This window comes from Hypomesus transpacificus, chromosome 17 (genome assembly GCF_021917145.1).
Source record: "Hypomesus transpacificus isolate Combined female chromosome 17, fHypTra1, whole genome shotgun sequence".
Taxonomy (NCBI): domain Eukaryota; kingdom Metazoa; phylum Chordata; class Actinopteri; order Osmeriformes; family Osmeridae; genus Hypomesus; species Hypomesus transpacificus.
In genome coordinates this window covers 7,170,185-7,314,363 of record NC_061076.1, presented here as the reverse complement: position 1 = coordinate 7,314,363, position 144,179 = coordinate 7,170,185, and the positions used below count along the sequence as shown (strand labels likewise).

The following is a 144,179-nucleotide window of genomic DNA, read 5'->3' as shown; positions in this document are numbered from 1 at the left end:
GAGAAACAACTGCTGTGTGAAGAGTAAAGGTGTGATGCCATTGGCAATCACTTAAGGGCACTAAAGTAGCAGAGGTGGAACTCGATTCAGATTGAGGTAGACACTGTGGGCTGGTTTTGTAAACACAGATTGAGCCTAGTCTAGGACAACAGCAATAAACCTCATGAAGTTTTCTATAGAATTGTATTTTTAGACCTATACTAAGGCTTAATCTGTGTCTGTGAAACCGGCCTTAAGAGTATCATGCTATTGTAGTCATTCTTTTAACACAACAAATTTGTGGGTGTACAAAAAATATTTATGTAGTTAATTGTGGTTATAGTATTTTGTGCAGGAAGTTGTATTCTGCAATTTACCTTTGGAGATCAATAGAGTAATTAGCTAAACTGTAGACATGTGACTGTAAATGTTACACAATGGTTTAAACTGGGCTGCTACTCAACATAACTCTCTCTTCCTCAGACAGGCATATTCATCCTTATTCTCACATACTTACACACACATATACATGCCACCGCATGCACACACATACACACACACAGACCAATAAATTTGATGCGTCATTTATCATCAAGAAAGCTGTTTCTGTTTCCTTCCATTTTGTTAAGTGGAGAGGGATCACTCTCTGAAAGGTAATTTCTCATTTAGGACATGATTAGAAAACAACTCCCTCTCTAGATCTTTACTTCAACATCTACATCAATGGAATCAGATGACATGTTAACATGGATACCTCTGCAACAAATTGGCTCAATACTATAAATTCTTTTTTGATTGAATAAAAAATGCCGGACAATAATAACCAGGATAGCACTACATATTATAGGATTTATTCTGTGCTGCGTGTGAACTGTAACAATGATCTTAGCTGTAAAATTAACATAATAACACAATTTACAGTACCATCCTCCAGATCTGAGAAAGTGGGGAAATTCAGACTTTCACCACTAAGGGTCTCCCTTGTATTTCTCCTCATGCTCACTGACGTGTGAGCATTGTGAGACTGCCCATGTCCATCACAAGTAGCACAAATATAGGTACACAGTATAAGTACAGTATATACTGCAGGTCTCAGCTGTTTCCTGTCATTGTTAGACATCAAGTTGTAGGCCCCCTTATTGATCTAGTATCTAGTTTAGCTTCCCATGTATGTACTGTAAATAACTGTTTCAAGATTATCAATGAAATAAAACAATCTATTCCTAAACATTTACCCCCCCAAAATTATAATTCTATTGTTTGGTCATGATGTATATCATTTACAAATGCTTCTACTTGTTTTTGTTGTATCTGTATACAGTAGGTTTCAGAAGTCACACCACAAACAAATGTGACGTTAGACAATCATAGCTTTTCTATCAGGAGAGGGAAATATCAACCAATGCATATTTACATTAGATGGCAAGAGCAAACATTCATTGTCCTAAGGTCAGAATGAAGAAACAGCCAACATAATAGAGAAAACATATGGTTTTGCATGAAACCCACGTCCACCACTGACCTTTCTTGATTGAGTATAATAGCATGCAGAGCAAATGCAAAAAGGTCACTGGTACAGAAGGCTTTAATAGTATAATTGGCACTTTTTCACAAGGAGACTTCCCCGTTGCAGCGAACCTTGCTCTTAAAAATCTGTTACGTATTCAGTGTATAATGACAGCAGTACTTGTCATATCCACATGCACTGGGCTGCCTGGTTAATCATGAGGTCACGCTGCTGTAACATGACACGGGAATTTAAGGTGCACCAAGGCCATTGCTGCTTTACCTTACCTACAATTTGACTTCTCAATATCTCAAGCTGTACCAGATGCAAACTAACTTAAAGGGAGACGTCTGCTGTGTCCACCTAGTAAAGTCACAAGTTATAATACTTCTAGTGTTTGCAGTACTGCCCTCTACCTTAATTCACAGCCAAGTTACTTGACCACATCAAAAACTGGAATACATGATATTTGTATATGGGATGTGATGATGACACAACAAGGTATTAATGCACTGTCATGGCTAAAGAAAACAAAAATAAACATCTTATATTTGAAGGTGGATTGCTGCTCATACAGGTGAAGTTTCAATGTAGCTCTTTGCTCTAGAAATAAGCTCCATTATATTAATGGAAACAGTCGGTGAAGTAATTACTTTGACAGAGTCTGAATAATTGGTTTAAACTCATTGGATTATTTGTTGTCGGTTAAGCAGATAGATTATAATTAATGTAAATGGGATAACAGAAAGACATGATTGGGGAACATCATCACAAGACATTACTGTGTGTTGCGCTGTGACTGTTAATTAAGCTAACGTCATTTACCATAATCTAGCCATGCTTCTGCCTGCCATTGTCTACAAGACACACCACTATGCACATAAGAGAGGTACTCTGAATTCATAAATGAACTCGAACAGACACCTGGCAACATGAAAACCTTACTGTCCAACTGAGAAAACATCTACTGGTCAACTAGTAAAAAATATATAAACAATAAATTACATTAACTTAACCTTCTTGGACACATTTTCTCTAATAGAGAAGTCCATCTTCTATTTATTATGACTAGAATGTTAATCAATTTTTGAACCTCGTTTGTCCTGCTCTCACATTTTCTGTGCCATCAACTAAGACTAAGACTTTTGACAAAAAATATTGAACGCAATATAATTTGTCAGCACAATAACACATCTTAATAGCTTCTGACCACAGTGACAGAATGGACTAATCCCATCACAACCACCTTGTTTACACCACTGTCTTACAAATCTAGACCACAGTGGCTTTCAACAGCACAGACAAAGATATTTCAGTTTCATTTTTGCAGGGTACATTCTAATCTCACTTTACATTGCTGTACACTTGTATTAAATATTAAAAAAAATGCACCCCTATTGGGGAACAGAACATGGTTTTCCAGAACTCTGTATGACATTCCAACACATCCACTTGGTAGGGACAGCAGCAGCATGCTCTCCTCTGCAGGGTCGTTGACCACAGCTGAGGCAGAGAGATCACAATGGCCAGTCTGTGGAAGTGATCATCCAGTGTCTCCACATGTCCGTTTTATTTCACTGACAGAGGCAAGATAAATATGTGTCTCTGTGCGACGGGCAGCCCCCTGTGCTTCCGTGATTATAGCATTTAATAACTCGCCCTCAGTAATACATTGACATTGTCCAGCCAGGATCCTTGCCAGGAAGGCTTGATTTACCAAACCCCCTCGAAGGGGAAAAGAATCTCATTGAAGAGACGGATTGCTGAAAAGGCTCTCCAGCAGGCCCATAAATCATTCTTTAATCAGAGCTCACAGAGTGCGAGGGTAGATACTCAGACCCCACAGTAGGACCACTGACTCTCAGCTGTCGTAGTCACTGCTCCTCTGCTCGGCGCTCTCTACTCTGTCTCCAACCTCCTCCATCTTCCCTCCTTTTTCACACGGTCCCCATTTAGCCATCAGTCATATCAAGATTTTTAGAGAGCATTAAAGAATATGTTTCCAGATTAATCAATCAATTGGTACTTTTGTGCTGTGAAATTATGGTTATGTTTGGATTGTTTGAAACAGCAGAACCAATACTGACTTCATTAGCATAAAAGAATACCTAGCATGGATGGCACAACATGCTTTTAAAATCCAACGGTTTATCTTTATTCATATGTTGAGACAGGGAGGAATACCAATATTGCTTTCAGGTTTGTGTATGTGCACACATTGTTTGTGTGGTTACAGATGACCAACTTTGTGTACCTAATCTTCATTGGATTGGTGTTCTCTCACCGCCTCAAAAGCAGTCTTACACAGATAGCAAAGCAACATTTCAAGCATCAGTGCATTGACATCATGGCCTGCGTTTAGTGTATATGTCTGGTCTATCATCCATAGCTTTCATTCTTGTCATTTCCTTAAAATGGTACACCGTTCAGTTTCTAAACTGGAAGAGAGATTGTGTATTTTCCTTGAGTACAGTGCACGGAAATTGAATCAAGTACTCTCTATCTAGTTAATGACCAGTCTGAACAGTGTACACCACATAATGCAAAGGGCTGTTTTAATTGTTAAGTTATGACATAACACTGAACATAGTCTACAGAAGGGGGTTTAATTATCAATGAAGGGCACGGCAATAATTATTAAATCTCCTTTCTCATAGAAAGGTCCGTTATGGCAGTTACTTTTCTGGAATGAGAAAACGAAACTTTGAGACTCATCTTTGCATTCCATCAATAACCCTTAACTTTAATATCCTCTTCTCTCTAAGATTTGAAACAGAAGAAGCAGAGAGAACAACTCTGCAAGCAATCAATGAGAATCAATAGTTTTCATGAAAAGTACAGTACACACCGTTACAGCAAAACGTTGGTCATTCAGAGGGGAAATTCAAACTGAATGAGTAGAAATTAGTCAAAGATAGTAATACTGGAAAAGGTTTGCAGTTTATAATGATCAATATACAGTACATGGTGTATTATGTACATATCCATCAACAAAAACATATTTTTCTTCATCAGTAAAAGTTCCAGTACTTTCTTATTTCAGTGTTTTTTATTTCTTATACAGCATATAATTTACCATACATCACAACAGATCAAGCTATGGCATCAATACAGGGGGACAGATACAATTCTGTTCAAGATATACAGTATATCTACATACAAAATACAATATGTTGCAAAACACATTTTAATCTACAGTTTGTTTGTGTATTAGTGTCATGCACAAGTACGAGAACAACAAAGTATCCCTCAAAGGAAAAACTGGAGACTGTATTAGTATGGGAGGCAATTCAATACACTGGTACACAGAAGGACATTATGCCCTTCAAAACATCTGCAAAAGAACCCCTAGGACCTGATTAGACAAATACTAAGGATCGCTACCTGACTGGAGATCAGGTCTGGATTTTAGTGCCCTAAGTCCTATGTTTAGTATGGTGGTGCTGTATGGAAGACAGGCTGTAAGGAGAATGTGAATGAGGATTAAATCCTTTACTTGTGGCATATATCACAGGTGGTTTAAAAAAATGCATAAAAACTTCAAAGAAACTAAGAATATGTTCAACACTTCTAATGTTGTGTTCCAGGACATACTGTCAACTGCCAAATGGTAATACACTACCGTTCTATCTCCTACACTAAGCATGAAGACAAATTGCCTCACAATGGCTTTTTCCTATTTCTGCCATTTTAGCAGCCCTCAACCTTGTTCTGTCTATTCTAATTCTTCATCCTGATGTGACAGTCGTGAAGGGAGATGATCAATTGAATTTCTCCTCCTCTCCTTCTCTCCTCTCCTCTCCTTTTTGTTTCCTCTTTCAGACAAGATGCCGACTATCTCCCCCTGCAGATGCTAACTGCCGGGATGTCGGCCTTGGTTTAACCATTCTGATGGCCTGAATACGGAATTGCTCCTCCGTGACAAGACAAACTGGGAAGAAAATTGCACAAAATACCGCCATCAGTATTTGCCATAACCAACTTGTTCTAATTAAATATTTATCTATCAGTCCTGAAGCTGCCTTCTGATGAAGGCCTCTCTGATTAGATCACCTCTGTGGTACCATATCTCCCCAGCCTGTAATGAACACACCGAGATGCACTTCTCAGGCTACTTGGGGAACAAAGCATGACCCACACACAGAGCATGGGAAGACTGTATACACCTCAAACTGAAAAGTTACTCCAATTCAATGTACTGAAACATACTGACTGTTTCAGCTCAATGTTTCAGAAGTCACTGTCATGAGTCCTTCCATTTAAATCCCTTCCAAAATCCCGGTAACAACATTAATTGAGACTAGATTCCAGGAGGATAAGGGTGCCACATCTGCATGGATGAGAGTAAATGAGTTGTGAATATGAAGAGGGGACTAAGGAGGATTCACAAATAAATAATGAATTCAGCAGAACCTTAGAGTGCTCTAAAATTTCATCCTCACACATGAATAATGGATTTGTTTTAGCGCTCGGCTGTTCCATTATAAAATGTAGGCGCTGGTGTTTGTGATAGTTAAAAATAAAAAACAATACATCTGTATTTTGTTCATTTAGAATTTTGTCAATTTGACATGAGACATGTATTGTGAAAAATGAAGTCTCTACCACTGCACGTGACTTTTAAGATATACTGTAGGTCAAAGATGAGCTGCTTGATAGAAAAACTACAAATACGATGACTCCATGAGGTTTATGTCTATGGAGTTGCCCTAAGAAGGACGGATAAACAACGCAAATGAAAAGGAATACTGTAGACTTTAAATCATACATGAAGATGCTGGTTGTGAAGTAGAATGAGTAATTGGCACTACACTAGAAAATGTTTGCATTATCTTTTATGACTGGTAGTGTTGGACCCAGCCTGTGACTGAACCTTTTACCGCAAGGTTCAACTGCTCCCTCTGACAGTGACTACAGTACTTCTTTGTTTAGCCAGTACAGGAGTTTAATCAATATATAGTAGGATATATCATTAGCTCCACATAACCTTGTTACGAAGCAGTGTTATGGCCATGGCCTCCATCAAATCATCTTCTCTTATTGGGATCAATGGACTGTCAACTCATTCTCCAACGAACGCACCCCCGCTGAGCAGAAACTGTGGCCCAAACTGCTGTGATAGACAATACGGAGATTACTGTGACCCTCAAAGCTAATAACATGAGATCTCAACATAGCGGGATCCAATAAACCATTTTTATTGGAGGAATGTCTAATAGTCTGATCAAAAAACATTCAGACATTATTGAATGTTTTAATAGTTTTGTAAAAATAAATTCTGTAGATACAAATTAATTGCACTCAATCAGTGTGTGCCAAACTTCCTTTATTTGTGTATAACTTTGGAAGAACTTGGTAACTGTCATCCATGGTCTAACCAATGAGATGCTAGGAGTTTGCACTATTAGCACAGGGAAAGATACAGTGCATTCAGTGTCATTATCAGAATCATTTCCTGTCTCTGCCTGAGTAACCTCAGAGATAGATTGTCTCCTCGAAGGACAGAACTCATTCCTCAGGCTTTTTGTTTGGATTCAATTGTGCTGGGGCTCAAAATAGATAACACTCGGGTTTAGGTGCGGCCTGTTTGCATGCATTTCACAGGGTGTCAACGAACCAGATGCCGTAAAAAATATGTGCAAATGTAATCTCAAAAAGTCTGAGATGTTGAAAAGGTTCTGAAGTTTTCATCGCACCCATCATTCAATTGTTATTCCATCTTAGCTTTGCAAAAAAGTGATAGTGATACAGAAACAGGATCGTTTTAGGACAAGGGTATTAGTCATGTGGCCCACTCTCTTGATAAGGTAAACCGTAATTCCCCAGAATATTCTGAATAGGTTTACAGCACAAATACAGACTACTGAATATGCAATGCTCTCAATTCTGTTTACTTTTCCTGTAACATTTAACATTGTCAAATTACACAAATCTTAGGGTTCTTGAATTCTATCTAGAAATAGACTCCTACTGTACCAAACATGACCTGTAACAGTGCAATAAATGTTCACAACAGTGTAGGGGGTTAAATATTGGCCAAGCAACCAAAACGAATTCCCCTATGGTTTAAAGGAAGATGGGAAACTGAACAGTGTATTAGCGTGAACCAACAATGCCAATACCAATAGAATTCCAGGTATTTGACAATATGGGTTAGGGTTAGTTAAAGTAATATTAAAGCAGAGCAAGAATGGTCAAAGTACGGTTAAATGAAATACGCATTTAATAACATTGCAAATGAATGAAATCAATTACAAGGCAAACATGTTACAAAATGAAGGCTTTAAATCTTACCCACTCTACTATGATCATTGTAAATCAGAGAGAAAGCAAGAGGTGAGCAAGGAGTAGGACAGTAGGACAAGGGAGAACTGAGGAGAAGGTCTCAGGAGATGAAGAATCCAAAGAACAATGCATTACAATTCCCTTTATACACAAGAACAACCAATCAGACCACATCTTGAATGGGGTGTGAGAGCCATCAAGTTTAGACCGTCCAGAAACTCCAGACTTTAGCATATAAGAGGTGGGGGCAGGTTTGACACCCAGCCTTACAATCCTCCCTCTTGGACACAAAAGCACAGCAAAAGCTGCAGTGTTCATTGTGCAATAAATGTTCACAACAACAGACAACCGCACTGACAACATCCAATGGTGTTTTGCAGAATGTAAATGATTTTAGGTTTGAAAATTATTGTTTTTCATTTAAAATGTGGGTGGGACCAAAATACTGTATGGTGGGGGATTTATGATAGCCATCATGATTTCAATGTTTTAGTAGTCAAATAGTCAACTTTATGTCAGAAAGACAAGTAAAATAAGATTAACGCCTCACTATTTTAAGAGATGACACTTTCTGACAAAGTGTGCCATGTGGCGTTAGTTTCATGCTGCAGGCATCAAGCTCAACATTAACTATCTGAACTGAGACAAGAACAGAACAGGACATACTGATTGCATAGTTAAAAAAAGCATAGTAATTCAGATACTGTCAGTCCACATTTTCCCAAAGTTTGTCAGCTTTATTAGCTCATAAAGTCCACACCCTTGGACCATACACTACTAGTTAATAATTCAACATATTAAAATAAATGAAGGACTAAAATCAAACAAAAAAATCCCCTTGAACCATTATAATAAATACATGTTAAATAAAACTCAGGAAACTCCAAAAAGACAAAGTAATGTTTCTAAATAATATCTTCTCTAACTATACTCTCATCATCTCAAAAAACTTCTAAGAGAGTTCAGTATACCTTCTAGGCCCCTGTGTCTCAGCTGTATGTGCACAGGGTATGAATGATGTGACGTTTGGTCTCGATCTTGGATGCCAGGCATCTTTTTCCCTGTGCTTGCCAAATCACTGAGCTCTGACTATGGACCCTGATCCTCTATGTGACCAAATTGGAGAGGATCAGAAATGGCCTTTGTGCTGAGGAACATGCTGAGCTCTGCCAATGTAAACGATGGGACAATTACCTGATTCTAAGAAGCAGTCCCAGGGAGATTCTCGGCAGATGACCAACGGGGTGACATTTCTAAACCATGTTCGTCTTTTGTGCAAAATATTAGAAATCGATAGATCCGAATTGTTTTGATTTCAACAACACGGGCAAAATGTCAGCAACAATTAGCTGACTCTGTGGTTGGCAGAAAGGGAGATGGCCTGCTGTTCAATGGCCTTTAGTTGATGCCTGGCTTTTGTGTATTATTCTGTTGGGGGATTAAGGATGAGAAGTTAAAATGTTTTACTACAACTGATAGAATTGTACGTAAACAGAAGCTTGCAAGCGGAGCCATTTATCTTTCAAGGATTCATAACTAAATTTAATGAACTAGCAATAGAGAATGATCCTTGTATGTGTTAGTATAATATCCCACTCTCTTGTTATAAGCACAACATAAACGTTGTATTTCTATATTTTTGCAGCTGTGCAGGATATCACATGGATTCAGTATTGGATTATGTCAAGTTTCCTACTCAAGGTACCTCTCTGTAGCACATAGAGTGGGTGGAGCAATTTCCGTTTCCCTTTTAGACATAGAGTGATCCATGCAGTCAAGTCTCTGATCTCATTATTTCTGAACGATGGCATAAAACTGCACTAAGAGTGAACAGCTGTGCTGTATGAACAGTTAAACTTAAAAAAACAGGGCAGCTCCAGCTACATTTAAAAAAAGTATCACGCCTCAGACCCTGTAAATAATAAAGAGATGCTGTGCTTTATGAATGTTTCAATGCACTCTCTGTAACTTTAAAAGATGTGATGTGTCAACAAAATAATGTATTTCACTTCAATCCATTCAACCTGAGTGGAGGCATCCAATTATTTTGTTTCATCTCGAGATAATTAGCAGAAGACACTTTCATTTATCTTAATCCAGATGAGTGACTTGCCATTGTGTGAAGCTGGTGTGCCAACAACACACAGTTTACAGAAGCACACACGTGTTTGTCTATACCATTGCAAAGATAATGGGTAAGTTCATTGGGATATAAACTGGAATCAGGTACAACACTGAGACTATATTAGCAATCCTCCTCCTGTTAGGATAAAATCTCTTGAGGCAAAGGGAATATTTCAGAACCATGGACAGCGCCCAAATTGGTCAGCACCAAATTCAGTAAAATGTGGCTAAAAAAAATATTTTACAAATCTAAAACTGAGCAAATTGTTCAAGACCATTAGCAATTCTCTCTCTCTCTCAGGGATGTAAAGGTTAATGAACGCCCACGCCTCATTGTTTCAATGTCATATTACTGTGGACTGTGGACCCAATTGATCGGTGGTCCCTAATCACATTTCACTAATAGCAGGTTCAGCCCCATGGTTATAGAGAGGGTCTCTGATTAGAGAAACAGACTCTGCGGTGCCACACTAATTTGGAAAATCTAGTGTTTCACTCCAATGGCCCCTATCTGTGAGACAGCCTCTACATTAGCTGTTGGAATACATGGATTACCAGATGTAATATACCATTGATCATTGATTTAATTAATAACTGAGATACAAAGTGGAATTGATTATGTAATAACGAATAAATTGTGCTGAAACAAACATAAACACATAAAATCATCCTGATGTGGCCTAACAAGGTCTTTATGTTGTCTGGTGGCTAGACTAAATAACTTTTTTGAACTTTTTAGCAAACGTGAGCTTCAGGTTGAAAAAGAGTAGCAGTGTTCTCTTATGAATACAGAAAAAAAATTACAAATGTGGCTACTTACAAATGCAAACCGAATCAGAATGGGTTTTATTCGGCATGAAAGTTTGCACAGACAAGGAATTTGCTTTGGTAGGAAGGTGCATACATTAAACATATAGGAGTCTTAAATTTAAATATGAGGACTAAAATAACTATACTAAGGGTACATGACTAGCAATACTAAGTGAAATTAAAATTAAAGTAAAATATACAATAAAATATACAATAAAATATCATTTACAATTGAAAAATACACATTTCAAAAAATACAAATGCTACAAGATACCATTATGTGATGCAGTGCAAAAAGCTATGTGTTTTAAGGACATTAAGTCATAAAAGTCAGTGTGAACGCTTGGCCTTGTTGAAGAGGCCAACAGCGGAAGGGAAGAAGCTGTTTTTGTGGCGTGTGGTATTGGTCCTGATGGGCCGCAGCCTTCTGCCAGAGGGGAGTGACTGAAACAGGGAGTGTCCAGGGTAGGAGGAGTCGGCCACAATCTTCCTCGCCTCAGGGTCCTCGAGGTGTGCAGGTCCTCGAGGGTAAACAGATTGCAGCCAATCACCTTCTCAGCAGTGCGGATGATACGCTGCAGCCTGCTCTTGTCCTTGGCAGTGGCAGCAGCGTACCAGATGGTGATGGAGGAGGTGAGGATGGACTCAATGATGGCTGTGTAGAAGTGCACCATCATTGTCTTTGGCAGGGTTGAGTTTCTTCAGCTGTCGTAGGAAGTACATCCTCTATTGTGCTTTCTTGGTGAGGGAGCTGATGTTCAGTTCTCACTTGAGGTCCTGGGAGAGGATAGTGCCCAGGAAGCGGAAGGACTCCACAGTGTTGACTGGGGAGTCACACAGGGTGATGGGGGTGAGTGGGGTGTATTCTTCCTGAAGTCCACAACCATCTCCACTGTCTTAAGAGCATTGAGCTCTAGGTTGTTCTGGCTGCACCAGGTCACCAGGTTGGCCGCTTCCCACCTATAATCAGACTCGTCTCCACCAGAGATGAGCCCAATGAGGGTGGTGTCATCCGCAAACTTTAGGAGTTTGACAGACGAATGACCGGAGGTGCAGTTGTTGGTGTACAGGGAGAAGAGCAGAGGAGAAACGATGCAGCCCTGAGGTGAAGATCTATAGCTGGTTTCTAATTTGGTACAACTCCATGTACTTTGTTAAGGTCTTATATAATGTGAATGAGTGGAAATATATTTTTAAACAATATTATGATAATAGAATAGTAGAATTGACACCAATATGAATATAATAACTGTATAATATTTCTCAATAACACAGCATATTATCATGTCCCATATTGTATTAGTCATTTGCGTCATTTTCAGAAACGTATGGGTACTGTTTACTATTGCAGGATGACCACGTTCACAGACCTGGATATAATCATCTCTAAAAAATACCTTTAGTGCTCCTTTAAAAGATAAAACGCATGGAGAATTATGATCATATACAGAGTGACGTCAGAGCTTTAAATATTTATCACTGGTTCCCGACTGCTGCAACGGCATTCTTCAGAACTTTGAGAAAGCGAAACATGATGAGGTGAACATCGGATCCCTGGAAGGCGAGGCTAAGGCTTGCCTGTGACATTTTGGGGCAGATAGCAATGAAATTATGCCTTCAACGAAAGAGATATGGATTTAATCTAAACCCTCACTGTCTAAACCAAATGCAATTTTAACTACAAAGGAATGAGAAAAGGGATGGACGACCAAGTATGTGGGTTTTAGGGTTTCCAGTGAGGATTATCTAATCAACCATGTGTGATCCAATAGATTGATCAAAACTATTCAAACAAACTTTGCCTCAATATTTACACTTTCACGAGGCGCTTTTAATTTTTGATATACAGCAGTATGTCTTCTTAAAGTTGTTTTAAGACTTGATGTGACACTTACACACTGTCATTTTCTTTGAGGAACATTTACCTCGTTCTGTCACTGCTGTGTCTCTGCTATGCTGCTGAAGCCCGATTCCACAGGGAGGTACAGCAAACAAGGAGCAGCCGAAAAGGAAAAAAATGCAGCCTCTTAATCCATGGCGACATGGCATACAGGTTCCTCTCAAGCCGGATCGTGCCATCTTCTATTAGGTTCAGCAAACGATTTATTTTCTTGTTCATGCTTTCGTTGTCCTTTACGTATTTATGCTACAGCATTCTTTATTGTGGTAGTACAATCATGACAAACCAGACTTTTGAGGAGAGAAGTTGCCTCCACAAGAATGTAGGTGGCAAAAAACTTCTGCAAAAATTACGTGATTGCACTTTTCCCACGGACATGAGGATTGTCGTCAATGAGACTCTGACTCAACAAGGATCAAATCATGCTCGTAACCAAAGTATACATACTGCCTTCTCTAGTACTCACGCACGGAATACTGTCTTTTCTGAAGTTATGTTAAATAATATTACTGTTGCACAAAAATATGGCAACAAGAAGTTACCGAACGCACTAATTGTCGGTGTGAAAAAGGGGGGCACTAGGGCGGTCCTGGAGTTCATTCGAATTCATCCGGATGTGCGCGCGCTTGGTACAGAGCCACACTTTTTCGATAGGAACTATGACAGGGGACTTGATTGGTACAGGTAAGTTGATACAAATAAATTGTAAGTATGTAATGTAAGTATTAAATAGTTGAGGGAACTTGTTGTATTACATACGTTTGATCAATTATCATATACGTAATTGCACACACATAAATGAACACCTTTCAGCCCAATAAAAAAATTGTTGGCAAGTCAACTGCATTACCATTATGTTGGCATAGTTTTCTTCTCTCTCTCTCTCTCTCTCTCTCTCTCTCTCTCTCTCTCTCTCTCTCTCTCTCTCTCTCTCTCTCTCTCTCTCTCTCTCTCTCTCTCTCTCTCCATCTCTCTCTCTTTCTCTGTCTCTCGTGTTCGCTTGTTCGCTCGCTCCCTCCCTCTCGCGCTCTCTCAAGACTTCCTGTAAGTCAATCACTCAAGTGCCTTCGGCAATAACCACTACAACCACATCCTTCTTTATACGTAATATAGAACCACTTTATAGCATAGAAAATATGATAGCAATACATCATTACAGAAGTGCGAAAATACTTTGCGTGAGCAGCTTTTGAAAGCAATGTCAAATCCATGTCACATTACGTAACCTTGGAAACCTATAGAATAGCCTACTCCATACTTGTATTACCACCATTGCAAAAGTAATAGAATAATAGATTCTTTCTATGGTAGACATTTGATCATCCAGGTTCACGAGGAACAAACACAGATAGTAATAATGTATTGCAACAGAATATCAGACCCTTCCTCCTCTGCCATTGATGTCACGCATGTCCGCAGTTTATGGAGTAGATAAGACGCCATTGGCTCCATGCAGGGGTTACCCCTTCAGCCTAAGTTCTAGACAGTGGAGCTGCTAGAACAGCAGTTGGCTTCCAGAGACATCAGCTCACATCACAGGTCTGAAACCCAAAGCTCAGTAGGGATGTAGCAGCTGGGGAGCTGGTATTACACAGCTGGTATACTATATGAGACTCTCCATAGTTTAAGATGGGGTGGTACTAACACAGACAGTATAGGGCAGGCCTGGTTCTTGCCAGCTATGGAAGGGTGGGCTGGCAGATATCCTGGGTGGGCAGATATGGGGATAATACCCATCTGTGTATACCCATATATATATATATATATATATATATATATATATATATATATATATATATATATATATATATATATATATATATATATATATATATATATATATATATATATATATATATATATATATATATATTTATATACACAGATCATGGTTTTCGCATTATTCTGAATAGACAACTAAATAAAACATGTAATTTGGCCACCCGCGCCACTGAAGTTTTAGTTTTACGTTGGCGTAGCTGTTAGTGGTCGCTCTTGAGGAGTTGGAGGTGGTGGGTTCGAATCCAGATGCGGGCAAACATTGATTACTGTAAGTGTACCTCTGATGGTGGTGTGGCCACGTCTGTTAGATACACATTCTATTAAAAAAAAAATACATTTAGTTTTTTTTTTTTGCGTTTTGAATGAATGATTCATTGACTCTCATAAAGACTTCACTACTTCCGTTACTGGATGATAGATTAATGTTATTGCTCGAGTTGTGTTTGTGTTTGTCTGAATCTGGTTCTCTGCTACAAGAGTCATGAGTGTGGAGCTTTTAACCAATAAAAACATAGAAAAATACTTACATTTTCAGGTGCTATTTTTGATTGGTTGGGGCAGTCTACAACCTTCCCTAAAACTTCCCAACACAGCCCGCCTCAGATGCACAAATTGTAAAAAATAAGCAATGCATGCTGTCTTTGCATAAATTATGATTGGGTGGGCAAGACAGACGTGTGGGTGGGCTGAGCCACCCCTGTCAATGCTAGATCCGGACCTGGTATAGGGGACCCTCCAGGGTCATGTCTACACTTACCTGAGAAAACCAAACTAAACAAAGTGTGTTTCATTAGTAGGTGCTGAGTGGAGACTTGTCTGGTCATTTTACTATGACTATGGCTCAGACCAGTTGTGTGTCTTTGTGTTCACTCTCCCATCACAGTTGGAAGTCATTCATACCTGCTGTGCTTAAGTCTATTGAAACAGGGACTCACAGGCAGGTAAGATCAATAAGAAAGGCTAGCGCATTAAGAATTTATATTAGTGACAGTGGACTTTACATACTGTAGCCATGATATCCCTTGCCCAAATGAAAGTTTAATTAATACAAATAACCTGGTGGTTAATGATTTGTTTAGGTTTGATATGAACAAAAACTGATCTCAGTACACCATTGCATGTACCTAAGCAGTGTGAATATTCTCACACACTCTAAATTCATCAATTCTATTAAACTAATGAAGATACCATAACCATAGGGAGACAGCAACACTTTCCCTAATCCTCTCTGAAATAAATGTTATTTTAGCCGCTGACATCTTGCAATAAGAGGTACATAAATGCCCGCAGTAATGAGGAAGATAAATTGGCTGATTAAGTCAAAAGTTTCATATAAAGCTCAGTCAATATATTTTTCATTTTATTTATCTTCCAGTAATGACAAGGCCCTACTATTGAATTCAAAGATTTTTTTTCTGGATTACCTCTCCTCAGACTTGACTTAGACATGTGACAGATAACCTAAAATGACCTGGGCCCAGTTTGAGGATTTAGATTTTTACCAAAGGCATTGTTGATGAGGCACTATAGTATGGTTTTGTTATGTTTTGTTAATTGAAAAACGAATAATACCATCTCATTCTCTTTTACCTATAGTGCAAGTGAGAGCAGTACAAGGAACCAGAGAAATGGTGCTGTGCTCATTACTGTATGTCCAAAATAGAAAAGAACTGCGTGGTCTTATTTCAATACAGGGTTTAGATAACTATATATGGGGCTGCTAACATGGATAGTACACTGTATTTTGCAACCAATTTTCCGTTGCTGCCCTAGTCACACTTTTCATTTTGTAGCAGGATCATAAAAATCAAACAAATACGCATCGCTACATTCCATGAGAACTTAAAAGGGCATCTCAGCGCTATTGATTTTACAGAAGTCAGAGACACTTCAAGTACATTCCTTGAGAAGTGCTCGAATTGTGTGAGAGCCCTTTTAGCATTTGCTGCAGCCAAGAATATTCTCCTGGTCTAGCATTAATTGGCTAGGGGAGGAAAGGAGCTCTAAAAAGCTGTCGTCAGAAAGGTTGACAAGGATAGAAAGTTGGATGGTGCTCATTTAACACTGAAAACTACACATTCTACAGTGTGATGTCCAGGCTTCTCTCTGCAATATTAATGAGGAGTCTTCAACCAGAGATACATAGCTGAGAGAGATGAAACAGTTAACATTAATTACAAAAACAAGATCCTCACGAAAAAATACACAATAGAGAATAAGGCAGATGTATTAGTTTTAAAGACAGGTTAGGTAATGTTTTTGAGAAGCACTTTTTGTCATAATGGCTGAAATAAACTGACAGTAAAACACAATACAATACAATATCTGTGGCCGTTGCAGGACTGTAATGAACACAACTAATCATTGCGTTCAGACCAAATGCAATGATTGGATGGCATTCAGACCGAATTCAAAGATTGGACGGGCTACTTGCCATGCACTTATTGCAGTAGTTGTGTTCATGTGTTTTGAGGGAGTGGCTTTGAAGGGAGGGGGAAGGATAATTTTGGTTGGATACATTCAAACTCAAGTCAAAATAGCTAGTTTCACAAAACTTACCAATACTGCCTTTAATATTCTGGATTCATATGTATTTGCCAGTAGCAAGATACAAAGGGACTGTTGGTTTATCACTAGAGACAGGGTCACTTTTCACTACTTTTCATGACATTACATATGTTACATGTCAGACCCTATCAACTATTGGTTAGAATTATAGGCCACTGGAGGCAAGCAAAGCTAACATGATGCTGAGAAGGCAGGTATGTGGCAAAACAAATAATTGCAAATGTATCGTAGATAATCCCAGAGAACAAAAAGTTGACAGATGTGGCAGAATAACTCATTTGAAGTTGGACATATTGGATTGTGTGGTCAGGGTTGACATGCGTTGAAGGTTTTCTGTTCACTGAGTAGTCTTCCAATTAACGTGGCTACAAAACCACAGTTCATAATTCTGAATTATTAAAATGATTTATAATCCTACACATAGATTGCTTTCAGAGGCCTTCCCAAGAGCATATTCATCGCTGGAAAGTGTAGGACATGTTTTCATGTCAGACAGAAGCAGCAATTGGCTCGATTCAGTTCAGCATTTTATCTATCGAAAAGAGCAATTATTTATTATTTCCTTCAGTGTATTAGGTTATTCTTATTCCACAGAAACATGTCAGAGGCTAAATGTAAAATGTTACTAATTTAAAGTTAATGTTTTAAAAGTAGTTTTCACTTTTTACAAGTTGATCATACCTGTTTGTGATTTCAACTTAATTGACTCAGTATGCACCTAGCAACAAGTTTTATTTAGATGTTTAGTTAAATGGAAGCTGCTTGCTTGTGAGGGTGGTATTCTGCTATTGTTCCCCATCCAGCTGACTTATCTCCAGTATCATTCTGTCTGTCTGAATTGTTCCTCATTAACTCTTAATTGACTTTCATTGAGGCCAGATTCTGCTGCTGACTTGTGATTAACAGTTGGACGTCATCCCAGAAGTCTGAGTGAGTGAAATATTAATAAGATGATACTTTAGAGACAGAGCAGAGCTATTCCCTCTTATTATACAAGAAAGGCTTGGTTTAAAGGCTATTCAGTGGATCAGACACTGAAAGATACAGCACAACACAGGAAAAGTATTGCACTATAGTATAGTAGTCATTTGCGTAGTGTGGTAGTGTTAATCCTCAATCGTAGCACATCAGAGCTGAAATTGTTTTAAAATCCTTGTTTTAACGGTCATGTGTATTGTACATAAAATTATTAAGGAATACAATATTAAGTGATACTGTACACTATATATTAACTGCAAGGAAATATGCTAATGCCTTCAGATATAGAATGTGAGACAATAGTGGGGAGACAATTCATTTTCATACTCCCGAGCATTGAATCCCATGGCTTACCTTACACTGATCTCCTAGCTGCATCTGGTAATAAGGAGCCACAATACCATTAATAATTTTATGTGAGGCTCTCGACAATTACCCTAAAGCCTAGTCAAACACAACAGTGGACACTTTGATGTTGGCAGGTCACTGTCGTGAGACAATAACTCACAAGCAGGCTTTTGTTTAATGGTCAGGGTTCATCATTACTCTCTGTGATGACAGGCATCTTCCCTCTCGTGAAAGATAGGCCCACTCTCTAAATCTCTATGTCTGTCTTTGTTGGAACGCTGGCCATGTTGATGGATGGTTTCTAATTTAAATCCCAATCAGATTGGTTTTAGCTTGTGCATTACTGTCCAATCCTCATGCTCATCATACAGCACTTTAATTAGTCCAATGAGGCCCAGATGAATTCAGATGAAAACAGTGTGTCACCCCTGCCTGTTTGACATTGCTCGGTGACAGCTTCCTAATAATGGTGGACGCCAGGAAGGTGGAAGTTATTACAACCAGAGATCCAAAGCAACAGTCAGAAACGCTTTGCCAAAGATGAAACAGGGTATACAGTAGCTTTTATCTGTCTTCTTTCTTGGCTTAAAAGTTGTACTACCTTGTGTCTTGTGGATTCAACCATACAATTATCCATGTGCTACCTATTCTCTAGCTAAGGAAATGTGTATGTGCTTGTTCAAATATTTACTCAGGGTTCTTGCTAGACTGATAATGTACTCAGCTCCCACTTGAATTCAAACATCAATGAAATGACACTTGGAAGGTCTGACTCCATTGATTGTGCAAGAGGAGATGATCCAAAGCTGACCTTTATTACTTGGTGCCGTGGTCTGCATGACTGATACTGTATGTTGTTGAACAATTGGACTTCAATGTATTTACTTTTAGTAGAAAGACATACAGTACAAGTCAAAAGTTTGAATGGGAAAATGTGTCCAAACGTTTGACTGATACTGTATTTTTTTTAAACTATTTTTTAGCATGTGTTGCACTATATGTATCCATCAAAGATAAAAAAATTAAAAAAAACACTGAACAGGAAATTGCTATCTCTCTGCAGACTTGGGAAAACTTGGCACATTTACACTATCAAGACAGATTCTTCACACCTCAGTTCATTTTACTGGTGTGATTAAAATGTCACAGCCAAACCTGTAATGCTTCCTGGCTTCAGTTTCACTAATAACCTGTGCAGAAGACTCAAATGTAAATTGCTCCAATAAATTTGGTTTCAACTTTCAACTCACAGTATAATGGTCAGCCATCAATTCTTACTAGTGTGATTCATGACACTAAATGCCAGTCAGGGACTGTGTGTGTCTGTGTGTCTGTGTGTGTGTGTGTGTGTGTGTGTGTGTGTGTGTGTGTGTGTGTGTGTGTGTGTGTGTGTGTGAATGAGCACTCAAAGTGAGTTCATGTATATGAAAGCATTATTAGCATCTTACTAGTCTCACCAATACTATTTGTATCTTTGGACTTGAAATTGAGGATGAGATGCATACAAAAGTACACCTACAGTAGAATATAATTTGCATTACTGTCACCATTCAACAGAGTTGCTTAGGCAAACCTCTCACTGGAATCCCAACCTTGTAGAACATTTACCGTCTGTATAGTGGTAGTTATTATGACTCACACCTCATTCTATTGGTAATATTGAATAGCTCTGAAGTGTCCAGGTACCACAGGGTGCTGTGACACAGGACAATGTTAAGCCCCCTGCAATATGTAACTGTAACCTTGTCATATCACACAAGAGTTCAGGGTGTTTCTCTCTTTCTACAATGCTAAAAGCACTGATAGAAAGAAAGACATCATAGCCCAAGGGAATCAATGTCATTGGCCTGTTACAATTAACATGCTGTAGCAAAGAATTGTAAGTGCAACATCTGAATTTGAAATCGATATTTCTCTCAGTGTTCTTTTCTATCACCTAGAAACGTTTCAGACTGCTTTACTCGATACAAATTTAGCGATGTCCTGGAGTGCTCACGGAGTGCACACAGAGATTCAGATTTTAACATGGAGAAATTCAAAATGGACGGAAAAAGAGCCAGCTAGTAGCCAATTGACTTTGTAATATTTAGAAATGTGACCCAGATGATTCAGTCTAATGTCTCACAGTATCTTACGCTGGATTTTTTGTTTAGATGATCAATGTGAACAGTTTCCAGCAACAGTTGCAGTAGCTGGCAGAATACAGTATTTTCACTCCTTTTTGTCAGCTATAAAATGCCAGTTTGCCTTGTTCACACGACATTACAATATTTTACTGTGCAGCACTGGAAGATGTGGACTCCCTCAGATGGCATGCTGTTACAGTAGTTTTATGAATCCAATTATGATGGTTTTATAATATGTCTGATTGTACCCCACTTCTAACAGAAAAAGGGACTTTGCTGAATGAGGAGCTTAATATAGAGTGCAATTTAGAGAAACTACTGTACAATTCAGAAGAAGCAGACATTTTACATTAAATTATGCAGATTTCTTTGGGGAAGCATGTACCCAAATCCAAGAAAAAGAATGCTGGGAAGGTGGATAGTACATACTGTAACCAAAACAAGTTTTTGCCATGTCTCATACATTAACATGTCTTCAGTGTACTGTAAAGCTGATAGGGAAGGTTATTTTTGGTCGCAAGAAAGATTAATGGATGGCTGTAGCCCTGAATTGCTTTAGCTAACTGAAACACGTAGGCAAACAGCACAAAATTCATAAATCACGTTAGATGGATCAATATTTCTGGAACTATGAAGGGAACTTATGGCCACCCTTAGCGTAGGTGAAGCCCTTTTAGAGCTTTGAAAAGTCCTGGGGTTCCATATTGCTATGGTTGAAAAAGCACTGAATCTAATTGACAGCAGATTGTTCGCAACCATAGAACTTTAAAACAGGAATATCTTTGATATCTGGCTCACATGTTTAAGGATGACCAATTCAGTTTAATTTACAACAAGAGAGCCAAATCCCCAAACAATCCCTGCTTCTACAATGTTCTTTGCAACCCCATTACTCTGTACTTTCACTATGCTTTGACGACAGAGAACTAACTTTTTACAGAACTTGATAAAATCTTTGTTCCCAGTAAAATGTGATGGAGATGACCTACTTAATATGACCCAAATTTTCAGACCCAGTGTCATTTGCCACTGGACTTCTGTCATGCAGGTGATGATGATTCATGACTACACCTATGAAATGTGACCGCTCTTCAGCATTACTGTCTCGCTGGGCATATAAACTATAGGTGATTAACGTTACAAGCAAGTCAGAATCTTAGTTTTAAAAAATGACTCTTCTTTTTGTTTCTCTGTGTTTAGGGGGCTAATGCCAAGGACACTAGACAGCCAAATCACCCTGGAGAAGACCCCCAGCTACTTTGTAACCAGAGAGGCTCCGAGGCGCATTGCCAGTATGTCCCAAGACACCAAGCTGATTGTGGTGGTGCGTAACCCGGTCACCAGGGCCATCTCTGATTACACACAGACTCTGTCAAAGAAGCCTGACATTCCCAGTTTTGAGGAGCTGGCCTTTAAGAACAGGAGCCTAGCTCTGGTGGACACCTCCTGGAACGCCATTCGCATTGGCATGTACATCCTCCACTTGGAGAACTGGTTGCAGTACTTTCGCCTATCACAGATCCACTTTGTGAGTGGCGAGCGTTTGATCACAGATCCAGCAGGAGAGCTAGGCCGGGTGCAGGACTTCCTGGGACTCAAACGAATCATCACAGACAAGCACTTCTACTTTAACAGAACCAAAGGATTTCCCTGCCTGAAGAAGCCTGAGAGCAGTAGCCAGCCACGCTGCCTGGGCAAGTCCAAGGGTAGAACTCATGTGCAGATTGACCGGGAGGTTATTGAGCAGCTGCGGGACTTTTACAGGCCTTTTAATGTTAAGTTCTATGAGACTGTTGGACATGATTTCAGATGGGACTGAAAGTGTGGTGGAAAAAGAGGACGTACAGGCTAATTGTCATTGGCTACCTCAGTGAAGTCATCTGTTCTTTTGCTGTGTAATGACTTATGATGAGCGCTAGTCCATGAACACCTGAAAAGCAACCTTAACCAATCTATCTGAAAAGTTTTAAAACAATGCAGCGCGAAAGTGCTGTGTATGTACTTCACCATTAGCTTAAATATTCTGCAATTGAAACATTTGAAATAGCTATAGTATGTACATGGTTCACCGCCTATTTGTTTTCTTGACCAATAAAAGAAAGACATTCTGCCATATCATTCAGTTTCCAAATGAGTCTGTTGAGTGTGTCTCTCCTTCCATTTTCTAACCATGTTCAATAAATCAGACGGATTCAAACGGTGACAGCAACGTGGATGTCAGCACAGACAATACAGGATGCAGTACACAAACCCAAAGATTTTGCATAGCAAAGCAAATACGGATATGTATATGCTGTAGACATGATTTAATGTAATACCTGTCGTCACTCGTCATCACATGAATTCATCAGCACCTTAGTAAGATATTGGATATCCAATTGGATAATTGGAAACACCTGTGTCTGACACCAACATTGTGTGGTGGTGAGATGTCTGGAGTTGTAACACTGTGCCAACACACTCTGCAAGAGAGACAGCAGATGTTTACATACGGGAGTTACACCCTTTTGAGATATCAAAAGGAACATGATGAACACACTTAGACCCATTTTGACTGATAATGATTTATTGCTACAGATTCAATATGAAAGTGTGTGTTATCGTCGACGTTTCAGATGCAATTTGTTGGTGTGTGATTAGTTTTTAAGCATTGGACCAGTGAAATCATCTTTTATAAAACCTATGGATATAATACCTTTCCGCCAACCTGATGTTGACCTACCACATCACACCAATTTGGTATTCAGAGCAACAGAATTGCAACTGTGCTGTTCCACAGCATCTCCTTAGGCAATTGCAGTGCTTAAACTGTCATTTGTGATATTCATTATTAATTCTTGATTAACCTGCCAATGCTGTCTACCCCTGCCTGCTCTATGAGCCACCATCATACACTGATATGTGGTGCAGTGTACCAATGAGCTCAACTTTATCATAACTCAGTTAATTACAACCATTCCCCCAAACTGCCTAAGGCCTGACTGTGCAGGACTGAGAGTATGCCATTTGCTTGGTATGATTGTAGATTTAAATAATGATGTGTTATCCAACCTGCGTGAAAGAAAATAATAATACACATTTAAATATAATTTTGAATTTCATATCTGACTAGTAAGACATGGAAAAATGTACTTTACACAGAAGTTTTATGGGAATTTTCAGACTGCACAATCAGACGGACAGTCTGATTTTACTGAATGCCATACCCAGTAGTCATTCAGTGAGGTCTATCTGCACAGTAAACCATCACAGTAAGTTATCAAAACCAGGCATTGATTTGATGATCATGGTAGAAGAACCAAAGCAATTACCTGCTGTGGCTAGTCTAACCTTCAAAGGAAATACTACAGAGGCAAACAGGCTGTTGTTGTAAATGTCATGAACTTTGGAAGACTCTGAAGTTAGTTATGTCTCAGCCTTAATGGGCAATGTCAAACAGTACATGATCAAATCAATGCCCATGGATTCATTACCTTGCTTAAAATAAATCAAGTGTCAGTTTAATATGTGCACTGTATACTATTTGACAAACTTGCTCCACCAGGAATCGCATTGCTATTCAATTGATGCTCCAAACTTGAATCTTCATAAACTTCTCAGAGTTGTGTCTGCTGTCTGCAATCTGTAATGTTCAAAAGACTGTTGGGAGAAAGTAAAGGAGCTGTCTGGCAGACTCCCAGTGTGCACACTATGCTTATGTTCCAAAATGATTGGTTAGTGTACATTAATAATGTAACATGCACGCCAAAGCTCTAAAGTAAGAGTACAGGCTTGTACAGCATAATCTACAAACCTTATCTAACCTTAACTTTCTACATATACTGTATATTGGTGTGTTACTAAACATATCCATGTAACCAACATATTACAGTACATGTCTTGTAATCAGGTATTACTACATGCTGCAGTTCTTGTTTTATTGTTGTCACAGATAGTTTTAACCAAACATTATTTATACCAAAATATTTTTTCATATTTTCACATTAGTCTCCAGCTGTTTCTGTTCAGACTACATGGCTTACTTAAACAGTGTACCCTTTAAAAGTTGTGAATCGTAAAACAAAAGAAGCAAAGCATTTTAGGGGAAATTCGTTGTTCATAATGTTTGAAGAAAGGAAGGGTGAAGCTAAAACCTTTAAGTAGAAATAGAGACATTCTAGAACATATGGCTTTATCCTCACACCTGATATTCTCGAAAACTTGGATTTGTCCAAAGGTAAGTTTAGCGTCTGGAGGTATAAATAGATTGTATCTAAGGGAGACATCACCTTGTCTCTCCTCGTAAGGCAAACCCATAGAGGATAATGAGGAAGTTTCTTCTCTCTATAGTGAAATAAGAAAAACACACTTGCCTATGGATGATTTACAATGTGGCAGCTGTAACCCTTCCTCCAAGGATATCTCATTAAATGCAAAAATGGCATATGAGCAGACCTCTACCTGCATCAATACTGTATGAATCCCATAATTCCCTAAGGCCTCTCAAAGAACACATTGCTGTGTACTCTACCTCATGGGAATATTTTTAATCAAAAGCTGTACAAAACGAATGCATACTTCCTTGACAAGCGTAATTCTAGGGAATACATTGTTATTGAGAGGTCTGGAGGCTGCCACGGTGTACGTTTCATGCTTGAAGTCTTCCACCTGACAGATTCGATGCCTCGAGAACGAAGAGCAGCCCATTAAGGACAGTGTCGGCAGAGTTATCACCTTTGATTCTGTCAAGGGCTTGCCTCTACCTTGCTTCTTCTGTTTTTGTATACACACTCGCACGTCCACAAGCACACACACCATAAACGCACACAGTTCACAAACAATGGCAACATTTTATGATAGTAGCGTGAAACATATATTAATACTATTGCCTGTTTTGACTGCCTATGTATGACATTCTGGAAGTGAGTCCTTCTAAATGTGCTGGTTGGCTTACCTATGAAAAAGGTCTAGCAGAGAAGAGCACTGCAGGCTCACGGTCTGCCTAATTAGGCAGTTGGAAGTTAGCAGCTCCCAGGATACAGCACACAATGGTTAGACCTCTGGTGATCACGGCCATCTTGTCCCAGATTCATGCATGTCTCCATTTGCATTCTGTATCTACTTGTTACAGCTTGACCCCCACAGCAAATGAACACTGTCATTACAACAGAGGGTTCCATACATTTGTTGTAGATTTGTGTGCACAAACAGGAAATTGTCCAGTTGTAATCTGGTTCATGTTTCAATTTGTCTAACAGGCTGATTATAGTCTTAATTTTTAGGCCAAAGACTCAGTGTCTGTTTCATGTCTATACGTATGTAATTCATAGAATTGCACTGCATACAGACATTTGTTGGCTTTAATGTCCTTTCAAGTGCTGGGTTCTCACATACAAACATGCAATCAATAAATGAGTGGGCTGTACAATGTCTTGTGCAGAAACATTTTCTCACATTCATGGTTTCACACCACCTGCTCTGCTTCCAACCCACCCTGTCTTTCTCACACCCCATCTGAGATAGGTAAAACACTGCCAGATAAAGATGTAAATGGTTTTACTGTGAAACTGCTCATTGGTATAAAAAGAGAACTGTCTCCTTTAATGTTTAAATTCAGAGGAAGCATTTAAAGGCGATGAGCTTCTCAGCAGCTTACAGGTGAAATTGTGAGGAGAAAATGTTCTGTTGTTGAATGGAGTCAGACATTCTGAATGATGGAAGGATCCTTTTTTGGTGCTGTCACCACAGACATTTAGGGCAAATAAGATCATGACCACTCCTTTGTCCTTGATCAGAACATAATATCCATTCTAATTTTAAAACAATGCTTAGTCTGAATAAAGTGTAAATTGATTTCATTTGCATTGCCGACTGTGTGGTATTATATTATTGCAGTGGTTTAAAGCTTAGGGCTAATGCTGTAGGACTGTTGTTTTGTGGTTTCTCTCAACGCAATTAGTAGTCTAATGCTCTGATGTATGAAGGCATTTCTCATAATGTGGGGTCATAAAACTGCCATAGTTGTTTGGAGAGTGTGAATGAAACACAACCAAAGCCATAAAAATAGATGGAAAGCTTGGTCTGTTGACATAATGTCCCATTGACCGTTAATGTGTTTGCCATTATAAAAATATGTGGAAGATTCTTGGAAATAACTGTCAGTAACGGTGGAATGGATAGTTTCACTTTAGAAATTGGGCACCAATTTGTTGTAATCAGACCACATGCGAAGGGATTTTCACAGATTCCGCAGGCTAGGCACAGAAATTATGAACTTGCAACTGGTGTAGCAGTAACTGTGTTACTGTCAGTATCTATTTTATCAAGTATTGGACCTAAGCTTGTTTGTCATAAGTAATACATAATGTCACTGTTCCATTTATAACATGTAACTTTTTCTTCTTTTAGAATACTTTTTTAAAATCCAAGTGACGTACAAATAGTGCATGTAGAAAGTCTAGAAAATCGTGGTTCAGAAGTAGGCCTACAAAAATCTGTACTTTTCGTGTTCAGATAAAAGGAACGGTCTTGTATTTACTAGCCACATCACAAAGTAACCACATATCTATTTTGTTTGTTGAAGAAAAAATCAAAATGGCTAGCACTCAACATCACTCAAGGTAGACTCAGAATGACTTCAATTTACAATAAATATATGGCACTGTACAGTGCTGTGTTAAGTAAGGGATAATGCCCGACGAGGTGTCCAATATCACCTGATAATGGACGATGCGGAGGCGTGAACCGTCCGACGCGCAGCGGAGTCCAGGTGATATTGGACACCTTGAGGGGCATTATCCCGCTTATACCATGGTCACTTGCCAACAATTTTTTTTACAAACTTTAATTTATGTTTTGAGGCGTTTTGCAATAGAAATCTAACGTTTTTCAACGTTAGCCAACTCTGATATTTAAAGTCCGCTCAGCTCATTGAACCCGCTTTACACCCGCTTTACTTTGGCTGAGCTATTAGCCCAAAAGCTAACGTTATTTTAACAGGATTCAAAGGCAATAACATTGTGTACGGTTGACAAACAGTAAATATAATTTTACAGTATGTTTGACAAGGAGATTTGCTAGCTAACCAGCCATGTCACTGTCCCAAAATCAATATTAAGATTTTCACAAAAGTATCGGCCGTATAGGCCTACTGTATAGGCTACAGTACGACTGCAGCCTGTGGAGCGAGTTGAATAGCAAATGGATGTGAGATGACCGCATCAAAGTTGACATATTCTCCTAACAGTAATTATAATTTGACAGTATGTTTAACAACATGACTAGCCAGCTATCGAGCCATGTCATTGTCCCAAAATAAAATCTAGATTTTTTTAAACAAAATAATCGGCCATGTGCTGCGCGTCGGACGGTTCACGCCTCCGCATCGTCCGTTTTCAGGTGACATTGGACACCTCGTCGGGCATTATCCCTTACATAATGGACACCCCTGCAGCCAATCAGAATCGAGTATTCACCCAGACCATGGTATAATATGGAATTGTACAAAGACCAGAAGGCTCCCATGGTTTCTAGCAAGGTGACATAATTCTAAACATACATGTCAATTTCATCAACTTAAAGAACTGGGCATGTCCATTCAGTGCAGAATGCCCTTCAAAAGCTTTTCAAAAACCTATTGAATTTTAGAAGATGAGGCCTTCGGAGAGTTTATAGAGAAGACGGGTGGTTGTGTTTCAGGTGCTGCACAGTGTGAGGTCAGCCGTCAATACAAGTAGAGACATAGTGGCTGGCCTAAACCAACCTGAGCCAACAGGATTGCTCTACAAGGCCACTCATGGTAAAAACCACATTTGTGTTTAGTTCCAGATCACAAGTTCCTGTAAATTATATGATAGGGCCAAAGCATATTGATGTTGGAGAGAGAGAGAGAGAGACAGAGATGCTGTGTCTTGTCCTTGAAGTATAATTGTGGTTTTATTCTGAGTGAATCTTCGAGGTCTTGTTTCAAACCCTCGGTGGTAGCCGAGCTCCCTGTTCTGACCTGTGTAAATTGCACATCATGTAATTGACACAATAAAAAAGACAGATTTGGTAAGTATGTTCGGGAGAACTGCCTGGGAAAGAAAACAGCTAAAGTTATATATATTTTGAAAATACATCAAACCAAGGACTGACATTGCACCTCACAACTCTAAAAATATGTTGATTTTTCAAAAACAAAATGTTGACATAACTAGGACTTGAGGTCTTTTGAAATAGCTATCTTTTGTGTTCCGCAATTTCAAAGTTTCTGTTTCTGCAGTAAGGTTACATGGTAGAGAGATATCAGATGCTTCAAAGCACGATTACTAAAGACAGAAAAACACAGTCTCTTACTCAGCTGTTCTCCTGTCAGGGGAAGCCCATATTCAGCTGTTGAAGTAGATACTCTCCTCATGCCAGGCAGAGCAGCAAGAGTCTCATGTTATATTGGTAGGATATTTGTAGATTATTTATGTTCTGCTAAAATATAGCAAGGACACAGAAGAGACAAGACCCTTTGACATCTTCTGTTTATATTGAATATATTTATACAGGTGAACGCAGTGATAATATAGAGCTAGTGCCCAGTGTTAGAATTTTTTTTGTATCTCCACTCCAGTGGTGCCCCCAGAATATTCTCATAGGGGAGGCCAGGGGGGTCCACTGTAAATCTTGTGATAGCACAACATCAAAAGCCATCACTGAATTTCAGGAATTTTATGATCTTGTATGTTTGCTAGTTGAAAACTGTGTCAAAATGATAGTTTGGGAATCACATTCTGATATACTTTGGTTTCTTGTTTTACTACTAATGTTTAATTATCTGATATGCAAATAAGAATACCGGTACAGTTAACATTTTGAGTAATACAAAATAAAATGAAAAAACAGACAATATGCGACTCGGGAGGCAAACCAGTGATTGTACCTCCACCCCCCCCGACCCCCACAGTTTTGAACTGTCACCCAAGACGTCTGTCAATTGTCTCCCAATCGTCTATCAATTTCCAATACATCTATTATTCAAAAACTATCTACCTCCTTGACCATTTTCTCCAAAGGGTAAATATGCTTTCCAATGCACCAGAAAAGTTACATTGTTCATTACTGTTTTGGATGAAAATATACAAAGTAATAGACCCAATAAATGATCCAATATAATATTTCAATAATTTGATGTTAACTTCAGTGTCAACAATTGGCATGAAATAAAACATTAGATTTTTAGTCTCACTTTTAGTGTACCTTCAGAGGAGGTGACTGGTAAACGTGTTAAAGACAGATAGTGGCCTTTTGAAAACCCAGGAGTCTGAAATGCATCCCTGCACTGAGAGGACTGAATCCTCTCTTCACCAAAGATTCCCAAGATATGGCAACATGTCAGGACCAAAGCCCTGAGCGTTTCATCAAGGAAAGGTCACTAGCATTACTGTAAGATGCCATGACAAGTGTCCACAGAGAACATACAGGAAGATTAAAGAAGACTACAGATTAACATAAAATCCAAATAAAGTTGGAATCAAATACAATCAGTGCTTCTATACTGTCTTAACTTCCCATGACTGGATGTTGAAGGTGTGAGATTAATTTATGTAATTCGTTTTTGTGAACCTCATTCTTCCTCTGGCATTTGGGTGTGATTTTTCTCTTTTTGGTAAGCCTGATCCTGCTTGCCAACAGTCAAAGATAAGACCTGACAGAACAGTTATTTAGCATGGTGTCACAAGCTGGAATGCTGACATTGTCATTCTTCAGTTTGCAAGCAGACAGAATATAAAAAGGTTATCATCAAACAGCATCACTTGGGATGTACATGGTGTAATTTAAAATCCAGCCTGCTCCAAGTGTCCACATCCACACGAAAACAAATATAATATCCCAGGGGACTATGGAATATATTTTTTGCAAGAATCTGTATTCACTTCCAAACATTTACGCAAGTGTTTGAAATAATCAGCACCGCCAGGTCAACATCTACTTACTTCAAAATTAACATAATTTGAAGCATATAAAATGGTCTCAAGTAATACCAAACCCTATTATACATGAATTTGTTGAGTCTGAAATGGATTGGACACACCATTGCACTGCACTGGCTAAAACATGTCACTGAATCAGCAATGCTTGAAATAGGAGTCTTCAGCTGTAGTGCCTTCAGCTTCAAAGTGAATCTCTCCAGAGCTGTGGTTTTTGATCACTGAAGACAATTGATCTTTGGCGATCAAAGAATATTTATGTTCAACTATTCTTTATTTCATGCCTTGCTTTGAGCATTCTTTAGAAGAATCGCACAACCCGCCATAAAGTATTTGATTGTGCTGTAATGTCACTGTTGAGGATTAACAGATACTGAAGCTATAGCAGTCGATCAAAAAATGCAGTCAAAAGTGCTGTGTAATGCAACACTTACAACAACACAAATACAGGAGACACCTGTACAAGTAGGGAGACAGACAGGCTCTTGGTGCCATATTGAAACAGCAGTGTGCTGTCATTGAAATGTGTCATTTTACATACAAAATCTGTTGTCCTTCACAGAAAATAAGTTAAGGCTAGTAAGAAGTGGGTCCAAACACCATCATGCGAACACCCCTCAAGGGTTAATTAATTTAATGATTCAATAAACAATTCTCCTGGAATCCTGATTGTGGTTGGGTTTGGTATACATTAAATAAAAAATAACAGGAATGATAGATAGATAATAGTTGAGTTGAAATGAGATTAATTGAATTCATTTGATAGTTACTATGCATTTGGGATTTTAAGTGAATCAAATAATAACACTGGAATTAATTAGCCTTCATGCCTCTCACCATTCCAGGAACAACATTCACCACATTGTATGATTATACACTATGGTAACAAAATAACAAACAATGCTTGGCCCTTTTGGAGATCACTAAAATACTTTAAGTGTAGCATAATTACTTTGGGCAAAAGGGTAAAATAAATGTATTCAATGCATTCTTCAGAAATGCAGTAGGGTTACAATTGTAAGAGGCTCAGGGCTTGTTTCTCTACTTTATTTTCTGCCATTTGTGTGACATGATCTTTTATCTCCCTCTCTGTTATCTCAGTCTTAACGTATACCTCTGACTGATAAAATGTACCAGAGCCAACTTTGCCAAAAGCTTTGATTAAAAAAGTTTCTACGTGTCACAGCAGAATCCAACTGTATACTAATCTTTATTGCTTACAAAGTCTGCATCCTCTCAAGAAACAACGTTGGGGATAACACACGCACAATCTGTGATATTTGATTGTAGTAGATTGATAGTTACCTGTAGCCTTGTCTGAATTTCTGTTGAATCTAGTCTGATGAAAAGTATACTCATCTGAGGTGACTGAATATGTATGTCTGACAAAGAATAGCAGACAGACCTCTAAAAACAATCTGAATTAATTGCCGTTGGGATTGGATGATGACATTGTAATCTTCCAAGGGTCCAGTGCCTGTACATCAACCCTCCCATTAGCGCTCACTTCACACATTTGATTGCACAAGTGGCATGACTTGCAACAGGCTGGGTTTAATATTTTTGAACAGGGCTCGGCAACTAACAGTTGGGTCATATTTTATCTGCTGTTAGATGTGAGTGTCTCGTGGTTCCTACAGAGAGGGGTAATGGTGTGATGGAGAACCTTTTTAGCAGCTCAGACACTCCCTCATGCAGTGCGCGTCCTGTCTTGGGTCAAAGTGTCTACAGAGCATCCCTGACATCAACCAACACCGCCCGACACCCCACCTCCATCCTGCTTTGCATACCGTCAACAGCAAGTAGATGCTGAACAAGCATGAGAGCCCAAGGGCCAGCAGGGTCATGATGAGGTGGAATTATTTCACGGTTGGGTTCAACATCTGGTGGATGATGTGGCTGGTGATGAGAGAGAAAAAAACCCGATACGCCCTAACCAGTCCAGTAGATTTTCTTATCTGTCAGCACACTTCACATGACAGAGCAGCAAATACTGGGATTCGAGGTGTGATAAGCTATGTTACTTGATGCTGAAGAGAAGCAAGAGCAATACCGGACACAATTTTGGGGGTTGTTATTGAGGCTTAAAATGGCATACAGAAAATCCCTTTTTGTATAACAATGTCTTCATAATTGGTGTGAATCCTAAACTGTATTGTAGATTGACAATAAAAGATAAATACATTGAGTTATTATGTGAAACGTTTCCCGAACCCCAACCAACCTCTGTAGCCCTTTGCCACTAAAGCACTATGTTGCTAGCCTGGCTCTGCCCTCCTACGTACTTCCGCTCAATTTGAATTTTGCTTCTGTACTCGGTCTGGTATGTCGGTTCTGAAGTCGGTTTCCAGAAACAAATTTGTTGTAGGTTCAATCAGCAAACAGAGGGAGTGGCTGAGAACGATGACCTTAATGTCGTGCACTTGTTTGAGAAGTTCAGTAATGGCGGCGGAGAACGATGCGAGCGAAACTATTCTGCGGTTGTGGCAACGCTGCTGAATATAGGTTAAAGCCGGAGCAAGAACATTCCTTGCTGAGTTTTGTTGGTGGCCATGATGTTGTGGCCTTCCTCCCCACGGGGTTTGGGAAAAGTTTGATTTTTACGGCAGCTAGCTCCGTTACAGTAGTGGTGAAGGAGTTGGCTAAGGCGAACGCTTGCGATTGGTTATGGCAAATCAGAGTGGCTCTGGGCGGATCCAATAGTTTTAAACTTCAACAGAGGACCCGCCTTCAAGGAAGTTAGCGTTTGTCAATGGAGATATCCCAGACCCTCTGTACAAATGAAATGTACGAAGGTCTGGTTAGGACCAGGCTACTATGTTGCCCCCCTGTGGTGAACTCTCACTGCCATAATGTGTGGGCAACTGTGTCTAGTCCAAGACCAAGACCTTGGATCCTCCAGAAGGGTTTGCAAGAAGATCCTTTAAGCAAGACTACCATTTCTAAAATACACAGGGGGTTCAGTCCATTGGACAGTACCCAGGTTCCAGAAAGGCCAAAAGTTAAAATTAATATATATTGATCATGGTGACAATGACGAAGATTATATTATGATGATGAGGATAATGATGATGATGAGAATGAGGATGATGATGAGGATGATGATGATGATTGTTAGTTGTAAAGTTTGGCTCATTATAAGATCAGGAGGCTTGTTTTTTGAGGAAAAACATTGAGAGCTACAATGGTAGCATGGATGATCTTTTTTCATGTCAAAGGAATCTGCTTGTGGGTAAATATCACCTAACGTAAATGTAACCTACTTAAAATGTATTGGTGCAATTTTATAGCAGTGAAGGTTGTAGATAGAGTGCTTACTTTTCTGTGAGATCTGTCACGAGTGACTGACTGAACTCAGTTCACCAGCAATAAGACTGTCACACTAAAGCATTTATAACCATTGCTGTGCACAATAGCACTATAAATATAATGTTAACTTACTTTAACATTCACGTCTATTGGTTTATTATATGTAATGAAACTGATATCTCCATACTCTTTTATCTTGACCAGCGGAAGTATTTTCCAATTTTGCCGGTAAAAAGCCCTGTCAGAAATTAGATTCCCATAAATTCAGAGTAACTTATGTGTCTAATTAGTGTAGTCAGTGTTCTTCGAGTTCCAAGCTAATGTGTCTGTGTGTGACACCGATGGAAGTTTGCTATGAGCCCATGTGGTGAACACAGAATGAGCAATCTCATTTTGCTCATGCAGTGTTTGATACAGGTACCTAAATGAATGTTTATGAATGTGATACCCTGGGCACTGAGACACAGTCACAGCTGAATGTGATACCCCAGGCACTGAGACACAGTTACAGCTGTGCCACTGTAAATCCCACCACCTCACAAATGTCATTTTTGAAACTCAGATAGAATTTCATTTCTTGCTTTGGTATTCCAGAAAAAGGTCAAACCCAATTACAGATATTTTCCTGCAGGCACTGTGTGACTGGTTGAACAATGATGCTTCAGCGCTTGAAATTAAAGGCTGACACAGAAACAAGCCCAGGAAATTAAACCTTGACACATGGGTCAATTTCTGTAATGCAAAATCCCCAGCTATGCCTCTGCATGTCATGGGCCATTTTTTAAGTGCCGCAGAATCATTAGGCTGCGAAATTTATACTTTTCAGCAACAAATCATTGCTATATTCCCTGACACTGACTCTTAAATGTGGATACTAAAAAACAAAAGAGCCAGTCCCGTTTTGACAAAGGCTATACTAACACAGGCTAGACTACATGTTGATTGTTGTCTTGAAGTACAGTGTGATTGAATGGCTTTCCAATGGTTTGTGGAAAAGGCCATTCAAAAGTGTGAGGAGATGAAGAGACATTGCTGGTTGAGAACTGAGTTGTAACATCTCTGATCCATGAGGAGTCATGCTCTACTGATGCGTTCAGACTTGGTAGTAGTCCAGTAAATTACATGCCCCGCAGACAAGTTGTTCCTGGTGCTGCCGCAGGTGAAAGGGTGTAAGGGGTGCTTTGTGACTCACTCAAGCATGTCCTCAACACCACCCACTCTCCTCTCGGTCACATTTCAGCAGGACTGCATTCACAGGGGGGTTGACTGAAATGTGTTGTGTTCGACTGGGAAAACCTATACTTCACCAACCATTACTGTACCACACCATTTGGGGAGAATTAACTATTCACAAACAAAATGCAAACATTTTGAATGATTGTATGTCATATCTTATAAACTCTTTAAACAGTATAACATTATAATGTGATGATATCATCAGCCAACAGTACAGTCCTAACCTAATACATGTATTACAGTATAATGTAGGAATAAAAGGAGTAGGTTGTAGGAATCCAAACCAAACTGAGACGTGTCTACAGGAGTGACAATACCTTCTGTGTATACATGCATCAATGTTTTTTTCATTGGATTTCATTTCAATCTCTATTAACAAATGATTTACTGACCATATTTAAATGCAAACAAGCATTAATTGTTCAAACATCCAAGAACGATTTGCATTAAATGTGCATTTAATGTACGCTATTCTAAAGTCTAACATTGGGCTTGAATCACTTCAATATCAAAAAGGAACCATTCCATATAATATCCTGCCACTAGAGCTGCTGCAATCCCTCTTGTCCATCTATCTATCTGTGTGATCTACTAGTCTGTTTGTTTAGCTATTCATGAAGGGATATGGAATGAATAGGAAATGAAGTGATTAAGATGTGCTCTGCAATTACTGTAGTTGGTTGAAGACATAGGAAAACATATCTCAAAAAAGAAAGCTGCCAAGTAATATCTCTTGCGCCATTACAATGAATAAACATGCACATTTGGAGCCTCTTTGTGTATGCACAGGAATTATAGAATTATTGTACAGAGATCTTTGAGACATGTTTAATTACTGGTTGGAGGGAATGTGTGAGAGTGACTCATTTCAGTCTATTGATTTATAAAGTGGCGTGGTGACTGCAAATTGGTAAGTAGATTGATGATCCTCAGCTCCAGTGGTTGGGTTACATCCCTTTTTTTGAGAACCAAGATATCAGCTAATAACCTCTGACCAAAAGGGTCTGATTTTTGAGCAAGTGCCTGCCATAATACTCTGCCCTCCACTTCTCTCTCTCTCTGTTTCTCTCTCTCCACCTACTGTGGCATCAAACTGAATAAGTGCTCTTAATTAAACTTGGTCCAACAGACCTAGAGACACTCCTTACAGCAGTTTCAAAACAAAAGCCAAAGTGCAGGATTTCATTTTGTGGTCAAACTTTGATAATGCTGGAGAAATCCCTCCTGCCGCAGTGGGCAGATGAAACGACTAGAGGCACCTTTTAATTATTTTTTCACAGCCTGGCCTAAGTCCATTCAATTATTTAGCATGATGATCTTCAGCATTTCAATAAATAACAGAAGCAACCCATGGTTAACTTTTCATCTCATACTGAATATCAAAACCAATACACTCAAACTGGATAGTAATTTACTGTTGGTTCACTGAACACGTGTAATGTGAAGGAAAACCTTCTAACAAGCAAGGAAAACAACACATAATAAACCAATACAAATACTGTCCAATCCATTTTTGGATCTGTAGTAATAACTGTAGAGGGATAATAATGCTGTTTTTAACAGTGGAAGACTCAAATGATCCAGGTGCAGTGACTGTATGAATACAGACAATCATTGGGTAATGAGTAATGGGACCTTATCTCTTCAAACAACCTCCTCTTCACTGAGTTGTCTGGAGATGAGGATGTGATCCCAACAAAGTTGTTTTGGTAGTTTTTCTGCCTTCACATCTTCTTCTTTGTCATGAAATTGAGGCAGGACCACATTTTTGGTCACCAAAATACATAACTACTTTCAAATGGTAAATACTATCTGCCTGCCTGCAAGCTGCCTCCTAGTCCAGATGAGTTGTAGAGCTATCCTCTTTCCGTCTTGAACGGTTAACTGTCTGAGCCTAAAACCTTGTCAGCCGGCACACACAGAGTAACCCAGGGGATATGCCAAACTTATCACTTTTCCTTCTCTGTCACATAAAGCAAATGTTTTCTAGTCTAATGGTCTCAGCTGACAGGAGGGGAAATATGCTGTGTTCATTATTTGATGAGGCATTTTGGTTCCAGGAGGTAGCATTTATGAATCTGTCCTAAAACAAGAGAGAAGTCTTTACAAAGGTAAAAGTATCCTTCGCCTCTAGTCAATCCTCCACACAGCAGGCTGTAACATAGCTATTCTCAGGATATATAAATATATATACTGTACATGGAAATGTAGAGACACTCAAAGGCGAATCTTACAGACAACCAAACAGAAATGGCAACAGAAACTTTGCAAGATTAACACCGAAACTGTTTGGCTGAACACATATGAACAAGATAGAACATTAGATACTGTCAGTAATGCTTGTTGGTGTTGTTGACTATAGAGATCACGTGCAGCACCAGGAAGGTGATTTGTTTATAGAATTCAATTTTTGAAACAGAGCTCTGCATTTGCTTCCAAGATGGAAAACTATCTTGTTTTGTCTTGTTTACAGTTTTGTCTTCTCTGAAACATGTCAGTTACATTTTGTCATATTCTGTATCTTAAAATTAAATTGTTAAGTAAGGACACTATTATGTTTTTTCTTGCCCAGACTAGGGCCACTCACCTCATGCTATATCAATTGAAGCTTTCTGAGGCTTGTATGGTAAATTGAGTGTGTTTACAATCCTCAGGTTATTAGCATTCTGTGGAACATATAAATGCCTGACTTTTAGTCATAGATCTGTAGCTGATTTAAATCAATAAAGGGCCGCAATTAAAGTTAAGCACCGGTACAAGTCGATTTTACTCCTCTTGCGCGACGCCTTTCCAAGCATGACACATTGATCCATATGATTCTGATGACAAACAGCACATATTATTTACAACATCACATGACTAGCACATGCTTTATATTACTCCTCATCAAAGCATATTTTATGTTTGAAACATTGCTGGGCAAACACTACATTGGTCATTTAGAAACTGGACTATAATTGTAGTGATTTGTGATGCGATGTCATAGCTTCTTATGTGCCTTAAAAATTAAATTCTACTTTTTAATGTAGATATATCTCACAGTTATGACCATAACTCTAATGACTCTATTATGGATAGAGTAGGGTTGAGAGTTCATTTTATTCAAAAACTACCCTTACCAATGAAACTTCATGTCTCACAGACAAAGCTTTGAGGAGCTTTGTGGATGCACTTTGTCCAGCTCCCTCTGTCTGCAAGAGTTAGATTTTCTACTGTGTCGCTGTAGAAAACCTGACATCCTTGATCCACATACCCACCCCACCTCCCTCACCCCTCCATATACACTGACAAACTCTTTCACACATGCCCATACACCAACACACACACACATTACTTTCAATAGGGGACTGCAGCACTACAGCCACAGTGGGTTACCCAGAGTACCTCAGCCCAGTCCTCAGCCAAAAGATTCCATTCAACATCCTCTCGCTGGTTACAAACCCCTTGCCATAAATCATAATTAATTACAGACCTAGCAAATGTGTGGACCTCTATGGAAGTTACAGGCAGCAGGAACAGGAGCCCAGAGGTGCTCTGTCTCAGTTAGAGCATCATCTTGTTGACTGCACTCACATCCACTGATGCTGAGCCCAGCAGTCATTGGATTGACAGTCCGGCCATATTCCATACTTTATACTAAGGACCAATATACGAATCTTCAACATCAAAGCTGGCTCCAATAGCCACTGTGAATAATCTTCAATGTGGCGGGAGAAGATTACCGTGCATCACAAACAGCTGACTTCACAACACATTAGAGTGAGCCACACTGCAGCACATAGCCATAATGAAAGCTAATATTATGCAGCAAAAATGTAGCAGGCTGGTCATTTGATTCTCTTAACTCAGTAATGGCAAACTGCCCTGCACTTTACCTCTCTCTCCAACCTAAAGAAAGGACTCCTGAGTGTATTAGCCAGGGGCTCAGCATGAACCTGTTCAGCCCGATTATTTCCTCTTGTGCAACATGACCACAGGGAGTGTTGTTAGAGAAAAAAACGTAAGCGAGGCAAGTGTGAGGAAGAGGCAGCTGACTTGTTACATGATGCAGGTGCCTCCTGTTCGCGATGCAGGTTGGTAAGGCAAGTTGCTTTTTATGTTTGTCGGACATGTTGTGTATACCTTTGCCGGTCGACAACTGTGTTTACAAGTCTCTGCCTCCTACCAAGTTCAAGAAGCTGTCAATAAATAGCACAGCCAGATTCATCAAGCTGGTACTGTATGTGTATTGATTGTAAAGTAGTGCTCTCAGTAATCAAACATGCGTTTCTATCTTGGTCACCAATCTGAAAACCAGATGGACGTGAGTCCAGCATAGTCCATAAAGCTCAAAATAGGCGATAATTAGGCACATGTGAGATCCTCTTCTTCTGTTGGACCCCTTGTCCTTCTTCTCAAAGTCAAAGAAAACCTGTCCAAGAGACTAGAGAACATGGTGATTAAATTCCTCCCTTCAGCCACAGAGCTTGAACACTCAGGGGAAAACACAAGTCAAGGTCACAACATCCACACTGCAAAGCCCAGGCCTGCTCCAGGGCCCGTTTGTGTGTCTGTTTATCCACCATGGCCTCCTGTGCGGGGGTATGAAGTTTTAAAGGTGGTGGGAAAAGGGAAAGGATGGTTTGGGGAAACATCAGCCTGTCTAGCTGTAATCTATTACAATGACACTCTGGGGGATCAAAAGCAATGAGCTGCTGACTGTTTAATAAACTGCAAGCTTACACTGCAGTATAGTCTTAACTATGATTCATTACTGTCACTGGATCCTGTATGAAAATAAAAGAGGCGCTGGAGGAGCCTGCTGGAATCCAGCCTTGTGTAATTGCTGTAAATTGTGTCTGTATTGCACATCAAGTTGCTCACTTTCTGTCTGTATTTTTACTACCAATTAAAATACATGAAAAGAAGAACTTTAGAATCTTCTGAGTTGCTGTAGGATTTTAGAGTTTACATATTGCAGTCTGATATTTTATTCATTGATGTGATTCTTCTAACTTATAATAATACAGGTAGATTTCAACAGCTTGCCCCAAAGATATGTCAGGCATTGGTCATGTACAAGGTTTTGCTAGTGTGAATATTTTTGATGGCTTACTATTTTTATTATCAACACTCAACATTAAGAATTCCAATTGCAGTGATCTGGTAAAAAGAAAGTGGGGTCGTAATTGATTAATGGCTGTCAATATTTTACTAATAGTAACAAGGGGTTCATTTAGCAGATACTTTTATCAAAGGCAACAACGTGGGGCCTTTGAAGTACAACCTCTTGATCTGTACACCCATCCCCAGTGGCAAATTAACATTGTTCAGGACTATGAAAGAGACGGGAATGTGACTTCCTGTCAAAGGAGAAGACAAACAACACAAAAACAACACTACAGAATCAGAATCAGAATTCGGTTTATTCGCCATGTATGTTATCCAAACAAGGAATTTACTATGGCAGGGAGGTGCAAACACTAAACATATACAAATCTTAAATTGAGTATAGGTACAAAAGCTGAACTATTCCTAAGAACTAAACAATCTAAGAATACAAATTTGAATAAAAAATTAAATATATACAAAAATACGAATAAGAACAAGAATGAGCAGCATGAGTGGTCAACATAACAACAGATTCGAGTTGGCTGAGTTGATTGGCTCTGAAATGTGGCCTGTTATTCCTCCACATTATATTTCTAGGCAATCTGTAAAGGGACTGTTTACTGTGTATACTAGTACAATTAATGTGTAAACTTGTATTACTACAGTACTTGTATCATTACTCTGTATTATTGTGTATAGTTTTACTGTGGATTATTGCTGTATTATACTTGTTGCATTATTTGTATTATTACTGTGTTTTTTGTATTATTATAGTGTTACTTATAATACTACTGTGAATACTTGTATTATTACTGTGCATATATTTTGCATTTTTTATGTTGACCCCTTGACGTATATCTTTTAGGGCTGCTGTGACATCTTAACTTTCCTTCTGGGATGAATAAAGTTATATCTAATCTAATCAAAGAGTTTAAAGTGTAAATAGCTACCATAATGTACCATGTAATAAAGCACTAACAATATTCCTCTGAGTATGACATCATCTATAATTCATTCGGTTGAGTTCATTATTATTCACGCTGGTGTGAGCTAAAGGAGCAGAGCAGAGTCTGGAGGTAGTGATAGAGACTCTCCATAGTGTTGATTAATGGAGGGAGGAAGACTTCTCTAACTTGTCATGGACATGCGACAAGACCATTAGAAGCTGATGAAAATAATGGTATTATTAATGTTAACTGTGCCATTCATTGGCAGACACTGCTCAACCCATTCCCCCCAAATTAGCTATCCTCAGGTTGATGCACTGCAGTATCCACAACAACCGATAAAGACAGGAAAACTGCAAAAAATGCTTGACCTTTATGGAGAATACAGCTTTGAAAAGGCTTTAATACATATCATTGCTCTCCAAACCTGACATGCACAGTATAAAATGGAATGGTGGTATGGAATCCAAAAGAAATCTAAAAGAGGGTCTAACACATAAGGGACCTAATGATTCCTTGACTGATTAAGCTCTGACAGTGTTCAATATATAAGTGTAAGCGTGTTTGTGTCACAATTTATGACAAATGTATTATTTGTTGTTCTGCTGCAAGCCAGCATCTGCATCTTAATAAAAGTCATGAGAAAGTCCTCTCACTGACAAATCTATTACAGCACCAATTTACTCCCTTAGACTGCTGTAGGTTATGTTTATGATGCAAATGTGTGAGGAGGAGTTAACATTTACGACTGGGTCATTAACAAGGAGTGTGGAACCATTTGCATTTTGAGTGCCTCCGTTTAAGGAGGTTGGTCCCTAGACCTGAACATCTTCCTACTGTCCCCTCATCCTGATGGAGATGTGTGCCTTCTCTTGCAGGTGTCTGGATTATACTGGGTTCATGAACTGGAGCCACAGTACTGTAAAACAAATATCGTTTTGGATTGTTGGGCTGTAAAATACTGGCTCTGTAACATTTTAGTTGATAGGTAAAATATATATAAATAAAGATTCTAGTTATTGTGCATTCACTGGTGAAACTGTTCACCCAAAATCTAATTCAGTTTTTTTATGTTCAGAAGAATTTGCTTGCTAGCGACAATGGTCACAGCAAAACTACAGGAGCAGAACTTGATTTAGTGGTACATTAAAATGTGGTACAGGTGATAATAAAGACACAAAGAATTTCAGACAAATCAGCTCACTCTCCAAAGTCCAAAGATATATTACAACAGTAGAAATACATCCATTCATCAATAAATAATGGTTAAACAGCCAAGGGCATCTGGCTTCATATCCGTATTAGTTGCTGTTCTTATGAATCAATGTATCATGATGAAGAGGATTTGTGAGGGTGCTAAGGCAGCTTCATGCTTTACACATTTTAATGTTCTAGTAATGTTCTCACTCACTGATGTAACTAAATATTTCACAAAAAAATGTTTTGTCATCGACCGGATTCTGTTTATCATGCCTCATTACCTGAATGCAGATTACAGTGTTCTGCTTAAAATTGAACATGTAGCTATTCTCTTGAATTTAAAACCTTTCATGAACCTGCCTAAAATACTAAAATTACAAAGGGCCCTAGGTTATAGGATAAATAGGAATCCCCCTCATAATCTAAAAATGAATCAACACCAGTTTTGAATGTTGTTACATTGAAACTATTTACATGCCATTTTCAAAAACAAATTGCACAAACAGGTGTTGACCGCCATTGTTTGACAGGCAGTTTTCAGCAGAAGCATCTTCCACAACCGGGGTACATGATAACTGACTAATTGAAAGCACATTGTCTCCGCTATCTGTGGAGATCTGCATCTGCTGAGATTACCTATGGGTCATGACACCTGGCTGATGACACTTAGCAATTCTGCACAACCTACGCAGGGGCGGACACTCCTTTCTTGCAGTGGGCAAATGCAGAACAGTGAGCTATGTATCTAGTTGGTGTTGGTGATAGTGGAAGACGCCACAGACCCACTGTGTGATTCATGACACAGTGGTCAAGAATTGAATTAAGGACCGAAGAAGTTGTCTTTGATCATGGATGATCTTTACATAAAGCTATATATTACACCCAATACACAATATAATAAGATGAACAAGAACATGATAATAACCATTATCACCATTTTATTTTGGTAGGTGTTTTCAAAAGAAAAAGCAGCATTATCACCTGTTCATGCAACTGAACATCTATTTTAAAATCGGTTTAGAGATTTCCGATAGGAATCAGTAATAGAGCATAATTCTGTTTGTGCAAGTCATGTTTTGTGTATTTCACTTTGCCTGGAAAAATATGTGTAGGCAAGAGACAGGAATTATATCAGGGTACAATCAAAATCAACAATGAAAAGAAGCAAAACACACATTTTCCCACCATGCTTATTTTGTTCAGGGTTCAGCTGTTATCCAGGTTTAAGGATGCTGAAAGGGTCCACAGGTGCTTTGTTGCTGCCCTGGCCATGCGAAGTACCATTTATTGGTCATGATGAGGGGTGTCACGTGGCTATCAGCCAAGGGACCACATAGACCATGGGGAATTGACTGGCTGCAGCCCCCCTAACCCCCCCCCCCCCCACACACACACTCCCTTATGGGGGCTTTGGCTCACTGCTCATGTTGTCCAACACTTTTCCACCTGGGAAGTTCGAGCAAGCAGGGAGGATCTTCCCCATCAATCTTTGGGCTGTCAGCTGCGTTGACCCGTCGGACCCCGTCACAGCAGAGGAATCCGGCAAATGAAATCAAACAGTTCTCCTACTATATAGTGGCTCCAGCAATGGGGAGTGTCTGTTGCTATCTTGCTCTGAACATCACCCTGTGAAGCTTGATTGACTGGTCTTGGAAAAGAGAGACGAACAAACAAGCATTGTGAGAATGTAAGGGAGGAGATGCCAAGAAGATTTTGACATGAATGTGACAGATTGCTGTAACTAGCAATGAGCTGCACCGGTGTAGCGATGTGGAGAGGCAAGGATGAGGGAGATAACAGAACCGTTTTCAGTGCACTGTTGCTTACACAACACGATGCACGACATTCAGAATCATACATCTTTGTCAGAAAATGGCCTCTTTAAAGCTGTTATCAGAATTACCCTGTCTGAGCTCTTGGCCTGCTAGGGAAGGCCTTCTATTTAGGATAAACAACCCCTGAAAACTATCTCTATCCCACTTCTTATCCCCAACAAGGGCAATTAAACAACACTGCTCACTGCTGATCTCTTTGGTCCCTCAGTAACTGTGAAACCAATGATGTGACCCTCTTTAATAATCTGTTGCAACAGACAGGTTCATGCTGGTGACCTTTAGCTGTGCAGCCACATGCATATTTAACTCAGGGTCCTGCACTTCTCCACCACCAGCTCTCTGTCATTGTCTTCCCTGAGCTCTTCCGATGAATTCCAACCCTTTTCCCTTCGGTTTTCAAGAATCAATTACTATCGATTTTCTTACAAAGTTCCCGCACTCACCAGTGCACAGTCAGGAGAGGGGACCAAGGAGATAAAACCACAGGTGAATTACTTAAGTAACTCGCTCTGCCGTGGGAGACGGATATTATTGAGTGTGAAGAGGAGGACAGTGGTTAGACTCTGTTTCGAAACATGGGGAATGAGGTTAAAATGGCATCCTCTGCAAAGTGGGACATTTTAAATGACTTGTCCTCTGGACATGAGCCAGGCCACAGGTTGAACGTCTGTCCCAGTTTAGAGCCCAGTAGGACATGGGGGCAGTGAGAAAACACATAGACAAACCAGGAGGTTTGCTTAACCACATAAGTTTGCTTCCAGCTAAACTTTGGCAACCATGCTTGGCATGCTTGTTGGTTTTTGTTGGGTCAAAATGCTAATGCAACTAGTGGGTCATAATTCTTCCAGCAATCCTAGCTAGAGGGCAACATGCACACAGGGGAGGTCTTTATTGATCAATATTCAACTCATTGTTCTGTTTCAATGATGGTCTACCCTTGGAAGTAAAACCCAGCATGACATCCATTTTAAGTCCCAGTCATGATTAGACTAGATTATTGTTTTATTTCGATTGGATGGAACATTAGTGGAAGTTGTTCCCATCGCACACAGATCACTGCAATCCAGCCAGAGCAGTTAAACCACCTTCAACTGTACAGGAACATCAATCCCCACAATTTCTTTCATAAGGAAAAAATGAAACCACAGCGCATCTAGGATGAATAACAGAAAAAAGCCACATAATGGGTTGAAGTTAGCAAGTTTTTCAAAACTGGGGTTACAAGCAAAGCATTTCTGCACCCTACCCTAACCCATGATGAGGATTGGAACACCTGAAATTGCCAATGCACAAACAAGATTTATAAGCAAACACAACTCATAATGATATGCATTCGACAACGTTTAAATGAAATCTTCCCATTGAAAGCACACAACGATCCCTGTAATGTCACTAACATATCTCGTTCGCTCCATTAAAACCCTGGTTACCCTGTGGTGAGAAGCAAGCACCATTTTGAGATGTAAAAATCAGACACGCCGACACTGACAACTCACATCCTTCAGGCCCTGACACCTAAGCATTTCATGAAAAAACCCTGCAGTATGAATCTACGGTGGTAGTGAGCTGCTAAGGGCTCGTGCATCACAGCTCATCTATCTGTATCTGCAGCACGAAAAGTCTGGGCCATTGATTTCTCTTACACTCATCCAATACCAACTAAATCTATAATTGCTTGTTGGTTTACTGCTACCTTTCTTTTCAAAAACAATTGAAGGTGCTGTATCTAACCAACTGTCTAACTTTCTCTCTCAGAACAACCTGCTTGACCCCAACCAATCAGGCTTCAAGACTCCACAGAGACTGCCCTTATTTCAGTCACCACTGCCCTCCAGTCTGCCAGAGCGGCTTCCAGGTCATCCGTCATCATTCTGCTGGACCTTTCTGCAGCGTTTGATTCGGTTAACCACCAGATCCTGCTCTCCAGACTTTCTGAGATGGGCATCACTGGTACTGCACTCCAGTGGATCTCATCCTACCTGTTGGGAAGATCCTACCAGGTCTCCTGGGGAGGCAAACTATCAGGCCCTCGCCAGCTCTCCACTGATGTCCCACAAGGCTCTGTCCTTGGACCCCTCCTCTTCTCTCTGTACACCACCTCACTTGGACCAATCATCACCTCCCATGGCTTCTCCTACCACTGCTACGCTGACAACACGCAGCTGTACATGTCGTTCCGACTGATCTGGGGATCTCAGCTAGGATTGAGGCCTGCCTCACAGACATCTCCGCCTGGATGACCGAGCACCACCTCCAGCTGAACCTCACTAAACAGAACTTCTCATCATCCCAGCTAAACCCTCCATCTCCCACGATCTGTCAATCACCCTGGGATCTGCGACGGTGACCCCTTCATCCTCTGCCAGGAACCTTGGGGTTACCATGGATGACGAGCTCTCCCTCACGGCCCACATTGCTGCGGTCTCCCGGTCTTGTAGATCGATAGATGGTCCCACCACTCAAGACCGCCCGGTCCCAACACAAGCTCTTCTCCTGCCTGGCCCCCCAATGGTGGAACCAGCTCCCCACCTCCATCAGGGACACTGACTGTCTCCCCACCTTCAAGAAAAGGCTCAAGACTCACTTGTTCCGGGAGTACAATGGCACTTAGGAATGCTTGGCTGGACCTGATGTTAGTTTCCTCCAGGATCACAATGACTCTTATTGAGTGACTTGTTGCTCTAGGTTAGTTTTAACAAAGTTAAGTCTTGTACTCGCTGTGAAATATTTTACTGCTGATTGTTCTTCTACAGGTACAGTCCTGCACTTTTTGTGGTTCATGTTGTTTTAATTTGTAACTTGTATAACTGCATGCTCTTATGGGTCTTCCCTTTGGCACTTGTTCAGTTTTTTCACAATGTATGCTTCATGTTTTGGCTGCTTGCAATGTTTGGGACTACCTCGTTGTTATGATCAGTGACCTATGCTCTTTTGTAAAGCTCTTTCTTGGAAGTCGCTTTGGATAAAAGCGTCTGCTAAATGCATAAATGTAAATGTATAATTGCAGGGGGAGGGAAGTAGATATTTACAGGAATATTACTTTTCTTGTGATCAAAAAAACACTTGTAAATGGGTCTCATGCAGGCAATGTAATAGATCTGTTGACAGCGTTGAGTAGGAGCAACAGCACAGCCTGTGATTCAATGAGCAGACAAGCTTTTATATGTGGCTCAAAACCAACTTCAGTGAAACCCTCAGGCAGGTTAATCTTACAGCTGCTTTGCTGCCATTTTTTCTTAGTTCAGAACAATACCACTTGTCATGTTGCACTTGACACTTACTGGAGGGGAAAGGTTTTTTGATGCTTTTCCAAGAAAAATAATGGTTTTGGCACTATGATTAACCTTTTCAATGGATTAACTTAAATATCAACAGGTTAAAACTCAATGTATGGCAGAACGACGAGCAATTGGATACCAAGTGCAAACTGAGAGTCAAAGGAGAAGAGCTCCCTCCAGTGGTTAATAGTTAATGGTACATGCATACGCCGAGTACAGTGAGCTATTGTAAACAGTGAGGACACAGAGGTTACAGACAAACAATTACATTTTATACCTGTTTTAATTTTTCCATACATTTTTGTTCTTGCATTGGTAAACCAACAATGTTTATAAATGTTTGCTTCTTTCAAAGAAATCTATTATAAAAAAGAAATTGTAAAATATGATATATGAAAAGAAATGCATATTGAAAGTGCTTGCACATCATTAATAAAACACACAAATAAATTAACATAAAAAGCTTTGACGTAGTCTCATTTTGCGCAATTATTTCATTTGCTCCTGTTGAACAAGCTTCCAGAATGACATTGTTTGAACAGATAAACATCCACAATGTATTATGAGTTCCAGTCTAGAGTGAATCAAGGACTGAAAAATTAAGGGTGTTGTACTCGTCTATCACACTATTCAAGACTGATTTACCTAATACAAAGTCTAAGGACTAGTTATGAATATCTAGTTACATTTCCTGAATATATTAGATCTGTTTAATGCACTAATAAAATACATGACAAGTTGTTCTTCCTGATGGCACCAGTAAAGTTCTTAAAAGGAGGATTATACTCCAATTGATTACTATTAGTGACATTCATGACCTAGCTAGCTTTACATTGTCTTTTGTTTCCAGTTGTAATACTTGTATAATTAAAGCGAGACCAAAGTATGGGAATGACCTATGTATGTAAAACACACTATCTGAAATGGGAAAGGGGACACAGTTGCATCCATAGTGTTTGTGTCCTTGCTAGTGATGGCAAGGGGAATACAAGTCACTCTTTAACGAGTGACATTGCAGTTGAAGCACCTAGAACAAAAACGGCTTTAACACCAGGATAACCTATAAACAAATCAAACATGGAACAAGAAATTACATAAAGACAGCTCCTTAGGGAAAAAATATTATATATACACACACATGAAAAAATGTTTAAGCATTGACATTCTAACATTAGCCATTTTAAAAGTGATGATAACCCTCATGTTTTTTGAGTGCAAATAAAGCAATGGAAGTCATGAGCTATGCTCTCTACAACTGACATTTGGAAAACAAAAAGCGTAAATTGTTCTGTAGAGGGCATAGCAACAGTCTCTTGCATAGTTTAAGACATGCATGCTTTTGTGTCATCATGCAAAACTGCTTTCCATACGTCTTTTTATGGAATTCCACGGCTTGGCATCACAGTGGCATCTACTTCAAACAAAAAGGTGAAAAGAAGCTGCAGCTTTCATAATGGTCTCGTGAAAAGGAATATGCACCATTTAACCTTTCAGGGCTCGAGAAAGGTTCTGCCTTGCAAGCATGGAACAGCAGAATGGTGTCAACTCAGCATTACGTGGTCACAGGGTAACTCAACTGCCCATTCACGGACGTTGACTTTAAAACAAAGATTAAACTCAAGAGTACAAAACCTAGGAGTTTGAGTCTTTTGCAGCAGAAGGGCCATTTCGTGACACTGCCACAGCTAGATCCAAACTATTTCCATAGTCATAGCAGAACACTTAATGACAAATTGTTGCCAGCAGCAACAATTAAAAGTGACAGATTATTAAGAGTATTGCTAACCTCCCCAAAGCCTCTCACACCAGAATTCTTGCTTTGACCCAAATGTCATAATGAACGTGTGACCAGTTTTGAATATGCAAGATGGAATGTAGCTACAGGCAGTGAAGTCGTCAGCAGTCTGGCTTTTGGTAGAAGCCAATTAATGCTAGAACAGACAAGTGTTCCATGATGTCTTTTAAGACAGAAATACTTATGAGCCTCTCTGCATTATTGCCCTGACAACACTGTCCTTCATTTATATGGGTACTTATGTGCCAACGTAGTTTGTTTACATTTTGTGCAGCTAAGAGAAATTGCAGTGTGCGCAGAAATATTCAGCATTTTGGATGTTTTTCATTAGCAAGCCAATTAAACTATAGGATAATGTCATTTTTGGGGGGTGACGGGGCATGCGGTGACACCCCAATCTGACAAAAGAATGATCAAGCTGTCGGGTGGTAGAGGCATAAATTGATTTGAAGCCATCCCAAGAGTGACCTGAACCTGGAATAAACCTGGGACCTGTTGGATAGACATCTATCCAACATCTATCCAATTCCCCAACTTGGCTGGCGAATCTGGTTTGACATTTGTGAGAAGCATATGCAATACATTCCCTCCACAAACTCGGATGGGGTTGCAGTGACATGAACAAAGTATTGCACTTGCAGGCTTGGATCAATCCAAACTAGATATGGGCAAATTTGGTGAGTTCAAGGCTATTGCAACCGAAAACAACTTTAAAAGATAAGGTAGCACAACATCGGGGTGGCGATTAAAGTTGCAATTATGTTCACTCTTCTAGCCATCACTATCACCGCACAAAAAAAGGATTCTGGATTCTGCAACGAGTTTTACCCTTAGATAGGCAACATAAGGAAATCCCAATGCTGATCTTGCCACCTGAAATTCTAGAAGTATGAACTATAAAGATTGTCACGTCACTGTCTTACAATCAACTAAAGGCAAAAAGCACAAATGTACATATTCCCAACTGAAGGAAGCCATTGTGATTGCATCTATGGCAGCCTGTTATTTCAAAAATGACAGACACAATCGCCTCAGATGAGGTACCACAGCTTATGCAACTAAATGCTACCAAGATGTTCAAAAGTGTTCACGAAATGTGGTCATACTTGGGAACCTCAGCATTTGAATGACGTCAGTGCAGAGAACAGCACTGCCCCACGGTACAGCACCAGGTGTAGAGAAGGAGTCACTTCTTTCAGAACTCCTTCCAAAGATCAAAGATGAGTGTAGTTTGTCACCCCAAGCTCATTGAACTAGATAAATGGGATGTCTTATGTATAAACACTATAACACATTATATTACTTAAGTCTTTTGACAATTAGGGTACTTTATAGCTATGTAGTGGGAAAGGATGTTTAAAATATACAAAGTGCTCACTTAAAACATTCCTATTCAGTTTAGCGTACAGTAGTGAACTTGTACTTTGCCAAAGGCAAATGATTTGGTTCCATGATAGGACTGAAAGGCGCTTTTGATAAATTACATTGTGATTCTTAAAAGAAAATACAGGTATATACTTTATACTCTCTTTCTATATATATAAATTCATATTTATGTATATCTTAGGCACATAAAATAACATAGCTGCATTACCTAAAAAATGAAACTACTGTTGATATATTATTGAGGCTTCTGTGTTGGGCGTGCAGAAGATTGCATGCTGGAAGACAGCTTTCTGGAAGATGCCATCCTTTCAAGAGGCTTTTTCCCATTAGTAGGAGATTTAAGACTAGTTTCAGAAGTGGAAGACTTGGATTTGCCTACAGGTAAAAGTGAGTGTCTGACAGAGGGCTTCGAGGACACCCTTCCCTCCGGAGCCAGCTCACCCAGATGAGGCTCAGTGCAGGCCTGGAGTGAGACGCCGTCTGCCCCCTCTCCGCCGTCGCCCCCATTGTTCAGAGTCTGGCTGCTCAGCCTGGCTGTCCTCTCTGAGGCCTTCTTGGACAGGATGGTGGCTTTCCCCAAATCGGCCGAGCGCCGGCTTTCCCTCTGCCGCAGGGCATTCTTGAAGAAGGACAGGCCCTTGTCTTCGGACTTGCTGCTACGACGCAGGTCTCTGGAGGACACGCTGGGCGAGCGGAGGCTGGTGATGGACGAGATGCTGCTGGAGCTCCTCAAGGGCCTCCTGTCGGTCCGGCTGCTGTCCCCACTCCTGGGCAGGGGGGCCCGCGAGGCGGAGCAGCCCCGGGGCTTGTCGACCAGGGGGCTGTTGAGCCCAAACGAGTCCCTGCTGTAACTCCTCTCCACCAGTCTCTTCCTGCTGCCGGAGGAGGAGGAGCAAGTCTCAGTGCTGCCGGAAGTCTTCTTCGCCGTGGGGGAGGGCGACGCGGAAGACTGGGGCGTTGAGGAGATGCGTTGTTTCCGCTGCGGGGTGCCGGCTGTACCTGCCACTGGCCCAGGGGAAGACTCTTTCTTTTTGGAAGGGGTCCCGGTAGGAGTTGCATTGCTGGTCTTCGCATTGGCACTTTTGTCTTTAGAGGTGATCCCTCTTAGGCCCCTCACTTGAGGGCTGGAAGACGATTGGGAGATGGAGGATTTGGGCGTCGCCGATGCACACTGGCGTTTCTTGGAGGTTTTTTCTTGCTCGGCTTTGCCGGAGTTCTTTTTCGACCCGGTCGTTTCCGACTTGGAGGAGAATCCTCCGATGCTGCTCTTTCGTTTCTGCTCCTTGGTGGCGGTGGCTTGTGTGTTTTGGTCCAGGGCTGAGATCTGGTTGTTGTTGTCCGCTGGCGTGGGGGCCCTGCAGTAGACCTCATCTAGGAACCTCTTCCCGCCATCCAGATCGCTGCCGTTGCCCTCCATCATAGCCAGGGGCGCCTTGCTACCAAAGTAACGCTCGTGCCTGCTGTAGCTACCGAAACAGGAGGTGGACACCTTGTCGTCGCAGGCCTCGCCAATCCTCTCCAGTGGGGGAGAGGAGCGGGAGTCCAGAGAGAAGCGGGAAGGGGAGTTGGAGCGCATCTGGAGCTTGGCGGAGAGGGACCACGAGGGCTTCATCCCGTTCTCGGTGAAGGACAGCGGGCTGGCCACGGACGATCTGGAGGACAGGCTCTGGCGTTGAATGCTCCTCACGAAGGGGCGGGTCGAGAATCCTCCTGCGAAAGGAAGACACAAAGGGTCACATCAAAACTCAGATAACGGGTTTGAGTATTCATGTCTTGACCGAGCACGGCACTGGTTCAGGGAAAGGCCAGACATGAATGACGGGGGGAGGGGGGAGAGAGAGAGAGGACGACAGGGGTGAATAAGGCAGGGTTCCAACACGTCTCTCACCATCGTCTTCCATACGGTCCCCCAGAAACTCCCCTGACTCGGCCAGCGAGGCCAGAGAAGTGCGTCTGGAGGAGGCCCCTGACGCCAGGCTGGCAGGCCTGCTACCCGGCAGCCTGTTGATCCAGTGGTCACAGAGAGACGAGCTGGTAGAGCCTGAAACAGACAGACACAACAGCCCTCACACAACATCCCTCCCAGACAGACATCTTTTAGAGAGCTGTTTCCTTTGTCCTGCGCAGTCCACAAAAGTGTGTCCCCCTCACCAGCGACAGAGCTGTTGGCTGACCAGGAAGGGATGGTGGTCCTCCGTTGATAAAACAGGATGTAGGCCGTCTGCTGGCAGACGTCATCATCCGCTACGGGCTGGACCTCACTGTCGTCAAAGCAGTACCACTGCCCGTCGATGGAATTCTTACAGTAAGCTGTCGGAGCAGGGAAAAGGGAACATTTACATGTAGTCATTTAGCAGACGCTCTTATCCACAGCGACTTACAGTAAGTACAGGGACATTCGCCTGAAGCAAGTAGGGTGAAGTGCCTTGCCCAAGGACACAACGGTATTTTGCACAGCCGGAAATCGAACCAGCAACCGGGAAGGGAGGCTTTTTCAAGGCAAACCAAGTGCGGGAAAACGGGACCCAACCCATTCTGCTGTCAACCCGCTTTACCTGTGTAGTGGCCGCCCTGCATGTTTCCGTGGTGGTTGCAGACGGCGTACAGGTCATACAAGTAGTCGTCCGGGTTGCGTCCCAGGCCGTAAGGTCGTCTCCACGGCGACCAGTGGGAAGGTAGGCTCCAGCTGCTCTGGCTCCTCTTGACCATGTGGGGCGCCATGTCCATCCCCAGCAACGGGAACCTCACCATGTTCTGCATCTTCACCCTCCGGTCTGCCTCCTGCAGACGAGAGCACACGGGTCAGCACGAAACGAGCCTTACCCACTCGAGTCAAGAAGACAGGGAGGGTCCAAGCAGGGGAAACATTCGAACAACACTGGCGCCGTTTCTGGGTGCAGTACCTGGCGGAACCTCTTGAGGTGCAGTATGAGCACATCCGGCAAGGTCCACAGGCTGAGCTTGATGCGGCCCTGCTGCAGCTGCTTGCAGTGGGGACAGCGCCAGGCATCGTCCGGGGCCAACTGGAACACAAACACAAACCAGGCAGCAGCATCAAGGAGAAGCTCCCGCAGCATTGCTTTTGAATCAGCATCACACACGGGGGAGGATTTCTCTCTTCTTCTTTCGTCTCTGTCTGTCTGTGTCTGTCTCTGTCTCTGTCTGTCTCTGTCTGTCTCTGTCTGTCTCTGTCTGTCTCTGTCTGTCTCTGTCTGTCTCTGTCTGTCTCTGTCTCTCTCAGTACTCACATTTCTGAGACCAGACTGGCTCAACGCAGCTCTGTGACTGACCAACAACTGCCTGAGCTAATTACAGAGTACTACATTCACATTTGTGCTGGTCTCTTTCCAGAGTTCTAATAGTAGTAGTAATGACATGTTTCTCTTTTTCCGAAGACAGCATAAGGAATATAATTTCCAGCCATCTCAGAAAGTGACAGTCCATTTGATATCCAGAAACAATCGACAAGCCAGTGGGTGGGAAAGAGCAAACTGTCGCTTTCAACCTCTCAGCCCAATCATGTCAAGCTAAGCGTCTGTATCCTTTTAGCGACACAACGTTACAGTGGCATTACCTGTTCCTCTTTGGTGTAAAGCTGGAAGCACTGGGCGAGAGTGCAAGCCTGGGGCTGGTGATGCTGTTCTCTGTGCAGATAAACACTCTCTGCATCAGGGATGTACTCCTCTTCAGTGTGGCCAAACAGACTGCAGACAAAAGGGATCACAGTCAAGACTTCCACAGGAAGAAAAGAAAAAAAATCGACAGTCCTGTCATGTGAGGTCCTTTTTTTCCCTGTATAGGTTTTTTTAGCATTGTAGAATCAGTCTTATCTATGCATTTTAAAAACCTGTGTGTGAATTTAGAGAAAGAGACGTTCGGTAAGATGTCAACTGTAAGGTTGGCAGGAGGCATATTCTGAAGTTGTGTGTTGGGCCTTTTGATAAACTCCTTTTTCCAAACAAAAATGTTTACATACGGATGATTGACATCCTGAGCCATTCTCTCTTCCTAGCTGTAATATTTTGGCCCATGTCGTATTATAAGAACGCAGACCAACTCCTTGAGGTAAAAAACAAAAACAAAACAAACATGAAAGGGCTCTTCTTTACCCTGTTCCTATTCTGCTGAGTGTGAACTGTTTCTGTGCATCTGCCATGGTTCTGAATGTCCCAGCAGATCTCACTGCACTCTAGACACACACGGTTCATCAAAGAGAGACAAAATGCACAAACAATCCTCCTTCGGCTACACTCACTAGTCCTTGGTCTCTTTGTCCCACTCCACCACTATCTTGACATGTGGAGGTCCGCCCTGTCCGCAGGACTTGTATGCTCTGCAGATTAGGTTAGGAGACACAAATATATTTTTTATTTTTTTTCTGATAAAAAATAAATAAAATAAAAAATAAAAACATTGACCACTATTAACTAACATATCATCGAACAATTGAATGGACTTTTGTTCCTCGATGGGGTTTTTCAAATTATTATTGCGATTCACACATTGTATACTGCATTAAGTGATATTTCACATTGGAAGGCAGCACGTTATTCTCTACTCCGAGACAAATAGGTTCAACAGCTAGGGTATGAACCAAACACGTTGAGCAGGAAACCAAGGGGAATAAATACGGAAAAGCATGTTGTAGCATGCTGCTGAACAGTGTGAATAGGGAATGCGCCCATCTCACAGGGCATGCGTGTGTGGCTTGAGGATTAAGATCGGTTGAGCGTAAACAACCTGCAACGGGAGGGCGCCTTGCATGAAATTTGATAAGGAAAATCAATGAACTGTATAGAATAACAGACTGTCGGGGCTGGAAGGAAATCTAGAAAGCAAGCGAGATGGCTGACCTTTCCACTGTGGGGTGGCAAAGAGGCTGCTCGTCTTGGGGTAGAAGATAGGTGATCCCGACAACACCAACCACCCGAAGGCTGAATGGCCCCACCTACAGACAGACAATCACTTGTCAGTCAACAGTTTGCATCCCACCCCTTGACTGCAGGTGGTCCCATGAGCATATGTTGAGAAGCAGAATGGCATTCTTATTTCCAATGAAGACAATGAAATTGTCATTTGGACTGGTGACCAACCTGAATGTAAACTCCTGGCCTTAGCAGGTGACGCATTTTCTCCAGGATCTCCTTCTGTAGTGCATCCCAAGTCACAGTACGTTCCATGTACAGTACAAACGGTAGACCAAACCTTGAGAGAGCGCACATATTAGTCTTCCAAATATATAATGAGATACCATTTCGGCTAAGTTTTACACGCCAAGTCTGCTTTTAGAGATTGAATCCATGAAGCCTATTAGATAGCCACTGATGCTGGTGTGCACAAGAACTATAGATCTGTGCTGTAATACCTTCTCCCTTGCTGACCAGAGCAGGCTCTGTTGCAGACCAGCAGGATCATCTTCTCTACTCCCATGTTCTTATTGGGTGAAGCCGATACAGGAGTCACCGCCCCCTGCATGAAGGACGAAGTCCTACTGCTCTCAGTCCCATACTTCAAGTTGTTCTGATTCAGGTTTGCAAGAAGACTCCCTAAAGGACCACAAAGTTAGGGATTAGTCATCATGGAATACCTTTATAAAGATGATTGAAGAGCTTCAAAAATAACGTTGGAACAGTATATCGGACGAGAGCGATACCTCTTTTAGTTCGGATGTTCTCCAATCGAAAGGTCTCGGGCGTCTCAAAAGCAAAGATGGAGTCGCTCTCTTGAATGACGTTGAGGTCGTCCTCGTCGTCGCAGAAGGAACGGTGGAACCCGTCGTAGTACATTTCTGTCAGGACAAACTGCGTACATGGATGGGAGAGGACAGGGACATGTTTTCTTTCATATTTTTCATTATGTCAAATCATAGGAACACATTATTTCCTTCATTCCCCCTTCATCTCCCACACACTCATTCATTCCAACTGCATCCTTGCAAAAACATTTAGATAACTGAAAAATGACATCTGGTTATATGACAATGCTCTTACAAAGTGATGCTGTTACTGTGCCTCTGAGATTATAGGACTCTTCTGGATAACTGCTGCAATGCCTGTGTGTGTGTGTGTGTGTGTGTGTGTGTGTGTGTGTGTGTGTGTGTGTGTGTGTGTGTCTGTGTGTGCAAAGCTAGTATGACAAAACAGAGGTTGGAGGGAGGAGAAAAGGTTACCTGGTCTGTGGGGATCTTGGTCTCACGTGACACTGCCTCTCGGAGCCGGAACACAGAGCTGTTCAGTGGCACAGCCACTCCGATGCGCATGCAATGGGAGTACTTTCCCTGGTACACCACTATCACATAGAGAGGCCTGAGAAGGTGATGGAAACCACAAATGGAACATTTAGTTTTCACCCAAAACTGAACTTTTCCAATAACGGGTAGCGTGTACCCACACGTTCCTGAAAGAGGACAAAAAACCCATGAGACCCGATTAAGAAACTTTGAATCTATAGTATTGATAATCAAATTCTATTTTACAAAAAACGGTATTTCCTGTTGCTGCATCCCTGCTTATTATGTGGGTTTTGTCTCTATATTCAGGATTCCTCTGGAGAAAAAGTGAATTACTGCCTTAGCTGACAGGACTAAAAGCTCAGCCAGGAGTGCTGAGAAATGTGGCTCTCAGCAGTTCTATGTCCCAAGAATTAGAGAACCCCCTGTATTAAAAGTGAGCTTTCCTTTTCTAGACATTGACAGTGAGGTCTGTTGTCACGTGAATTCGCTTAATTTAGGCCTAACCCTCACAAAACTACATGTCTATATGATCATTTTTCCAACAATGCTTTTTAGCCTAACAGAAAATCTTTTTATGTGAAGCGGTCAACACATGCTTCTCAAATAAGTAATCACTGACTAAGAAAGCTTGACTAAAATTACTTTGAATCCTCAGAGAGAGCGCGAGAGAGAGAGAGCACGAGAGAGAGAGCGCGCGAGAGAGAGAGCGCGCGAGAGAGAGAGCGCGAGAGAGAGAGAGCGCGAGAGAGAGCGCGAGAGAGAGCGCGAGAGAGAGCGAGAGAGAGACAGAGAGAAGCCAGGCAGAGCACATTATTATGTCATTAATCAGACATGTTGGAGGACTGATGTGACAGAATTTGTCACTGCACATCTCTTAATTTCCCTCACCATTCCGTTCCTTAATTATGCATGGACAGTAATGACTTAAGAAGATTGAAAATAATCTGCATTGAACAAGGAGCTCTGTTCCTGATCTGACAGCGTAGCCAAGCTTTTAAAAATAGCCTTCCTCAATCATGGGGGTCAGAAGAGACGCTCACAAGCATGTCTCCATAGTTTGAGACCAAAAACCAAAAGTCACTAGTTTCCCTTAAATCCTATGCAACATAAAAACAATGGCCTGATCCATTGAGAACATGTACGGTTATCTAAATAATGAATTTATACTGTATATGAACATGAAATGAATAATAATGGATACCCAGAACAGTCCCAATGTTTGTCTGAACCAGCGGGCCCCTGGCTGCAGTACTCACCGTGTCTGAGGTAAGGGGATGGGCAGAGAGATGCAGAGAAACGGGTCAAAGGTGTTGCTCTGTTTTTGGCACTGTGGGCAAGTAAGTGAGGACCTGTTGGCAAATAATCCAAGTCAAACATCAGGTGCGTAACAGCTACGCATCTGCTGCGGCGAACAACGAAACACCGTGGGGGGGGAACAGCTTGAGCCTACCTGTACTGAGCCTGAAATAGTTCCTGAACAAATGAACCAGCAGACAGGGGAGGAGAAGGACCCTCAAGGCCTCCGTCATCCTCTTCAATTGGTGGCTAAATAGACAACAATTACAATGATCTTGTTGAAAAGCACTATAAAATATAATGGCTTGAGTGTTAAACATTTTGCAGTCAATATACAATTTTGACACAGACTGGCAATGAGAAAGGAAAGCAAGATTCAGGGGTCATGACTAGAGAACCAGTCAACAATACTTTTAATGCTGACCAAATGTATCTCTCCACTCACATTTTACTTTACCACTAAAACAGTCTTAATGGCTATTGCCAAAACTAAATCACAGCCAATTGGATCGACTTCAAATCATTCAACAACAAATGATGTAACCACATATCTGTTCACACAGCCCCAGTTCAGTACTTTGGGGGAGGCTCTTAACCCAAACCTGTTTTGCATGTCAAGTCATGTCAGTTAAAAATGAGTTTGGTCAGTAAATCAGCCCGTCATTTGGATTTATTTCTGCTGCTAGGGACATTTTAATGAGTTTCCCACTGCTGTAACATGCTGCTGACTCACCTTAGATACGGTTTAGAGCTCACCTGCACAGTCAAAGTCACACAAACTCTACTGCACTAACCTAGACACCAGCAAAGTCATGCAATTCACGGCTGTAGAATGTACCTTTATTGATGGCCTGTTGTTGGGGTGTACAATGCAGTTTAGGTCCTCGTGTACCCTGTCCAGGAGCCAGAGCAGAAACTCCTGTGCATCATGCTGAGCATTCCCTTTGTATTGCAAGGCGTTTTTTGACACAGCATTCTTTAACAAAGAACACAACGCTCAGATCAGTCTGTTCAAAACATCTGTACATGAAATGTAAAGTGTGGCAATTTCAAACTTCAACTTAAACCACATGCAAATAAGTTAAACACCTACTTTAAACTCTCGGCTGTGTTGTGGAGTGTACTCAAAAGTCCACAAAGCCCGGACCAGGCCAGACAGCTGCTCTGTAACCTCTCCTCTGAGCTGCGGAGCTTTCCTCTGCAAAAGCACACCATTGGTCTTCGGTTTCTCTTCATCGATTCCCTCACCCTTGTACTGTTCCAGTGCCAAAAACTCAGCAAAGAGCTCAGTGTTACTCAAGCACTGAAGAATTGCATTCATGAAGCAGGTGTTTCCATGGTTTTTGAGACCTGACACTCCAGGAACCTTCTCTCCAAAAAGGAAGCTGCTATCCGTGTCATCCAAAGGCTGGGCATCCTTACCTCCCGTCTTAAATGATATGAACCCTCCATCGTCTTTGTCACCCTCAGTTGAATGCACCTCCGATCCAAAATGGGACAATGTTGACAAGGTCCTTAAGACTCTGCTCATAAAACTACCGACAGAGCGTACAGAACTCCGTCGGAATAGCTTTTTGCTAAAACCAGACTTTTTTTCCTTGGTTGTGGCTTTGCTAGACATGGTTTCTTAAATTGTAAGCGATCCCTTCAGAACCGAATTACCAATGTTATGGTCGTTGCAAGCTCAATCAAGCTTAAATGAACGTAACTGAATTACTTTCTAGTGCTGGTTAAGTTAGCTCGCTATACCTGCTAACCTATGAAGCCAGCACAGAACTGCTTGATTGCAATGATAACACATTTCACAACCAAGCAATGCGAATTTAACTACATCAACATGGCTTTAGCATACCGTACAACTGCTTTGCCCCTCAGCTAGCCTAGCCAGCACTACTAGAGCTAGACACAACTGTAGTTGTCCAGTAAAATATCGTCTGTAACACGGCACAATAGATAAGGAAAATTAGGAAGTATTAGAAATAATCAGCTAGACTGTCGGCAGAAGCATGCTATAGCCTGGATAGTAGCAAGACAGCTAGCTAGATATCTTTTAAACTACTTTACTGGTAGCCAACAAAACTCAGCATAAATCATTCTGCTAACGTTAGCTAGATACCTCAATATATAGCTAGATACTGTAGCAGTGAACCGAGCTTTAGACTTGCTACCTACTAGTATGATAGCTAGATACTACAGTGTAGCTGTTGGTACTACTAGCTAGGCTATCAGGTTCCATTATCTAGTTAGCTAGCTAGTAGAAGTTGTCAAGATAGATAAACGACTAGGTCGAATAGTTAGCTAACAAAATTAGCTAGCAAGCTATGCGTGGCTGGAAGCCGAAAAAAACTATAGCTTCTTGTTTCACATGGTTTGCTTAACTGGATTAAATGTATTTGCTAATGTAGATGACTAGACTAGCTAACCAAGACTTATAGCTGCCAAACAAACTAGAATTCTATCCTCCATAGTATTGGGTTACCTTTTAGGGATAGTGAATCGCTAGTAGTAGTAACGCCTCCCGGCGGTGGCAGTGTCGAATTTAATTTGGCAAAAACACGACCCAATGCCAGAGATGTACCTTCGGCTAGTTTAAGAGGAGGCAAGGCAGTTCGAGGCCCCCGTTGCTTGCCTGAGCCCTGCTGACTTTTTCAGGGCTCTCAAGTATCATTCATGCATTCGCTGTGAGACTCACGCATTCCAGCCATTCCTCACGCTCTCACGCAACACCTTATATTTCTCACGCATTTCAACAATGTATCACTATGAGAAATAAGGGATAATTTGTCCCGCTATTAAATTAATGGACGAGGCGCAGGCATACTGAGATGATGATGGTTCTCTCGAGTACAAAGCCAATCAGAATCAATTTAAGATGTGCCTGTCTACTCTTGGTGTTCCCGTCACTCAAAACAGATAAAGATATAAAGAGCAACTAAAACCACTGCAATCTTAGAGGGTTCGGCTATTATTACTGTCATGAGGATTGTCATGAGGCCCACTATTAATGTCTGCAATTAATTGTAGCCTTTTCCTACCACAGTCCAATTCATCCATATTATGTGTTTGGTTTCCTTGTGTTCTGGGATGGCTTTGATTAAGAAAGTGTTTGGTCCGTCTCTTCATTAACGCAGTGACTAAGTGCAGTCTGCAGTTTGGGAGAGAAAACCAGACCTCTGACAATAAATGTCAACAGCAACACCAGTCTTATGTCTCAATCATGTCTCTCTCTGCTCTTAAAGCTGGAGGGGACCATCTATTATAGGGCACAAGAAAATAAACAAAGATAGTGACAGTCAGGCAGTAATGGTGTTACAACAGTCACAGAGAAAGAGATTCACACCTCCCAGCCCATGACTACTCTCAGGGCAGAGAGAGATGGAGGTGGAGCTTTCCCCGTCGTCATCACAAGGGATGTTTACTCAGTACTTTCTCCTCACCCTGGATATATATTTAGCCTGATAAATATACACAATTAACTCTTAGCAATAGTAAACGGACATGAGAACATACTAACTAGTATCCAAAGACTAGTTCTATTGATTAGTGAATAACATAAATACACAGGAAATTCCACAGCTTCAAATCTTGTTTCCTGTTGACTGCACCATGCTTCACACAGTGGTCAGATACGTCTATTTACTGTACTTCATGATGAATCCTATGGCATTTCAGATAATTATTTGACACACATGTTAGTTAGGTATGTAGTATTGGCATAATTAACAATAGTTCAACAACAGTGTAGTATTTGCATAATTAACGAGAAGAACATAATAAACACGAGGCACCAATAGAACCCTTTTGAGTGACAAAGAAACAGTGTTTACTCAAATTAGTAAACCAATAACCTTTTACCAAATGAAACTGGGGTGATTTCATAAGATGCAACACATTCTTGCACTGTAGGTGTTAGGAACAAATTGACTCATTTAGTTCAAGATTTGCTTCTCAAAAAGTTCCCACAGCCAAATGCTAGCACTTTGTCTGTCAATCGTAGGAGTAAGATGATGGTCTGACTATACTGATCATGTATGGTATTAGTTATCACATGGGGGCCAGACACTGTTTGGAGTATCTGAAAATGTGTGAAGACAAAAGTAGTTATATAGGTTTACTTTTATTCGTTTGGAAGAATTGAAGCAACACTATCTCTATTTTACATAATTAAATACTGTATTCATGCAGTATTCATCTCAAAGCAAAATATATTTTTTTCATATTACATAACTTGATTTATGTTGCCGTATGAGATGGCTTTAGATAACTGTCCTTTTTCATAAGAACTACTAGTCATTGTTGTTTGTCAGCAGCTTTTAGCTATATGGGTTGTATTGTAAGAAGCAGCATGATCTGTGGGAGGGACTATGTAAAAGGCTTGTATGGGTTTAGCCTCAAAACCACTTCCTTGCAATGACATGGCGGATGATGACGCTTTAAATTCATACGTCACGGTAATGTCCCCCAAAGTATCGGAGATATGGGTGAGTTTATTAATTTCATGAAATCAGTAGACGATGGTTTGAAGAATCCACATTGAAAAAAAGTAAGATTTTGCCAGTTCTACAGTGAGTTATGAGTTTGTGAGTTTGTCAAATAAGGACAATATCTTATTTCTATAGATACATGTTGTTTAAACTCTTTTTAATCAGTTTTAATGATGTTGTGAGCTTTTATCAGAAATACTTTTATAGTGAATTAATCAATTCTTCAAATGTTTAAAAGTATTAATTGAACAATGGTAATGAGGTTGGAAAAAAACTGTTGTTGAACAAGTTCCTTATGGAAGGTCATGGAATCCTATGGATACATTTTTTAAATCTATTTTAACATTGCTTTGTGTTCATAGTATTTCATCAAATATGTCCCTCTTATAGTATGTAGAGTTTCTAAGGGTAATATATTAAACACTGTACAGTATTTTAAAACAATCTATAAACCATTTATATTAATTTTAAGGTTGCAGGTACCTTGTACTCAGTTACATTAAGCAGAACAAACATATGTTTCCCAATGGCAATTAAACTACTTGCTCTTCATTTGTTGTGGATCCTATCCTGCTTAATTCAAGATGGTAAGAGGACATATTTTAGTCCCAATATATATATATATATATATATATATTTCTAGGTAGTCACCTGTTTAACTATGTACTGTAACACTGTCCAAACTTTGTGCGTGTTTTTGCAGCGGAAAGCATCTGTCTTATAAACTGCTGTACAAACTGGAATGACTCGCTGAACTGTTCCTGGTCTGGCATAATCTTCAATGAGATGTCACCATCTCCATTGACTCTTGAAGTTGAGTGCAGGTAGCTGACATTTATGATAGTGGCCATGCTCATTACAAGCTAATTGCTTCACTCTATTAGCAATTGTCAATTTTAATCTAATTGAAGGAATCCCCATTTCATGTCTATGTAGAAACAATTAGTATGAATTGTTAATCATAACTCTTGTCTCATACAGGGATTATGGAGGGGAAATCAATGGCAGCTGTGAAATTATATCCTCGCAAGGCTGGTGCTTAATACGACCAAAGGATTTCTATCTATATGCATCCCTTGGAACACGCTGCAGTTCAAAAATAAAATATTCCGAGAAGCTAAATGTAATGCCCGCTTGTACAAATGATTCATTTTGGAATCTGGAGGATATGGGTGAGTGAAATGGTAAAGTAGTTGGTACTTTTCCTTTTGTTGTTTAAGATGAAAAAATAGTATCAATATGATTATTTCTTCTCAGAAGTGACACAATATTCTTCACTTTTGATGTTTCCTTTTTTAATCTGCCATTAACAGACTCATTCCACTTTACACATTTTAAATCTGGGATTTGGTAGTTTATTTTAATTATGTAATTGAACTTTCCCACATAATCCTCAATCATCGATCATTAATTCTGCCCCATAGTGAAACCCCAACAGCCATTTAATGTGCATGCGACAGAGACCAAAGAAAGCTACAATATCACTTGGGAGACAGATGATCAACTTGAAAACTTAATGTACAGAGTGCGAATTAGGACAAAAGATGACCCCCTAAAGGTAAACACTGTTTAATGCCTGAAACCTTAACGAATGAATGTTACTGGAATCACCCCTTGGTCTAATGGCAAATGTTCTGGAGGGCCACATAGGCCGGATTTACACCTTTACAGATATTGAATTGGTTCCACTGCACTCAGGCCAGCCATTAGTAATTGTGGAAAGGGGGACAACTTTTTCCCAACTGGAGTCCTCATCCACGGGGGTGGGGGGTGGAGGAGAGGGTGCGAGTGCGAGTACATTTACATTTATGCATTTAGCAGACGCTTTTATCCAAAGCGACTTCCAAAAGAGAGTTAACTTATCAATGGGAGGAAGGGCGAGGGGATACAACTTTACTTAGCTTGGGCCTTCCCGGGTCCTGGGTCCTGAGACTGGGAACATCTGTACCCTTGGACCCTCCCTGATGACAGGCCTGACTGCACTACAAGTGAACAAAAAAATATATAACATTTATATTTCCTTTGGTACAGCATGCCGTTTTTAATGCCTGCACGTTGTGTTAATTATCCATCCTGACAGGATCCCATACATTATACTGTAAGACAGGATCAGAAGTACATAACTATAAACTACATACAGTTGGAACAACAGGCTGAATGCATGGTGGATGTACAGGCTAAAGTTGGACCTAATTCTATTCACAAAGGCCCCTGGAGTGAATGGAGTTCTACCACAGAACTGGATAAACACACATTCACAGCACACATTGTTGACACGAAAAGTAAATACAAATGTTAAGATAATCAATTTGATAATAGCAGTAGTTTAGTTTATCCTCATTGTTGTAACATTAATACCATGTCCATCTTTTTTAGGAGATGATATATTATGGTGGAGCCTGCTATCATTGGTGTTTGTCCTTGGTGTCCTTGGCCTAATTTACTGTAGAAAACCGTAAGTATTTCGTTTTTTAGTTGGTTGAATAAACTTTCAATGGGCTGGCTGGGCTATACAACTGACTAGACAAAATATTATGTTAGGGTCAAGCTAATAGCTCGTTAGAAGAAGTGTTCCAGCTTTTGTCAGATGTTTTTTATGGTTAGGTTATTTGACATGTTCATTTTTGGGCTCATGTCTATCCATACCAGTAAATGATATGATCAACTGCTGTGTTTTTACAGAATCTGTTAGGAGATACTTTCCTGGCATTTCCTCCCACGTTAACAAAAACCCCACAGATGCTTTACTGTGCATGCAAAAGTGCATGTCAGTCAAAGGGCAAGGTGACACAGGAAGTTGAAAAGCACTGCAGAAGCAAGATACACTATTGATGCAAATATGCTTAAAGTACAAAGGGTTCAGATAGCATAGCTGGAACAGAATCAAGTGCATATAGCTTTATAAAGCTTCTAAAATATTATTTGTTTAATACAGTGATTAAATACATGTACGTAAATAATGACAATGCTAATAGCAATGTCACTTTAGTGCACCATTTCTTTGAAATTTTTTAAACGACATGTCATTCTCTTTTCTTTTTTTTACAGATCTTGGTTTACAATGAAATACATCCCAAAGCCAGATGCATTTTTCCAGCCACTCTACCATACATATGATGGGGATTTCAAGGTAAGTCAAAACAGGAATATGTAAAACAGAAACAACCACGGCAGTGTAAGTCCCAGCGATTAAGATGAGGAGTGCATGAAATACTTCAGTTTTGCAGGTGCTTAAACAAGTGTTTTTCAACTCAAACAGGCTGTGGGCGGATCATGACAAGCATACATTAGTAGTGCAGTTGACCCCCTTGATGGAAAATACCATGCAATGAAACAAACACTTTCCTGTTTCCAGTTTAAATGTAGCCTAGGGGGGGTTTCCAAGTCTTGACAAAAATACATCAAGACCTGTTTTTCTTAGCTAAATTAAACTTCTTGTTAGCTTAGCACAATTACTGGAGGGTGGGAGTAATCACTAGCTCTTATCAAACGCAGCAGAAATAAAAAGAAAGGAACTGATCCCTTCAGAAGTGCCACCCTCCCTTTTTTATCTTGAAAAGTCTTTGTGTGTGCATGCTCACAGTTTGTAATTATTTGCTCAAATAACCTTCTATGAAGATCTTCATACAATCACTTAAAAATCGTTTTGGTATGAAGTTTCAAGTTCTCTAGATGCTTGTCAATACAGGACACCAAAGCTTTGAGCTTCATCCACCCGAAAACTGGAACTTTGTCCATCCACAGATATACAGTACCTGTCTGCAGAGCAACTAAACTTTTTTCTTTCTTTGGAACTTTTGGGCCAATGCTGCAAAGCTCTTATGTTCAGCTTTGTCCCACAAACACACATGAGTAATTGTTCCTTTTATTTGTATCTGTTATAAAGTCAGTTGTTCAGCCCTGCCAGTTTCTTAAATGTTTGTTATGAAGCCATGAGCTAAACAAAAGTATATATTACAAGCTGTGAGACCTGGAGGCAGAGCTGCTAAAGCTGCCCTTAATCTAGCAATATATATTCCTTCCCCAAACTGTAAACAAAATAGGGGAGCAATGCATCCATCGGATTCCTTTCTTTCTGGACAGTCATTTCTGTCAAATCATTCAACACATTTTAAAACAAGGTAACAAACTAACTACGAACAAGAATCGATGTCTCTGTGTGTGTGTCTATCAGTCTGTGGCTCAATTATCTTAAGAACTGGTCATTGTATGAAGTTGAAATTCGACAGATGTCTCAATGTATGGCTCAGGGCTCAAGGACATTCAGTGTAGCACAACACCAGTGATTTAAAATCACCATGCCACTGTTTATATGCAATTACACAAATATCCAGCAGAGAGAGCTGAAGTTCACAGCCAAACAGCCAAAGCCTGAGAACTAGAAAATATCTTTGTCAATCAAAGAAAGAGTTGCACCTAACAAACAGCCCATAGTTTAATACATCAAACCATATTTTATTGCTCAGTCTGTTGCTTGTTTGTTGAAAGTGTGATAACAGGACAATGTTGTTTTCGTGGGCATGAAGGACTTAATTTAATCGTTTTTAGGGGGTTCACATATTTTATAAATAAATATATAAATATATATATTTAGACAAAACACTGTGATTGACTTCAGCGGAAGCTCTGTTTCATCGGATGTGGCATTGACTTGAAAAAATGTTCCGTGCATGTCTGTGGGCCTTATCTTGCTCAAATAGTGTCAGTGCTCATTGTGCAATAGGATATCCTTTATTGAAGGCACAGTGTTGATGCAGTTTACAAAGCACACAAAAAATTATAATGATGTACTTGTTCATTACAGCTTGCTAACAATGTCTCTTAGACATCGTAGCCCTTACTGCACCCATATCAGTTACTATTCATTCTGTTTGTCGCAGAAATGGGTCAGACCGATCTTCAGTGAGTCTGACCACTTGATGATGAACCCACCTGTTCAAGAGATGCCTGTGAAGCAGTTGGAAGTCATCATGCTGACCTGTGGAAGCATAAAAGAGAGAAGCAGTGAGGACAACCAGGGAAACGGTAGACACGGTATCGCCTCCCTACTCAGTCTGGCACCCCACAGTTCCTCGTTACTCTACTTCAGTGGGGGAAGCGGGCACAGCACTGGTCACTCAGCTGGTCACATCTCTATCCATACTGTGACCACATCTGGGGGGGGGGAGGCCACATTTGGAGGCAGCACAAATGGTTTAGGCAGTAAGTTTAAAACTTCAACGGATTGCAATATGAATAATGAAGAAAGGTTATCTGTACAGAAAGGAAGAAGATCATCGATTTGTTCACTAGCTGTGGAGTGGCAGCCACAAGCCCAACACATTGAACCTGAACAAATTTCACTGGATTCCTTCTGCTCAAATGAACCGTCGGATGATGGCTATCCCAGAGTGGACTTGGACACCATTGACAGTGGCTTTATGGAGTCAGACTGCGGCCCCCCAATGAACTCAGAGTTTGATAATGTGGAGCAAATGAACTCCTCTTTACTGAGTGGAGCAGAAAGCTCAAACTATGTCAAGCAATGGATGATTTGCAACACCGTGGAGGGAAATCCTGACAACCCACAGAAGCACAGTACATCCACCCCATAAGCCCCTCTTAACTGAAGAGAAAAAAAACAATCCAATATATTGAAGACTATTGTTTTGTATATAATTGTTTTATTGACTTTGTAACTGCTTGTGTGAACTAAATAATGTTTTTCTATTGTTATTAATCTTTTGTCAAATAGTTTAACATTATTTATAGTGCAACATTTAGTGTATTAGGATATTGTAGTGTTTCGTATCTGATACAGAGATAAAAAAAATAAAAAATTAAAAGATTGTTGTTGATATAAAGTTCTTAGCATGTTATTGTGCATTAATGTTTGATAGCGACATGTGTGTGCATATTCCAATTGTTTCACCCAGATTCAACATACAATTCAGCTTTACAAATGAAAAGATGTGTGTTGGTGAGTTTGTGACAATAAAAGTACCGATTACATCTGTTTATCTAGACATTATCACGCAAACACTTCGAGTTTCACTATTATCACTAAACTGCCTGCCACATGACGTGCATGGATAAAAAGAATACGATACAATCTTAAATGTGATAATAAGACCATACTTTGGTGGTGCATTTTAGTCTGGCTCTGGTTTCACACATTGCTCTTTAGTAGATCTACTGCATGAAAAGGAACAAGGTAGTGCTTTACTTTATCACTGAATTACATGTATGAATGTATGAACTTTCAGTCTTAACTGTATTTTTAATTCATTTGTCATTAACGTCAATTTGATTGGGCAATATATACATACAAACTGAATTTCAATACAAACAATATAAGAGATGTTAAGGTTTTTACATGATGAAAGTCAAGACTGGCCTTGAATACCTTTATGAGAGAACAGTTTTGTTATTCATCTCCACAGATGCATGTTAATTGGAAGTCTTTGCTGATACTGTGTGAATTCTGCAGCATTATTAATTTGTCAGGGGGTACTACTGATGAAGGTAAATTCATAAATTTGAAATAAGATCAATTCATATCCAAGTGCAAAATGTATATAGTGTGTAACTAGACTTTTCTTAATACTTACAGATCCAATAAATGGACTCAGCTGTACGACAGATTATAAGTTTACAATTAACTGTATTTTGAAAAGAGACACAACAGTTACCATCCAGTACTGGCTGGATTTCAAATGGATTAATGATAAAGAGGGGCATTGGTAAGTTTTGTTTTGATTACCATTATGTTTCTCACCTGAGTTCTTTATTTGAACCATTGTGTGTTATTTTATTTTAAATTGAGAAGACAAGAGAATGTTACAGTTCTTTGTTTGCAGAAATTATTCTTAAGGAGTTAGACAATTTTTACAGCACTGATGCTAATACCTAACTATTTAAATCTTAAAATTGACTTGCTTGCCATCTTGATACAGCTTATTTCAATCCCCTTTAATCTTTTTCTCTACAGCATGTTTAAATGTCCACTTGTAAAAATAGGGGATCATCATTATAATTGCACATTTGTGACTGTAAATAAAACAAAGCGCGGATTCAGAGCATCTGACCATTTCAACGTAACGCTTTGTTATGACGCTGACTGTTATAAAAGTGTAACAACATTTTGGCCTTCAGCTAATGGTGAGTTACGTATGAGGACAATACATTGTGGTTTATAGATACATTTTTGTGTTAATGTGGGAGTGGCGGTGAATGTGTAACTAATACAGAGGTCTTAGTGATATGATTCATCAGTACACCATACCATTTTCAATGTTTTGATCATTTAATTTATAACAAAGTCTTTGTGTTCAGTTAAACCAACTGCCCCAACTGATCTCAAAGTCCAGACCACACCTGATAGTTACAACATTTCCTGGACAAGTGGCTATGAAAACCACATAACACCATTGACGTACAAGATATCCATACAAAAAAATATTGACAATGAGATTCATAAGGTAAAACGTTATACAGCAAGAGGTCAAATATTGTATTGAAGTACAGTTTTTTTGTCAACTTTGATAACCTTTTCTTTTCAGGAATTTAGTGTGTACAACACGTTTTTCTTAATGAACGCATCCAAACTTGATCCAGACCAAGAATACCTTGTTAAAGTGAGATCTGAAATGTTATATTCAAAATTGTATAAAGGAGAGAAGAGTGAGTGGAGTATGATGATACGGCTAAAAACCAGTGCAAAACAGGGTAAAGTAAACATGTGTTCTTTTTCTTCTGTGAACATGATCTTTTTGTCACAATATTGCATTTGACATACAGAACAACATATATACTGCTCACCCACACACAGCTGTCCCTCCCCTGCACATGTATTTGTTGTTGTTGTGACTTTGCAGATCTGTGTTTCTTTTTGCAGCATCAAGGGGGTTCCTCAAGTCAGCATTGCCAGTGTGTTTGGTCGTTGCAGGTCTGATCTTATACAGCTTATACATTCCCATCAAAAGGTGAAGACTGTGGTAGAATCATTTCATGTTATATTTTAAGGGCACTGGAATGTGTTTATTGAGATGAAATGTCCAATAATATATAAATCCATTGTGCCCTAGAGTGAAGATTGAAGCTTGCTTACATGTGCCATCCCCAGCCCCCTTCTTCCAGCCTCTCTTCAAAGATTATAATGGAAATCTTAATGTAAAGTTTTTTCAATATAAGTCTTATAGAATTAAAATGTGTCTAGTGTGAAACTGTTTACATCTTAATGATTCTGTCTCCACAGGACTGGCTTGCATCAGATGGGAATTTGAAGTGGATGCATGAAATAGAAGAGGTCCAGATAACAAACACTTTGATTATTGAGAGTAAACCTATTAAGGAAGACCACTGCATTTCAGCAGCAGCAAATACACCATTGCAAGATCAGAGTCCTTATGTTGATGCTTCTTTGATGAACTGGTTCTCTTCTAAGAAAAATGGTCCTTGAGACATCTCCCACACACAGGACCCATGTCCAACCCTAGAGTCACGTTATGGAGATCATCCCCTCGCCTCCGAAGTTTGAAGCAACTAGTAAAGATGACTCTGGATGTGAAGAATTGATGCTCAATCCTGTTAGCCCATGGCCAGAGACTCCCCTATCACTTTAAATGCCACTGTGAGGGTTACGACATCCTTAAAATTATCCCAGAGAGTGTCATTCTTGCTTGTCGTTCATGTGCAAATTGTGGTAAGCTGCAGTCTCTCATTTCATAAGTAAGAATGTGGTCTGTCAGGCTGATGGCATGAATATGTGTTTGCAAAGGATGTATAAACACATGAAATAAACTAAAAAGGGAGACATATGTCTTATTTGTTAAATCGTTCCTTTACTTTATGTCCCATTTGGAAGTGTTGTCACAATGTATTTCTTCTTCAGTTGTGGTTCTCATTGATGGGCTGTCTGTGCTTTATTTATATTGTATTTTTTAATCCAGCTGGTCAAAGCACAAAAATAGTTTTATTTAGATGTAATGTAAAGGTGGGTGACTGTATTTATGAAATCACTTTTTTCAGTTTGGGTTAGGGTCAGGGTTAGGAAAAGTAGACAGGAAAGTAGACAAGTCTGTATTAGCTCTAGTTTACTTTCATAACCTTCGTGCGGGCCTATTTCCATCCAGCACAGGGCTCAATTGATTCGTTGTCCTTTTATTATTTTTTTTTACTTATTTTGTGTATTCGTAATATTAGTGGCGTTGTTGTACACATTATCTCCGAAGGCTTGTACTTGTCCTGGTTGTTGGTTTTATTTCACTTATCAAAGCCTAAACGTTCATAAACATTTTTATAATTTGATTCAAAATTAAAAATAAAATAAAGTGTGTTCACATGAGCACAGTCAGCACTCATATGTATATTCGCACTAAAAGTGGAAATGCAGTGCGCTATACAGTATTGCGGAATATGCTTAGATTACATATTTTCTCTTGTATCCTGGCTGGGACGGGGAGGTGTGGCTTTAGTCAGTTTGCTCACGAGCCAAGAGCTGTCTTGGACCACCAGAATACTTCCTGTTTCTATGAGGTCCTGCAAGTTACGAGTAGCTGCAGTGTAGTGGGGGAGAAGGGATGGCGGAGAAGAGCCCTGACCTCAGCGGCTCAGTTGGACGGAGGTGTCCCGCCCCGTCTGCAGGAGAAATAACGCATTTACCTGGAATTGGACCATCCAAATGGGTTCGTCTGAATGTTGGTGGAACATACTTCCTCACCACGAGACAAACGCTGTGCAGAGACCCCAAATCGTTCTTGTATCGACTGTGCCAGGCAGACCCCGACCTAGACTCTGACAAGGTAATGTTAACGTAACAGTTGTGGGTAGCTAGCTAGGTAATTAGAGTTTCATAGTTAGCCATGCACAACAGTCCAGCTGGCTGAAACCGTGAGTGAGCCAGTCTTCACTTTTTAGCTAGCTAACTAGATAGCCTAGCCCCTGCTTTTCTAGCAGAGGCTAGCTAACAGCCAGAAGTAGTTAGCTCGAGTCATCATAGAATTGTTTCATGATGACCATTTCAAACATCTTACGCAATGTTCACAATAAAACACAAGGTCTTTCAGTTTTGTAATTTACCATTAGTCATATAGTCTGTTGACAGGTTATTAATAATAAATTACCAGCCATGAGCATGATTTATATTTGCTGTCAGATGTTTCACTTGGACTCAAAAAAGCCAAAGTGTGCCTCCAAACTACTTTTCCATCTGTACTAGGGGTTAGGTGCCCTGTTCTGGTCAAAATGTGAGTACATACACGTGAAAGTGTGTTTTTGACCATCCGATATATTTCACAAAAGGTCATCATGCATCATTTAACTGAAGGATGACATTTACAAGTCAGCAAAGAAATTCACAAATCGTGTTGCACGGATACTATTAACATTTGGACATAGAGGAGTAATAAATGCCCAGCAGAAGGTTCAGAATGAGTGGAAAATGTTTCATGCATAATCAGAAAGTAATTCCGAAGTTTTGATTTTGGTGGCAAAGAAATGTAGCTTTCTGTATTGATTCTAGCTAATGAAGGTGTTGGAGTGTTGAATCTAGCTTGCAGTGGGGATTCTTGGGAGATAATGAGATCTCTTAATGTCAGTGCTCCATGTTGTCCCTTGGGGAGCTGGGGGCATTAGCCACTCAACTATGTCTGGGCCAAGCTCTGGAAACAGGCTCATATTACTTCCAGGGCCTTGGCAAAGGATCTTAAACAAAAGATCATCCAGCCACAATGTTCAATGTAATTATGGCACTTCCGGCACTTACCTGTAATGCTGGTGCCTACAAGGTTTCAATGTGTAAAGTAGAAAGTTGACTTCCAGCCAATAACTTCAACATCCCTTAAATCCTAACACCAGCGTAAATTGAACATCAGCTGGAAAGTCAGTCTCTTAGAAGAACGACCACAGAAATCTGATTGGAGTCTGTGGGGATCACAGGCTCTGCTTCCACCTTCTAGAATCCTTTTTGTAGTAACATGTAAACACCCCCTCATGCATAGAAAACATAGTTCCTGTACCATAAATAGCTCTTTAACCAGAGGCTACCTTTGTGAAACAACATCACACATGCACACTTAAATGGTCGGTCTGTATGTCAGCTACATGATCAAGTGTTTTCTGCTCCCATCAACCTTGTAACAACTTAAACCTATAGCATTATTCAACAGTTTTGGAAGGGAAAGTTTAGATCTAGCACAGATTGTCCTCTTAATATTGTATGAACTCCTTTCTCGTTAATATTTGGTGGCCAAGCCGCGAAGCGGCGAAGCCACCTTAAGTGTTTCTACGTATTCTTCTTCTTATTATTATTACACATCTTCTTCTGCCATGGGAGTCTATGGCAGCCCCTAGAACCAATTGGTCAGAAGTTGTGAATTCTATAGATTCTCCGCCATTTTGAATGTAAAGGAAAAGCGTTTTTTCGCTACTCCTCCTACAATTCTTGTCGAATCTTCTTCAAAATTGCCACAGATGATCTTCAGACCAAGCCTCACAAAAAATTATCCCCTGGAGCTTTGATTTTCGCAACCGTTTGTTATATACAGCCACATCAAATTGATGTGGCTGAATTGATGTGGCCGCCATTTTGAATATAACGTTTTTTCGCTACCTCTCCTATAAGGTTTGTCCAATCTTCACCAAATTTGGCACAGATCATCTTCAGACCAAGCCACACAAAAGACATCACATGTTTTTTTGATTATCTAAACCTTTTGACTGGAACAGCCAAACAAAGTCGTCAACCAAGCCACCATAAAAGAAGTGAGGTCATATCTCAGCACCTCTTTACTGCATTGACACCAAATTTGGTATAGGGACTAGGGACACTGTTCTAAAGAGATCCAAAATAGGTCATGCCATTTCACCTCTAGGTGGCGCTGCAATCAGCAACATTTGGCACCATTTATCTTCAGATCAAGCCTCACAAAAGACATCACATGTTTTTTAGATTTTCTACACTTTTTGACTGGAACAGCCAATCAAAGTCATCAGCCAATCAAAGTCGTCAACCAAGCCACCATAAAAGAAGTGAGGTCATATCTCAGCACCTCTTTACTGCATTGACAACACATTTGGTATAGGGACTAGGGACCCTGTTCCAATGAAGTCCAAAATAGGCCATGCCATTTCACCCCTAGGTGGTGCTGCAATAGGCAAAAATTTGGCACCATTTATCTTCAGACCAAGCCTCACAAAAGACATCACATGGCGTTTTGATTTTTGCAACCGTTTGTTAGTTACAGCCAATCAAATTGAGCAACTGATCCGGAAAAAGGGAAGTGAGGTAATAGCTTACCCAATCTTTGATGCATTGACTCCAAACTTGGTGTATGGACTCAAGGCCCTCTTATTAAAAGGTTTGAGACAGGTAGTGTCATTTGACCTCTAGGGGGCACTACAATAGGTAGGATTGTGTGTTGACCAATAACTTTTGATTTGTTTGTCTTATTTAAGTGATTCCTTTGTCTTATGATATCTTAGTAGATCCCGTTTCTGACACATGTTAACTTGTGATACCAGCCGAATTGATGTGGCCGCCATTTTGAATGAATGTAACGTTTTTTCGCTACCTCTCCTATATAGTTGTCCAATCTTCACCAAATTTGGCACAGATCATCTTCAGACCAAGCCTCACAAAAGACATCACGTTTTTTTGATTTTCTAAACCTTTTGACTGGAACAGTCCATCAAAGTCGTCAACCAAGCCACCATAAAAGAAGTGAAGTCATATCTCAGCACCTCCTTACTCCATTGACACCAAATTTGGTAAAAAGACTAGGGACCCTGTTCTAAAGAGGTCCAATAGGTCATGCCATTTCACCTCTAGGTGGCACTGCAATAAGCAAAAAAGTATCTTCAGATCAAGCCTCACAAACGTTTTCAGATGGTTTTTGATTTTCAAAACTGTTTTTCCGGTAAAGCTGATCAAAGTCGGCGATGAAACCGCCAAAACAGGAACTGAGATCATATCTCAGGACATTTTTGCTGAATTGACATCAAACTTGGTACAGGTGCTCGGGACCCTGTTCCAAAGAGGTCCACAGAAGGTTGTGTCATCTAACCGCTAGAGGGCGATCCCGTGTCTGACACATTGTGATACCAGCTGATTGATGCGGCCGCCATTTTATGTTTTTATAAAAGGTTTTTTCCCTATTCCTCCAACAAAATGTATCCAATATTCACAAAATTTGGCACAGATCATCTTCACACCACAATCACCTTGACATGTCAAAATAGTACTGAATCACAGTTGTTTAAACTTGGCCCAAATCTGACAGTTGATATAAGCAGTTGAAAAACTAAATCCAACCAAAGCCAACGAGCCTGCCATCTCACTGGTTTTCTGTTTATTGAGACAGTAAGCCACTGCAAAGGAAGCCAGGTACAACGCAGTCGCTAACTACATGTATTCTTGCTGGATATAGTCAAAGCAATCCTCACACAAATTATCAAAGTCATTTTAGATTTTCAAAACCATTTATCAGGTACAGCCAAAAAAACTTGTGAACGAAGCTGCCATAAAAGTGAGGTAATATCTCATGTTTGCTGCGTTGACATCAAACTTGGTACAGGGACTCAGGACCCTGTTCTAATCTTATTATTATTATTATTATACATCTTCTTCTGCCATGGGAGTCTATGGCAGCCCCTAGAACCAAATGGTCAGAAGTTGTGAATTTTGGCACACTATTTGGGACCAGTCCCCTCATCAATTTCACCAAGTTTCATGTCTCCCATTCCAGCCATCTAGCGCCACCAATAGGTCAAAGTTGAAGGTGTGTTTACACATGTTACTTTTGAACCATGTGCCCCATTGTCCAAAAAGAGGTATCGTTGGATTCCCTGGATCAAGACGAGTTCAACGCACTCTATGACATCATACCCAGCTCTATAGATTCTCCGCCATTTTGAATGTAAAGGAAAAGCGTTTTTTCGCTACTCCTCCTACAATTCTTGTCGAATCTTCTTCATAATTGCCACATATGATCTTCAGACCAAGCCTCACAGAAATCATCCCCTGGAGCTTTAATTTTCGCAACCGTTGCCGTTGTTAGTTACAGCCACATCAAATTTATGTGGCTGAATTGATGTGGCCGCCATTTTGAATATAACGTTTTTTCGCTACCTCTCCTATAAGGTTTGTCCAATCTTCACCAAATTTGGCACAGATCATCTTCAGACCAAGCCACACAAAAGAAATCACATGTTTTTTAGACTTTCTACACTCGACTGGAACAGCCAATCAAAGTCATCAGCCAATCAAAATCGTCAACCAAGCCACCATAAAAGAAGTGAGGTCATATCTCAGCACCTCTTTACTGCATTGACAACAAATTTGGTATAGGGACGAGGGACCCTGTTCTAAAGAAGTCCAAAATAGGTCATGCCATTTCACCTCTAGGTGGCGCTGCAATAGGCAAACATTTTCAGACCAAGCCTCACAAAAGACATCACATGGCGTTTTGATTTCTGCAACCGTTTGTTAGTTACAGCCAATCAAATTGAGCAACTGATCCGGAAAAAGGAAGTGAGGTAATATCTTAGCCAAGCTTTGATGCATTGACTCCAAACTTGGTGTATGGACTCAAGGCCCTCTTATTAAGAGGTTTGAGACAGGTAGTGTCATTTGACCTCTAGGGGGCATTACAATAGGTAGGATTGTGTTTTGACCAATAACTGTTGATTTGTTTGGCGTATTTAAGCAATTCCTATGTCTCGTGATATCTTAGGAGATCCCGCGTCTGATGCATGTTAACGCGTGATACCAGACGAATTGATGAGGCCGCCATTTTGAATGAATGAATAAAACTTTTTTCCTTACTCCTACACAATGTATCCAATATTCACCAGATTTGGCACAGATTATCTTCAGACCACAATCACCTTGCCATGTAAAAATATGACTGAATTACAGCTGTTTAAACTCGGGCCAAATCTGACCATGCGTGCCACAGGAGAAACGGCTTCCTTTTTGTATTCAGTAACTGTACACAGCAATTCCCAGTGCTGATAATGGCTCACTGGGATAGACTGGCTCCGTTGAAGTGCAAGGTCGTAGGTTCGAATCCAGGCAAAGTCTCAGGCATGTCATGATACTGGTTTATCTGTTTAGTGAAGCCAGGTATGTGACAGTAGCTGTCGAGCAGTATAATCATAATGGCCACGATAATGTTTCATTCTCAGGGGATTTATACTCATGAAGAATCCGATTTATTGTGCTTTGTAGATATAGTGAATCTACATCTAGCCAGTGCATCGGATTTCTTGCATCATAACTTCTGAACAGATTTGTCATAAATCACAAGATTGGTGTCTTCTGATTCTACGTGGCATACCAAGTCGAAATATATCACATTGTCCCGTGTCCACCGTTTTGGGCGTCGGCCATTTGGAATTTTCATAAAAACATACTTTTTTGAACTCCTCGTTTGCCGTTGCTCCTATTTTCATGGACATGTAATCAAATCATTTTCAGACTACAATCACCTCGATTTGTCAAAATATGACTGAATTACAACTTTTTATACTTGGTTCAAATCTGACAACGCTTCCCACAGGAAAAACGGCTTCCTTTTTTTTACATAGTAACTGAACACAGTAATTCCTTGCACTGAGAATAGCTCACTGGGATAAGACGGGTTCCTCTGAAGTGTAAGGTCATAGGTTCGAATCCAGCCAAAGTCATCACGCATGTCATGATACTTGTTTATCTGTTTAGTGAAGCCAGGTATGCCACAGTAGCTGTCTAACAGTATAATCATAATGGTAATGATAATGTTTAAATCTCAGGGGATCTATACTCAAGAAGAGTCAGATTTATTGTGCTTTACAGATATGTGTCCTCTAACCTCTAGGGGGGCGATCCCATGTCTGACACATGTTAACTTGTGATACCAGCCAAATTGATGCCGCCATTTTCATTAATTAATAAAACGTTTTTGTCCTACTCAAAATGTATCAAATATTCACCAACTTTTACACAAATTATCTTCAGACCACAATCACATTGACATATCAAAATAGGACTGAATTACAGCTGTTTAAACTTGGGACAAATCTGACAACCGCTTGCCACAGGAAAAATTCTTTATATTTTTACGCAGTCACTGAAATCTGATTTCCAGCACTGAGAATAGCTCACTAGGATAAATTGGTGTCCTGGCAACGTCAGAGGTTCAAATCCAGCCAAAGCTGACAAGCTTGTCATGTCTCTGATTCTCTGTTTAGCGAGACTATAAGCCACTGCAAAGAAAGCCAGGTAAACCGCAGTCACTAGATGTCGAAAGTTTCTTCCGGGTCATCTGACCTGCTTGGCCACCACATTGCTGCTTGCAGCTATATTCTTAATTGTTTTTTTTAATTTTGATTCCTTAGGATGAGACGGGGGCATATTTAATAGACAGAGACCCAACTTACTTCGGTCCAGTGCTCAACTATCTAAGGCATGGGAAATTGGTGCTCAATAGAGGCCTCGCAGAGGAAGGTATGATGAGAATGTCCTTGATTGTTCATAGATGTGTTTGGGCCTGTCGTTCATGTCACCCTCAGATACGTGTTCTGTTGTTGTTTCTGTGTTGCCGATCAATCTCCTTTTCATTTATGATGCTTGTATTCACTAACAGCATGATTAAATGATTCCCTCATTAGTTTCAGATGCTTATTTAAAACACTTTCAGTTTACATCTGTTCATGTATAGTTTTGTTCCCGAAGGAGTACTGGAAGAGGCAGAATTCTACAATATTACCTCTTTGATCAAGCTTGTTAAAGACAAAATCAGAGAGAGGGACTCCAGAACTGCACAGGTAAGTTCTGCATTGCTGATTTCGATTCCACAACGTTTTTTATTAGGAATAAAAAAATATCTGTATAAAAAAAAAAAAAGATGAATTTTAGTCAATCCAAGGACTTCTTGATTATGCAAACGGTTCTCCCAAATGTTAACAAATGTTGTATTGAGGAGGATCTCTGTTTGTGCCACTGTGGTGCACTTCTGTTAGGTTTCTTGTGAATATGGTATTTCTTAAAATGTTGCAAAATAACAGGAATAGGAGGTGGAAACTTTCCAACTTTAAGAAACTCCCCTCAATTAACGGGGAGTGATATGTGGCAGCCTTGCATAGTTTAAACATCTGCCATCAAAACCCCAACATTTTGAAATTCTATACCTCCTAACCTATATTATGACATGAATGTCCCGTAAGTTTTTCCCTTCTAGGGATATTTTTAAGCACATATTGCATTTCATTAAAACATAAACCCCTTTTGAAACAAGCTGGTACTAACAACATTGTTACTCTGGCAGTATCTTAGCTGGAATTGCGATTCAAACAGTACCATCTGTAAACTGAGAATATGCCCACCAACAACGTAAATAAGCTTGAAAAGTATTTTTGGAAAACTGGCTAATACAACTGTGGGTGGGAAAATAATAAGAAAGAAATAAAGAAATATACAGTATATGAGAAGAAGACGCACAATAAATGTACCTGGAACTTAGGTATAGGCCTTAACGATTGGATTGTTTTTCACACAGCTTCCAGTAAAGCATGTCTACAGAGTCTTGCAGTGCCAAGAAGAAGAATTAACGCAAATGGTTTCTACCATGTCAGACGGCTGGAAGTTTGAACAGGTAGGCCTGCCCCTGAGGATAAAGATGCACTGTCCGGTGTTTGTATTTGGTGCTTTAATGTAGACTTAACACTTCAGTGACACATAATCTACACATCATTAGTAGTTGTATAGAAAAACTTTTATAGCCAGAGTAAAAATGCTTTGATTTAGTTATTTTTCAAGTCTTAAAATTGTCAGACCGTGTGAGGAGGCAAGAAAATGCCACTTTTGATCCTGGAAACCATTCAAGACTTGGTCTTGCTCTGATAGTAGGAATGGCTGTCCTGGCTCCTGCCACCCACACATTTCCTTTTTTGGAAGACAGCAAGGTGACAGAATGCCAAGCATTCTGCATATGGCCTCATTTGTGAAAAGGGGGAACTGCAACACAGTCATGGTATAGACTGGTTAGAATACAGCCATTCAACGTCCCCAACATAAGGCATTATTGCTATGCATTAATATTATGTACTGTACATCATTCATTAATCAGCAACTGATGAACCGATACATGATTGAGAAACGTTTTCTTTAATTTTAAGCAAACATGATGTTCATCTTTGGTCACAGTTAAGGGGCTATTTGTCTCTGTTTCTCCCTTTTCTTCTCTTAGTTGGTCAGTATTGGCTCCTCATACAACTATGGAAATGAAGACCAGGCAGAATTCCTGTGTGTTGTCTCCAAAGAACTGCATAACCAATGTTATGGCACAAGCAGCGAGCCAAGTGAAAAGGCTAAGGTGAGTGCTTCCATACTGCTACACGGCGCTTACTAGTCTCACAACTTGATATGTGATGTTGAAAAACCTTTGTTGTGGTTTTTTGCATGCAACCTATCGAACACCCTAACTGCATCCTTTCCCCTGCCTCCCCCTTCCTATGTGCCCATTATATCAAACATCTCATTGATCATTATGCAGAGCAATGCTTAGATGATAATTCCTCCATATTTAATGGTTTTCCCTTCCCTTACATATCTTCCCTGGTGTATGGAAGTTCTCTATTGCTTCTGTGCTGTTACTGTTCATGCTTTGTAACTCCAGAAAGCTAACTTGCTTCTCATTGTTGTGGCATTCACTCTATTCTTTTCATGTAATACATAATTTTTATGTTAACCTCCCTTTTTTCTCAGATTCTTCAAGAACAAGGTTCTCGAATGTAAAGAGACTGCAATCCTTAGGATCTTGTCAAAAACATGATTATTATTTGGATATAAACACATAAAACACATCACAATCTAAAGGAACTTTCTTTGGAACATCATGGTAAGCTGATGAAGTCAGCTTCCTTCTTTCTACACACACCAGTAATGTGCACAACTAAGTGTTAATTGACTGTTTTGACTACTTAGTGGTGTAGATTGATCCCAGATGGAAAGAAGGACCTAGCAGCCTTATCAGTGTGATGGAGAGAAAATAGACGTGTCATTTGTAAAAACTTGCGCAAGGTTATCTACTACATCTAGCTGGTCCATCATTTACTCAGGGTTTCTCCTAGTATTTTCTAAAATTCACCAGGAAACAATGCATACAACCAGGAGGGAATCGTTAAACTTCAGTTCAAAAAATGAACTTGAAGAAAATCTATTAGATTTGTGCTCTGTGTTAACTTCGTGTTTGATAAATCCATTTTAGACTGTTTTGGTTTATATGTTTATGAAAAAGAGATTATTTGTCCACTTATACATAGCCCTTTGGCACAGAATCTTATGTTATGGAAAGGGGACATTATCATCTGCTTTTACCTGTTATTTTAAAAGAGATTGACGATATATGAATGGGAGATGCAGGATGTAGAAGTCTTCCATTGTAGGGTTATTGGTGTACCCAATGGATTGCCTTGAAACTGGAACATTCTTGTATTTTAGAGTATTTTACCTTAAATGCAGGGTAGGTAATGTTTTTGAGAAGCACTTTTTGTCATATTTCAGAAATAAACTTCACATCCTGATAGCAATCAATAAATTAATTGCTCTGACGATAAACAAAAATATATCAGATATCTGTGACCATTGCAGGACTGTAATGAACACAACAATCATCGCGTTCAGACCGAATGCAATGATTGGAAGACCAATGATCTTACCTATCTAACTGCATGTAGTGTGTCCATTGCACTCATTGCAGTAGTCATACAGCACGTTGATGTGTTTTTGGGAGAGTAGCTTTGAAGGGGGGGAGGGGGATATTTTTGGTTGAATGTTATTAATAGGTATTTGTTAAACTCTGTGGAACCCATTTTACTTGCCGATTTTTATATAACCTTTGCCTCTTTGTCTCAATATTAATTGCAAGCCTTGTTTGTTTACTTGGTTTACTTTTGAATTGTTTGTATTATTTGCAAAGCTTTTGTCTTGGATTTGGGCAGTTAACTTCAATGTTAGGGCAGTGACTGTTTGTGGCAGGTACTACCAATCAAATAATTGATATTATGCATACATGTATCACACCTGTGTTGGAAACATAGTTTTGAAGCACCAATCCTTTTTCTGCATGATTCACCACAGTGTTTTGCAATAACACCTGTATACCAGTCATCAGTCATCTGACTGGTTTTGGACTGTCAGTGTGCAAACGTAAAAGGTTAAAGCTGCAGCACACAATGGCTGGTTTTCCCAGATTCGTTAAGAAGCTGTTAACGCTAAGATCTTCTTAAAAACATTCTAAGAGCGTTCTAGAGCGCCCTTAGAATGTTCTTAAGACGCTCTCAGCATTAAGAGCTTCTTAACGAATCTGGGAAACCTGTTCAATGGCTGTACCATCACTAATAGCTTTCACATATTCTGCCTATTGACAATATATAAAGTAACATTTTGGTGTAGAACATGTTGCCTTTGTTTGATGACCAAATCAATATCAATATGAACTGAATTACACAAATATGTGGTCAGGGACTTGGAAACTATTTAGGTAATTTTAATGTATCTATACATGTAGCCTCTGTTTGTACATTGAGGAGAAAGTCTGATGATGTTTTCTCATATCATGTATTTTATTTATTTGTTTGCTTACACACTAAGGGCTTTCAATAGTGGAATACAAGCTATAATCTCTACAGAGGTCAATTTGACCATTGTTATTGCCTGATCAAGGTAAAGTTTACGTGTAGTGTTTTATAATCTTGATCTTACATGTTTACTTACCTTGCCATTTTGACACCACCCTCAAATTTGGCTGGTTGGAAGATCTGCATATTTGTATATTTATATATCCCAAATAGTTGCTGTCAGCCATGTATCAACACAACTAGTAATACGTTTTTGAATATTTTCTGCTGACAATTATATTTACTAGTCACCGAGTGTCTTGTGGTGACATGTGCCTCTAGTGTCCCTGAGGCTCTTCAGTGCATTTGCAATGGGTGTGTTACTGATGCTCATATTTTTCAGGGTCAACTTTTGATGAGTAGTGACCACCCAGCAGTAGCTTTTCAGAGTATGGCGTTACAGGAGCTATCAATTATGGCATGTGTCATCTACTGCATGATTAAACTGATGCACCCTAGGGTCCTCTTCAGCTCTGCAGGACACCACCTTATTTTAGATAGGTCTGACGGTTCTTCTTAGAAAGGGCCCATGGTAGACACAAGCATGTTCTTTCCTCCAGCTGCTGTGGATGTCTTAACTTTTTTCAAATGGTTTTTTCAAACGTTTTTCAAACTTTCCATTAGTCTGTAAAACATTTTCAAAAAGAACAATTATGCTTTGCTCCACTTTCACTGCTGTTCCTATTTAGTATCTTTCTAGATGTTTGTACATGTATTTTAAATGCTCATGTATATACAAAGTATGAAAACCATGTTTTGACAAGTAAAAATTCAAAACGATGGTCAAACTTAATAAATGTAAATTAATTAACAATGTGTTTGGATGTCTTTTTCTTAAGGCCTGAGGCTGGTTTAAACGGTTGACCTTGATGTTACAGTATGCTACCACTTGATATTATCATCAACGTTTATGTTACAACAAATATTTATGTAATTTAATAAGTAGGCCTACATTGTCAAATTAGATAAATGTTTTGTATGATAAATGCAACGACATTAGTGATGATGAAAATGATAAAGTACATGTATTTCTCTATGGCTCTGGACTAAACTGTTGTGACATTGTGTAGTCAAGAGCCGTTAGTCTACACAGCAACAATTGTAATAAGCTACCTACTGAAATAAACCATCCACCTTAAATACAGTATTTTTCTTAGTTATTTCATCAATAATATTGTCTTGGATTTTCTGTATCGCACTGTATAAATTGTCAGGGCTCTTCAAGTTTGGGTATTTCAGTCACATAACATCCATCCTAAACCTTGAGTAAAAATTATGTGGACTAGTAGTTGGGAAAAGAACATTGGAGTTAGGTGTCCCACGTTCTCTTTTTGCCACGTCTTTTATTTTTTATTTTTTGAACACTTCGATAAATGTAGTCTAATCTTGTCATTGTCTTTACCATTCCACATATACAAACTGTCATCGTGGGTACATTTTAATAAAACATTAAATGGGGGAATTATACCGGATTCAAAATAAGGAACGCGGGAGTTTTGCAACTGGAACAGTTAATTAGTGAAATCGTTTTCAGGCAGAAGCAATCGGCATATGGGTACGTTCCGTTCCTGAATTTTGTTTCCTCCTATGTGTTCTTGTTTTCTCTGTATAGATGTGATTACATTTGACTGGCATACATTTTACGTTTAAATGCTGCCTGGTTCGTTGCTGTATTTGTGGTAGATCTGCGAACGAAAGCGAATAAAGGTTCGCGCAGAGTGGACATTTGCACAACGTAACGTGCTCTTGGTCTTATTTAGGCTTTGATCAATTCTGTTTCAGGAGGAGGGAAACTTCGTAAGCCTGGAAAGCAAATTGTGGCCAAATTTGACTCCGTCTGTTATCATCACATAAAAAACTAACAGTTTTAGTCATACTGAAGGTAAGTGTTGATCGGTAAGAACCCTCTACGTGAAAATTAAACGTTAATCGGTAAGTTTCTTTGCTTTTGCCTTGGTTTTTCGGTCAACAACATATACGCTAGGAACCTCGTACAAGCTAACTGGCTAGCTAGCTAACTGCCGGCTAACTAGCCTATATATACAATTATGAATGGCCAGAGATTGCTAGCTAGCCATCTTACATGTAGCTGGGTAATTACCTGGCTACATAGAAGTAACAGACTGGTTAGCTGTCTTACAATTGGCAGGCTGAGTTAGCTAGTGTGGACCTAAAACTGGCAAGCTAGCTAGGAAAATAGGCTGGCCTGCTAGCTAGTCTAGACATTAGACTAGTAGCTGCTGTGTGGACATCTCTCAAACTTATCCAGGCAGTTAGAATTATCTACCCTTCACTGCTACTGAAAAGTAAAGTTGTATTATTGACCAGATGGCAAACTTATTTTATTGCTCTCAGAAACTGGTTTGTGTACGGGTTTCCCCTGTTTCTTTATTGAATATAGCAAATACTTTGTTTTGATTTAGGGAGCAACAAGAAGTCATGTCTGGTATAGCCTTAAGCCGCCTTGCTCAAGAAAGGAAGGCCTGGAGAAAGGACCATCCTTTTGTAAGTATTCAAATCTTTGCATGAGACCCCACTTTGTAAAGCGGTATATAGCCTACTTCGTGAGTTTCTTAGTTGTATTTCTCCTCTACTGTTGCTTGTTGGATCTGTGGACCCAACTTGGTCTTGATACTCTGAACATTGCCATGATATCAGAATGGGATTTATTCGCCATGGAAGTTTGCACAGACAAGGAATTTACTTTGGCAGGAAGGTGCATACAATAAACATATAGGAACCTAAAATTTAAATATGTGGACTATCTATACTAAGGGTACATAAGTGGAATTAGAAAGAAATAAAATGTACAATAAGATAAGATCTAAGTTGTTATTACATTAGGTGTAAGATCTAAGTTGTTATTACATTAGGTATAATATCTAAGTTGTTATTACATTAGGTATAAGATCTAAGTTGTTATTACATTAGGTAAAAGACAATGTCCTTTAATAGGGTTTTGTTGCTGTCCCAACAAAAAACCCTGATGGAACAATGAACCTGATGAACTGGGAGTGTGCCATTCCGGGGAAAAAGGGGGTAAGACTTGATTGAAAGCCGCAACCAAAATGGGCAATGGCTTATTCCAGGTACTTTTTTCAATACGTTTGTTTTTTAATTTAGACGCCATGGGAAGGAGGGCTGTTCAAACTGAGAATGCTCTTTAAGGATGACTATCCTTCCTCTCCTCCAAAGTGTACGTTTCTTTTTTTAATGATTTAACTTTAAATGAGCACTAATCGTAAATACATGTAACATTTCGACAACTAATTACCCAAGTTGTCTTTTGCAGGCAAATTTGAGCCTCCCTTGTTCCACCCAAATGTATATCCGTCAGGCACTGTCTGCCTATCGATTCTAGAGGAGGATAAAGACTGGAGGCCGGCCATTACTATCAAACAAGTACCCATCTGGAGTTTTTAAATATTTTGAAGCTGCGCAGATCTTTCTGTTGGAAAATCCAGTTTGAGTAGTTTGTTTATCTGTCCTTGCTTTTGCTTTGTCAAAATGTTGTGCAGCAGAGGGCAGCAAAGATTCATGCTCTGGATATTCATCCCATGTGAGAATTTTAAGGTTGCTATTCTGCCTTCATCAACAGATATTGTTAGGAATTCAAGAGCTCCTAAATGAACCAAATATCCAAGATCCGGCACAAGCAGAGGCATACACGATTTACTGGTAAGTCTTAGTTAGATTTGTCGCCTATGGATTAGTCAACTGCTATGTATACACATGAGTAATTTTGATGTTTTCATGATTTCAATGTTTGTAAATGGGATGTAAGGCAAACTGGGGCCTGTTCCATAAAGACTGCTCAGAAAAGCTTGAGATTGAGAAAGTCCCAAATCTGACTTGAATTAACTTCAGTCAGTCGGGGCAAAAGAATGTTTCTTTCTTCCGCGTACTAGGACGATGATTTCATCCACCACTTCATCAAAATAAAATGACACCCCATGATTGACATGAATGATGGGCTATTTAGGATGTGGTCCTTTTTTTTATTGACCTTTACTTAATTGATAAAGGTTTTTCCTCCATGTAGGCTATGTTTTTATAATACTGAAATCATTGTTTAAGGCATAAAAAAAGGCATCACGCCAGAAAGTTTGTGGTGAATCATTGTTTTCCCGTTGGGTCAGTGAACAGCCTTGTGTTATCTTCGGGTCATTGGGACCCCCTCACGTGTTGCGAAAACTTTACCTCATACAAACACAGTGAAGCATTTTCTTTTAACCTTTGGGTTTTCTCACACCCCCCCCCCACAGTGCAAAAGTTAAAATAAAATGCTTTTATTTGGTTTTGTATTGGGTAAAGTTGTTGCAGCACAACGATGGGTCGTTGTGATACAAAGGCAGGCCAAGGGTTAAGCAAAAGCACATGCTAAGCCTGACAGTTGGCCTGCCTTGGACCAGGTCTGTTTCGCAGCATAAGTTGCCATAGTAACTGAGTTCGAACTATGTTGAGCTGGCTTTATGGAACAGAATGCACTGGAAATGTGTCCGACTGACATAAGCCTGGCATATTTGGTAAACTCGCTTTATGGAACAGGGCCCTGGTTGGGTTTCATTCAGATTTATTTTATTTACATGTTTATTTTTTAAAGCACTTACAGTGATGGTCACATGCAACTAGATTTTCTATTCTGAATGAATGATCATTCTAAATAAGGTGCCCACACACTTCCTTGGGTACAGGAGTCATCTAAACAAGGCTAACAAATATAATTACTGGGGCCTGTTCCATAAAGGCTGCTCAAATAAGTTGGACTTAGTCACGAACCAGACTTGAATTAGCTTAACAAGTCAAGCAAGGCTAAAGCGGTTCCATAAAGGCCAATTTCATCTCACGTAGTCCTACTAATTCAAGTCAGATTTAAGTAGTCAAGCTAATTGCGCGTGCACCCTATTCTTAAGCAGCCCGAGAGGTAAAACATGGATCATACAATCCACCACGGCAAAAGCAATGCACACGGCCACATGGCTTCAACCAGAAAGAACGTTCCCTTTAAGCCTTGTACTATGACAGCTCCTTCATCCACCGCTTCATCAAAATGAAACGACAAGCCATGATTGACGTGAACGATAGGCTACGTAGGTCGAGGTCCTTTTTTAGACCTTTAGTTACTTTGTTGATTAAAAACCAGACACCCTCTAAACACATGTAAATGTACTTTTTTGACATTGTTTTTTAAATAAATAACCTACTAGTAATCAATACATAACCCAGTAGTCTAACTTTTTAAAATGGTTGTGTCGGGGAAAATGGAGGATGTAGCCTATGGATTTAGGTTTGTTTTGCAATTGTAGACTACTGTTAACAACTATATAGCTATGATCATTATATTTGGATTGAGATGGGCAGGCCTAAACATTTGAAATCACAAAGTAGGCTACAGAACGTGGCGTGTAGGCTATCAAATAATTGTTTATCATCGTTTAATGCAATAGGCTAAATGTTGTAGGCTATTTAAGTTGATTTTCTATCAATGTTGAATATGAAAATGAGAATATCCGTGGTAAATCGTCGTTTTCCCGTTGGGTCAGTGTTACAGGAAGGTCTGGTTAACCACCAAGTCACGCTAAGCCTGACAGTTGGTCTGACCCTGACCAGACTAGTTTCGCAGCCTAAGTTGTACCGAACCCTAGTAACCGAGTTCGACCTACGTTGAGCTATCTTTATGGAACCGTATGAACTAGAAAAATGAGTCAGACTAACTGACATAAGTCTGGCTTATTCGGTAAACTCGCTTTATGGAACAGGCCCCATGTTGTATACAAATATTTAATTTAATTGTTTGGTATGCATGTAAACAAATGTTTAATTTTGAGATCTTAGTGTAGTGGGTTCAGAAAATGATTAAGCATTGTTCATCTTAACGCAAGCTGTGTAGGGGAAAAGAATGATTGTACATTTGTATTCATCTTCTGCTATAAATGTGTTAAAAAAATTGTGATGGTACTACTTTTATATTCATCAACATAGAGGGTGATTTGAAACCTGAGATCAAACGTCTATATAAAATGTGGTGGCCGGTTGGGGAAAAGCAAGATGACAATTGAAAGAGAAATTGCATGTCTCATTTGTAGGCTATGCATCTGTGCGTTCATATCTCTTTACTATATGTGGGAAAGGAGGACAAGGAGGCTTTCTAGCTATGAGTTATACCCATGAGGGTCATGTACTGAGATTGAGAGGTTTAATAGCTGAAGTTTGTGTTGGAGTGTTCTGTAATATTTCATTGAATCCCAGTAATGATAGAGAGACTCTTGACCTTGATAAATGTGAAATGTATAACCTGTCCTGCATCTCATCAATTTCCCTTTCAGCCAAAACAGAGTGGAATATGAAAAAAGGGTTCGAGCACAGGCCAAGAAGTTTTCCCCGTAAGCTTCAATACTTCACGTCAAAGGATTGCTCATGTTTTTTTGTGTCTGCTCTTTTTGGTCTTGAAAACTGTCCATAGCAAACCTTTTTCCTGCTGGACATTTTTTTTCTCTTTGTTTTTTTTTTACTGAATGTTTTGTGCCATTTTTCTGTCCTTAAACATTCACCATACTGATCTGCCCCTTTAAACTTTTTGATTTGGAGGTATGGGATATGAGGGGAAATGTACCACCATAATGGATTTGCCGGACTCCCATCTGTGGTACTTTTGAAAAGACTGAATGAGATCAATGGATGGGAGCATCCACTTCTATACATTGTTCAACTTAATGTATTCAATAAATTAGCGGTTGTCTGCCTATATGCTAAACTTTTATAGTAATGATAGGCAAGACAACCACAGTAAGTTCAGCAGTTAACTAAATCACAAGTCTTTGTTTGAAGTATTTAGAGTAAATAAAAAAATGTTTATACAAAGTGTTAAAGCATACAGATACATTCCATCATATCACACTGTATTGTATTATCAGATGATAAAGCTTATGAACAAACTTTTTAGATATTGAATGTTATGAGGACTGTCAACATGGATACTGAACAGGATGTTGCAAAAATTCAGCAGAATTCCTCCTCCATGTGACAATACTGTTTTCATCTATGACCGTGTACATCCAAATATGTATGCATACAGTATCTGTATTTTGTATGGGAATTTTGGCAAACTTGTGGTATATTACTGAAATGAATGAGGAAGCCCTAATGTGCTGAGCCCCTTAAGTGAGACAGGTTTCTTAATGTTTTTACTGTCAAGGATTCTACCGTCTGAAATCAATTTTAAGCTTTGTTCACATTCCTTCTCTTGAAGTGTGATGTTAAGCTGTTCCACAAAAAAAATTATATATATATATATATATTTTTTTTTACTTGACATTAGTATTTAATTGTCATCCCTATTTGCTTCCCTGTTAAGTGTTGACTAATCATAGATGTTGAGGCCTAGCTTTATTTGACAGTTAGATTTATTTTTATTTTTTTATATTGGCTTGTTTTATTCAATTCTTGGAGGCTGAGTCTTATTTATCTGAGAGAATATAATCTTAATTTTGAAATAATCTAGACTGGATGTGTAGATCTAATTGCTTTTGACTTTACTGACCAGAGCATTGACAGGGTCATAGTTAGTAATTAAAAGCTGTCTGATAGTGTAATAGGATGGTCATGCTATAGGATGGTCATGCTATAGGATGGTCATGCTGTTGGAGGTTATCTATGTTCCCAGGGCACATATGTTCCCCTATTCAATGTTCAATGGAACATATTAACAACGCTTTTGTTTTCAGGTCCAATTGAACCCGTCATGATAGAATATCGCATAAGTAAATATTATCAATTATAATTTTATTGGAATACGGGTTCAAAAGTACTATAGAAATACAATGAAGCCAATGATTAACGTTTGATTTTGATCAATATAGGTCTAACACTGTGCTATGGGGACTGAAGTGGGAAACATGAGACCCTGGGCACATAGGAATGACTCCCATCCTGTAGTAAAGCGTTACAGTCTTGCACTTTCATTTGCATTTCCTTAACAATCAACCTCTACCTCACCATCCTGCCCCACTGTGTTACGACTTATAACCCAAAATATTCAGTACGCAAGTGTAACACACTTGGTTTTGAGGGAATGATAAAACAATTGTATTAGTTATGTAATTTGTGTGTAAGACATTGATGAATTGTCTCTGAGAGGAACTCCTCACTCAAACCTCATCACTTGTCTGATTGCTAACTGAGCGCAGCAGGTGAAATACAATTAGCACACAATGCAAATTACAGGGTTTGCAATGCAAATTAAATCATTAGCACTGTCATCAACATCAGGCTATACATCCTGTTTTGTTGCAATTTTTCTGAAGAAAAATCAGGGTTGAAATGATCATGGAGATGTTTATCAGACTGGGTGATTAGAATATGGATCACACCCAGATTGTCAAAATGTGATACATGATTCTATATTCTAGCAATCTGAAGAGAATCATAAAAAAATCAGGTTTTTCATCTGCACTTGCACTAGGAGTCCTGTTTAAGAAATATATATATATATATAAAAATCTGTGCCACAGATACTTCAAACAATTCAAGCCAGCTGGGGCGGTTCACTAATGATGTGTCCATGAAAACGCTGTGGGGGTCACCCAGTGTCTTCACACTGAGCACAGCGAAGTCTTCAACCTTCTTTTTGGTTTTTGTCTAAAGGGTAGCTGACAAGGCATAGAGTTAAGAGTACAAGCAACAAAGCTTGGGGGGGGGGGGAAGAATCATTTTCTGTTGCAGGCTTTTATGTGATGAGTTTGTGTAGGTTAATGATATAAACATGCCATTGTGAGGTTCTCTGTTCAAGGAGTTCCTGACACAGCAGACAAATAAGGAGGTTCATGCCTAGAAGCGCTCTTAACACAGGACACTGTTTAATCAAACTGCAACTTGGAGGTTAGTGAATTGCAAGGGGTGTAAAATCCAGAAGCACAATTTCTGTTTTGAAGAGGGAACAAAAGCTATTATCTGAATTGCTTGTCGGCCGTACACTAGTCTGACCACAGACAAAAGGGAAAAACATTACTGTAATTCCCTGGGGGGATGTGGCAATGCTGCAAGTGAAAAACTTGCCAGTGTCTCATTGTGAAATGTGTTGAAACGTAGGTTTTATATGGCGTTTGAGTACAGAATATCCTTCATTTCAGATTTACAACTGTAAAGAACAGAATGAATGCCGTAATCCGGCGTTCCTTACATGCAGGTCAATGAAAGTGAAAACCCTATCGAAAACTTCTAATCACTTGGGATCTTTGGGTTTGTCTATGTATAAGTGTGTCTATTTGGTAAGTGTCACTCGTGTGCCGTGAAATGGTGCCTGACTGGATCTTTTGTTATTGGCTGTGTGTGGAATCATTTCTGCGCTTAGAGAGGCACCTCACCCCAGCACCCGCGTAATTAATGTGTCCGTGCCTATTTATAGCATGTGTACGCGTGCACGTACGCACGTGCGTGACAACCGAGAAATGAGTAGAGTGGGGGTAGTGTGTAGTATCTGACAGCGTGGGGTGGTGCACCTCCACCTGCTGATTTGTATCATAGGCTATAGACCATAAAATCATCACTGTCACTCGATGTGCTACATTATACGATTTTATAGCAAAATAAACAAGATAGGCCTACTCAATCACTTTACCATGAACGTATTACATGAAATATAGGCTATAAGCTTTGAGAATGTAATTATTGCAATGCCGAATCTCCGAGACCATTAAGGAAATCACTGAATAAACAACACAATTCCAATTGTCAACCTCTAGAGTTGCTAATGCCGAGAGAGTTGTACGGTAAGAATTCGGAGAATCAATTAGCCTATACTAAAGGCAACCAATCTGTGATGGAGTTAGTCAATTGTGCAATCAACAGTATAGGCCCACAAGAAGTGGTCCAATCACAAATAAATGGTAACACGTGTAGGCAGGGGTAACCTATATGGTCAATTTAAGTTGCTTTATGTTCTTTGGGGTATTTCGTGTAGGCCTACCAATATTGTGTGTGAACATAACTGCACAGTGCACACAGTAGAGTTCAATAACTGGCAGATGAGGGTAACCTTTCTTAGCAGGCTTGATATCCGACATCCCTCAGCAACAGCTAGAGGAAGATGAAGTGCTGCACTTCCTATGACCATATTCGGATAGTGCCGCTGATGCGGGAGCATCAGTAGCCTAGACAGCTCGGTGAAAATGAGCGCGTTTTATTTCCATCAAATACAATAAATGAACGTTTATTGCCATAGTTTATTTGCTCCTATCATTTTTGAGAAGACGCTGTCAAACCTTGAACGTCGATTGTTTTTTGTTAAAGGAACTCAAAAGCACCCGACAACAACAACATTTGCAAACTGTGAATGAGAAAGCTACAGGTGAGAATTATTTTATATCTATCTGAAACATCCTAACTTTGCTAGAATCATGAATCTTATTTTCAAACGTAAAAATATTTGTATATATCATTGTTGGCCTTTTTGTTTTTTTTTACTTAAAGGGAACATTCAATGATTCTACCTGTTGATCCCCCCCCCCCCCCCCCCCCCCCCCCCCCCGAATTCATAGCAAGTTCAGTGAATGCTGAAATGTCAATGGTTTATTTGATTAAATGACTGGAAGTGCAGTGGTGACTTTTGAGTGATCAGTCGCATTTCGAAGTTTCTTCCATTCTAATGTAGGCTAATTAACAAATCTCCTATAGGCCCTCTAAAGTGATTACAATAGTTTGCTTTAACGTCCTTTGCTAAATATATCCCTGCTAAATTAGATTTTTTTTTGCCATTTAATGAGGATGTTATGCTATGTTGGTTTCGCCTCCACAACTTAGATCATAGAACAACTGTCTGTTTCCCTGTTTAGCCCATATTCTTTTAGGTAGCATAAGGTAAGAGAGGTTGAATCCTTAATGTTGAAACTTGTTTGGCAAAGAAACAAGCATATGGTATAGATACACATTTAGTTTAAACATACAAAGACTACAGACACATTATTTTTCTTTATGATAATGTTAGAATGTCTTCACAGCCATGGATACCGTTATTTAGAAACCTAATCAGAAGGACAGTACATGTTTGTAATCCTGGATGTTGACCAATGAAAGAGAATTCCTCATCAACCATCCTCTAATTGTCATAAAGCATACATTAATTTACAAAGTGTAGGTATGGGTATGTCATTTGTTGTTGTCTTGGAAACAGCTTTCCATCTTATGACGAGTCAAATATATATGGTAGTGTGTGTTATAAAAAGCCTTTCTTGCAACCCACAAATTTAGCAATACTTTCTGTAATACAAATTGTAGGTTAGTTACACAGCATTGTAAGCTTTGAGTACAATCCACTAGAAGGCTTACATTCATAATGGTAATGCTCAATAAATGTATATGGATGGGAACATGTTCTGGCTCTTTGAGTGACTATTAGCCACTAAACCTAGAGGTGTTAGGGGAAAATGCATCAACCTCAATCTGCGACATCCAGTATACCAATGATCACTGTTTAAAGAAGATTCATATACCCTATGAATTCTTATTTTTCTCCCTTCCCATTTGATTCCCTAGAGCAGCAAGAGACTTCTATGGCTGTCGTCTTTTTCAATGTGTGTTGTTATGTCACAGTGGTTCATCAAAAAGGAATTACAAGAACATTTAATATTAATAATAATCATAATGTGTTTTTATTTAGCAGACACTTTTCAGAAAGTCCCATTTCAAATGACTTTCTGAACACCTAATCTCTCAAATGTTATCGTTAAAATGTAGCTGTCTGTAGCATGCTACTGAAGAGAAAGACACAGGTCAGTGTAGAGGTTTGTTCTATATCGGGGGAAAAACCCTCCCCCATCCAGGTTGACTGACAGGTAAAATCTTATCCGTTTTTTTTCACTGCTTGTGAGCTTCTTCTTGAACACTACTCGGCAAACAGTGTTAAGCTCTGCCTTTCTTAAAGTCGCTGACATTCAAAGGACCATAATGGTGATTGATGGAATTAAATATACTAATGGTTTGGACATGGGCAATGGTAGGCCTACTAGTGGTTTGTCAACTTGAAATACAATAGGTTTAAGGAGAGTGGACCAAAAGATACATCTTTATAATTTTCTGTCTATTACGTATAGTAACATTTAGCTCTTTGAACATTTGAATTTGTATCAATTATGTGTTGGCTACTTTCCTCATGTAGCTTGTTTTCTTTATGCTTTTGTTTAGACCATTTACTATGCACTTATCATGCACTGAAGCTGTATGTAGAGTGTGCTGTTGGGAAACTAAATAGCCCTTGTCATCTGGCTGTAGCTGCTTCTGCTGCCAGACCACACTATGGCTGTAAGAATGCAACAAGTGTCCTACACATTATCCAAGCCAAACAACTCCCAGCTCAAGAATTGGGATTTTCCCATCTGAAATGCGAAATGTCTGCCTGTGTCTTGTCAACCCTGACATAAGCGCTGATTGGAGTAGCTGATTGGCATGCTGGATATGTGTTGGAAATGAGTTGCTGTGAAACCCCTGCATTGTCATCTTGCTTTTATCAGAGCCTGAAGGGGGATTTTGTCCCTTATCTGTACATGCAGACTGATTACTATGATCGTTCTTCCTCGTTGTGGGATCCTCTCTGTCAGCTGAAATGTCCATATTGTGTGAAGTGTCTGTCTTCAGTCACAAAGCCTTGTCCTTCAGATCATCAGTGTGTGATGGACATACTTTAATTAGGTAATCAGGCCTTGTCACATCAACAAGGTACAGCATTTTTCCCCCCATGATTTTCTTTACATATGGTTTGCTTTTGAATACTCTTCAGATGTCTATCGTATGGGCTCAAACAATTGATTCATCAAGACCAAAGCAAATAGCTCATCGACATTCATGAGTTGCACAATCATGTCTTTGTGTGTTTCACTACAACTGATTATGTATAATTGAATTATGATGAATCCGAAGGTCAAAATATTTGTTATTCAATATTTAGTTATTACAATTATTCAATGATCAGGTTGTTATTGAAAACACAATGGATATTTTTGGGGTTTGATATTCTCCAAGCTGTGGTTCTGAAAAGAATATTGAAGAACAAATACATGTTGAAATCTTGTAGACGTGGCAAACATTACCAATGTTTCGATGTCATATTCTGTCTGAGAAGAAGAGAAGAAAATGGAAGGCTTAGTTGGTGTGGCTGAGACTTTGGGGTGACATTGATAGAGATATTAGAAAGCTTTCTAAGATTTCATTTCATGGAGACCAGTAGGTTAATAAATCTATATGAAATAAATCTGCAGAATAAGATTCCACAGATGGAAGGAACTATTTTGACAAGTATGAATCATAAATCTAGCTTTATCTCCTGACAGAATTGGTTTTGATATGAGGGCGTCTCTCAAGATCGTGACCTCATGCCATTCTGGTGTTTTGATTTCTGACAGCAGTCGTGCACTACTTAATTCACCCCATATATTGAGATTAGCAACTTGGGCTATATACTAAACTGTTGTTGTGAGTCAGTGTGAAGGGGGGAAAAGACTGCTATAATAACAGCAAGAGTGTTTTGGGAGAATGTACCTGGATTCACTACCACTCTTCCTGTGCTGTTACCATAGAGACCCCCTCATCCCTATAGTAAGGAGCCTTTGGCTGCCTGGCTCTGGCTTTCACAGGAGAGAGGCACGGGTGAGCCTGTGCCTCCATGGAGAAGCTCAGGCACCCATGGAGACGACAGAGAGAGAGAGAGGCATTCACTTGGCTATGACAGTGTTTCCTTGGCAGCCAGTGCCCCTGTGTACAGTGGCACGTCTGCTTTTGTCACCAGGGGTTGATGACTGAGACAGTGACAACCAGTTGGGAGTGAGTCATTTTTAATTGAAATGAGCTCACCTTGGAAACTGATGCTTTGTAATCCTAGGTAACTGTCCTCAGTCAAAGTTCCATAATACACCGGTACAGTAGCAGTTCGATAGAATTCCCAAACAGGGACTCAGTCATAGTCATGACTCAAATGAACCTTCCTCACAGGAGCAGAAGGATATACCTGTATGCAGCAAACATAAATAGATGATCAGATCCAAAACTGAGACTTTTCCTTACACTACTAGGAGTGCCGTAGGTAAGTTGAATGTGTGTGATGCCGTGTGAGACGGAAACAGATCCTCTAATCATGTGGGAAGATTATGCTAATTACGTTCATTGGATTCACACGCATTCTACACCAACTTCTACCTCAGAAAAGGTCATATTCTTGCATGGAAAGTTTTGCTCCAATTAACACTACAAGCTCAAGGTCGGATTCCCAGCATGCAGATTTTGTATGCTTTTCTTTTTATTTGTAGCTGAATGGCATCTGCTGTGTCAAAGCCAGTGTACCGTTCCTCTTCCCATCCTCAAAGAGAGATGTGACAAAAGACAGACATGCTGTCAATGGATGAAAAGACTTGTCTGTCAGTCTTCTAAAACAACTTCTCCATCAAATCCATTCTCTTGTGTCCCTTTTGGTGTGTTTTGTGCATATTTATTTATTTGAGCTTTTCTCTGTTTCTGTCTTGTGACAGCCTCCACTCGTGTCAGGAATTCAAGCTGGGGGATGTTAAGAAATTACTCATACTCACTGAGGTTGAACTGACTCAGTTCTTTCTCGAGTCTCTCATATCACAGTTAAACTCAAGTGGATGTGAAGCGCAAGGTCAAGAAATGAGTTAGATGCTTGTAAGTGTATGGAGAGAGAAGGGCTTCTGAATGCTCCTTATGAAAATATATTTTTTTCTTCTTCCAAGGAGCCTCTCAAAATACTAGCTACCTCGCAAGTTAAAAGATAAATTGTCCAATATACAATATTCGTCAACCCAAGCCAGAAATAGCACGAGTTCTGGGTGTAATTGAGTTAAGAAACAGAGGGGTTATTAGTTTCACTGATTAGCCTGGTGCATTTGCAGAGAAATATCCTGAAGCAGATATCCCTTAAGATCAAGCTAGGGGGATGATAAACACATTTTATAAATGTCTGTAGAGGACATGAGTTAATATAGGATGTGGTCTTCCAAAGAACACATGTCCAAGGACTTCGTTACCAGGTGTCTTCTGATCATGAGTGTGTCCTGATCATGAATACTTTCTTTCTGCAGAGAGGAAATCAGAATGACGACACTGCTGGACCTAAAGAGCAGTGTGATGAGGCAGGTGCAGAGGAGCCAGTCCCTGAGGGGACGGAGGGAACCTGCAACCTCTGTCAGCAGCCCCCCGTCTCACCGCCCTGACCCTCAACCCCGCGGGTAAGTCTCACAGAGCCCGAAAGAAACTCATGCTCCTCCCACCTGACTCATTCAACTTCGTCAGGTGTATACCACACAATATATCATGTGTAGGAACTGTGGATTATCTTTCTTCATCTCTACCATGAGTCCTAGTATTAGGCCCATTAATGGGCACCTGTTTTTGCAGTCGGCGGAGCTAAAAGGGACAATGACAGTCTTTTAAATTGGCTGCCTTGCCGGGTAATAATTCATGTCTTGTTTTTCTCAGTCCCAATCAGCTGGTACTGGAAACCATAAACCTTGTTGTGAATGTGTTTCATGGGGATGGCATCCTTTGCTTCAGAGATGGGACCTGTTTTGAGAATGCCTTGCACAAATTGTTTTCTTCCCCAAGGACAGATCAGCCATCTTAAATTCTTAGAGCCACATGCACAGTCAGACACTCGGTGATTGGGTAACATACCAATCGGCTAACAAATTTATCGACCTGGCACCTTGTAACTTATGTTTTGAGTTGAGTTTCTATCATACGCTATATAGATCCAAGCAATGTTCCTCATAAACTAAAGCAAATGATACCTCTTTTATTATTGATGAATGCATTGAGTCATGAAAATGTTCAGTTCTATAAATACTCAGGAAGATGACTGTGCCTGATTCAAAGGCACAAGTAAATCAATTGTTTCCCCAGGCCTACTTCAGTGCATCTTCCTTTTTATTATCTTCATACTGATGTCAAATCCAAAAGTAACGGCCATGCAAACATTGAGGTTTCTATAGCAACTAAACACGTCAGTTTGTTACATCTGTTCAGAAAATACAGTTTTATTTAACAACTGTACCCACTTTATTCGAGAGGGAAAAACACCTGTGATGATGAATCCAGAACATTGGTTATTATTGTCTTAATACCGTATATAGGCTTCGAACTAGAACAGCAATTGTTTATATAGCATATTAAATAAAATGCATTCTACATAGAATATAAAAACAAAGTTGATCAGGATCTTTTCAATGAAAAATACTTAAATTCTATCCCTGGAAACAGGATGCCTCCCATACATCCTGTCGGACTGAGAGTGCAATGAGACTGAGTACAGTTGGTCTTGTGTCGCAGTGATGGCTTTAATGAACGCACACTCACTCTTCCTGGAGGTCCAGGAGGACAGGCGTGTCTTACTCTGTCAGCCCCCATGGATATGCATCCCCACTGAGCCCTGAGCGCAGCCCCAAGACCATGAGTGGTGACTGAGCTCTCATCATTAGAGAACGGAGACTGTTTTTCTCCTTCGTTAACTGTAGACACATACACAGTGGCCCTGATCCTGTGGCCCCTCTCATTAGCAGCATGCAAATAAGACTGGGCCCCTCCCTCTATAGCTGACCCAAGATGCAGAGAACCCTGATTGGTGTCTTGTGAGAGCTCTGACGTCAGTCACATCAAGAAAAGATTGTTGTAAACAGCAATATTCCGAGGCAGGACATGCATAATCATAAGGTTTCTCAGTGAAATTTTATTATGTCTGTGCATAGACACAGCAAACCTATTAGCCAGTGATCCATGTAAAGATTAGCAGTGGACAGGAGATTATTATGCAATAGACAGAAATTTCCCCATAGGCTGTTTGTATTCTCTAATGGCTTGCTCTTTTTTAAAAGTGCTGTCTTATGCTTGGACAAAGGTCTTAATTATTTACACATTTTTAAATTGTGTACTCTCAACTCATTAAAATAATTTGAACTCTGAAAAACATTAAAAAATGTTGACGAAATGATGATTACAGTGAATGGAATATAAAATCTACTGAAATTAAATCAACTAAAATGCTCTAACAACATCAATTAAAATGAGGTCATCCATACTATAATGAGATTTTCAAATATAGTTTAATAAACACAATCTTCCCATTACAAGTTATCATAAGAGAAGCATAGATTTTAGATAGACACACACACACACACACACACACACACGGATATACACATATATATATATATATATATATATATATATATATATATATATATACACACACACAGATAAACATGCACACACACACAAGCAAAACACAGGTTGGTAAAGTGTCACGTCGTTCACATCACGTACAGTACCAGTCAAAAGTTTGAACACATTTTCCCATTCCATGTGTCCAAACTACTGTATGTAATTAGAATGTCTTATTCTGTTCAAATCCTGCTGCACAGGAGAAACTAAGATAACCAAACTCACTCAAATGTTCGCGCATAGCTACTATAAATAGATTTGTCAGTCATTTTATGGTCCAATATACCCAAAAGGAAAGTTCCATGTGACCTGGTCAATTATAAACAATTTGCTTATGAAATGCAAAACTAATATTGTCCAAGGAACTTGAAATGCATGTTTTTATTTGTGCAATTCTCTCCTAATTTAGTCTCCAGACAGAAACTGCAAGTGAAGGCATTGAATGAATAATCAAAATAGATTGGAATAATAATAAAAGGCTGTATGGGAAGAACCTGTTTCCTAGCAACATAAAATGGGACTGTTGTCTAGGTTTTGTGTGTATGTGAGAGCGGGAGAGTAATAGAGAGAATGTGGAATCAATGTTCATTTCTCAAACCTTCGAGTAGGTAAAAAATTGACCAAAAAACAGAAAACAACCAAAAGTACTTTCGGAAGGCTTATTTTTACATCTACAACACCTGAATTAATTATTATCTGCACTCCCCCACACATCCTGTCTGCTCAGGATTAACAAAGTAAAAGCTTGTGCCTTTCTTGCTGTCAACATGTAAACTTCCTTTGTAATGTCAGACTGGGTCCCTGGGCTGCCAAATCTACATTTAGACCTCACATGAGTCATTTTCTTTTTTTCCGTCTGATTAGATTTTCCAAAAGATTTGATGTATAAAGGCAATTTCTTTTTAACAATGTGTACAGTACATGGTCACCAGTTAGGCGTCATGGCCTTCTTGTGATGAAGACTTGACAGCATGATTACCATTAGTCTCCATCAATGCCTTGAGGGTATCTACTCCTGACCCCTGAAGATGGACAATGGGAAGATCAGTGAGCAGTGTGTTGGCTGCCGGGATGTGATGGAGGCAATAATAAAGCATGACAGGACCATGGGGACAGCGCATCAGCATAATGAGACAGACAGGGATGGAGACCGGCCAGGAGACAGGGACTGGGCTGGAGAAGAGAAGTAAAGAGAATTTTCCACCAAAGTGAACCGGGAGCTAGGTCGGAGCTGGTGCTAGAGCCGGTTCGACGCTGGTTCAATTTGCGAGCCTTCTAAAAACTGGTTTGCTTTTCCACGGGCTTGAGAGCCAACACAGAGCCACGTCATTACGTCACTGTATACGTCATCTTTTCCTCATCTTTCCCAGCAACGCTAGCGCAGCAGCGCCAAATCCAAACACAAAGCAGAGCCCGTCTAAAGGCTGTTTATCAATCCGAAGAACGCTAAGAAAGCGAGGTTAATATGCTAGGAGAAGTTTGGCCCCACCAAATCTTACTCCAAGGTTTTTGGAAAATTTGGAAGCCCTGGTGCTTGTGTATTACATTTGTGTTAAATATAGGTTCATACTTAAAGTTCAAAACAAACTCAAAATGTGTTTGTTGTTTCACTAATTTGATAGGATTATGATAAAACGCAGTGTCTGCACTGCGATGCTAGCTAGGTTATCAAAAAAAATGAATATTTTCAGCAAGTACACTGCCCATTTCTCGTCACATTTTAATTCAGATGCTGATTTACAAGTACCGTTTAGCTGAAATATGACTTGTAAAACTCACAGCAATGGCGGTCAAAGGATTCTGTTCGTCTTATTGGTCATGGTAACCCCGCCCCTGACGCAAGCGGTTCTTAATTGGTTCCTACTTTAGCCCAGCTATGTTTTGGTGCTACTTAAGGACCACTTTCCTTGGATTGGAGCCGGTTCTTAGGCCGTCTTCACACTTGACTTATTTTTTTAGAAAAAAGCTCTGCTTTCAGCGTCAAGCGCCTATCTGACGAGAATTCTGTAACCTGAACGGGAATCATACATTCTAGCGATACGTTATTTTCTGTGGTTACTTATTGACAGCTAGCTACTATGGCGAATAAAATGCAATTACTTGCTTTAGCTTAGGCGTTTGAGGAGCCATAGCCTGGTAACTAAGGTAGGAGGTTACTAGGGAAGGTACACTCGTACCTACTCTCCTCATCCTGATTGGTCAGCTGTCAGAAAGGCACTCAACGTCACCCAGCGCTTTTCTAAATAGTTGCGAAAATTGAACTAAAAAAGGCGTCAGGTTCTAGGCTTTTTTAAGAAGTTTTTTTAAAGGCTTTTTTACTTTTTACTTTTCTGATATGGTTGCATGTAAAAAGGCGCTGAAGGCAGCGCTTTTTTTCTGAAAAAAGAAGCCTGACGTTGTCATACTCATAATTCAAGTCAGAATATGAGTCTGAAACCTCTCCATTGGGCTGTGAGTATGGGGCGTGTTTCAACCAAACTCGTAAAAAAAAATGCCTCTTCGCTCAATTGGATATACCTACAACCAATCAGAGCAACATATGTTGTTTGTTGAAAACAAATTCAACCCAAGCGCTCTTTGGCTGACGTGGTTGATTACATTACTGTTGATCGTCTGTCCATCATCGTATAAAGCCTGCCCTGACAATATGATTGGTCCAAAAAGCTCCTGTTCGGACATACTTATTCCCAAAACTAGCGACCCCAGACCCAACCTCCCGACCACATTTTTTTTGTGGGCGGGGCTAAGTTGGGCTGGCAGCCAGGCTAGGCCTTTAGGCTGTCGAAAGAAAAATAACTGGTTCTCTGGCTCCAAACCAGGACCCAAAATGGGTATGAGGAAGCTAGGTAGGTAGGGGACAGAGGTGGCAGGCAATGTTTCTTGCTTCTGCTCATGCCAGAACAGTTTTCTGTGCAGGAGGGGGGATGGGTGGGGACGGGTAAGTGAGGCGGTCTCCCAAGGTGTTTTTCTGTTCCAACGACTCCCTCGTTCAATGTGACTTTATCACCATGGTGACTAGGGCTATGAAATTTGCAAGTGGCACAAATCCAAGGATTCACCCGCACAGAGAGAAAACAAAAACATTTTGTATCTCCCTAGGATCTCTATTCATTGTGGTAATAGATTAACATGGTCGTAGTATAGTGTGAGGCCACTTAAAGCCATTGTGTAGCCTAATATTACTGCTAAACAATAAAGCTCCAGAGAGGATGGGCAGTGATGTGAGACAGTTCAGTAAGATGGTTCTTTTTCATACGTGACAAAAACACAGGTTATTTCATTTATCTGCTGTTTACACAGGTCAAAACAAAGCAAACAGACAGAGACTTCATTGGCAGACTATTCCCTTGGCCTCTCTGCAGATCGCAAGCTAATGTGATTCCAGCTGACCTAGTGTTCATCTGTTCTATAGAAGTACTGACTACCACTCACTCCCTCTCAATAGAATAGTTGTAGCTGTGATTGACCTCCCTGCCCGTTTAAAAAAAGATATACATGTGCTGAGTATATTGTCTATGCTCCTTTTGAACTTGTCTGGAAAAAGCATGTTATGTTTGCCTAGTTTCTAAGGACATGGAAAGGACCTAATCCAGTGTGGTCCAGTGTATCAGAGCTGAAATACAATGATGTTTCTCTCTTAAGAGTATTTTTTTTGTGTCTCCTTTTTGTTTCCAAGGGCTCCAGAAGAGAAGGGGGAGTTCTTTGAGCGCATGAACAACATACTCCAGAAGCAGGAGAACATTCTGCATGCTGACAATGCTGAGGTAAACCCTCTCCTGGCTTTTCTCATGCTCTTTTCCTTCTCCTGTGGAAATATGATAATGAATAGACATGGGGGATGCACATGGTCAGCACCCCCCCCCCCCACGCCACAAGGCCAAGTATGACGTGTGTGGACAGAAGGACAAGGTTGAGTAGAATGCTCAAAAGGCTGGAAGTTCAGCTGTCACAAGCTGCTCTCTGTGGCTATCTCCACCCTTCTCACTGCCCACGCCAGACGACGCAGACTCGCACTCAGTGGGCCTTATTAAGAGGTTTATCTGAGAGCACTTGATTCATATAAGCTTCTGTTATTAAAGTGGTGAAGAACAGGCCAAAACATACATCTATGTCATACCCATTGCATTTTGAGTTATGCTGTGTGTGCCGGGACTGAAAGACACAATGGGCCTCATTCACCAATATCTTCCTAAGTTATTTCTCACATTTGTTCTTAAAGTTCCTAAGAAAAGTCTACGTGTGATTCATGACGTGTTCCTAAACAGCAGAATTATTCGCAGGTGTGGTCTTAGAATGATGAATCCCAATATGTTGTAAGTTGAAAGCATGTGCGCCGTTGCTCCTATTTAGCATAGGTAAACACCCCGTAAATTCCCATAAAAGGGCATGAGATGGCAGGGCCAGATGTAAAAAAGATGTGCTAAAGACGGTGAAGGCCTCGACAAAAGACAGAAAAACGTTCGTATTCTAAAGTGGAGGTACAGCTGCAAGAAGTTAGCGACAAACGACACATCATATAATGGCTTCAGCGGTGGATACAAAGCAGTAAATAAAACTGATGCATGGAATGCAATTACTCATGCAGTGAACGCTGTATCTGGAGAAGGGCACAGAACTGATGAAGTAAAAAATAAATGGTATAACTTTAATCTGAATTGTGAAGCAAAAAAACATTTCAAAACATAGCCTTGAAGACAGTTGACTGTTACAAATATCCATGAGTGTCCCAACAGGTACTCGTCACTCTCTGCAAATAAATTGGTATGGTCACGGAAGATGCGTTCCCCCCTTAGGGAACGATCTGCAACATTTTGCAGCAGCAATAAATACGCCATTGTGTGGTGTTGTCCTAGTGTGCGGAATAAGCCTACTTTGGGCCTATAAATACTGTGATGATTCACTTATTATTGGACGGCACGGTTCCCCGTTAACATAATTGATGTGAATTGCAGGCAAAGCAAGGCTAGTTCATTTGTATAGGCCTAGCACAATTCATACATAATGGCAATTCAAAGTGCTTTACAAATGAGCAGAAGTGTAAATGTAATGTGTATTTATTAAAACAAACATAATTTTCATTATTTCACACATCATTTTATCAGTTGCAATAAAAAAGAGAAATATTAAATGTTTAATTAGAATGGACAAAAACTGTATAACTACTTGCTTTTGCGCAAACATTTCAGCTCTCAATTGTGTGTAAGAGTGCTCTTGGGTGTGAGTAAATGCTGTTCTTACCAAAGAACAAATCCCAAATAAGAAAACATCGGTGAATGCCCGAACCTTTGTGAAAACTGCGTAAGCGGGATTTAAGAAGAAATTAGTTCTTGACATTTAGTGAATGAGGCCCAATGTATTATGTCTGACTGTGACTTCCCCTTACGCCGTAACAGTATTCAGGCTGTCATGGTGATTTTGGATATTTTCTTCTGAAGTTTGTGAGCCCTGAGTTCTATCCCCACAGTGCCAGGGAGGGAGCAGCACTGCAGCCCCACCCCCCGAACACATTGACCAGGCATTTGTACCAGACAGAGCCAGCAGGAGGGAGGTGAGTGGGTTGAGGTTCTGACCTGGCTATGTTCAAATCACTGATAGAGCACTATAAAATGAAAGCGAATACAGATTTTTTTTATGTGTATGAAATGGACAAAGATACAAAAATAATTGCATGAGGCTGTATCTAATCATGTGTTTGGCTATGGTTTTCTTCAGCTGGACCTCTTGTATGAGGAGGCAGTGTACACAGTGGTGAACAGGGTCGGAGTGCCTTCACCGGAATATGTCGCCGGAGAAGGAGATATCTTCAGCTACTTGCTAAAGGTAACCATGCACATCAGAGATTGTCATCATGTCTGAAACACAGAGACAAAACAAGGGTTTAAAACGACGACGCATTTTAAACTGAGAGTTCCAAATTATCACAGTCAAATGTATCATAAAATTCAATCATAAACCGGGAATAATGACCACTAGTTTTTGTAATAGGATGTCTCTATAAGTTAGTGTAGATGTGCTTGCCTCAGATCTAATTAAACATCAAAGTCCGTGCCTACCAAGTATCGATGTTTAGCTGTGATATAACAAGTCAGACCCTGTCACTCGAACGCTGGCACATCCTGTCGCGCCCGGCTTGTGGCTCTCAGTAGTGAGGTAGCTGACATGACTCTCTTTGAAGTTCTATATGGGGGATGAGATGGGATCTGTACAGCCATCTTGTTCTGCTTCATCGTAGGGCTAGTTAGTGGCAGAGGCAAACAGTATAGACATTCTCACTATGAGCTATACAAACTCCATGACCTGCCCTGGGTGTCTATCACTAATATGCTCACAGACGCATGAGCCTCTGTGGCACAGTGTGACCTTTCCTTCTCCGCCCCTCTCTGTCAGGTGTTTGATCTGGGTCAGGAGGAGCATGACATTACTCTGCAGAGAGTCCAAGAATCCAAGGTGAGATGCTTTGTTACTTTTTCTCCATGTCCTTCGCTCGTTTCTTGTTGCTTACATGTTTTCTAACACCCAAGCAACTATCCTCGACCGCTATAAGACTGGAAGGGGGCCGTGTCAAAACGATGTGGCTGCTATTCATGGTGTTTAGACATTTTCCTCTTCCCGATACAAGGAACGTTCAAGAAATAAGGGCCTGGTGAGATATAATGGAAAGATTAACAGCTACAACCTGAACAGGCAGGAGTCCCTTTCGTCCATCTGGCTAAGAGAAACCTTTCAAGTGTCTGAAAGAGATGCTGGGGTCCTTCTGCAAGGCTTCTTAAAAGACTGAAAGATATCGTGCCATTTAAACGCTCCTTTTTAAAAGGATCTCAGCCTTCACATGCACAGCAGTCTCTTTCCACCTTTCTGGTACACAATGCCAGGCATGAAGCATCTGACAAAGAAAACAGCCATTGATTACACTTCCTTGGCTGACTCCTGCAGCACATGCGCTTGCTTTCTATACCACAGTGAAAGTGCAATAAAAAGAAGCGTAATCTAGGGTTCAGTGTGCATTCCACACTTACTGGTTTGGCATACATGTTTATTGACTAATGGGTGTCTGACTACATGGGCCTACACTTTATTTTACAGAGAGCCAGTTTCTCCCTGAGGGTTTCTGTCATGAAAGGAAAAAATCTAATGGCAAAAGATGCAAACGGTAAGAGATTCATTCTTTTGCCCATTTTCATCAAAGAGGAATGTTTTCTGTAAATTAATCTGTAAATGTGAACATTAAATTAAAGAGGGTCATTAAAATATAACGTAATGTTTACGTAAGGAATTTAGAAAGCCTTCGTCATCTTAATGACTGGCAGTACAGGATAGATTAACCTGGTCTGTTCTTGGAGGGAATAAGGCTTGCATGACTTGGTGTACTCAAGTTCTTCAAAGGGACTGACTGAAGCTCTAGTCTTGTCATCTTTTCATAAAGCTTTCAAGTTATCCCACTGCCCAGAGCATTGTCTAAAAGACACTGTTGGATGATTGCTTTCTCTTTCTGAACCCCAATTGAGTGGAACCTCATTATCTAATAGCACTGGTTTGGAGTGCACATTAACCTTTCTTGTGTGTTCACCGGGGGGCTGGGCAGGGTACAGCGACCCCTATTGCATGCTGGGAATCCTGCTGGGTCAGAGCCCACGAGAGACAGAGGAGAAAAAGGAGAGGAAGTTTAGCTTCAGGAAGAGGAAGGACAAACTGGAGAAGCGTTCCAGTGTCAAGGAAGTTCTGGCTGCACGCTGCATCCAGGTCACTGAGGTCAAGCCTGAAACCCTCAACCCTGTTTGGAATGAGCACTTTGTCTTGTAAGTACTGCTTCCGTCTCGTCAGTCTGTGAGAGGTTTGGTGTGCTTGTAGGAAAAACTCCACCGTTGATGATCTGCCCGATTAGGATGTTCTCTGATTCACAACTCAGTGTGACTGTCCACCGGCTTTCTATCACCAATACTGTGAATGACATGATGACATAAGTGTTTTCTGTGTTTTTTACATTCGTCCTTCATAGCGACATCGATGATGTCCATAGCGATCTACTGCATCTAGACATATGGTATGTTCACTCAGAAGTGGGGTCTACAGGAAGGCTAATATTAGAATATTTTGAGAGCCCTCTCTTGGATCGGATTTAATGCTGGGCATAGGACTATCTGATAACCTTTGATCTTTAATTTCAACAGGGATCACGATGATGATGTCTCGGTGGCTGAAGCCTGCAAAAAACTGAATGAAGTCAGTGGATTCCGAGGAATGGGCAGGTAAAATATTCAAAACTTAGTACAGACATACACATGTACACTTTGAAGGTTCTGACCCTCTGTGGTTGCTTTACAGGGAAGTTAAAGGTTCTTTATTACCAAGACACAGAAGATGTGCTGATCACTTGGACGTGTTTCTGTGGTTTGTTGTTGCTTATCTAACCAGGTACTTCAAGCAGATTGCTAAATCAGTTCGGTCCAATGGAACAGCAGCATCTGGGTCCGAGGAAAATGCTGATGACTTCTTGGGGTGCATCAACGTTCCTCTAAATGTGAGTCATCGAAATATACAAAAATGTTGGGCCTGACCTTTCCTTGTTGGTTCCAGGGGCTTTTGACAGCCTTTTCTTATCCTGTTGTCCATGCAGGAGATCCCTGTTGTTGGGTATGATAAATGGTTTAAACTTGAGCCCAGGTCTAGTGCCTCCAAGGTCCAGGGGGAATGTTACCTGATCCTGAAGCTCTTCACAACCCAGGTTTGGATGTCTCACCACATTCACCAAACTCGCCATACCCTAACACCTCTCTCTGTTGAAGGTCTAGTAAAGACTATTAAAGGAGCTCCTTTTTCTTTGTTCCTCAGAGAGACACAACACTGAGTAAGAGGGATTCTAATATTTTCATTCACAAGAAAATGCTGAGTCAGATACTTGAGTATGAACACGCTCACATTCAGGTGAAACATGACTTAACTATTTGATTTATATTTGATGAATAGGATAAACAGTATATTGCCATTCAATAATACTGTAGATGGGTAATGTTGTTTTCATTTTCAGAAAGAGCCTTACAACTGGAACGGGCAAGTGACTCCACCAGCATGGACTGTGCTCTCCCATCATGCAGTTCAAACTGACCTCTCACCCCTGCAACAGGCCATCATGTCAGTTCATAGATCCTGCTGTATTCTGTACTTCAAATATTGTGGTGCTATTTATATTGTAAACACTGTTTTTAGTTCAAGCTCTTTTTTAAGTAAACCTTAACATTTCTTGCCAACAAGCCCTTTAACCAGGATTCATTATAAATCAAATCTTACTTATTACATAATGTTTCACATAGTGAGTCAACTGGTTTCAAGCGTAGTTCAACAAGTACCTTGCACTGTGTAATGACAACCTCTTGACACGAGGCGAGAGGTAACGGTCCTGGTTTGATGTTGCCCTCGTCTGCAGCCGCTGGCAGTGCTACAGCAGCCACCACCGGTCCCAGAGGGTCTGCTACACCCTGCTGCTGCGTCTCCTCAGAACCATCGATGCAGAGTGGGATCCCCCCGAGGTCAGAGGAGATCTGGTAGGTCCTCCCTCAGTCCTCCTTTTGGCTCTGTCTCATTCCATGAGGTGTTCTACATTCTTACAGGTTGAGAGCTTTTAAAATGGTCATTATCTCCATGGTGTAGTAGACTGTGTATTACAACACATGAATTCAGTCTCAAACCCCTAACTAGATGTGGAATATAGATTAGATAAAGGTTTGTTTTGGTCATGCAAGGCTGAGTCATGTGTTGCCTGCGTTGTGTTCAGGAGAGGCAGCTGTCTGACAGCTTCCGGCTCCACATAGAGCACTGCCTGGGCCTGATGAAGAACATGCGTCAGGTGTTTCCCAGTTCCTGTCCATCCGCCATCACACGCTGTGAACTCATGCTGAGGTAAACTCACTACCGCCCCCCCTCGCATGCTGCTCAACACTCAACTGGACCACTGATCTGTATAGACATAGTCTACCGCCATGTCAGTCAGTACCTCAGTCAGTTCTAGGGTTTAGGAGAGCTAGAGGAGAGCTATTGAACCCAGTCAGAGAGTCATTTGCGCATGATTGGTCATTTTGCCAATAAAAGCAGCTGTATTTCTAAATCTCAAGTTGCTGTGCCCTTTCTGTATGAGCATCCTCATGGGGTGCCACACTGCAGACCAGATTGGAAGAATTGATATCCTGTGGGGCTCTTTCCAATAAGATTTCAGACTCTGCCCAGAGATTGACTCCACCAGAGAAATCTCACAAAGTACACATGCACGCACAGATGCGCGCACACACACTCGTATGTCTTCCTGTTAATTATACATTGCTGTTTGAGACTTGTCATTATTTCTTTCATGGCAGGGGGATAGGACACATGCAGACCATGCAGGCATTCAAGACCGTTTGTCCTTTACGAAATGAATTGCATTTGGAAATTGCCACAGTTGTCAAGGTAAAACATTAAAACAAATGCAACTGACTTATTAAATTGGTGATGGCATTTTACTACGCACGTTGCCTTTTACCCTGTTTCCATGCCATCAGAAAGGAACTGCGGAGTGGTATGAGAACATCATCTCAGAGTACAAACCAGAGAAAGGGGTGAGTAGCCCTCAGTAAATGTTCATTCAAATGCAGATGTGTGGCATGAAGACATCAAGGCCTCCTTCACTGGACTGTCTCCTGTCAGTCATCCGGCTCCGTCCCCCGTGGTGACTCGTCATCATATACAGTACACCATGTACCGAAGTAGCCTGTGAAGGTGGTGACATCTCTTTTGTCTGTTCTTGTTGCCGGCTCAAGGCCCTGGAGGAGCAGCTAAGGAGACTGGTCCAGGTGGTGGATGCTGTGTGTGCTGACGCCCAGAGTGGACAGAACGTCTACAACAAGCTGTTCTACAGGTACACACATTCAGCCTGCAGGTAGATCCTTATCACTCAGATTAGCGGCGTCAGTTATCAAGTCTCATTTCTGGTTTGAGTTTCTTCTTTTCTCTTTTGAATCCCCAGTGCTGTGAAAGTAGATTTCTTCAGCATCTCATACAGGCAGTTGGAAAAACTAGTAAGTTTTTCCTAGTTGTGAGAGATACTGTAGCTGTTTGACCATATGGCCTCTGCCTGAGACCTTTGTCATGAGGGACAACCACCTGACCCTTGAACTCTGTTCATATTTGTGCTCACCCAGGTAGCAGATGATGTGAGCGTTGCCATGGAAAGGGTGTGTGGAACTCTGGAACAGGAAAGCACCAGACTGACTCAGAGCATGGGCGAGACCCTCTTTGAGCTCTACATGTCTTTAAAAACACTGAAACGCTTCAGGGAGTTTCTACCTCTCAAGTGAGTCACTGCCTAGATTCTATTATGGGTATTCACTGGCTTTCATACCACAAGCATTTTCCAAATTGAAAGATATATAAAGAGATGGAGTCCTCTTCACAAAAACCTGCCTTATCAACTATATGTGTTTAGTTACATTGGTGCACAGTGCCTGTGATTCTGTTGGCGATTTAAGATGTTGGTGAGTCATCACCAGTTACATCATGGGCACTGCACTATCCATCTATAATTCCAAGAGTGTGTGTGTGTGTCAGCAACTTCATTACAGGCACTACTCACTATATATCAATAGTTCCAGGAATCTGTGTTTGTGACGGTATTTCAGATTCACATTTTCTCAGATCACAATTGAAATTCTCAAAATACATATTCAGCCTCCACATCATCTAGTCACTTATGCACATCATAAAAGCAATTTCTAATTATTTTAAACAAATTGCTAATTCTCTGGTACATTCATCCAAATAATGATGTAGCCTACAATTGTTCGGGGTTTCCTATGTTAACAATTGATTGTCATGCTGATCAAAATGTATTATATTAGTTCTCTGTTAAACTGTCTTACCCTTACACAAATCTAGATATTTAGTTCATTACAAAACATTACATGCACAATGGTTGAGCCAGTTGTCATAATGATAGGCCAAATTAATCATACAGTGTTGAAGTGGGGCTTTGGGGGATTGTATTGTTTTCCTTTGTGCTATGCAGTGCTGTAAAATAGTATTGTATTTTCGTTTTCACACTGACATGAACAATCAACACCAACAATCAACCGAGGAAGCTACATTTGTAAAAACATAGTTTCTGTTGTATGCCCATTTGCAGCTTGCTATATCCATGCCTCTTGAAACCGACCAAGGAGGCAAAGGTGGTAGGAATAGTGTTCTTGTCCTATACCCGTTGTGACCCCATGCAGTGCCTGTGATGCCACTTGGTTAATTCTCACACACGCACACAGAAATTATAAATTGTACAGTGTCCATGCCTGTGATGCAGCTGGTGATTGTATTGGTTAATTGATTTGGTGTAAATATAATTGGAGTTTGTGCACATTTGCTATGTGCAGGAAGAGTTTTTGCATCAGTAAATGCATTAATTAATGTAATGCAATTCACTCATCTACTGAAATATAGCTGTCTTTCTGTTAGCTAGTTAGCATTTCATCCATAAAGAAAACCCTTTGAAAGAAGCTGATTCAATGTTATGCCTGCACAGCACTGCTCACCTGGCCGCATCTGCGTTGTAAAAGTGATATGAAGATTTGCTTCTAAATGACAGTATATCCCCCAAAAAGATTTGTGGATTGGTAATTGAAAGTTTGTTCAGCAAGCAAGTCTTCTGTTGATGATGCCTAAAGCAATAGAAGTCAATTCCCTGTCTTAGGCTAATCCCTGGTGACGTGTTTACACAGCACAATTGTAGCTTAACCTTTCAGCTATACTGAAATAAAGTATCCACGTTCAAGCATTGTTTCTCTTACCTAGCCAGCATTTAGTTGAAAAAGAAAATCCTGCTCACCTGGCCGTATTGGCATTCACAATCTCAATTCTCAGAGTCCACTTGTCTTTAATGAGTTTGTCACAGAAAGGGATGCACATTATAGGACTATTTAATTTTCACAGAGCAATATACAGCATTTCAAATTTCAGTTGTTCAATCGCTTAGTAGAGCTCAGCTAAACGCTGTGTAGCCTAAAGTGCAGCTAAATTGTATATACAGTGCTAGCTCAACGTGGCTGAAAGGGATCAATTGCAAAACAGGCGGCAATATTTGGGGGGGGGGGGGGGGGTTCTCGAAGCGCTTATCCAAACAATGTCAAACACGGCACCGTGCGTCTTTGGGTTTTGAAACTGACACCTGCAAAATTGCAACTTTGCAGTGCCCAGTTCTCAAGATAATCGTTTGCTGGTCATTGCCCTAAAATCCCACTATGAAACATACACACACACACAGATTCCTTGCATTGTAGTATAAATGTACCCACTTGGTTTACTTGGAATATGATGCATATTCTCATCGCAGGGATGCTAAAATGCTAGCTTTGACTAGCTTTCACAACTGGTTCAAGTCCTCTATACACAAGTGGCTGCAGATAGTCCATGAGAGATCCTGCGACAGGATTCGTAAGGCAGTGGACATGGACCAGGTTAGAGAAGGACCCTCTTATAGCATGACTCTTACTGAACATACAATACCAATTTCCATCCATCATTTCATAGTGATTTTGAACAACCAGAATATCAGTGACTTCATACAGCCTTCATTCATTTATCAGTACTTTAGCTTGTCAAACTGTGTGCATCTATTTATTTACATGTTTGTGATATATTGATGTGTGTGTTTGTGTGGACTGAACAGCTGGAGCCAGTGCATCAGACCAAACATAGCTCCTCAGCAGTGGATGTCACAGCATGTTTCAGCCAGGTGCAGGACTTCTGGTCCCAGCTGGCTTGGCCAGACTCTGCAGGAGCCTTCATCTTCGTCACCCGCCTGACGGATGTGAGTGGCGCCGCCAACGCTATCACTCTTCTATTCACTCCCTCACACACGCACACAGTCACAACCACAGACACACACAGCACTCATTCTCAAGTTGAAAAGCTCTACAGGTGGCAAACTACAATCAAAGACGCCCGAGCAGAAATCAAGAGGCAAATTGAGGGTTTCACACTCGCGTACGTTTTGTGTGTCGCAGAATTTCTGCAGTGAGGCTGTGAGTTACTCTGAGATGATAAAGCGCAAGATTGAGACCAGCCAGCTCGGCCAAGACCACAAGATCCTAACAGTGCAGGTAACGCCTGTGGGAACACAGGAAGGGGGCGGCTGGGGAGGGCACGCAATGACGTAAGAAGTGAATGTCAATGAGTGTTCTCTCATCGGAAAAACACAAGACAGCAGAGGGCGTGTAGAGTTTCAATATGTGTTTGCTCTAGTTCCTGCTCGTGCCTATACTCATTGCCAATTGTTCATCCCCTCCTCCACCTGCCTCTTTTAGCCCTGCCACTCTTCCTCCTTTTGTTTCTTTACCCTTCTCTGTGCGACTTTTCCGTGTCTCTCTCTCTTCCTCCTGTTCTGCTCCCTGGCTATCCTGGCTAGCTGTGCATTGCACTGAACAACACCGAACACGTGCGTGTGTTCCTGGGGGGCCTGCCCCGGGACCTGGACTGGCCCGGGTTGGAACAGGCCATGGAGGAGTCTTGTGGAGCGGAAGGCAAGGAGCAGGTCAACAAGGCCCTCAACGGGCAACTGTACAACGCAGACCTAGACCTGCAGAGAGAGGCCAAGCGCCTCATCACCCTGCTCACTGACAAGGTTCAACTTTCAACTTTATTTATCCTTCAAAGGAAATTAGTGTGCGGAAGGTTCCACTGGTCTTTCAGTTTTTTATAAAGCTGTCAGGAACCAGGATGATTATTATCAGGCAGCTGAATGAGGAGTGAGTCAGCATGGTTTTGTGCTGCCTTCACATGCTGTCGGAATTATGGTAAATACAAGTTTCCGACTGGGAAGTTACACATGTAACGCCCCCTAAAATCGTGATTACCACTGGGAAATTGTGTGTTAGTCTTTAGACTATTTTTAACAGTGCAACTATTGTTAGCCGTTTGTGTACTTTAATATGTAATCTATGTACACTTAAAGGTCCCATGACATGACAATTTCACTTTAGGAAGTTATTTAACATTAATATGAGTTCCCCTAGCCTGCCTTTGGTCCCCCAGTGGCTAGAAATTTTGATAGATGTAAACCAAGCCCTGGGTATTCTTCTCCGCCTTTGAAAAAACCATGCTCTGATCTGGAACCTTTCCCCTTATGACGACATGTTACCTCCCCTTTCTCTGCTTTGCCTGCCCAGAAATGACAAAAAATGAGCTACAACCTGCGAACGCGATATTGTTTTTCCTCGAGAGACAACATGGCTTGCAAACGACCAAAGCATGGCAGTTAGCCCAGCCCCCCCCCCCCCCCCCCCCTCTCATAGAATTTAAAGCTACAGACACAGAAATGGCACGTACTAAGGAAAACTCATTGTGGGACTGCTCATAGTGGCTGTAATTCTGCACCAAGGCTGAATTTCCCAAAATAAACTTCAGATACTTTATTAGGGGACCACTAAGGTCTATATAAAAGCATCCAAAAACAGCATGTCATGGGACCTTTAACTTGCAACCATTTATGTGTCCATTTCCTCCTTTAGCAGGTGCATAATGGCCAAAAAAAAAAAAGGATTTCCACAATATGAAATTGTCTGCCATTTTTTATATTCCTCCGACAACAAAAGCACTTGAATGTCAAATACGTTGACGTCCTTGTGATCTCGATTTAACAAGTGGGAAATAGGATCTTCTGACTAGCACGTGAAGGCAGCTTAAAAATAGACGGTTGGCACATGTCATACCATAGATCCTTAAAGACAACTAATGTGTGTGTGTGTGTGTGTGCGCGTTGTATAGATGCTCTCAGAGTTGAGGAGGTACATTCAGCACATCAGCCTCTCCCCTGACTCCATCAACAATGATGACGTGAGAACCAACCCTGCCTCCCAGTATCTGTTGTGTAGTCCGTACATCGGTGTAGTCCCCTGTCCAAGACTGGTAATGTGAGTTTGATCCATGCAGGCTGTGTCCCCCCTCATGAAGTACTTGCACGACACTCTGGTCATCCTCAGTGAGTCCCTGCTGAAGGAGAATCTGACAAGGTAATTGCCTCCATTGTTCCACACTCTACTATGCATAATCAGTGTGCCATAATAGCATGCCTACTGACACCTAAGCCATCGCAGCAATCATTAACTAGTCATTTTGCAACACATGAGCATACAACAACTACAAATAAATAGCTGTTTGTAGTCTGTTGTATGGGTCTGTTCAACATTAGTGTGTGGGAGTGTTCCTGTCTGTTCTCTGCTAAGGATAGTGATGGGGCCGTGAAGGACGGCGCAAAAGGGCCGGGGCTTTCGCTGTCTGACCAAGTCGTCTGTGTTCCAGAGTTCTCCACAGCATGTGGGAGCTGCTCCTCAGGATGATCCTGGACACCATCGCTGAGAACCGGGGAGTCCAGGTGGAGTTCTACAACCGCTTTCAGTACACTGTGGAGGTCAGTGTTCCTGTGGACCACAGACCATATGCCTCCAGCTCACCCCCCCCCACCCCCCCTCCAAGGTCCAGCTCAGGCCCCAGTCCAGCCCAGTCAGAGATTCTCGGAACAACCGTGGTCCCGTCCATCATCGTTACTATCATTACCATCATCATTAGCTATGGTATCCCTGCTGTTGTTGCCGTGATGTTCTTGCCATTCATCACCTCTCATAAACCCCATGAATATTATTCATGAGGTATATTGGCAGCTGCTCGGTGCTGAGGGGAGTTCCCTGTAGCATGACAATGTGAGAGTTCCTGTATTCAAATGGGGCTGAGCTGGCAAGGGACATATGACAGATTTGCATGAAAAGTCATGAAATGCTAAGCGCTAAGCGGATGTCGCCGTTGCCTGCCAGGGGTTTCACGCTGTTAGCGAGAACACACACAGAGTTGCTGATATTCTCAGACGTATGCTCATACTAGATGAGAAACCGCCAATTTTGCCATGCTAATCCACCGGTCTGAAAGTCTCTTCTCCCTCAATTCAAGGCCCTGTTGCAGTTCTTTCACGCTGAAGGAGAGGGACTGGTGTTGGAGGATATGAAGAGTGGAGACTACAAGGTAGGAGCTCTAGCCATTCAATCAGTCCTTGCTACGACTGAGGGCCTTTTCAGTGTGTGTGTGTGTGTGTTGAGAGAGGGGGGGATTGCATGTCAAGCTGACTTGACACCTCTTCTCTATTCTCTCTTTTCATTCCCCTCCTCCCTCCTGCTGCTCCAGGCCCTGGATGAGGAGCTAAAGCTGAATAAATGCTCCTCCTTTGAGCTGATCGAGCAGTACTTCCTGGAGAAGATCTCCCAGCAGGTACTTGGCAGCACACGGGGGTGGCTGCTTTGTTTCCAAACCTCCAGGTGTAGGGGAGTGTTGATTAGAAGCAACATTTACTCAAATGAAATTAGCACATTTTCATCTGCATCAAAGACGGCTTATGGGGTTTTGTCTGGCTGAGGCGTGTTCAATCAGGACAAATTTAATCTTGTAATTTTTTCCCCCAGATGTTTTTTAACCCGTTAATTAGTAGCGTCACATATATGTGATCGTTCGAAAGTGGGCCCCACAGAGTACCGTCACATGTGATTCTGAACATTCCAACCTGCTATTTTCCGATAGACAAAAACTATATGACAAACGCTATAGTATGGCTTCAAAATTTACAATTAGGAGGCTAACAAGTAACACTAGCAGGTATTAGCATTGCTACGAGTATTATGCTAGGTTGCTAGGTAACGGAAGCTAACTAAAGCTAGCTAGCTTTCGTTTTGAAAAAATAACTCACTCTGGTGGAAGCGTCGGTTATAGAACTCACTCATCTAAAGGTTAAGCAGACTTGCAGAATATACTTGATTTTATGGATCTGTTTTCCAGAGAACACTAAAGCACACCCGTTTTGGCCGCATCAGTGTAAAGTGTTACTACGATGCTCCTGAACAGAGACTGACTGTGGAAATTTTGCATGCAGCTGATCTCATTGCCCTGGATGCCAACGGTAAATATCACAGTGACATTGACATGCAGCGGCTCATTCACCAGGAATAGTAACACTTTTCGCTCCCCCGTCTCCCCTCTTATCTGGTTTCTGCTTAGGGCTGAGTGATCCCTTTATCATCATGGAACTGTGTCCCCATCACCTCTTTCCCATGGCCAAGAGTCAGCGCACCCAAGTCAAGCTCAAGACCCTTCATCCAGTATTTGATGAGATCTTTTACTTGTGAGTGTCAAACCTGGCAACACACACACACACATACCGTTTTGACCAGGTTTGGAGGTTGACCGTTCCAGTTTTTCACTGTCTTCCCACCCCTCTGTGTTCCAGCCATGTCAGTCCTGAGCAGTACAGACACAGGTTTGCATGTTTGATCTTCACTGTGATGGACTATGATTGGTTGTCCACCAATGACTTTGCTGGTGAAGCTGTGGCCCCCCTAAGTGACTACTGTTGGCCGGGGAGACCTAATGCCTCAGCCTCTGGCAAGAACGTCCAGCCCTCCATCTTGCACTTGTCTCGCAACAAACCCAGCGGTAGGCAGCCCTGCTCCTCCATCGCACTGTCTTCACACTGACAGGGATAGGGGTCCCTTAGGAGAAGAGGGGGTTCAAGTCGTGCAAGGGTTTCCAATTACTTTTGGAATTTTACTTGGCCAGCCATTCAATCGAAAGATAATTGTGTCAGGCTTTGGGAGCTTTTACATGTCTGTTTGCTCTCCCCCTCCAGAGAAGCCAATCATGAGGATGTTGGATGCACGGACAGGAGACAAGGAGGCTCAGGAGTTTGTTCGCAGACTGAAGGAGATTGAGAAGTCTATGGAAGAGGAATAAGCTGTCCAGCTTCTGGTGTATCAATGTTTTCTTGCCACATCTTGCCGTATTTACTTTTGTACGTGTTGTACGATGTTTCCAATGTTTACAGTTTTTAAATCCTCTTGAATGTGCAGTAAATATGTCCAAATGGAAAAACATGGTAAGACATGACGCTGTTTTCTATTTGGGAAGCTGATGTCCTGTCAGTGCTGTATTTTAATGTCTCAGCATTTCCCAGACAGGGAGTATCTGAGAAATGTGACCAATAGTGTTAGCTATACAGTATATTTTGTTAAGAGGTTTCTGAATGTCATCTTGTTGTATTATCTTTGATATGATCGATTTAAAAGTACATCAAATGACAATTGTGTTTGTGAAATGATTGGTATGCAGTTTAATCATTAAAATGGATATCACAGCCATTATAATATTTTACACATACTAATTCCCCCCAACCCCCCCCCCCCCCCCCCCCCCCCCCCCCCCCTTGGAAGATATCCCTATTAATTGATTGCAGAGTTTATGGAAAAGTAGCACTGTCATTTAACGACAAACAAAAAGCCATCTGTAGTCACATTTTAAAATGGTGTGCGTAATGTCAGCTGTACTCATGATTCCAAAATTATCTCTTCAGATTATGAAAAGTATCCTTGAAAAGAAAAGGGTCCAATATTTGTTATTGTAAATGTGAATTATTTGTCATTGAACTGTAAAGGACTGTGTTGCTGTTGAATGTATTATTCATATGAAGCTGTCTGTAAACTGTACTTTAATATGATTACTTCAATAAACAATTCAACAACAATTCAACTTTTGGGTTTATCTTATTTGCGTTCAAATGCAGTGGTGTGGAATCTTAACAACATGGCGTTCCGGTGCGAGTTCTCCTGACACTATACATTAAACTAGAGATGCACCGATACCATTTAAGGACCTAGAACGAGTACCGATTTTTTCTGGTAATCGCTGATACCAATACCTGTACATTTATGAATATATATAATTTTTTGTGATGTGGCAGTTTTCCAAGCACAACAGTGAGACGAATGAATGTAGGACAGCTTCTTTATTATTACTTAAATTTAAAAAGTTTTTTTACGTGCTTATCACAAACCAAAAGCACACATTTCAGTGTCCAATAACTTTCAAAGGGCATGACAGTTGGTCTTCTGCAGTAGGCTAACACAAAGTTTTCTTTTTATGCTCGCAATCTTTAATTTAGTGAAAGGGTGCGTACATGATAAAAGTAAGTTGGTTGTTGTTGTTAGTCCTCTGATTGTTCAACCTTATTTAATTCTGTAAAGTTTATAAATAGTCTATGTAGCGGTCGGACCACCGCTGTGGAATGTTTAGTTTAGTTTTCGACAATGGTTGGATTTTATTAATATAATTTTAATAGACCATATAATATTTGTTTAATTGTGATAGCATTGCTAACATATTATTTGTTGTATGTTCTGTAATATGATATGTCAGGAGTGTGATGTTAATTGTCTACGTTCTGTGTTGTTTCAGCACCACCACATTCATTCATGTAGGTTAAGAAACGGAAAATGTCCTTGCAATAAATCTAGAGCTACAAAAGAAAGCCGTGTCCAAGAATTGTGTTCTAACAGACACCTCAGGAGTGAACACAATGCACCAACCAGTATTTCATTTCTCAACTACACCATTGTCATAACAATATATAAAATAAAATCGTGAGGTCTTTGGTATCGGGGGTATTTTTACGAGTACAAGTTGAGCTTGGTATCGGCCGATACCGATACTAGTATCGGTATCGATGCATCCCTACATTAAACTGAAACTACCTTGAAGGCTTTTTAAGCCTGTCGTGGGGGTGCCTGCTTTCTCCTGCAGCCCACTTGTCTGTCTCTTCTCTTTCCTGTCACTCAATTGAAGACTGTGAAAAGGTAAGAGCAGAGGCGTTCTCATTGCCTTATTAATGTCACAGGCTGATGCAGACCTGTTCTCCCCCACCACACCTCCCCTAATTATACTATTACAGTATAAACCCTAATCGTTGATGGAAAGTATGTTCTTAGAAATAATACATAGTAAGGCTGTGTTTGTTGTCTTTCATTGACATCGCTTTTGTACCTGCGGCAGGCTCCGTCAAATGACAAAACCCAGTGGTGAATGAAGCAGATAGAATTGAGTTGTGTCAGTACTGGCTCAGGTGTGAGGGGAAGCATGAACTTGTAATACAAACACCATGCCCTCTGGTTGGACCCTTTGGAATATTCCCATCTTTCCTTCTGACAGCTTTCTGCTCTCTTCCAGCTGGGTCCCTCTCAGACTTGCCCAGTAGCGGACTTGGCATCGGGATTACCGGGAGAATTCCCGATGGGCTGAAGCATTTCTGGGCCGGAGCTTGCCTTATAATTTTTTTTACTAGCCTACTAATAAACATGTCGGCAGAAGATTGAGCGACACGGTTGCCCAGCAACACGGTTGGCCGGCCCCCAGTGCCGCCGCTAGCCACTTTGGTGCTATAAGCATAATTCTTTTATGATGCCCCCCCCCACCACCACCACCACCACAGCTGCCCTGTCAATGCATCCAAATTCTGTGTTTGATATTATGCTAGTTACGGAGTTAATGCGAGCGCGCAATGCGCTCAAGCAAAACATTCTGCCCTTTATTTGAGTGCAAATTTTTTTTGAGCTTCGTGTAAAATAAACTAGTCTAGTGAAGGTGATGTTTTTGTCTCTTTATTTTTCAGCCCCACCCTTACATTTCTTGGTTTTCCAAATTAATTATAAACATTTAAAACTGAAAGCATGCAGCCGGAGCACTCCACCTTTATTGCTCATTTAAAAACTATTTGATAAATCGAATATAAAAGCCTCATAGAATGTTAAGTAAAGTAATAGCTAGCTGGCGTTAGTTTCAAATGCATAGATAATGTTTAACAGTAACATTTCAATTTAGCTTGCACCTAACATATTTGAGTGTGCTAACATTAGCAATAACGTCAGCTAGTTCGAGGTGTATGCATAGGCTAACCATTACATTAGCAGCACATCTCCCGTATTTAACAATGATTAAACATGGACTTACATGAAAGTGATGCATCATCTCAAAGTTTCTTTCTCTTTCTTTTTTCTGCCCCTGACAACTGTTGTCTTTTTGAGGACATTTTCGAAAAGTTGACCAAGCCGACTGTCAAAGTTCGTCAGGCCACTAAGATAGGAAAGGGCAAAGTTGAGACAGCACTGAATGTCCACTGCAGCGATGCGATGCGAGCGACAACATGTTTTCCATTCATTTTCTATGGAGCCAGGCGAATCGCTTGCATGGTGCATTGTGGGTAGCGACGCGACGTGACAGAGTTCAGATTTTCTCAACTTTATGCAAATGAGGAGCGATTTTCGCTAGTGATGGCCAATCGCAGTGTTTTCTTGTTTCTCGTAACGTAGCAACCATGGTAAACATTTCTAGCTTTCAAGATGGAGGAGAAACTACTGTAATCGTTTGTGTGGCCGCTTACCCAGTCCTGTACGATACTGTATTCGTACAGAGATGTTAATACAAAAAAAAGATGACGCAAGGTTTGCCGAAGTTGTGGGTGCTTGTACTTTCAAATTCAGTTTAGTCACATTACAGTACGTAACTTTGTTCTGTGGTCACTACTGTAGCTAGCTAGCCCGGCTGGAACTCCCTATCGTATCGACAGATTAGCAGAGACTGAGGAATATAGTAAAACGTTTTTTACACATGTCAACGTGTATGTCTATTAAACAGTTTTGAATTTTGTATACAAGTTGTATTTTGATCGATGTTGCAACTACGTAAACCCAAGTCTGCACACTTGGCCATGACAACTACAACAGTGACTTTAGAGAACTACATTAATCTGTTTGAAACGCCCCGAGCGTGGTGAACTGTGGGAAGGCGAGCGATGGCAAGCGATTCCCATCGCTGCAGTGGACACTCACTGTAGTGCCGCTTGCACACAACAGTGACACTGACAGATCGAAAGCTAGCTATAGAGACAATATAAATATAGAAAACCAGGCTAAGAAACGTAAATGTAATTACCTTCACTAGACAATGTTTTACCAATTGGACAAACGGCTGTTTGTCTGTTTAACATCAAGCTCCAAAAACTATTTTTCGCTCCAATCAGCCCAAACATTCGCTCGCATTGTGCGTGGAAGTCCCTAACTAGCATCACATCAGGCACAGAATTTGCATGCATTAGCAGGGCGTATACGGTACCACTTCTGGTGGGCCGGTCTGGATCAAAATCCAGGGCCTATTTTTACTTCGAGTCCGTCCCTGGACTTGCCACATTTCTGGGGTTCCCCCTTTCCTGTTGCTGCCGTTTGAATTGCAGTTTCCCAACTCTTGTTTCAGTATGATCTGTTTGGAGAAGCACACAGAGAAGTAAATAGGATGATACACAGTGCAGTCATAACATACAGTACTTCCCCCAGATTCTCACACACTCGATTACATAGGTCTAAGACAAGTCACGATAGAGTAGCTTTATTGGCAGTGACATCCATGACCACTAGATGTCCTTGTTGTTACATAAACTACTGTATCTTGATAACTGGTAACTAACTGTGTACGCAAACCACACTGACATTAGGCCCAACGTGAAACTAGTGGATGACTCATGTTGGGTTTTCTGTTACAAAAAGGTGACACAATAAGACTCATTAGATGTTCGAATCGCATGTTTAAAAGTGCTGTATCATGCATGCCAGCATCAGATGTCAGATGCGCTTCTGGGTCGTCGGGCACCATGGCAACTTGGCCAGTCCAGCCTGATCTTGGAAAGAGGGTGGGAAGATAGGGGGTGAGAGAGTATGCCTGCTCTGTGCGGCTCTTGGCGGTTACAACTGAGGCATGTGTGAACAGTAAAGTAACTAAACATAAATTAATTGTAACTTATTTAACTGCATGCTCTTATGGTTCTTCCCTTTGGCACTTATTTGGTTTTTCACAATAAATGCTTCATGTTTTGGTTATCCGCAATATTTTGGGGCTATCTCGTTGTTATGATCAGTGACCTATGCACTTTTGTAAAGCTTTCTCTTGGAAGTCGCTTTGGATAAAAGCGTCTGCTAAATAAATAAATGTAAATGTAAAGCCTTTGCTGTCGAGGCCTGTTTTAGGATGGATTCATGCTCAGCCATGCCTGAGGTCATGAAGGCCGAGTGAGGCCGGTGTCTTGGCCTTGACGCCGGGCCTCAATGGGGGGGCCCGACAGACCCTCCTCAGAGCACATGTGTGCGAGAGGACGGTCTACAGAGGTCTTGTGTAGGGCCATGGCTCTCCTTGTGTCACGGACAGCCCTGAGGGGAGGCCTCCCGAGGCTCTGTAATGAGGACCAGATGGAGCAGAAGGAGAAGGAGGGCCACTCTGGATCCACTGAACATGGAGCTGTCCTTGTGTCCCACCTCAAACACTGCTACAGTCATGCAGCTCACCACATGGACCCACAGGGCGCTTTGAGAAACTGGAAACTGAAGGGTTCTCCATTTAAACATCACACACACACACAAGCGGACCTAGCGGCAAACCATGTCATCCGTGTTTTGGAAATAGTTCACAGTAAATGAATATCAAATATGGTCTACTGATCTGAGAAGTTTTCTTTGCTGTCTCTGTCAGGGGTTTGTGAGTTTACTGTTGGGGGGTGAGGGAGAGAGACGCCTGGGACGGGTGTTGATCTCGGGGAATCTTGGCCGTGTTCTCCTGTGGAGACTTCTCCTGGCTCTGGCAGGTACGTTTAACAGCACTGTGATCCCTCAGTCTCTTATCTCCCCTAATATAACCCTAATCCTCTCTGCAGAAATATTACACGGCACAACTCAGCCTTGTTCTGGAGCTCAGCATGTGACACGCACACCCACACACACGCACAGACACACACATATATAGTACACCTGCATCTGGCATCCTGGTCTCTGTCTAAGCTTCTCTCAAACAGAGACACTGCAGTTTTGGTCATGATATCATAGGAGACACATTTGCATCTCAGATTTACGGGCATAAAGGCCTGTCATTAATGTGAGGGTGCTCGTTTTACTCTCCTCGTGTTTGAACTTGTACTGCTGCAGACGTTTCACTCACAGGAAACTTCCAGTGTGGTTTGTCGATGAGCTGCTCAGGATTACTGAGAAGTCCCTTCTCTTATCGGAAGCAGCCAGCATTTCCTTGAAAGCCGAATCAGACAAGCACTGGGAAACCACAAAATAATTTCAGTTGGCATAAAAATCTTCTTATCAGTGATTACAATTGGATTGAAAAAAAAAGAATATATATCGAGCCCCTGGTTGTTTGAACTGACAAAGCCTCATGAGATTCCTTGAGATCAAGTGCTCTCATTCCAGATTGAGGACACAGACACCTGTTGAGAGACGCTCTGGTTGTTGTCTGCAGGTGGGAGCAGGTTTGGCCGTGGAGTCTGGGTAATTAGGCACTTCAGAGGCCCAGCCACTCCTCTTCAGTGGGGACAGAGCCAGGGTGAAGAGAGGCCAGCACAGCGGCTCCTTTGTGGCCCCTGTCAGAAATGGTATTGGACAGTTTGCCCTGGAGGAATGTATCTGGGACAGAGCAGCGGCCTAGGCCTGGGCAGAGCATCCACTGAGCCTCTTAACAGGGCTCCCTACCACTCGGCATGGAGCCAGAACTCAGGGCACAACTAACAGCCATAATTGGAGAAGGACAGAGAGGCAGAATAGAGGGGTGAGAGAGTGAGTGAGTGGGTGAGAGAATGAGTGAATGGGTGAGGGAATGAGTGAGTGGGTGGGTGGCTGGGTGAGAGAATGAGTGGAGGAATGGAGGAAGTACAGATGAGAAGGATGAGAAGAGGGACAGAAGAGAGAAGATTGAGAATGGCAGTCAACTGAAAGCACTCATTATCTTGAAGGAAGTGAATCATAAAATGTATGTGGCCTGTGAGCACAACCTTGTGATTATGCCACACATTGTAAACATCCATTAGGACAATCCCAGTATTGTCATTGCTTTCTCTGGGCTATGGAGAGTTGAAAATGACTCAATATAAAAGGTTCAAGTCAATTACTTGAGGCACAAAATATGATATGACTTTTGACAAAATGATTTCCTGTAAGCAAAACCCAATTTGTTGTGTGACTGTTCTGAATAGAGTCTATATGATCATATACACATGTGGCCCCGAGTCACAAGGTCACAGGTCTATTTATTAATAATCCCAGCAAGAAAAAATACAAGAAAATCATCACATGAGCTGCATATGATTCTCCCCTAGCCCCTGTGTTTTATGAGTCTGGCCCTGGTCCAAAAAACATCAGCGATGCAGAACCTCGGCCTAATGCATGTGTCTCATCAGTTCTAGACCTATCAGTTGGATTGATCAATTAGTCTAGGTTGGCTCCTGATGTCGAGGTTATTTGTCTTCCCCCCTTTGTGTAGCTCATGTACAGTGCAGCTGTAGATCACCATGGTGAGGTATACAAAAACAAACCCTCAAAAACACAGACAAGAACATTAAGAGTGTAGCTCAAACCGATCTCAAGGCACCTTTTGAAGTCGGTTTTGGGAGTGAACTAAAAGCAGTATCGTTTTTTTAATCTCTGTCTCTCTCTCGCTCTCTCTCCTTCTTTCTCGGCTGGTCTGTGGGCTAGCTGTAGGCTACTGTAGATAAGCCATTATTATGGCGAGGCCCTGTCCACATGAATCCTCTGTTTACCCACTCAGTTCTCGCAAACTCAGACACTGTGGTTCCCTCCACTGCCTCTTGACACGCACATCAGAACCCTGCTCTTTCTGCTACAACAAACATGCCTCAACCACTCAGACTCAGTCCCAGCACTGAAGAGTGGAACTCTGGGTCTCACTCCAACATCCCAGAAACAAATCAAAGAGTTGAAAAATCCAAAGAGGTGAAATGTTATTCCCAGTGCATGTCTACATGTATTGCACAGCGAAGCCGAGCTTGCGTTTGATGCAACCAACTTAATTACATCCCATGGGCTTCTTATTAAATCATTTATTGGCCTTCAGCTGAATTTTGCCGTGGACACGGTTGGATAGAAGGCAAAATCAGGTGGAAGAGATACAGTTAATGCAAATCAAAGACACACTATTACATCAATGTGTCATCAGATATTACACTTTGACCAAACCAGTGAAGCAGCCCTTGATATATTGCTTTATTTATTTTGTTGCAACCCCTCATGTTGGCACTCGTGGCTTGTTCTGATTCAGAGTATTAAAACAGCAGCATGAAAAAAGGTAAATCTCCCCGGTCACCCAAAGTCAGTATTAATTTAATTTGAAGGACCACCACCCTGGTATTTGTCTCTGGATGCCCCCCTGTCTACCTCTCTTTCCTCTGAAAGGATAAAAAACTATGACACAAAGCCCACTCTTTTCCTAGAACAATGTGGTGTTAGTAATCTTCAGTTCATTTCCTACTAAAATTGTCTGCAAGCAGGGCACCAGAGGGTCAAGTGGTCAGTCGCCAAACCAAAGTGTTCACCACTGCCCCTTTGAAGTCTTTGATGACCAGTGAACAACAAAAGACCTCTGTATCCATGACCACCAGCAGTAAAAGAAGAAGAATGCAACCAGCAGCACAATTAACAGTAATCCTCTAGTTCATTTCAAGGTCAGTAGACTTCCATGACTTCTCAAAAGTAAGAAAACGACAAATATTCAGTAATACAGTAATACATGTTATACATATTCCACATTGTAAAAAAAATAATTTACATGACTATAGAGAAATCATAGATCACCTAATCCTTACTGCAATTGCACCGTGTGTACTAACATGTGAACATAAATCGACTCGGTGAAGTACAGGACAAAAATGCATTGTATTAGATAATAGGGTTAATCAAAGTTGCAGAGTCGTCACTGTGTAAAGCTCATACCAGCCGTTCAATCTCATTCGCAAAATTCCAGTCAGTGCGTGTGAATGCCAGTTCAGTTTTCGCCAACACACAAATCTGAGTGGGTGAGCTACACGATGGAGAACAGGCAACAAGACAAAAGTACCAGAAATATCAAACAGAATCTGCATGGACACAGACTTCCTAATGAGGATGAGGGAATCTGAGTTCAGCAAAAGTCAAAGGTCAAGTCTGACTCTGTAGGACATTCTCCACCAGTTCATTAAAAGTACTATAAATGTCCCTAGCAAACCTTTCCCCAGGGTGAATCATAGGCTCCGGGTGGCCTGCTTCTTCTTTGCCTGACCTCCCTGACTCCTGGTGGGACAATCTCATGCAGGCTGTGGGAATCGGCTCAGCCAGTCTTCCCAGTGGAGAGCAGAGAGTGTGAGAAACAGAGATCCCGGCAGAGTCTCTCTGGTCACGGGGGCTATTCTGCGGGTACACTACAATGTGTTTGTCTGAGGGACAGTCTATTATGTCAGCTTCTCTCTCATGCCCCCTGAGTTCCACAATGACCACAGAACATCGGGAACCCAGGGGCCCAGCAGCATCCATTGACTCCACATCCACCAGTGTCCATGCGGCAGGGGGTGATGGGGCATTGCTCGGAAAACAGATGAAGTGGGGTAAAGATAAGGTCCTTGATGATGAGGGTGGGAACAGCTGCTAAAATGTTATGCTTTACAATCTAGCAAAGCACACAGAGAAAACTCAGCTGTCTCTTGTCCCCCCCCCCCCCCCCCCTCTCGTTGGTTCTCGTGAACGCGCCTCACGCTGGGAACACATGTTTTTTCCTCTCTAAGATGAATATCCCACAAGAGCAAGGCAGGTGAGAACTGAATTTGTGGTCATACATGTACATTGAGTTTGCCATGACCACCACGTGAATGAGATTAGCTGGGAGATGATGTGGGGTGCTGTTTGTTGGATCCAGAAAATTCCCAACACAACACTGTACAACCTTAAATACGTTTGTTTTGCTCAACTGTAACCTACAGAACTGACTGAAGCCACGTGACACTGTGTACAGTAGGTACAATTGCCGGTATCTTAGTAACAGCAGGTCAAGCTTGGTTGCCATGCTGTGCAGAACACATACTGTGCAGAACTCATAGGTTCAGATCAGTAAAGTACATCCGTAATGAACAACTACCATTGTTGTTGTAAATGGTCATATATTCATGTTGCTTTGTGCCGCTGTTGGACCAGAAAAGCTGCTGGCACAGCTAAATGGCAACATTGAGAAGAAAAACCAGTCCGGGGCAACAGTTGATTCTACAGCACAGCAACACTACCCCCTAGAAGCCAAGAGCTAGTGGATCCAGACAGGCTTTAGCCTCAATCCCTGATCGAGCGTCTTAGTCTTCTCCAAGCCTGATGGATGTCATCACTGACTCCAAGGGACCACCACCATTACAGCTGCCAACACTGACAATCTGTTCTGCTCTACTCTCACCACAACCGCCCCACTGTGTGGCATTGTGGGTTAGCACTGCACCGTTTTTGTGTGTGTGTGTGTCATGTGGACATCATGTGGTGAACTTGGGTTTCCAAGAGAACCTGCCATCTAATGCTCCACCAACGCTATGGCTTAGTGCACCGCCCTCTCTCCCTGGCACGGGTTCCAGCACATTAATGCAGTTGGGATCAAAATGATGGAATGGGGAGAATCATTCAGCCAAGACTTACAGAACTGGCCACATAATTTACTTGCGTGTTGCTTGATGTGATCGTGTTACACTCCGGTAATTGATTCTTGTTGACAACAGACCTTGATAGAGATAACTGCTTGTTCACCAGAGCTGTTTACACACAGCCATCTGTCATTGAAACCTGAAAAACTCCTCAATTTTAAATCTAAATGCAAACATTTGCCCAAAATAAAACTGTCCTTTTAATTGTCCTTTCACACAGTAAGAATGCTTCATACTGAAGTAAGCTCAGCGTGTTCCATGACTCCTTCGCATTCACAGCGACATTTAAACAAGCTCAAGGTTGGACAAACAGATCTCTCATACAGAAACTTGTGGTTCTGACCACAGAGTTGGGTGGAAAAGGAACTGTTCTCCCTCAGGGAAGTGTTATTAAAACTGGCCTTTTGACAAGCACGCATGAAATGTGGCATAGTAAGCACAGGGCCTGGTCCTCTGGTTCCAATCAGAGCAGGCCTGTTTGTTTGGTGAGCACCGCCTGCAGTGCACCCAGCGCCAACGGGGTTCGCAACTGGATCCAGATGCCTGCTAATTGGCAACACCAGTTCTGTCTCATCCCATGCGCCTCTCTGTGTCCCAACGCAGCCCATGAACGCCACTACATATACTCTTCTGTTTCATGGGCCATCTTCCTTGACTTCCTGGACAGCATTGTTCATTTCATAGATTTGGAATAACCTGCGAACATACAAGGGACACTATCAAAAATTTTAAATGGAAAGATTCTTGGGAGATAATGTGACATAATTGCACAGCTGAGTGTTATTGTATTGTGTTCACTTTGCTCAGATTGGGCCAATTCAATTTGAACAAGTTGGGGCCTATGGTGTCCAGTTTAAAGTTAACTTATAATGAATCATAAATAACTTCGGAAATTCACTTTTTCTTGATTCAGGGAAATGTTATCCTATTTTCTGGGATAATTCCATGTGAAGGCGAGGCCTTGGTTAGCAAATTGGAAATCCAAGTGTTGTTACGCAACGGTGAGGTCTGTGGTGTGCCTTCATGGAGTGTTTGCTCTCTTTGAAGCAAGGGGAGTAGCATGGAGAGGAAGGTGCCTAGACTTCTCCTTGCCTCTAATGTTTCCGATACCTCCCTTTTCTTCTCTCTCTCTCTCTCTCTCTCTCTCTCTCTCTCTCTCTCTCTCTCTCTCTCTCTCTCTCTCTCTCTCTCTCTCTCTCTCTCTCTCTCTCTCTCTCTCTCTCTCTCTCGCTCACACTCATTTATCTGTGTGTTCTTGGCAGCGGTGACTCAGCTAGCTCCACATGTCTGCCAAGTACTACATAGACAGAGAGCAAAAAGGTTGTCAAATTGCTTTCACTCTGATGGGACTTAACAACCTGTCTGCTCCATGGTAATTGTGGCGTTGCAATTAAAAAAAAGTTGATGGATAAAAACATTCCTAAACTGAAACAATCTACAATGCAGTCAATCAATCCTTTGGCAGTAATTAAAACACTGCAAAGCCGTTCAATGGGTGCATACCATTTAACATCGCACAGTTATGACAAGATAAAGGAACTTGTAACCAATTAACCATTAATGTGTCTTACTCGGAAATAAGAGGGAAACGTTTTGTTTACAGATAATGCAATCCTCGACCATAGCAACACACCACAATAAAAAAAGGATCCAACACATAAACGCTTACAAACATGCTCACATCTTTAACATGAGCTATCTCCGTCATGTGTTAGTAAATGTCTTTAACAGTTAGATAAAGATCATTTATCATCTATGACCACAATCGCCAAGCCACTGTCTTTTATGAATGCAATTAAACATCATGTAAAGTTTGTGGAAGCGGTGAAAAGCCTCAGAGGAGTTCCCCTTCCTCACACACACACACACACACACGCACACACACACACAAACACACACACACACGTACACACACACACACACCCACAGATACTGTTCCCTGCAGCCAACCCTTTGCTACAGTACACCACTGGTGGGTGGTCTAACATGCCCAGGGAGGAGTCAAGCCTTGAGTTAATTGGTGAAGATGTGGGCTTTAATCAAATCCCCTTCCTGTGAGATCAAATTAAGTACAGGAGAGCCACGGTTTCTCTATCTAATAAACAGCATGTACCCCCCCCCCCCCCCCCACACACACACCCCTTCAACCTCCATCACCAGTCCCACCCTTCTTGACAGCCATTAGAACAGAACCCACAGATCCACAGGGCAGACAAAGGTAGCCTTGTGTGTGGCATGTGGAATGCTCATGCCTTTACTCTGGGCTTATTGTTATCTGATGGAAAGAGTGGAAAGGCCCAAAACCATAATCTTCCTCTTTAATACAAGCCTACAAGTCTGACTGGCCTCAACAGTGACAGGTTTAGGGTCAAAGTCCAAGCCGCTGCAGATGTATCTGTGTAATTATGTCACATTGAAATGTCACTGTACCAGTAGACTAACTGTTCTAAGATCAGTTTGTAATGATGCTTTCCTCCCATTTTCTGTCGTTCTAACAGAAGCGCTTTCTGTCTTCAGTCGTGTAAGACACGTATTTGAGTCTGAAGGGGATGTTGAGGCTCACTCGTGATAACAAGTTCTCTGCGAGGACTCTCCCATGGACGACACGTCCACCCAGTCTTCCCCATGTGTCATCTAGAAACATGTCTGCCCTCCAACAACATGATCTTATCAGAGAGCTCATCCCTCTCCCATGGGACACACATTCACATACACACACACACACACACACACGCTCCACAACCCCACACTCCCACACACACGTACTACACACACACATCACATGTATAAACTCACAAGCACACACACACACCAGTAGTAGTTGTACAAAACAAAGTGTGGATTGAGTTTGAACATTTTCGCTAAAACGTTACATGGGAAACATTGGATAACAGTGCCCTCACTATCTGAGCTGCTTCAGTCTGTATCTACCTACAGGAGAAAAACCTATGTGGTGTTTCAAGAGTTCCAGCAAAACAAAACCTCCAGATGAGGGCAGCTACCTCAGCATTACAACTACACCAACCTCCACCAACGCATTCAAATGTGTCCAAACAACAGGCTTACTGGGACACAGGGGTTAACGGGGAGAATGTTGACTGAGCACAGAGAGAAACCTGATGCACGCAGAGTGACAGACAAGGTCAACAAGATAGTGGGTTATGAACTGGTACGCATCCCTTTTTAGGTATTTTATTTTTTTATTTTTGTATTTTATGTTTGTTTGAGGTGGATGAATCTAAAAGGGTAGAGAAGAGGAAGGTGGGCAAGAGTCTGGTTTGTACAGCTGAAAGGAAAAGGCCTCATACATGGCAGCCAGCACAAGAACAATAGAGATTAGTAGAGCTTCAAGGTCTGGGGGCCCAGAGAGGGGCTGGTGGAGAGCCCACAGCCCAGCAGGAGACATGGAGGGGGGGAAGGCACACCCACAACCCTGCCCTGCTGGAGCGGAACACAGCACACTACAGTACATGTATGGTTTTCTCCCCTGTAAACCACCCCACCACAAACACTGTACAGTATTTATTTCAATGCTGGAGACAACAGACCAGCATCAAAAGTCCAACTGTTCTCTTAAGTATACATCACAATATGGTGGTCATGAGGCTAAAGCTGGCTAGTCATAAGTTTGTTTCATAATTATTTTTTCTTTGTGTTGTGCTTGCCTCCGCCTACATTTGGATGAACTTTACTTCTAGACCAAGTAAGACAAAATAGCCATTGTTTCTGTGGCATGGCAAAGCATTTTTTTTATCAAATGGAATTCTTAGTGATGCATCCCTGAGGTGGCAAAATGTCTGGCTCTGATTGTGTTTTGTTTTTCTCCAGATTGCTCCTTTGCTGTGTTAACTGTTGTGTGTGGGAGTGTGGGGGCTTGGTGTTGTTCCTGCACCGGGTGAGGTAGCTAACGAATCATCTTTCCTGGATCCACTTGAGTTGAGATTTGCCCACCCCACCCTGCGAAGACAGTCTGTACCATGTGTATTTATGAGATCACAACTCTCTCCTAGCACCCTTAATGTTGACTCTCTACCCCCATCACATACTTACACACACACACACACACACCTACGCTAATGCACGCACACATAATCTGACAGACACTTCACTTTATCTCCTTGTTTGATTCGAGAATGTTTTGGAAAGACACTTACCGACTCCGAAAGAGCCTGCTAATCAATCATTCCAACAAGAACATTTATAATGTCTCCTGTCTTCCTCTCAAGGCTGATTCACATTCAGATGATATACTGATAAAGTAAAAGTTGTGTCTAAAACAATGAACGCACAATCGTTTACCCTCCCTCATGAATACAATTTGGTTGATTGACTGTTAGGTGTCGATTCAACCTTTTTGTTATTCCCTGCATTCATAGCTTTATGATTTCAAATGGACAGTGAAATGTATGATGCAAAGGGGATCAGTGGACTGCAGGTTCCATCGGTTGTGCACCCTATTTTCAATAATCCCCATAACAGAGTGACGCACATTCAGTTTTTGAACAATATCGCCACAGAATGTTGATTAAACTCAGAAGCTCTTTATATAAAGGTACAGTTCCCTGATCGAGCACAGCAACAGCAGCAGGACTTTCCAGTGCTTCAAAAAAACACCAAAGGGAGGGAAAAATCACCAGAACTCCAGTTATGCTGGTCATGTGAGTTACATCTTAAGTACAGTTCTCATGTGATGTGGCCCTTAAATAATTCAAGCTCAACTAATACGAGTGTTCAGATCCCCCTATTTGGTAATATGTCTGTCTGCTGAACAATTGGGTGGGGATTTTTTATCGTAGTTTTATGTTCAGAGGAGCGAGACAGAGGCAATGTCTGAGCATATGCTGGTTGGTTTACATTAAATAATATATCAGTGTTCTGAAGGAGCAGGCTCCTTGTCCTGTCGTACATACTATTACCATTAGCTGTGCCTTCAGCCCATTTCAGGCCTCATGACTTTTGGAACCACTGAGTAAACATTTCCAGATCAACATGATATCCAACCTGACACCGGATACGACTGAGAAGCATGTGGGGCTTTTCATTCTTTGGAGCTGTTCTTTGGAGAAGTAGTCGGCTAATCTTAGCTCTTCGCTGGCTGCTATTTGGTGCACCACAATCAGCATGCAGGGTTCATGGATACATCTCTCATAAATGGTGGTCTGTTTGATCTGGTGAAAGAAAATGTGGGTAAAACCATCATCATGTCCACTAAATAAAAGCAGAATGGCCTTCACCACAGTCAGCTTTGTGATGTAGCCAGGTAGAAAAAGTTCTCAAGAGGTGGTCCCTTTTTTACCCTGCATATGTTACTGACACCAGCAGGTGTTGGAACTACTATTGTTACACTAGACCATAAATTTGAATGAGACATTTGGATCTTTAACATTCTTGGACAGCAGTATGCTAAGGCTGTATGTTTTCCTAAATCACATATTGAATACATATGTATGCTGGAAAAGGAATGTGTGCTAGAACTGGAAATTAGAGTCTTCTCTGAAAGATGCAGAGATTTTTGGAGAAAAAGTTATCAACTATTTTAAGATGGTATAATCTCTAGGATTTATTGTGATTGTTGTGCCCATTTCACATTTCCATCATGTATGGAAGGTATGCATGCTTGTCAAAGATGAAAACAAAATGTGCGTTACTTTTGTGTCACTCAAAGTCAGCTTTCTCCCAGCTCTTGTGTATAAGCATGGTGTGCATTTGTATGAGTGTGTGTGAATGTCGAAAGGCATGGGTCTGTGTGTGTTTGCTCAACAGACTTAAGAAGGAAAGGACTTTTCCGAGGGGCACAACCAGCAAACAGAGCAGGACTTGTCAGCGAGGGTGTTATCTGATGTAATCTCAGGGTTGGTGGTGGCCGGTAGGGCTCCGTTAAGGCTGCCACAAGAGGCCCCCACCGCTCCCCACAGAGAGGGGCACCTCCAACCCTCCCTCCCCAGCCTCTCATCTTTGATCAGAGCGCAATACAAACAGGAAGAGAAGATCAAAACATGCTAAGTACACTCTTCGATGGTACTTGCTTGCACAGGTCAGTTCAAAGGCAAAGCAAAATAGGGAGATCAATACATTGATAATCATCTGAAATGAGACAGAAACCAAGAGTGTGGGGGGTTCTGGGCGAGTGTCTCTTACTCTGTGAAGACGGAATGACACAGCAGTCTTACTGCTTTTCTCTGCTCTGTGATTGCGGAGAAAATGGAAATAGCAGCTGTCTAGTCTGGAACCAGGCTGTCACACAAGCAAAGGAGAGCCAGGTTTAGGTGCAATGTTTGAATAAAGGATTTTTTTTTTTTAACAGTAGGCTCTGAGTGAAAGCTTTACAATGCTGGTGTTTCTTCAGCTCTGCTCCACTTGAGCTCCAAAGACCTTTTGACGTCAATCTTCCCCAGACTGACCTGCGCAGAAACCTGAGTGTAACTAAATCACTCCAGAGGTTGCTTCTATTCATTAGGCCAGGGCTTACTGTTTATTGCTGACAAAGGCCGGTGTTTTCTGGCGTTCAATGGTCTCCACAAACATCCAAAACAATCCCATTCACCACAGGATGGCTAACTCTCATCAACTTTTTTCGAAAACTGCCATGCATTAGAGCACGATTTCACACAGAGGTCAAGAGTCATATATGCAAGTTCCATGGGTTCTTTGTTCTAGTTCCAAAGAGTTCCTGTCACTTCCTTTCTCTGCTTCCTTTCCTGTCTGTCCTAGGTCAGTTCCTTTCCTCTGTGGCTAGGTCCAGCCATCTCAGAATAGCATTTAGACTGTATCAAAACAACAGGCCTTTCAGACCCTCAGCCATGTGCAAAATAAAGACATTAGTCTTCCCAAACAGTGAAGGTCTTTGTCTTAAGACAAGCTCAACAAAGCATGACATTCAGTGCCTTACTTTACCACACCTTGCATGATTCAGACATATTAGTATTTGTATATATTCAGAAATTGTTGTTTGTTGGGGCTTGGAATGGTCTGGTTCATCCCCTGATCTTGGGGGAAGCATTCAAATCTCAAATTGGACATTACATTTTACAGTCATAAATTGTTTTGCTGCCTTGGAGCATCTAGTTTAATGATGTGCATTAAATATCCAGATTTCAGATGTAGGGTGTTGTATAATACTTCAACTGGACAGCAAAATGAGATACAGGTAGAATGATGAAGCACTGTCTCTTTTCCAGCTGTGTTTCTTTATCTGTGACCATGAGGTTGCTCCTTTCTCTTTGGCAGGTTATCAGGAAAAGAAGCTGTAAAGATGGAAATAATCGCCCCCACCCTCCCCCACTACTACACACACATAAACACATGCACGCACACACTCACTCACACACACACACACGAAAACACACATTGCTACGGCTGAGGGTAGACCACAGCAATAGGCAGCATGCCAGTCAGAACGAAGCCAAACGTAGCACATTTGAAGAGAGCCAGGCAATAACCGTAAACTGCAAACAGTAGAAAACATACACATGAGAAGATAGACATGATAGTATGTGTGTTGTTGGGGGTGGAGGACAGTGTGCAAAAAGGTCTTTGGATCTTTTTGTCTGGAGAGGAATGAGGAAAGAAAAACAACAGAGCCAGAGTATGAGGCAGAACCCCATACAGGAAGAAAACTATTCTGTCCTGGACCAAGATATCTACCACTGGGCCCAGAGAGTGCCAGCTTTACACCGCAGCCCTCACACACTCTCTCAAACACAGTGAGCTGGAGAGGGATTCTGCTGTACACCAAGAACCAAGGTGGGCAATAACATTGAGTTCTGGTTCCGTGGGTGCTAGCTGTGGTCACATTGCACATAAAAGTGATGTTTTCAGTCAACATAAGATTGAGATCACATTTACCTTCTGATGTTTTTCATACAATCCCTGTGTCCATGGTCATTGTTTTCTGTAAATAGGAACTCTTCCCCAGCCAACAATAGCAACTATTTGGTCATGAAATATGATCTCTCTTACTGACAGGACCTATACAGGACTTGGCAGTGTCACTGGCTGTGTTATGGCATCAGCTTCCCTTGTCACACATGGGTGGCAAATGTTTAGTATTCTTTATAAAGTCAAACATGTTGCATTGTCCTCGGCTGACAGTTTTTCCCAATAGGGGAATTAATCTGATGATGGTCAACAGTGTCTATGACAGGAATATAATTTATTTTGAAAATGCAGTTTGAGACAAGATAAAGAATATAAATGTATCACCATAAATAAGTGAAGAGGATCAATGTGTACACAACAAATGCGTCGAGTCCCATCAGCCTACTACACACACGGAGAGCAGACATGGATGCCTGCCTGTGGAACAACACTTCTTCACTCTCTCCGACGTCATTCTCAATACTTGAGGGAGCATCATGTTTCCTCAAGATCTTTTATGCCATTCCAGATGTTTCAGAGTTCCTTCAATAGGCTGTAGAGTGCTCCCTGTGCCCTGGGTTCAGAGGGAGGGGAGGGGGAGGGCAGCTGGGGAAGGAGCAGGGGCTGGGGGCCAGGACATTATGAAACAGAGAAGCACACAGCTGTGTCTGGACGGCCTCCCGCCCTTCGCCTGCTCCTCCACGGCAGCCCACTAATCCCCTTTGTATCTCTGCTCATCCAGGCCAGACAGAACCCGCCAGTGGTGCTGCCGCATCTGGTGGAACCAAACAGCGGAATAATCTTGGCTTAAGCCCAGAGAAGAATGGGTCAGGGGGGCCTAGACACAGGCCGAGGCTGTGGGCAGGCCGCGGCGGCCCCTGTGTTCTGTTCTCCAACCCCCAGAGAGAGGCTGATCCCATCCACATGGACGAGGAAATCACACACGCTGGGGTGTCATCCGCCTCCATGGCCCCATGCACATCTGCAGCATCCCAGACCCCAGCAGGGAACCCCGGGCCTGGCCTCAGGGGGTCCATGAAAGTGAACGCTTACCAACTGACTGACACAGCCTGAGGACTTGTTGGTGCAGCTGATATAAGAGACTGCCTTTCTGAAGATTCACTTTTCTTTTTTAACAGCTCAACATTAGAGGGTTTGCTGATCGTGCTGTTAACTTTTGCCTATCATTGTGCGAACATATTGATTACTACTAACTTAATGTATCACAAAATAGGATTCATGCGCATAATTTTATATAAACATTTATGTGGAGGCAGCAATATTTGTGCTTTTGCAGGAACAGCTAAATTCTGCAAAACCAACACGTCTCCCTCATACAATGAAAAAGGGCTAAACACAATAAATTCTCAACTGGATTAGGCACAAGCGGATTACCTTGCACCCCCCTTAGACCAGCACTAATAAAATCAAGCATCTCAATAGAGCTTCCAACATGTCTTAACCCAGATGTGCCAACCTGTTCAAAGGTGCAGTCTGCCTCAGTCACGCAGCAGGGTGGATTGAGATAAGAGGTTAATGATTTGAGATTGATCAGCATTATCATGGTTAAAGTATTTTGAACTGATTAGAAAAAGAAAAAATAAGCAATTTATCACTGGAGTTTCTGTTCAGGATATGAATGTTAACCTCGGGTGAACTTTGACAGAAGACAACATATGGACATTTCGCTTTGGGGAGAAAAGGGAAGACTGGAGGGGTGTCATAAAAAGACTGTTGGCAGAGGTGGATGTTATTGAAAAGGTTACATTACAGGGTTGACTTGAGGTCAGTGCTCCATGTTAAGCCCTGACACATTGCGGGTCTACACGGAGCAGGGCCCCGGAGAACTGGGCATAGCAGTGGGTGGAGACAGCTGCCTTTGAATGCAGGATGTATGATTCATCTCACCCTAGATCTCCCTCTGGACACGCGTGCCAAAACACTATCTGCCCAGTTCACTTACTCCAGGAATGTCACTCTGCAATGCAGGCCCCTCTGCAGCCAAGTAGTATGACGCGTGTGGAAACCTCCCATTAATACATGTGTGTATGTGTGTGAGAGAGAGAGAGAGAGAGAGAGAGAGAGAGAGAGAGAGAGAGAGAGAGAGAGAGAGAGAGAGAGAGAGAGAGAGAGAGAGAGAGAGAGAGAGAGAGAGAGAGAGAGAGAGAGAGAGAGAGAGAGAGAGAGAGAGAAAGAGTTTGCCTGTTTGTTTGTACATCTGGGTGCAATTCTGTCCCTTTGGGATGGGCTCTCTGAGAATTACAACATCAGTGTTTTGGCTGGATTTTTTTTTTTTTGCCATAGTAACTCTGCAATTACTCTTGCTCCTTGCTTGATTTAAATCTGACTCAGGCTAACTGCTCAGCCCCCCTGAATCCTGTCTGAAAGTCAGAGCCAGAGAGTCTAGATGAAGCTGGCTCCCCCTGAGCTCCTCCAGGGAGATTAACCCCTCACTGGAGGGAGACTGCAGGGAGACGCTGCCTCTTAGCAGAGATGTTATCAGTACACTGCTGGCAAGGCACACTGCTCATTTGAGTATAAACAAAGGAGAGGCATGCCTGCCAGGGCCAGGGATCACTGCTACCCATGACATCATTTGCTTTGCAAAGCACAAAAGGTTAATAAGAAAAACAAAACTGAATGGGGGTGTAGCAGATGGGGAGAGGAAATCGAAATGTATTGTCAAAAACATCTTTCCAAAGCATCATTTGTTCCACCAGAAAACTCACACACAGGCACCAGCTTATGAAACTGGCTTACGCAGCTTTATCTTAATCCAGGGCCCAGTGCTGGTCCATTCTCACTTTGTAGCTCCTCTGTACAGAATACTGTACACGTACAGTAGGGCTGTTCTCACACGCTCGCAAGCAGAACATCTGAACATAAACATAGACACGCATGCACAAACACCTGCACTTCCATAAGGGTCCCCGCGCCCTTTTCCCAGGAAGTCATCTAACAAGATGACAGGCCTCCATCCCAGTCACGACTCCCTCGCTCCATCAGCTAAATGAAAAACAGGGTCCCTGGGAGATCGAGTGTGTGTTGTAAACACAATGCTCCGACCTGCAGGAGGCATAGCCTGACAAACAATATGCCCGTTCCACTGACCTCGAACATTTTTATTTGATATCTTCACAGGATATTAAACTTTAGGTTTTCCGCTGCCTTCCACTGACACATTCAACTACTGTAGCGTGATAGCCAACTTAATAAAATATGTCTTGCTTTCACATTCATCATACACATCATACAAATATGCAGTTGTATATTTGAATGTCTAACACAACATGAAGTTTACTCTGTCTGCCAGTTGTCTGCGGGGGACAGCTATGTGCTCATATCTTTAACTGATTCTACACTTGACTGCTCTTTGGTCTGTGGTCTCTGTGTTCACAGCAGGCAGACAGTGGAGAGATGTCACAGACACTAGCTGCCCGTGCCTGGCCTGCCATAGGCCATAATCTCCACCACAGACTTAATGGGCTTAATGTGCACTACCAGGCCTCCCAGCTTAAGGGCATGTGTACTGCAACCTGCTGGTGTAAGTGTGTGTTTGTGTGTGTGCGCGTGTGTGTGTGTGTATGAGCATGTGAGTGTCTACGTGAGCAGTGTGAACTTCTGGAACCAGTGGAGTGGTCAGATGGCTGAGCGGTTAGGGAGTCGGGCTATTAATCAGAAGGTTGCCGGTTCGATTCTCGGCCGTGACAAATGATGTTGTGTCGTTGGGCAAGGCACTCTTAGCAGAGATGTTATCAGCACACTTGCCTCAAGGAGGCAGCACACTTGCCTCAGGGAGAATGCCCCTGTACTTACTCTAAGTCGCTCTGGATAAGAGCATCTGCAAAATGTAAATGTAGTATATAATACCATTGCTTTCAATCACAAACATGTTAAAAGCCTTTCCTCCAGAGGATCAATAATGAGCATCAAAGGGCTGGGAATCCCCGACTGGTTAGGACACACCTCAGTTTATCGATGCTCTATGAGGAAAGTCAATGTTTCCAGTTTTTATAATTATTATCACACTTACGTGTGTGTAACCATTTGGTGTGCGAGTGACTATGCAAATAGTTGACACGCATCTGTTAGTTAGGTTGAGGATGGACAGTGGTTGTACATCTACATTTAGTAGACACTCTTATCCAGAGCGACTTACAGTAAGTACAGGGAGGCAAATAGGGTGAAGTGCCTTGCCCATGCCACGACCGGTAATCGAACCGGCAACCTTCTGATTAATAGCCTGATTCCCACAGTACATATGCCATGTCACAGTGTTCTCTGATGTCTTATGAAGCAGGTAAATTACGGCCAGAGTCTTACAGTAGTTTGAGACTTCCAGGAATAGGAACAGATTTCTGAGCCTGATTAGGGATAAACAGTGATTTACTTCACAGGTTGAATGCTTCAATCCCTTTCCCTCTCACTTTCTCCCTTTCTTAATGCAGAAAGAGGGCATTCACAGTCATGTTCCATATCCTACTGGAAACTGAGAAACCTTAAGGTCTGAACCAAGCTTCCCCCAGTTTGCATAGCACAATCTTCCCAGTCTAATCTTCAGCAACTTGGGTGGGCATTAATTCAAAAGCAACTCCAACAGGTACACAACACGTTCTATCAAAACAGTATGGAAACTAACGTATGGTATTTGACAGAAGAAATCCTTTAGAAATGTTGTCTGTGAAGCTTTTAGCCTGTCTGTGTAGTATGTAGTACATAAGAGTCAAGCGGTCTAGAGATTAATAGACTTCCAAATACTCAGCCTTATCATGGTTGAGTCTGGACAGGACAGCTTTTAGAGCAGAATAGTTCTACACCCAACTGGCATGTCAGGACTGCACCTGAATACATTGTTCAGCAAAGCAACCCCTATGCCTACCACCCTCATCCCACTGCTGATGATCGCAGCCCATATAAGAACACATGTCCATTCCACCTCCCTAAATTAAAGGAGGCAAATCAGAAAAATATTTTTCTTCATTTCTTAGAAATTAAACAATATTGTTTTGGTGTAGTCTGACAACAAACTCCAGTGTATGTTTAATGTTGAGAAGGGACATTGTCAAAAATGTTATTTTAACATAAAGAATTCAATAAAAAACATGCTTGTACTTTGTGGGTATCCAGCCCCCCCATTCAGAACAGGGCTTCTTACCTTGGCTCACACACTTTCCCTCCTCTATGGACACACCCAGGAAGCCATTCTCAATGCTATCAACAAAACATGCCTTTCTGTGAGATTAAACAAAATACTGAATCTTTAATCTTTTTTCTCCAGTCAGTTGTAATAAAACCTATTGCAATTGATTGTGATAATGTAAGTGCAAGCTCAAACCTTGTCAAATCACAAGCCGTAGTCCTGATTTATGTGCCACAATAAAATAGTTTTAAAAAGTGAATGTCTTAGCTGTTCCGTCAGGTGTTAAAAGTTCTTCTCTTAAAAGTTTTTTTTCTGCATAACAACAATCAATCACACCTCAGACCCAGGGGTCTCCCAAAATTTAAAAAATTGGCTTTATTATTCCAATGAAAAAATAAAGAAAGACTAGTGTAATAACAGATAGAGTCTTATCCCTCAGAGAAATAAACCTCTCAAGGGCACAGAGACCTATAAGTGCTGCTCCACAACAGAATTAGGTCAGACAACAACATTGGACAGGACTGGGAGTCACAGCGTTTTAAAACACAGGTCAATTCAGAATCGATTTTAATATAATAATAATAACAATAATAACAGTCATTTTCAGATTAAACAGGGGAAATTGTACCCTGAACTGACCTGAACTTAAATGTACCTCCCACAGTCATAGTGTCTTGTAATTACAGTGTTCAATATAAGGACAGCCTAACCTGGATTTTAGGATTTTCAACCCTAAAATGTGTTGTTGTTACATAAGCCAGGGACAATTGGACCAACATGACTGAAACCTATGGTTAAATATTACAAAAGTAAAAGTAAAAAAAAGTAAAAAACATTGTACATTGTGATTGGGTGACTGCATAAGGTGACAAAACATTGATTCCACATTCAAATTAACACATTAATGGGAGCACAGAGATTCATTGAAGCGTGAACACACTGCTCTATTACCCTATTTATATGGCAAAATCCATTCTCACAACTTTTCTCTGCCAGTTGAATAATACACAGTACAATGCTTCCATCTTTTATGTTTCTGAAGGTCCTGCCACAGTTAATATCAGGTGATCCAATTGCCAATAGAAACACACCAAAACAATCAAATGCTTGAGCGGAATGACATAACATCAGTGAGTTTTTATGAAATGTCCACAGCAAGGCCTTGAAACATATCTTATACTAGTGACGATCCTCAGGGTATGACCATGGACTTTGTGTATATTATCTATCTTCCCCCTCAGCAGTGGAACGAGAAATTGAAGGGTGTCACTGAGCACACAGAAATATAATATTAACGCAATATTGTGAGCCTGGCACACCTCTAGTAATCTTCTGTAATTAAAGGATTCAGAATTCACATTTTTGAAAGTTATTTTTGAACTATGTTCTAAAACACGAATAAAATGTTTCACATATTTTTTATCTCTATAAAAATAAACAATTTTCATATATAAGCTTTTTAAAATTATTAATAACCTGACCTACCTGACTTACCAAAGCTATTTAAGTTGTTGAACTCTAGAGAGAACGGAAAACTG

At 41.0% G+C, this 144,179-nt stretch overlaps 6 protein-coding genes across 11 annotated transcripts; 5 read left to right on the top strand and 1 right to left on the bottom strand.

Moving 5' to 3' along the window:
- The first annotated feature begins 12,744 nt into the window (after positions 1 to 12,744).
- hs3st2 (heparan sulfate (glucosamine) 3-O-sulfotransferase 2) lies at positions 12,745 to 22,487 on the top strand. Its single transcript, XM_047038644.1, has 2 exons — positions 12,745 to 13,289; positions 21,608 to 22,487. The coding sequence occupies exons 1-2, from the start codon at positions 12,748 to 12,750 to the stop codon at positions 22,224 to 22,226; spliced, it is 1,161 nt and encodes a 386-aa protein (XP_046894600.1). The 5' UTR covers positions 12,745 to 12,747; the 3' UTR covers positions 22,227 to 22,487.
- Positions 22,488 to 48,045: 25,558 nt separating this feature from the next.
- On the bottom strand, positions 48,046 to 60,580 carry usp31 (ubiquitin specific peptidase 31). Its single transcript, XM_047037840.1, has 16 exons — positions 59,044 to 60,580; positions 58,789 to 58,926; positions 58,105 to 58,199; positions 57,911 to 58,003; positions 56,592 to 56,727; positions 56,076 to 56,223; positions 55,788 to 55,968; positions 55,516 to 55,627; positions 55,276 to 55,370; positions 54,678 to 54,755; positions 53,997 to 54,126; positions 53,326 to 53,445; positions 52,978 to 53,203; positions 52,574 to 52,732; positions 52,311 to 52,463; positions 48,046 to 52,132 (listed from the first exon to the last, which is right to left on the bottom strand). The coding sequence occupies exons 1-16, from the start codon at positions 59,569 to 59,571 to the stop codon at positions 50,658 to 50,660; spliced, it is 3,867 nt and encodes a 1,288-aa protein (XP_046893796.1). The 5' UTR covers positions 59,572 to 60,580; the 3' UTR covers positions 48,046 to 50,657.
- A 1,741-nt stretch (positions 60,581 to 62,321) lies between these two features.
- il21r.1 (interleukin 21 receptor, tandem duplicate 1) lies at positions 62,322 to 71,687 on the top strand. 5 transcript variants are annotated; one of them, XM_047038965.1, is made up of 17 exons: positions 62,322 to 62,431; positions 63,019 to 63,021; positions 63,138 to 63,258; positions 63,416 to 63,606; positions 63,859 to 63,992; positions 64,515 to 64,716; positions 64,811 to 64,889; positions 65,483 to 65,564; positions 67,315 to 68,627; positions 68,857 to 68,938; positions 69,027 to 69,156; positions 69,405 to 69,574; positions 69,749 to 69,894; positions 69,976 to 70,141; positions 70,311 to 70,398; positions 70,501 to 70,585; positions 70,671 to 71,687. In XM_047038965.1, the coding sequence occupies exons 1-9, from the start codon at positions 62,428 to 62,430 to the stop codon at positions 68,026 to 68,028; spliced, it is 1,530 nt and encodes a 509-aa protein (XP_046894921.1). In that variant the 5' UTR covers positions 62,322 to 62,427; the 3' UTR covers positions 68,029 to 68,627; positions 68,857 to 68,938; positions 69,027 to 69,156; positions 69,405 to 69,574; positions 69,749 to 69,894; positions 69,976 to 70,141; positions 70,311 to 70,398; positions 70,501 to 70,585; positions 70,671 to 71,687. The 5 variants fall into 5 exon arrangements, with proteins under 5 accessions (XP_046894921.1, XP_046894918.1, XP_046894919.1 ...); XM_047038962.1 differs by having other exon boundaries at positions 62,421 to 62,493; positions 62,907 to 63,021; XM_047038963.1 differs by having other exon boundaries at positions 62,430 to 62,515; positions 62,907 to 63,021.
- Positions 71,688 to 71,904: 217 nt separating this feature from the next.
- On the top strand, positions 71,905 to 83,885 carry kctd5a (potassium channel tetramerization domain containing 5a). The gene is made up of 6 exons (XM_047037526.1): positions 71,905 to 72,216; positions 78,791 to 78,899; positions 79,128 to 79,219; positions 79,951 to 80,046; positions 80,641 to 80,766; positions 81,159 to 83,885. The coding sequence occupies exons 1-6, from the start codon at positions 71,995 to 71,997 to the stop codon at positions 81,186 to 81,188; spliced, it is 675 nt and encodes a 224-aa protein (XP_046893482.1). The 5' UTR covers positions 71,905 to 71,994; the 3' UTR covers positions 81,189 to 83,885.
- A 667-nt stretch (positions 83,886 to 84,552) lies between these two features.
- ube2ia (ubiquitin-conjugating enzyme E2Ia) lies at positions 84,553 to 90,006 on the top strand. 2 transcript variants are annotated; one of them, XM_047037528.1, is made up of 8 exons: positions 84,553 to 84,626; positions 84,854 to 84,953; positions 85,495 to 85,576; positions 86,027 to 86,110; positions 86,195 to 86,267; positions 86,364 to 86,473; positions 86,670 to 86,749; positions 89,398 to 90,006. In XM_047037528.1, exons 3-8 carry the CDS (start codon positions 85,511 to 85,513, stop codon positions 89,456 to 89,458), a joined length of 474 nt encoding a protein of 157 aa, XP_046893484.1. In that variant the 5' UTR covers positions 84,553 to 84,626; positions 84,854 to 84,953; positions 85,495 to 85,510; the 3' UTR covers positions 89,459 to 90,006. The 2 variants fall into 2 exon arrangements, with proteins under 2 accessions (XP_046893484.1, XP_046893483.1); XM_047037527.1 differs by lacking the exon at positions 84,553 to 84,626 and having other exon boundaries at positions 84,636 to 84,953.
- Positions 90,007 to 90,230: 224 nt separating this feature from the next.
- Positions 90,231 to 119,516, top strand: baiap3 (BAI1 associated protein 3). Its single transcript, XM_047037529.1, has 34 exons — positions 90,231 to 93,416; positions 98,152 to 98,298; positions 103,962 to 104,049; positions 105,750 to 105,833; positions 105,998 to 106,105; positions 106,673 to 106,732; positions 107,369 to 107,435; positions 107,868 to 108,081; positions 108,282 to 108,326; positions 108,454 to 108,531; positions 108,698 to 108,803; positions 108,900 to 109,007; positions 109,115 to 109,207; positions 109,311 to 109,414; positions 109,707 to 109,824; positions 110,055 to 110,179; positions 110,632 to 110,722; positions 110,815 to 110,871; positions 111,073 to 111,170; positions 111,279 to 111,330; positions 111,454 to 111,605; positions 113,631 to 113,754; positions 113,967 to 114,107; positions 114,304 to 114,399; positions 114,705 to 114,920; positions 116,063 to 116,131; positions 116,228 to 116,307; positions 116,597 to 116,705; positions 117,239 to 117,310; positions 117,470 to 117,553; positions 118,115 to 118,235; positions 118,334 to 118,457; positions 118,563 to 118,768; positions 118,962 to 119,516. Exons 2-34 carry the CDS (start codon positions 98,165 to 98,167, stop codon positions 119,063 to 119,065), a joined length of 3,528 nt encoding a protein of 1,175 aa, XP_046893485.1. The 5' UTR covers positions 90,231 to 93,416; positions 98,152 to 98,164; the 3' UTR covers positions 119,066 to 119,516.
- Positions 119,517 to 144,179: the final 24,663 nt, after the last annotated feature.

Bases quoted from the DNA above. Each gene is read 5' to 3' on its own strand.
- hs3st2 (XM_047038644.1), top strand. From the start codon at position 12,748: ATGGCATACAGGTTCCTCTCAAGCCGGATCGTGCCATCTTCTATTAGG. The intron at 13,290-21,607 runs GTAAGTTGATAC...CTCTGTGTTTAG, and splicing joins AGGGGACTTGATTGGTACAG to GGGGCTAATGCCAAGGACAC.
- kctd5a (XM_047037526.1), top strand. From the start codon at position 71,995: ATGGCGGAGAAGAGCCCTGACCTCAGCGGCTCAGTTGGACGGAGGTGT. The intron at 72,217-78,790 runs GTAATGTTAACG...TTGATTCCTTAG, and splicing joins CCGACCTAGACTCTGACAAG to GATGAGACGGGGGCATATTT. The intron at 78,900-79,127 runs GTATGATGAGAA...TTGTTCCCGAAG, and splicing joins TAGAGGCCTCGCAGAGGAAG to GAGTACTGGAAGAGGCAGAA.
- baiap3 (XM_047037529.1), top strand. From the start codon at position 98,165: ATGACGACACTGCTGGACCTAAAGAGCAGTGTGATGAGGCAGGTGCAG. The intron at 104,050-105,749 runs GTAAACCCTCTC...CTATCCCCACAG, and splicing joins TGCATGCTGACAATGCTGAG to TGCCAGGGAGGGAGCAGCAC. The intron at 114,400-114,704 runs GTAACGCCTGTG...TATCCTGGCTAG, and splicing joins ACAAGATCCTAACAGTGCAG to CTGTGCATTGCACTGAACAA.
- ube2ia (XM_047037528.1), top strand. From the start codon at position 85,511: ATGTCTGGTATAGCCTTAAGCCGCCTTGCTCAAGAAAGGAAGGCCTGG. The intron at 86,111-86,194 runs GTAAGACTTGAT...TTTTTAATTTAG, and splicing joins CCATTCCGGGGAAAAAGGGG to ACGCCATGGGAAGGAGGGCT. The intron at 86,474-86,669 runs GTACCCATCTGG...CTTCATCAACAG, and splicing joins CGGCCATTACTATCAAACAA to ATATTGTTAGGAATTCAAGA.
- usp31 (XM_047037840.1), bottom strand. From the start codon at position 59,571: ATGTCTAGCAAAGCCACAACCAAGGAAAAAAAGTCTGGTTTTAGCAAA. The intron at 58,200-58,788 runs GTACATTCTACA...TTGTCTATTTAG, and splicing joins ACAACAGGCCATCAATAAAG to CCACCAATTGAAGAGGATGA. The intron at 56,224-56,591 runs GTAACCTTTTCT...CCATGTACGCAG, and splicing joins CCAAGATCCCCACAGACCAG to TTTGTCCTGACAGAAATGTA.
- il21r.1 (XM_047038962.1), top strand. From the start codon at position 62,961: ATGGCAATTAAACTACTTGCTCTTCATTTGTTGTGGATCCTATCCTGC. The intron at 63,022-63,137 runs GTAAGAGGACAT...GTGTTTTTGCAG, and splicing joins ATCCTGCTTAATTCAAGATG to CGGAAAGCATCTGTCTTATA. The intron at 63,993-64,514 runs GTAAACACTGTT...CCATCCTGACAG, and splicing joins CAAAAGATGACCCCCTAAAG to GATCCCATACATTATACTGT.